The sequence below is a fragment of the Nyctibius grandis genome, chromosome 5 (genome assembly GCF_013368605.1).
Source record: "Nyctibius grandis isolate bNycGra1 chromosome 5, bNycGra1.pri, whole genome shotgun sequence".
NCBI classification, from domain to species: domain Eukaryota; kingdom Metazoa; phylum Chordata; class Aves; order Nyctibiiformes; family Nyctibiidae; genus Nyctibius; species Nyctibius grandis.
In genome coordinates, this window is record NC_090662.1 from 40,323,903 (window position 1) to 40,468,081 (window position 144,179).

At 42.4% G+C, this 144,179-nt stretch overlaps 2 protein-coding genes across 4 annotated transcripts; one reads left to right on the forward strand and one right to left on the reverse strand.

The window, feature by feature from the left end:
• Positions 1–12,854: 12,854 nt before the first annotated feature.
• On the reverse strand, positions 12,855–34,510 carry GNS (glucosamine (N-acetyl)-6-sulfatase). 2 transcript variants are annotated; one of them, XR_011048242.1, is made up of 15 exons: positions 34,249–34,510; positions 33,454–33,513; positions 32,671–32,877; positions 31,020–31,085; positions 30,517–30,615; positions 27,842–28,009; positions 24,223–24,305; positions 22,733–22,851; positions 22,076–22,179; positions 21,598–21,699; positions 20,255–20,362; positions 19,444–19,554; positions 17,352–17,512; positions 16,390–16,526; positions 12,855–12,934 (listed from the first exon to the last, which is right to left on the reverse strand). XR_011048242.1 is itself a non-coding variant. In XM_068401626.1 (14 exons), the coding sequence occupies exons 1-14, from the start codon at positions 34,387–34,389 to the stop codon at positions 16,451–16,453; spliced, it is 1,605 nt and encodes a 534-aa protein (XP_068257727.1). In that variant the 5' UTR covers positions 34,390–34,510; the 3' UTR covers positions 12,855–16,450. The 2 variants fall into 2 exon arrangements, 1 of the variants encoding a protein (XP_068257727.1); XM_068401626.1 differs by having other exon boundaries at positions 12,855–16,526.
• A 1,252-nt stretch (positions 34,511–35,762) lies between these two features.
• Positions 35,763–96,327, forward strand: TBC1D30 (TBC1 domain family member 30). Of its 2 annotated transcripts, XM_068400942.1 has the most exons (14): positions 35,763–36,053; positions 38,438–38,602; positions 70,153–70,214; positions 70,608–70,673; positions 74,327–74,452; positions 75,582–75,767; positions 79,325–79,493; positions 80,928–81,096; positions 84,044–84,149; positions 89,741–89,853; positions 90,027–90,166; positions 91,828–92,034; positions 92,243–92,299; positions 93,669–96,327. In XM_068400942.1, the coding sequence occupies exons 1-14, from the start codon at positions 35,798–35,800 to the stop codon at positions 94,442–94,444; spliced, it is 2,598 nt and encodes an 865-aa protein (XP_068257043.1). In that variant the 5' UTR covers positions 35,763–35,797; the 3' UTR covers positions 94,445–96,327. The 2 variants fall into 2 exon arrangements, with proteins under 2 accessions (XP_068257043.1, XP_068257045.1); XM_068400944.1 differs by lacking the exons at positions 35,763–36,053; positions 92,243–92,299 and having other exon boundaries at positions 38,545–38,602.
• Positions 96,328–144,179: the final 47,852 nt, after the last annotated feature.

Consider the following 144,179-nt stretch of genomic DNA (forward strand, 5'->3'; position numbering starts at 1 on the left):
TAGGCATATCTTGTTTGTTTTTTAATTTCACATGTAACATTGTAAGTGCATGTGTGAGTTAGTGACATTATCCTCAAGTGAGACACTTTATAATGGTTCAGGGAATGCTTTTATTTTTTGTTACAATTTGTTTTTCTAAGAATGCAGCAGCATGTCGGTGGGTATTCTGTTAACATCTACTTAATTTATGTATCTGCCTGTAACTATGTAATCATCACATAATCGCTGTCAATATTGAACCATTTGTTGCTCAGATTTAAACACTGTTTGGGTTTAAAAGTGGAGTATAAAAATATGTGAATTTTTTTTTTTACTTGAACTAAACTATCAGTCTTTTAAGTAGGCGCATCTGCATTTACTTTAGCCAAAAACCTCAATCAGTGTTGTATGCACTATGAGTCTTGATTTGGGGTGAACGGGTGGGGGTGGGGGACCAAAATAAACATATATTTTAATTTTGTCTTAGTGTCCATGGTTAATTATTGTAAGATGTTGTGTGTGGGATTATTTTTTTCTTTTTTCTTTTTTTTTTTTTTACACACTGGCAAATACAACAGCTGTAACTTAAAAGAAATGGTCATGCCTAGTCAGTTTCTCTCTTTTTTGATTTTAGCATCAAATTGAACTGTCAAAGCTTTTTTTGCAAAACTGTTTTCACTTCATTATCTGATGGTACCAGAATGATTAAATGATATGGGTGGGGAGGGGGAATGCAGGGAAACATTAAAATGTATGTCTTTAAAAACAAACATTTCAACTATTTATAATTTTGACAAGCTTAGTTTTATTTTTGTAGGGAATTTTTTATTCCCCTTTAAAGTTATTAGTGAAATGGCAAAAAAGGTGATGGTTCCATTATTAAAGTTGAAGTTGGCAATACTTAGTTATGTGATGTGTGTTTATTTTTTTTCCCTTACCTGAAGCTCATGTGATCCCTTCAGTGCCAAATGGCACTTCCTCGCAGCAGTAAGCTGTGTGGGTAGAGGCAGCTCGCCTTAAGTGTGAATTAAAGTTTTCCTGGAACAACAGGTACATTTCAGTGTGTCCCAGTCATACTTGCACACATATTTTAATTTTGCCTCTTTGTTTTGGTAAATAATAATACAGAAAAACTAAACCCATCGATTTGCTGAAATACAACAAGAAAAAAGCGCAAAGATTTTGAAATTTACACACATACCTTGAAATTTACCTTTTTTTTTTTTTCCCTAGTGAGGAAAAGGGAGGAGCCGCTCCCGCCTCACGTTTACCCGCCCGGGGCGGTGCTGAGGCGAGCAACAGCCGCCGCCGGGGCTGCCCCGTCCCTGAGGAGGACGGGCGGCCCCCCCCTCGGAGGGCGGCTCGGCGGGGGGCGGGCCCGCCCGCCGCGGCGCCATGTAAGCGCTGGGCTCCGTGTGAGGGAGGAGGGCGGCGGCGGTGCGTGAGGAGAGATCTCCCCCGGGCGGGCAGCGGTGGGGGCCGGGGGGGTGCGGAGAGAGCCGAGGGCTGCGGGCCCGCCGTGTTTTGCCTCAGGAAGACGGCGGGCAGGGCCGGAGCGGGGCTTTCCTCTGCCATCACGGAGCCGGCTCGGGGAGTGCTTTCTTCCTGAAAAAAAAAAACAAACCTGCAGAAACGCGAGGAAGGAAACAGCGAGGAGGTGCCCTGGGCTGGAGGTGATAGCCAGGGCCTCCCTCTTCAGGAAACGCCTTTCGCCCCTTTTTATCTCAGGTCCTTTAAAGGCTTTTCAGTGGTTTTCTCCAGAAACATGTGTTTGATTTTCTGTTTACTTTTTTGTGTGTTTCTTAAAAACGGTTTAATCCTCCCTAATTGAACTGGTAGAACGGAGCTACTTTGCTATTCACTTTGGTCTCTCTGTTGCTCTTCCCTGGGCATGGCGGCCCTGCAGCAGAGGAGATGATAATGGTTTGGGCAGTTCCTTGAAGGTTGATTCATGTGGGACCTCACAGCTTCACATGTGCAACAACCACATTATGACTATGTATGCACTTAGTAAAACCCGTTAATAGCAAATACTCCAATACTCAGCCGGGGTGAGGATGGTAAAGGCCTTAAAGATACTAGAGTCAATAAAGTTGCTCACCACACAAGTAACTGGGCTTGTGTCTGCCTACAGCAGTTATGTACTACTAGAAATACAACTCGTCAAAAGAAACCTTGTAGTTTTTGGCTGGTTCAGGGGCTGGATCACCCGTCCGAAGACCAGAGGAGCTCCAGTGCAGAGACAGAGCAGGACAGCAGTACGGCCCGTGGAACAGCTGGCACACTCCTCTCCATGGCAGGGATCGCCAGGTTGTTGCAGTCGGCTTTGTCTTCCTTCAGTCTTAATTTTTAGCACTGAAATTCTTTAACTTTAAAAAAAAAAGACTCTTCTTACTGCCCTCCTCCTGTGTGTGCATGAGTACACAATTGTTTTCTTTTCCTTCCAGGTTCCCAGCATGGGGATTTCCAGCTGCAGTCCTTGCGACTTTTGCTAGCATTTACTTTTTACCGTCTCCCATTGATCCAGAACCATTCATGTATGTTCCCCTGCTTAATTTTAAAGTACAGCGTACTTGTGTTTGTCGGGAAATACCTGTGCTTTCAGAACTTCTCCTATACTTTCCATCCTGCAGGAGCGTATAAAGCATGCTAGTTAAGCTTATATGCAGGAGAAATTGTGTTTCTCGTACAAAACTGGAAAATAGAAGCACTTTTTTAAACAAGTGAATTTCAAGCAAAACCAGTGCAGAGTTCATACATACGTATAGAGAGATCGTTAGCAGATCTCAGACTAATGATAGGGAATAAAACTCTCTAGGATGATGGCAATTTTTTGTTCACACTGATTTCAGAGAAAAAAAAAAGCTCCTAAAAAGTCTGTATTCTTAGCCTAGGCCTGCAACCTCCACAGAATTGTTAATTTAGTTTGAAGTAATAGCTTTAACAAAAATTAGTAGTTTTAATAAATTCTTTAAAAAAAGAGAATACCTTGTTACTAGTATTTCTGGAATGAAGTCCTGTTACTTTCCTTTCAAATAATTCTATAGTCCAATGTTGTCTTGTTTCTTACATCTTATCTGTAATTCATTTGATGCAGTTTTGAAAAGCCACCTCCTGCCTTAGTTGGATCATTGCAAGTGAATAAAAAGCTTCAGAGTGGACAAAGAATCTTCACAGGACAACTGAAAGGTCCCGAGTCTTTTACTGTTGATGATGAAGGCAAGTAGACAACTTCTAAATGGGTTATGCATCTGCTACCTCTGCTTGGTCAAGTTATTGAAAGAGAAGACTTGAGAAGTTAAATCCAAAGAAAGAAAAATGGGAATGTTTGCTAAATCATTGCTCCAAAAATATTAAGACAATTGTATCTTCTTCCATATCTTCACATTCGTAAACATTTCCCTGGAAATATTCCAGTACATTTTGTTACCTGCTGCTCCCAAGGACACAGCAAATGTCCTACTGCTATATTAAAAAACATAGACCCACAAATTAGCGACATATAGAAGTCTTATTAAAATATAATTTTAAAAATGTATAAAAGGGCATATTCTTTAGCTGGTTTTGCATGTTACTTTTAAAGATTTTTGTGGGAATTCTTCCAAATGTGAGTCTAAGCCTGGGCTTTTGACATAGAACTAGAGATAAGTCTGCCTTTTTTTTTTTCCTGTTTCAGGCCTCCAAAAGCTGTGTTAATTTTTTGCTCGAGCTCAGTCACTGAGTTCAGCATGCTGTTATTTCAAAAGCTATTATTGAACACGGAGCCAAAGAGGGAAGGCAAATGGAGTTGTTCTAAATGTTCAAAATGAATTTGCATAGTTCTCAAAAACATATTTTTAGAGCAGCTTGGAATATGAAAGAACTTTTCACTGTAGTATAAAACCTCCTCTTACCTATCCACATAATTCATCTTGGTTGTCTGGCAGTGTGAGGTGGCAAAATGCTAGGTGCAGGAACCTTACAGATGGTGGGAAGCAGAGGGCTGAAGCGGTGTCGAGTAGCACATTTTGCATCTTTCCGTCAGCTCTCTTACCCAGAGTGTGACCAAAGTAGGGACTGCAATGGAAGTCCAAGCCAAATAGAGGAGGGACGCTGTGATCTTCTGTTTAGGACACGGGTTTAGTGCTGTGGACTCAAGACTTAACCTGTTCTGGAGAAATTATTTTCCTTGTGATGTGTAAGTGGATAAAATAGATTCTTGCAGTAGCCAGTACAGAGAAGTAGGCAACTCCCAGTCCAGAGCAGTTTGAGCCAGGCAGTTCAGAAACCCTCCATTACTGCTGGTGCTAGTTTTATGGTATTCTTCAAGGAAATACTGAATAGCCCAGGACATGTTTGTCTGAAAGATACCATCTTGTGTTGTGTGCTAGAGAGGTAAGAGGTCATCGTCTGGAATGTTCTTGTTTGCTGAAATTAGAAGGATTTTCAGATGTAGCAGCATAGGTCTGGAAAGGACCTAGCTCAAAACCTTGCACCCATTCCTAGCAAATGTCTTCTCAAAGGTGTTTCCTTCCTGCTTTCCTCAAAGGTGCTATTTTAAATTATCTTTTTATTGCACTTTTTGTTCTCCACCTCTTCCTCTACAACTTTCAGAAAGGGTAGTGTTCATGACTGGAGTTTTGCAGAGTATATTTCAAATATGAGGACTAATTCTGCAAATGTTCTGCGTTGCCAAATCTAACCTCTTTCATGATGCTGTATAAAGTACTGTTTTGGTTCTATTTTTCTTGTGTGTGTTAATTCTACTGTGGATCTTCCCTGAATTTAGGGATGTTCTAGGAGACTGGGTTCAGTCAGTTGAAATCATACAATACGACCAAGGTTGTAGTGAGTGTTGTGGTGATGTTGCCTGATTTAGGTAAATGCTGTTTTCTATATGAATAAGACAGGATATTAAGGGTAATTAGAGTAGTTCTGTTTTGCCTTCACTTTACTAAAAATACCCACAAGGGAAGTCTAGTGCAAAACCCACTTGCACGAGCTATATAAATCTAAATATAGCATCATAGCCTAGTGTGTAGCATGATAGAAAATAGCATTACAAGTCTAGGATTTCTCTCTTTAAATACAGAATCTGGTATGTGATCAGAAATTTCAGCTGCTTCCAACATGCCTCAGGAGGCATTAGAATGCCAGTGTATTTTATGATGGCAAAGTTCAGCCTCTTTTTTTTCCCAGGCAAAGTTGTTGTATTGAACAGTGGCTCTGAAGTTCTCCCTTTGGATAAACAGGTGCTTTCTGTATGCCAGTAATCCTAGACAATTCTTTTAATCTAGATCTGACAGCTGATGCTTTGAGAATCTGTCCTGCTTGCTCACAACATTTTTCCATAGATGTGAGTGAGCAGATGCTAGACATTTTTATATCTGTTTATCTGCTCTGGTGTAAGTGCTCATTAGACAAAGTCAGAATCTGTGGGTTTTTTTTAGTAATATTGGCACAGAAGTGTAGCATAACTTTTATGTAGCTCCTGTTGCCAAATGTCAGTGCACATTTTTAAATGTAAACAAGGCTAGGGTGAAAATGCAGGTCAAACGTAAAGAAAATAATGTCTACTTTAGTTCAATCTAAGTAAATGAAAGACAAATCAGAGGAACGTTTCCAGACAGTTAACAGACTTTACAATAAAAGTGTATTTTATTGAACAGTAAATCTAAGGATTGGTCATGTGCATTGTACTATTTCAGAGCGTGGACTATTCAAAAGGTAGGAGGACGTTATTTTTCAAAGGTGGGGCTTAATCCCTGCTAGCGTTTTCCCTTTGATGTTCTACACGGAAGTTTTTGGAGTTACAATAAAATGTCAAAAGATTTGAAGACTCTCTGTGAGGTTTTTGCCTTGTTAATTTAAATATTTTAACAGCAGAGGAGAAAGCAACTGCTAAGCAGGTATCCAATACAAAAAGGGCTTAGTCCTTTAATGCAAACTTACACATTTTTAGTATTATTCTAGTGATTCAAAACCAAAGCAAAACATCACAACTTAAAAAAACCCAAAACAACACACTTGGGTGTTTTTTTTTTTTTGCTTAGGATTTTAATGTCCTAGGAGAGGGGTTACTTTCTTGTTTTGGATCAGTCATTGTAATGTTTTCCTTTTGTCTACTGAACATTGTAGCTAGCTGATAACATGGCAGAACCCTCAGGACAAAAAGGTAGATCATGTGAGCTCTGCTAATGCTTTCACTGATTTTCATTGACAGTATGAAAATATCCCTATGAATCTTTAGTCCTGTCCTTGATGCCTTTGATTGCTGCTAACCCAGAGGAGTCTTAAGATAGCTTTTAATGTATTATGTTAATTTAAAATAAACATATGAACAATTAATATTTTTCTAATCTCCAATTTATTATTGCTCTTTCTGCTTTATAAAAATATATTTAAAGTAAGCTGTATGGTTTCCTGTCTCTTTCGTTGCTTTATGTGTGCATAGAATATATAAATTAGGAGCAAGAAGGAAGGGCTCACAATAATGAGGGATATCCTTCTTTTATAGTAAGTTTTATTTGCCTTGTTCCCTTTTAAGACAGTCTTCTAATATACTTATTTTAAGGTAATATCTACACTGGTACTGTGGATGGGAAACTGTGGATGATCAGTGGTGACCAGCTGCATTTCGTTACTCAGATGGGGCGGGATATGCCTGAATGTGGTGAGTGACGGTTTTGATGTGAAAAGGACAACAAACTTGTTCATGCAAATGCCACTGAATGAGACACTGAAGTGCTATTTTAGCTGCTGTTAACGTTTTCTGATTCTTTTACACAAATTTGTAAGAGAAGCCTGCTGCTCTCGTGTAGTTTCTCCTAATGTAGGCAGGATTAAGGCATAATGACACACTTCCCTGGCCCTTGAGACTGACTTGAATAGACTTGCCATGGATTGCCATTTAAATAAGGAACAACATTTTATAGAAATCCTTCTATATAAAGCTTTTTGAAGGTGCTCTGAAGACATGATTTATCCAATTATTTTCCTGCCTCAAGGTCAAGATGTATTTTAGAAACAGTTCAAATCTTACAAAGGAATCAGAGACTCAGAATAGCATGTCCTGGTACTGGACTGCAAGGTTGCATTTTCTTTCCTTACTTGTAAATGAGGAAGACAAACACTGAAATGTCTATTTCTGTACCCTGTTGCTTTTTGATGAATCAAGCAGGCCTGAAAGGCCATTAAAATAGCTGATTTGCTTTAGCTTGGTTTCCTAAACACGTGACAGTTGTGTAGGTGCTTTCCCTGTCCCCAGAGTCCCTGTGCTACGGGCTAGTCTTGACTGAATTTGAAAGAATTCTCAAAGATTACTGAACTTTTTTGAGTCTTATGTAAATAATTGACTATGTGGAAGTTAAGAAACTAAAAATGAGACCAAAATGATCGATCCATTCAGAGTGAGACCAGAACTCAGCTGTTAACTTTTTGGCAGCTGTCAGTCAGTTAGTCAGCTTGTTACTGACGTGTTACAGCTCTAGTGAGCTGTAATGGATGTTGTCCCTTGCTTACTGGAGTACTGGGGGAAAACAGGTATTTTGGTCACAAAACTGTAGGGTGTCAAGCTTTACTAATTTCAGTGCTCTCAGGAAAATGATTCACTATAAAAATACTAAACATGGTAGATCTGTTTTTCGTAGTTTTACCTGAGGATCACTTATAGGATTCTCATGTGACCTGTGGAACTTGGGCCCCTCAGTTGAAGGAAAGTAGTTAAATCTTTCCTAAAAGTGATTTTTTTTCTCCCATCTTTTACTAGGGGGATATAAATTAAACAGCAGCTAATCCATTTTGTTTTACTGATTTAGTAATCTTACCAGTTCTTCAGTCATCTTTAAAGTCTGCGAAAACAGAGTAGAGCTGAATTTCTCTGAAGGTTGGGAGCCAATTTTTTCTTAAGTAACAAGGAACAGAGATTACTAGACTGACACTATACTGTCACTTCCTTTGTAAGTTACTTTTAGAGACAGTTTAAGGAAGCTTTCAGGGATCTGGTTTATTCACGGATGATAGTTCAGTGCTTCTCAGCCTTTGCATTTCAGGATCTTCATTTTGTCAACCTCCTGGTCTTATACAGCCTCCTATTTGTATCTCAGGAACTCCAGACTATGAACCAATATGTGGCCGGCCCCATGGAGTCCGAATGGATCAGGATGGTAACGTGATTGTGGTGGATTCTTATTTAGGCCTGTACAAAGTCAATCCAAGGACAGCAGAGAAAACCCTCCTGCTATCAAGTGAAAAAGGTGATGCTACAGTTAGTGGGGAAGTAGATTGATCTTGGGTTTGGTCCTCATCCTTATGTATAAATTGGAATATCAAGGCACTTTAATCAGCTGAGATCAGTACTAATCAGTGGGGAGACTGGGGCCGATTGAAAGGCCATTGGGTTTATAAGATTTGTTTAAAAAACTAGAAAAAAAACCCAAAAGTAATTATATTTGTCAGAGGCTTTTGGTTTGGTATGTGTTATGTTCAGCTGCTACCTGAACATATTTCCCTGCAAATGAAAGTAATTTGGAGCTTGGACTTTAGCTTGGGACAAATTAAGGATAGCGGTAGCATTAACTATGAGATTTGGAATTGCAATGTCTAAAATCTTAAGCTTGTGTGGATCTGAATAATTTTGAACACTTGGTGGTTTTGTACTTATTTTAATCAGTAGTCATTTTTATTAACTAGGTGTAGATGGGCTGCCTTTCAAATTCCTAAATGGATTAGAAATATCCAAGAAAAATTTGATTTATTTTACGGATTCAAGTAGCAAGTGGGAAAGACGACATCACAAGTACGAGGTGAGATGAGGTAATCTTTGTAGCCATTTGTTCAGGCAACTGAAGTGTTAATTTTTGTGCTGGCAGCACCATGTACTACGCTGCAGAAGAGATAAGCTTTTTTGGATTGTGCTTGTGTGTTTTAGCCAAGCATGCTATGAATGCAGCGTGTTCAAGCCCTGAGGCAGAGGGTGGGCTGTGCTATTCCGTAGCTGCTCTTCTGGAAAAAAGAAAACCTCCGGGTATTACTAGCCAAAGAAATTGTCATGTGATACACTACAGTCTGGATTTTTATAGCATGTTAGTTTCTCCCTGCTATCTGTGTACAAGCATGCTCTTATACTGCAGTAAATGCAAGGTAGCAAATTGCTGGTGTACTTGAAGGTATCTTTTCTGTGTATTCATAGCCTTTGCGTAAAACTTAATGTAGAACAAACTGTAAAGCTGAAATTCAGTGTGGTCACAGACATAAAGTTAACCCTGAGTCTCGTCTTCACTACTCGAACTGTGGATAAAATTAAGCAAGGAGAAAAATCACATGGAGGGAACTATATTTAATTTAAGGAGAGGGAATCAAGATCTAAGTTAGTTATTAAAGGAAAAAAAGAATAGTTGAAATCTCTTCTGTGTCGCTTGCTGTTTCTTAAAGCTATCAGAATTATTATTTGGTAGTACATCATCTTTGCCATTTAGTATTTCAGGCTTGACAGGGGGTTGCCAGTAAAATGACAAACATAAAGGCAGTTTCCTCTTCACAGGGCTTATGTGTATATAATTCAAAGCTGCGCTGCAGATTTTTAGCAGAAGAAACTTACTTAAATTATTTCATATCAGAAGTAAAATGGGAGCTGTTTACTTGCTATAGCGAAACACTCGTGAATGCTTTCCAGTTTGATTTGAAGAAGTTGTAATTCTTTACAGAAGCCTGATAGGCCTCAGTATTTTTCTAAAGCAGGAACTGCAGAATAACATATTTGGAACTCTGGGCTTTATAACCCCCGCGTTCCTGTTTTTGCAAGAATGCTGTGATCAGCCTGGGAAATGACATGAACAGAATCCTTTGCTCCTTTAGTGGTGTGAGCTTATTGTTTTCATAAAGATGCCATCTGCCATTCTGTAAAGTCTGCTTTTATCTAATTTGTGTTAATACAACGTCTGAGTATTTTCTGCTCTAATTGAAACCAGGTATTTTGATAGCCTAGTTTTTCATTAGATGTATTGATTAAGGTAATCGAAACAAACCATCTTGGTCGCCTCTTGGCCTATGACCCTGTAACAAGAACAGGAAGAACAGTGCTCAGTGGCTTGTACATGGCAAATGGGATTGCACTGTCTCCCTATGAAGATTACATATTAATAGCAGAAACCAGCATATGCAGAATCATACGGTATGTTAAACATCATTCTCCTCCTAGATATAAAATATTGCATGTTAGTTTATGTTACATGTTTTTAATGTATTTGGAGACATGATTTTCATGTTCTTATTTTTCCGTTTTTCCTTACTTTTCTAACAACGTGAACTGAAGATGTGCAGTTAACAGGGCTGCTGTTGGAAACTTACTCTAAATTACTTTTTTCTACTGCAAGAGTCACAGGCTTTAGTTAATTCTAGGTAGAGATTAACAGTTGCTCTTCCCATTGCCAAATGTTTTTTTATACTGATCTATTTTTGGCCCTAATTCCCTCAGACTCAATTACAATTATCATCCTGATGACTCCATTATTACAGTTACAACAGACCTCAGAGGACAAGTGTCACTGCATGATTATGATGATTATAACATAACACTCCATTTTTCCTATTTTAAAGGGAGTCACTGTTTTAACAGTTTTCTATTTCAGGGAAGTTCCAAAGCCAAATGTAAGATTAGTTTTCATTTAACAGGCACATTTTCTGTAAGTACATTTTTTTAATTGGGGGGGGGTACTGTTTATGTTACATGTAGAAAGATGAGGGGTTTTGACCAATCATCGTTACTCAAGTTTAGTCCCTCTTTGCATTTACTACTTCCTGCAGAGTCCTTTTCTGTATTTTGAAAAATTCCTTGCACAAATCACAGTGACAAATCTTCCATGCTGTCAAGCTTGCGATATTTTGCAGCAGCCACTATAACTCATATACAAAATTGCCTTTTTTGCAGCTATTGGGTGAGTGGAGCTAATGCAGGAAAAAAAGAAGTTTTTGTGGACAACCTGCCTGGGTATCCAGACAACATCAGATTATCAAACACAGGTTTATACAGAGTCGGAATATCTACTACTCGCTTTCCTAGTTTCTTTTCTCCTTTTCTGGATGCTTTAGGACCATATCCATTCCTGAAGAGATTTATTGCAAAGGTAACTAATGCTGTGTAGTATTAACCATTGGTGTCACAAAAATGTTAATTTTTTAAGTATGAAAGAATTTGTTATTCTTCACTAGGAAACACAACAGACAACTGCTTCATCTTTACCAGCCAGTATCCCAACACATATTAACTTTGATTTTTCTGATTGGTTTATTTTTTTACATATTAAACCACAGCAGTTTTACTGTTGTGGCAATACCAAGAACCCATTTATAAAGTAGAAAAAATCAGTATTGACAAAAGTAGTCCATAGTTGCAAGCTCTCAGCCTGTTGTTTATAGCAACATGATATTGTCAAGCAGGTGAAAAACGCTTTTTCAGAAAATACTAGGATTTTGCTATAGGAATCAAACTCCGCAAAGTCATTCTTGCCAAGCAATAGTCATGGAGCTGGTTACAATTAACCATGCTACTTTTTCTAGGAACAATGCTGCCTTTTCCCTGGAACTTGCACAGGAAAAACACTGAAGTGGGTGATTCAGTTGTGTTCCATCAAGTGCCTCTGATTCCTGTTTTTAGAAAACGGGTGGCTTTTGGCAGCTGGAATAAGTTCAAACAACTTCCACACCTTCTTGAGCAAGCAGGCACTGACTGTACTTTAAGATTTGTGAGCGATTACTGGACTGCCAGCTTTAGACACAGTCCAGTGGATATTGTCAAAAGATTAAGTGACAGCTGAATCTGACTAGAGCAATGTCTGGAAAGTAATATATTAGCATTGCCATGTCTTTCTAGTCATGGAATGTCCCCCTCCAGGCCCTTGGATGAATTGTTAACACTGTGTATTTCTTCTTTTTCTAAAACAGGTGACTCCTTTATCATTCTACAGCATTTTTCTTCACAAACATGGCTTGTTCTTAGAAGTTAACGACAAAGGAGACATTGTGGCAAGCTTCCACGACCCTGATGGTAGCGTCACTTGGGCTGTCAGTGATGTCTTTGAGCATGATGGGAAAGTGTATCTAGGTAATACAGAGCTGCCTTTTCTTGTGGTGCTACAACTAACTTCATAGTTTTCATAAGTTGGAGCATCAAAAGAAAGATAGCAGCATTGTTTCAAGCAGCTGTTAAGTATTTTTCTCTACTTAATGGAAGACTGCTACATCACTGAAGGGGAAATGAAACTGATGATACCACATGGTTAAGCAGAAAAGGAAACACAATGCAGAAATACTTGTTAGAAGCTTGTGAAAGCCTCAGACTTAAATGGGTTAAAGGTACCAAATCACCTTGCTCTATAGTTCAGAAAATAGTTATGTATATATTTTTAAACAGTTGCACAGAATCATCCAAGAAATTCAACTCTGTAACACAGATTAAGGTGAGTATGTAGCACATATCTTACTGTTTCTCACAGTTCCCATTTTGGAAAAAGCCTTATGTAGGATTTTATTCTTCCTCTTTCCTAGAGGCAGAACATAAGCACTTTTAAAATTATGAACAGCCGTTTCTCCCTTGTCTCTTGTTGAAGTTTTCCATCTATTCAACTACATCAGTTCCCAAGGAAATATGAGCAAGTACAGCTTGCATTTAATTTGTTCTCTCACCTCAGTGTTTCTTCCTGGTGCAAAGTAATTGTGTGTTGTCTTGCCAGACACTGTACATAAGGTTCCCTGTGACTACAGAGAAGTTTGCTAGTGGCCATTGTTAGGTAGCAGGGCAGTAAGCAGAGAACAGGCTTATAAATGAGGAAGTCAGTCTTTAGAAGTATGACACCACTTGATCCTGTGGAAAGGTTTAACTGAAGTTCAGTAACAGAAAGTTAGGAAGTGTGATAGGCAGTTTATTTTTTTCTTTCTCCAAAAGTGCAGCAGTGAACAGGGTCCTCTGGAAGGGCACTTTCTAAACAAACGTTCAAAACAGCAGAAGTTAAGTATGCTCACAACACACTACAGCAAAGTATGCTCACATACAGAGAGAGAATAATGCAAATAAAATTCATTTTAATTGAATCACAATAAATGACAGCTGTTTTGTTATGATGAAATATTATATTTAGCTTGTAGAATCAGTCTTAACTTTAACTTGATTGAAAAGGTATTATGCCTGCTTTGGGTGTGTGTTTGCATGTATGTGTCCCTGTTACAGCTTTATTCCTCAAAATGAAGCAGCCCAATTTTCTGGGCCTGTGCTGGGTAAGCATGTACTAGCTGTATTCACTTATGCTGAAACGATGATACTGAATGTTTTTTGGTTTAGGATAATGTAATAAAGTTATTAAGTGTCTTTCTCCCTGTATAGTATCTACTTTGTCAGATCAGATAATTAAAATTCACAGCTTTGATTTTGATAATAATATTGATTTAAAAAAATAAAAATCACATTTTATCTAAACCCAACTCTGTACCGGTAAGCCCCTTTCATTTAATACAAATGCCTTCAGTAACAAGGTATACATGGAGCCATGGTCAAATAGCATACCAAATGGAATATACAGGAAGACCATTTAGTTTAAAAATCACTTGGTTGGGAATTAGATCTGGATAAGAGTCAAAGTTCCTTCGTAGTGTTTTTTTAATCCTCAAGGGTAAGAACACTGTTCAAGGCTCTCAAAATATTCAGAATGAACTGCTTCATGGAAACAGACACCAGACAAGTGACAAACTCCTCTAAACCCAGTGGAAGGCAGGCAGCTGGTGGTTCCTGTTCTTCCTTCAACTACATGCTTTTGCTGAACAGTGCTTAAGTCTTTATCAAAAGCGGGAGTGAAGCAGATATCTTCCTCAACCACTATTCTGGCTAAGTAAGGACTGACTAATTTCATTCTGATTTCAATTTAATACAGCATTTACTACCTATGACTTTTCAGGTATAGAGTGGTTCTCTGACAGTGAGTGTGTAAGTTATTGAGCCTTGTTACCAAATGCTTTACAGGTGTGTACAGATAGCAAGAGTGTTAAAATTGAGTAAAACATCTGGTCACACATACTGAATAATCTGCATCAATTCCATCAACTTTCATATTAGCGATTAGGCAAAAAGTAAATCATTCAAAAGAATATTTCCTTGTTATGGCTTAAGATCACTTTAAGAAAAGATAGTGTTAGAGTTACACATTTGTACCCATAACAAAGTTGTTTTTTCTATTAAGAAGCAACATAATGCACATGACTTGCACTGAAACTTAAGTAGAAACTTGACATATGACCTAGATTTGATAGAACTGTTGAGGGTTTAATGTGCAGCAATTAATGTATCTCACGCTAGCCTCCACACAGCTACCAAAATAAAGTTTAAACAAAGAACAAGTCTAAGTTGCTAGAATTATCTGAGCAAAACACTACATAAATGAACTTCAGGTTTAGCTCAGTGTGCAAGAAAACACTTGAGAGCACAAAAACAACTTTGGTTTTGTTTTTAAAGACAAAACAGAGTCTGAAGGATATTGATGGGCAATACTAAGGCTTGAGAAACAAAAATCAGGATAAAGCTACGGGTGTAGTGGAGGAAAAAAAACATCCTGAGTGTTTGAAAGAGTGTAAGTAGTTTGAATATCCAAACCCTCTGCATTTATACAGATGCTCCAGCTGAAAAGCTACCTTTCAAGTGATTTTTTTTTTTTTTCCTCCAAATATTTGGTCACTCTAGAGATTTGAAACAATGAGTTAGATTTGAGACTAAAGCTCTGTAAAATCTAGCTGTAGACAACCACAGAAGTTTGCAACTCTTAAGCTACATATGAAGGACAACTTCCATGCTTCAGAATTAAAAGCCAAGAAAGTTCAATTTATCTTATTGTAGCATTGCTTGTATCCAGTTTGTGGATCTGTGCACTGGGGCATCCATCTTCACAGTTCTGAAAGAGTCATACTTTGTTGCCTACTTAATGATTACTTAGTAGAAGGTTTTATGTGAGAGAAGTTGAAATCATCATGCTCTCCATTTGGGTGAAAGATCTGAAATAACTAACTGAAAACTAAATAGTTGTGCCACAGTTTGACAAGGGAATGATTATCTTGCCTGATAACACAGATGATTTACCTGCAAGCAACATGAACTTGTCTTGCAAAAGATACACAGTTCAGTGTTTCTAGAGTGTGTTTTGCCAATCAATCCATACAGAAGTTATATGCTAACGCAAGTCTGGGTGTTTTTCAAGATTTAGAAAGATACTCAAGTTTGGGTGCAAGTGATGGCTGCGTTTCAGACAGATAAGCCTCATCAGAAGGTTGAAAAGACAACATCACCCTTCCAAAGGGAAAGCAAGTGATATCGTACTGCAGTCAGACATCTGAAATGCAGTCTTTTGGTGTGAAGGCCACTTACTGCAAGTTCTGAGTAGTTATGTCTCAACCAAAAAGCAACACTCTATGAAGCACTTAAACTGCCTAAAATAGCCCTCTTAGCCTAACTAACTTCTAGTGAGCAATGATTTCTTTCTTTTCAGCTAGTTTGCTCTCAAAATAATTTACCTTTAAGAATGTAATCAATGTAAGATGTTAGACAATTCAAGACATTTGGTGGTTAGAGACAGACCAACTCTACCGTGGTGCCCTGCATTTTTGTTTTGTGGATTTTTTTTTTAGTATTACTTCTGTTCATGTATTAAAATAGACTTAAGAGTTAGCTCAAAACACAGGCACGCTTATTTGAATACTTGTTAGTCTCACACTCTTTTGTTTAACTCACTAGGAGGCCTATATTAAACCCTAAGAATGTTTTCAGTAGTACACAGTAACCCATTCCAGCACTTCAAACTAGAAGGAGGTTGAAATTACATTCTTGTTTGCAAGCTACCAAAGCTGTCCTACAAAATCCATTGGTCTCATTTGAAGTGGTCTCATTGAAAGAGAACACTTAGCATATGGATTTTCATTCTGCACAAGACGCTTGCTAGTCAGATCCTACAGTTTTGGCTAATGCCTTCCTACCCTATTTGGGCTATTGTCGTTAACAGCTTTGAGCTCAATACAGGAAACCTATAATTAAACACAGCTTTTAAGAAAGTCTATGACACTGAATATGGGTGAGCATTACTGTGCCATAGACCTGCCTATCTAACCCAACTCAAATAAGCATTTATTGATTTTTTAGAACAAAATAAACTGTTCAGATGCATAGGCATAGGTTCACCTCTGTGCCTGTGATATGAAAAGGTACTTGAAAGACAAAGGTGGTAATCAACTATCTGAGCAAGACAGATCAGCTGTGTCTAACGATTCAGTTACAGTTCAGCTGTAAAATGTACATATTGCACAAGGCAACCAGCTGAAGACAAGGGTTTTTCTTCCAAACAGGGTTTGAATAGCCCATTAAACGTCTTCCAGCTGCAATCAACAGGAGTTACAGAGACAGACCTGCTGCAGTCACTGAAGAAACTGGTCAGTGGGAGCTGATTGCAAGAGGCCCTTACGTGCTTTATAAGGACTGCGCAGAAAACCTCCGAGCCCGAACGCCGTGATTGTTGAACATGAGCCGTGGGTCAAACCTGTACCTATAGAAAGGAACAGAGTATGTGTGAGCTACAGTTAGCCCACAGTGACCAACACATCCAGAAATAGCTTATTTCTAGAATAGCTCTGGTACAAGGCTACGTGAATAGCTGCTTTCTTAACAGTATGCAGTACTGACAATCTCTCTACATATTACAACAGATTAATTATAATGACGCACAACTAAGGAGCTGACAGTCTCCAAAGAAATAAATATGAGCTACAACATACCAGCAGCATATTGGCACGTATAACATTAAGCATTTGGGAGATGCATTCTAACAGAAAGCTTTGCTGCCTCAAATTACAAACTTACGTAGCACAATTATAAGGACATTTTAAATAGTGCTTAAAAAAGCTTCAGTCCAAATGATTACCAACTGAATTTTGAGGCAAGAAGTGCTATTTACTTATAACAGCTGACTAAGACACACAGCTGAGGTCCAACAGGAAACGTCCTTTGCCAAGAGCATCTCCAGGAGCAATCAGAGCAAGCATTTGGGAAATGCCTGCCTACAGAAGCCTGCAAAGCTTTTCCTTGTTTGCAGGCAAACCTGAGGTCACTTGTCTGTGACTACTCAGCACAGCTGGAAGCTTCAGCTATTATAAGTCAACAATGGCTCACAAGATTAAAGTAGTAGTATTAATACCACCAAGTTATAGAGATTAAACATTAAAAAATGGAAGCATCAAGAAAGCATCTCTATTAAACAACAGTATGTATGTAGTATTATATTCTATGATAAATACCCTCTATAAAAGCTTAATTTAAAAAATATTTAGTTACATTTAAAAGTATTATAATAGTGAATTTAATTGGTGTTTACCCAGGATCGAAGACACCTGGTGTACGGCAAGTTGCTCCTGAACAGGACTGCAGCATCATTAATCGATAGTTCATCTTTTCTAGAATTTCTTGATCAATTGTCTTAGCAATGTTATTGATCTGGTGTGGATCTGCGGTCAAGTTATACACTTCCACAAACACCTGTAGAAGAAAGTTCCTGCACTGTATTAAGTCTTAAATGCTAACTAAGATTTAATTATATTACTCAGGAAGAACACTTTATGGCAGCATATAGTATCAAATGTTATTTTCAGCTACACTGCAGCATCCCCACACATAATCTATATTTATATTTAGCCATGCAGCTAAGTGGCCAAAGATAGGGCAGCATGCAGGTAAAGCTGAAGTTTCGTGACAGGAAAGTATTGTTGGAAAAGTTTTTACTTCCACCTAAAAGTACTCACCTGCTACACTGCAGATATTTTTCTAACAAACACATAAATGGAACACATCTTATGACCATAAGACCACTGCAAGAGGCCATGGCTAAGCTGGCTGTCTTTTCTTTAATGGATCTCAAAATACACAATTCCATGACCACCACATCACCACTATATGCTCATCAGGTACACCCAGCTGTCAAACTCAGACAGGTGTCTTGACTACACGTACAAAATGTGCTGAATACAAGTATGCTCTAACCCTAACACAAGAAAGCTTTTTGTGTGCCCATGCTTTGAGAAGGTTTTTTTTGTATGCTTTGAGAAGGTCTGTCTGGAGGATTTTAGGGCAGATTTGTTTTTTGGTACATTCAATCTCTAAGCCATTCTGTGGGACAAATACTAGTCAAACTTATCTCAAGAATTCAGTTGAGGTTGTGTCTGTGCTAGAGTAGGAGGCCTGATTGCAGATGATGTTGATTAAAACTGGCTGGGTTGTGTCTAACTCAGATAAAGATGCATCTGGACAGACTATGGTTGCAAGCTTTCTTGTAAGGTTCACTGCAAGGTTTTAAAAACCACATTGCTGCATCTTCCCAGTACTGTTAGTCTTAATTTAGCTGACCCAGGTAAGCTGAGTGACCCAAAAATGCCACAGCCATACAGTCTTACTGGTAAAAAAAAAAAAAAAAAAGTTACATGAAGTGTATTATCAGATCAACTTCAGAGTCTGCTTTTACAAAGAAACCTGAAACACTCTCTAACTTCATCACAGATAGTCAGAAAGTGGAAAAATGAAGGGCAGGGTTTGCTGATCGGCATCTTGGTCTCCTATACAGTCTTCCTTGCTGTCTTACTGCAAAACTGTCTTGTGGGGTTTACTCCCCTGGTTTAAGTGGTGCATTGTAGACTACCAGAAAATGTTTTGTGTGGTGGCATGATAACTGGGGATACCTCCTCTTTAAGCATTTACTGTGCATGTGCTGACAATGCCATTTATTAGATTTGTGACCTGGCTGTCTCAAACCTAACGTGCTTTCTGGAGCAATGTGTGCAAATGGGCACAAGTGAAGATAAGCCCTGTTACACTCTCAGTTTTGTGCATACGGCAGGTGCTCCTTTTGAATGGTTTCTGAAGGGGGGGCATTATGTCCCTTATACCCAAATAACTTTCAATAAGGCTAGAGATCTTTCTCACAGTTGTAACTTAAATACTTGTTTTGCCAGGCAAGCAAGTGAGCAATAGAAGAAAAACACTAGCCTGGGATTTCAGTTCTTCCCAAGGAAAAGAGTTGCAGCTGAACATAAGAACAGCAGAGGTACAGCGTAACAGAAAATATTTGTTGTACAGAAGACTGCCACATGGAATTATGGTAGCACAGAGCACTGAACACAGCCCCTGCACAGATCCCCATGAGGCTGTTAGGTGATACCAGAAGACAATAATCATGGTTTCGGCTATTGTCCCTTCCTTACTCTCCCCCCTTTTCTTTTTCTTTAAATTCCCAGAACCCCACCAAAGTTTGGGTCAAACATTCTCATCAGTAGATAAATACTTCACTGTTTATCCTGCAAGCAACACCAGTCTGCTTTTCAGAGTACTTTATGGAAACCTTGAGAGCAGATAAGAGCACAGACAGTTGCTCACACAGTTGTGAACAGCTGACATCTGCTAGTCAGACAGAGACTTACCTCCCGGTCATCAAATTCACAGTACTGTAGATCCCAGGAAGTTGACAGTGTCCTTACACAAGCATATGTGTTGTTATAGGAATCTTCACAGACACAGTCTGGGAAGCAGTGCTGTGAAGTGAGCAGTGAACAAAAGCTTCAGAGCAGGGAAAAAAAGATGAACTAGCAATCCTTTTCCTAGAGTCAATACCAGCTCAAGCCAACTGCAGTTAACTGATGAACACCAGGATCTTAAGTCTAACACATGCAGGTCCTCACTGGGGGTTTTAAGCAAAAACTCAGCTCTTCTAAATTTGATAAAGTGTTACTAAACTCACCACGATTAAGTGCATTTTGTCTGGGAAGCTAATGTACATACATTGAAGAGAACAGCGTAACACACACTACTAAAAACCACACCAATAGGATGCTTTATTTAAAGCAAACCTCCTTTGATACAGGAAGTAGCTAGTGACTTAAATAATAGTCACAGATAAGAATTGGGCAACGAGGTCACTGGAAGTTTAGAAAGAATACAATGTTGCTGCCACCCACTTTGCCAAGCCCACACTTTCCTGCATATTTCTCCAGCCCTGAGGCCCCGTAGATGCCCACTGAAAGCATGACTGTGTTCCGTATGGTCATATGGACACATCAGTTCCACATGGCTGGATGTCTCACTCCAATTCTTAAATGCTGCACAGGACCTACAGAGCTGGCTCCTACTTACCAAGACACTGGGAGCTTACTTATAGAACCAGGTTAGTCCATACAGCAAACAGGTTTAATTCAGCAGCTATTTTCTAAAATTAACAGATCTTGTCTTGCTTACTGTGACTCCAGGTCCTAGGCCAGGGCAGGTTGGATCACTGCCGTTGTATCCTTCTCCTTGGTACTCCACCAAGAAGTCTGATCTCCACGTCACATTTTTGTCTGCTCTCTAGGACAAGAGGTTAACATGACTTAGTATCCACTGCACTGTGAGACAGAAGAAATTCTCCATGCCTGGTATAACACTAACACTGCCCACTGCTTACAAGGCAATTTGTTGTGGTCCCTAGTTTGAGTCAGTCTTAAAATAATACTTAGCCTTAGGTTAGAATGTCTTATGTAACTGGAAGACAAGGATCCAACTCCAAAATTATTAGTACAGCTTCTGGTGAGTGTTTAAAGTACTATCTTCAATTTATAAAGAACCATGCAGTAATACCAAATACGAGCCACATGGCCAGGTACTACTGTATTACAGACAAGATCCCTTTAACGAGGCTGTTTCTCTTTCTCTTTGTTTTATATCAGATCACCACAACAGATTGAAAAAGATACCCTTAGTGTAAGAAAAGATAAACAGCTTTCAGAAACAACTAAGTTTTATGCTGCTCTATTTGTAGCTACATTTTAAAAGACAGAGGGAGAGGGAAGTTTAAAGTTAATGTACAATATCGTCACAGGCATAGACAGCAAAACAAAGAGCGTCACAGTTTTGATTCCATCAGAGTTTAAACTAGATGCCTTTTACCTGCTTCTGCCTAAAGAACAGCTTAAGGTTTGGACACAAAGCACTGTTTAAAAGCAAAGCACTGTTTTAAATCTGGATGATCTCCTGCGTTTCCAAGTAAGCTGCCTTCAATTTACAGACTAAATTTAATTAAAACTAAAAGGATCAACAGCAAGCAGCTTTATTTAAATAGGCTTCTGCTCACTTATTGGAAAGGTCAGGTTTACTTTATGATACCACATGCATTTTTCCAGAGTTTAGGGGGAAATGCTCGTTCTACTGAAAATTGATGCAAACCAAAAGATGTAAGTAAGAACAGTCTGCTTTTCTCCTATGTCTATGCTGAGAAATCCTAAGGAAAAGGGGAGGGAGGATGCAAGATGGAAACAACATAGAGCCTTCAAAACAGGAATTATTACAAATGGCACGATTAGCCAAAGGATGACACAAGTTTCTATTACAAAATGACCACAAAGTTGTAGGGCTTATGAAAATACATCTGCATTTATAAGATAACTACTTTTTTTTTCACTACATGATGAACTTTCCATCTGAAAATGACATCAAGGGAAAAATCTGGGTTATGAGTCGACCTAGTCTATGGAAGGAAGTAGTATTCACTTGGAAGAATAACCTCTGCAAGAATTACTAGTTACTATCGCTTTCCACCTACTTACCAACAGCGGCAATAGTGACATCCCATCCATCTGGGTCTTATTCAAGTCATATCCCGCGATATCCAGAATAGTGGGACCCAAATCAATATTTGCAACAAGCATCTGCAGGGTGAGGAAAACTTACTTCAGAAGACCAGAACCTAATAGACGTAATCTTAAGACTTCTGTACTTTAAGTACTTGTAATTTTGGGTACACCTAAACACTACTTAACTGCATCTCTATAGGCTAATGGATCCTGTCACATTCACAAGCAATGGTAGGGTCTTTGGAAACTTTTGTAGCCTACAATTACTTAGATTTACTCATTCAAGCAAGAGCACGCAGCTGTTTAGAATGAGGTCTTTGCACTTTCTACCACTCCATATATTTCATTTCATTGATACATATATATGCAGGAGGATAAATTATTACCTAAGTTGATCACTCTGAAACAATATTAAAAGTAAATCCGTATTCTGATTTCACTTCTTTCTTACCTTGTTTGTCTGATTTGGTTTTATCCCTGGTCCTCGAACTAGCAACGGAACTTTAATATCAAACTCATACAGCTGCCGTTTGTCTATTGGCAAAGAAAACTGGCCTAGACAATAGAAAAATGGAAAAAGTTAAATGCCTTCTTGTTTTACGTTTTAAGAGTCTTGTGTTACATAGTTTGCGACAGCCAATTTTAAGAAGTCAGAAGAGGTTCTTAACCTGAACTACATTAACAGAGTGGAGGATATGGACAGACAACTTCAAAGTATAAGCTGTATCTTACAGAGTTTAACAGCTTAGATACCGCCTTTTTAGCTATACAACATGGTAGAGATAGGTCTTTCTGACAGATTTTTACTGATTATCTCTTTCATGGCAACTCTTTCTACAGAACACAGAGATCCTTCCTCCATTTCTGTCCTAATTTTACAGATACCAGCATACAGTGAGAGAGATTAATGCTAAAAAACCCAACAAGCAATAAAATCCCCAGACACCCCACACTGCAACTCCAGATTGTTTTGCAACTCAAATCAGTACTTCTCATGTCTACAGTTCTCAATAGCTGCTGTTCCCATTTTCTGCAGTGGTCATGAGGGCAAAATGTTATGCAATTCCTGGATCTTCTACAAATATTCAGTAAGCAGTGAAAATTTTACCAGTGTGGAAGCCATTGTCTGATGTGTAAAAGATGTACGTGTTGTCTAATTCTCCATTCAGTTCCAGTTTCTTCACTAGTTTCTCTACCAGGTCATCTACTGACAGCAGAGTTTGCCACCTATACAGAAACAAAGTAATTCATGTTAAAGTATGAAAGATTTAGAATAATTCTGCCTGCAGGTAGGGCACTCATATTCTGCTTCAACATTGTGTGCACTGTCAGTGGATTATTTTGCTTGCAAATTCTGAAAACAAACTTCATAGATTACTACACTGTACTTTTTGAGGCTACAATTTAAGATAGAAATATACTGTTTGTCTTCAGTTCTTGTTGATTTTGTTCTGTAATGTCTGAGAAAGACATCAAAATGCCGATTACTTCTTATCTGGACAGTCAAGACCGACTTTGAAGCAACACAGTAGCAAAGAGTCAGAGTTATCTCCTGCAAGGTCACTTGTTATTAGTTCTTTATATGTAGTTTTTAATATTAAAATACAAGACTGCCATGAATTTAACTGTCTTTATGGGATCCTTTCTGCTTGAAAACTACATCAGCTATTTTGTATTACTCATGTAATATCAGTGTAGCTAAAGCCTTGAACATCTACAAGTTATTCCTTCCTTTGCCATGGGGTTTGCCATTAAGACAAATGACTGCTTCTGATAAGTCAATAACAAGCCTCCACAGACTAGTATTATGCTGAGTTAACTACAGTTATTCAATCATTGGATCCTGTTGTCTCCAGGCTTAATTTAAGATTTTGTTGCATAATTTTACCTTCATGTTTTATAAAGCAAAAGCCTGAGAAAAACTTGGGTTTCCATCTCCAAAGTGACAAGCTACTGCCTGATAACCACTCAAAATGGAGTTTAACACTTAAAGTTAAGCTAATGTTTGTTTCAGAGCTTTAAAGAAAATACACCTACAATGTAAACAAATACCCTTCCTTTCTATTAAAAAGGGGGAACGAGCTGTATCTTCACATTACTCCCCACATCCCCTTTCATAAAAAGGAATCAAGCACCCGCCTTGGCCAGTCAGGTATTCACATGTAAAGAGACCACAGACTGAGAGCTAAGGTTAATAAATCAGATCAGCTGGCAGATAAATCAATCACATTTGAGGTGCATCATGTAAGAATCTGGCATTCAAGTGAGGGAGAAGGTAAGGCCATTTTTTAGGAAAACCTGTTATGCACTGAGAGAAGCAGCAGAGACACCGATTGTGCTTGGTCTTTCCTATGATAAGTGATGGCAGCATTTGGGAGCACAGTATTTCTGAAGTCAATGACAAGTTTCTTTGCAAAAAGTAAACAGAATGTCAGGTTTGCTGAGACAGATGCCAGAGAACTATTACAGGTAATTTGACATCTATTGTCAGACTTATTACAGCCCTTTTAAAAAAAAAACCTTTTCTTTTTTTAAAAAAAAAAAAAGAAAACAATAAAAGTTCTGAGTAGAAATCTTAAGCAACAAAAAAATTCTTACCGCTTTCTATAAGCATCATCAAGAAACTGTATAGAAGAGTTAGTCATCGGAGTCTTTGCTTGTCGAATTAACCAGTGCTTGTTCTAAAGAACAAAAGAAAGATTAGCATAGGAGAGAAGTACCAGTTTTTAAACCTTTCTTAGACCAATTACAACAGAAATGTTGTTTAGGGTAAAATATCCACATGATTCCTGTGAAACAGCCAGGCAATGCTATTAAACTGACCCGACTCCTATTTTCTTCTTGGTTCATGTAAAATCTAAGTTGCAAGAGTAGAATATATTACAGCTCCATTATCCTCAGCCCTTGATGAGGAGAAAATAGCTGTGGATTTTTTCAAAGCAGTTCAGGGAAGAAATCTGTGAAAGGACCTAGGGAAGGCTCTCCCAGAGATAGAAGTTTGATAGCCTGCGACAGGTCTGATGTAAAAAAAAAAATCTGAAGGATTGAGCAGCATTGTAAGACTTGTGAGCATCCTAACATAGGTAAAGAGGTGGGGAGAAACTCCTGCATCAAAAGCAATTAGGACTACCTAATTTATAGACAGGTGAGGACAAAGATCTGTAATGGGACCACTATCAGATTCTTGGTGGCCTATGAACTCAGGGCTGGAGACTACTGAGGGGAGCAGAAACGTTACAGTTTTATTTAGATTGTTTGACTCCAGAACAAGAGTTTCTTTTACTGAAGCGTTATTGATTATTCTAGCTGCATCCCCAACTTTCAGAAGCAGCTTCCCGAAGTAACAGAGATGATCTAACTCCTATGAGAAGTGATACTCCCACATCCTGAAGCACCAGTCTGAACTGGGTCAACTGCTGTACAAATACATGGGAAGGTCTGTTGTGAACAACCTGAAGGTTACTATTAGCAGGGAGAAGAATAAAGGAAAAAGTCATGCCAATGCAGCTTTACACTTCTTCATTTAGTAGGTCAGAGATGACCCACTCACGGCCCTCAACTTGAGCCTGTATTTAGTTGGTCACTCCTCTCCATAGAGCCTCTTGTTTATGCAATTTCCCCTCCTGTCACAAGCAAATGACTCTGAACAGGCTCAGGCTTAAGGGACTCACAGTGAAGTGACTCATGTCTCCTACAATTATTCAGTTCCCTTTTTTCCTGCTATTGCAGACTGAAGGGAAGATTTTTGGCACAGAGACTTAACACCATGGCCAGTTTAATTCAGTTGTATTCAGATCTCTCTTTTATGGCAGTTGTAAAACAATTATCTGGAAAGATGCTAAGTCTATCTCAGCAAGAAAACTCACAGCATAATCAAGACCAAACATCTAGGACTTATATGTTGGTTGGGAGAGGAAAAAGTAACAAAAGACATCACAAACCCCACTCCCAGCTCAGTTGAAGAAGCTCAGAGAACAGAGGAGCTGGCAATGTCACCTGTGCACCAGCCACCTTTCACAAGAGGTAGGTTCAGGAGAGGCCCTCCATAAGGCACAACCGTGCTGGGTGACTCAGGCAGGTAAGTCAGCTAGTGCTGTAGAATCTTCCTCTTCTCTGGAGTATTTTGGTTCTCCTACCTTTCTCTAAGTTTCAGGAACTTCACACAGCACCTAAACATCTTCGCGGGTCTCAATAAACTATACGCTGACTCTGAGTCCTCAAATCTGCTTCCCTGTCAAGCCTCTTTCACCAGTTACATCCAAAGCTGTCCACCAATCCTGCTGCCTCCCTATGTCCCACTCCCAAAGAAAACTTAGGAGACCTTGAGACAGCACACCATATCTTGCCAGCAGAATCTAAACACAGCTGTGCTCTGATTTTGCATGAAAAACTATGTATGCAAGAGAAACACCCAACATGTATCACAGTCAGCTTCTCTCTCAGAATGGCTTAGATAAACCACTCATCTGGGCTATCAACAGTCCTGTTTGGGAAACCAGACAGCTACCCATCATTTGATATAGTTCATAGCCGAGGATCCTAAGCAGAAGTGCGCATCACTGGCCAGTCTGACAACAGCTTAACTCCTATTTTTCATGCAGAGATTCTGCCTAGATGGCTCCTTTTACACTGGGCTGCTTGCCCACGCACTGTAGCTGGCAACATTAATTTAGGAATCAAGGCTGTACAATGCAAGACTGTCTAGCGAGTATTACAACATCAATGACTTGAGAGTCTGAGCCTACGTACATGTTTATTGCTATTGCAGGAATTGTGCTTGCCCTGGAAAACAGTGAAGCTCAAAGAAGAGTTAGGCTTCAAGACCACAACACTGCCAATTACAGAAATGCACACTGTTAATGATCTTAGCTATTTTGTGTCTAGGAAGCAGGGTAATGCTAGTCTGTTCCTATTGTGAAACCTAGTAAAACTGCTGTATCCACAGATATTAACTACCAAACATTAAGCTTGTTATTTTGCTTTGTATTATATAGGCATATGCAGACCTTTTGCTTTTGCTCTACATACGGGAACTCACACACTGTATTTTTTAGCTAGCCACTGACTTTGCTGGTCAAGTTATTTCTGGCTCACTATTTTAAAAGCATGCAGTTATTACAGTAATGGAGTCTAAGACCAAGTTAGGGATCCTTCTATGGAGAAAAAAAAAAAAAGTCTGATTCCCACTCGCTAGTTCAAAACATAACAGGTTGGGCTAAAGTACTCATTACTGCCTGCAACCCTTTTCTCCCCTTTCATTCATGTTTTTCTATCACCCTGATAAGCACATGGTCATTTTGCAAGCTACAGTCCTCAGCTGAAAACCAAGTTTCACCCTGTACTACATAAGTCACAGTGACCTTAGAAGAGGTATCACTGAGCTCCAGATAGGCATTTAGGCAATGGTATCTCTTAAGATTAGGAACAAATCTTGAACTGAATAATTTGAACACTGAACAGTAGTTGAGTTCTGTGTTTTAAACTACAAAACCTCCGTAAGCTAAATATCTCACCAGATTAACTGTTGGTGACTTTCACTTATTAGCAGAGTAAGTAGCAGCGGATTAGTCTGAGCTAGACCATATTTGGCCAAGTTTACTGGCAGTGGAAGGTACTGCCCCGTCACAAGGACGTAAGCAAGTTTGTAACATTAGGCTCAGCAATTCTGGTTACAGGTTATTTCAACAAATGAAAGGCAAGTTCTAAAAATCCTTAGTGACCCCAAGCCCTGTGGTTCATGATTTCACAAAGTCCTCTGGTTAGCCTGATATGCTCATCAACTAGGGGCAGCTTTGCCACGAGCTCAAGTAATGGACGACCCCTCCACACAAGCAGATGTGCACAGAAAGACAGGGCTCTCGTCATTCTTCACCCGAGCCTTTGTGTTGCACACTACCGCTATGTTCTCCCAAACATACTGAGAGCAATGAAAGAACATTTTAAGAGCTTCAGAACAGTCTGGAAATTGGACAAGGAATTAACTTTTTTCCATTTATCAGGAATAATTACATTGCACTGCCTTATAATTTTTGCCACTACTTTTTTTTATTTACAAGATATTGGTATGCAAAAATCTCAAAGTCACACATTAACATAACTAAATAACCAGTAATCATGGTATTATCCTATTCTTCTCACTGTTTAAACTTAATATGCAAGTCAAGATCATTGCCTGTCTAGTAGAATAATCTATGCAGATTCTTGCTAGTTAGCTTACCTTGCCATGAATATTAAAATTGCTGTTTCTTGGTGCACTGACATTCTGAAAGCTCTTCGTATACTGTGGAGCGGCTGTCCAAGGCGAGTGCGGTGCTGGGGTTGAGATCATCATGAAGTAAGGTTCGAAATTAGATTTGTACTCCAAGAAGTCCAACGACATGTTGGCCTGTAAACAGTTTTGTTGGAGAAAAGTCATACCTCCAAAGGAAATCAGCAAGTATTTGAAAAATCCAAACTAGATATTCATAACTTATTTAGAGCTTGGTAGTGCTGGGAACATTCAAACTATTTCAGACACTTATTGCTTGCTCATCTACAAGTGTCCAGAACACTTGTACTTTAGAACTTGTACTAACACTTTAGAACACCAAAAAAAAAAAATCCCAAGTGTTCATGTTAAACAGATCATTTGTTCCATATCTCTGAATGGCTTTCTACTTCAGACTTCTGTGTTATTTAGACCTGGAAGGCTCATCAAAAGTTTGTGCTTATTCCAAGTGCCAACAAAATCCACCCAAACTCTGCTTTCATCAAGTAAAATCGGAGCTTTCTTTAACACAGTCTGAGTCTTTCTGAGGCTCTCAGATGCTGTCTCCTGCCTGACAGATCCCAGTTTAGCAGTTTCAATTGTCTTCAGAAATAGCAGTAGTTTTGAAAAAGTTTTTCAGCCCCACTGTTTATAGTCTAGGCTCATTCTATAGCAAGCTCCTAGCTTCTAAAGGGTGCCACATTTCTGCTGGTGAAGGCGGAAGCTCTAGTGAAGGACAATGCCAAACTCCACTCACTCACACCACTTCACTGCACTTTCACTTTCATTTCAGCCTATACACAATTTCAAGTAGCAAGTGAGAAGAGACTGCGAGTTCCATTTTGGCTTTCCCTTGGTCAGCCTTTGAAATGAAAGCTTCAAAGGTATTACTCGCAGATGAGTTCTTCACTATTCAAATCCTGAAACATTTTCCTTTCCTGTCTGATTAGTGTACCCCATTTTGGATATCCTTATTCTTTCTCTAGAAGAAACAACACACTATGAATTCCCTCTTCTTCCTTCCTCGTAACTTGTACATTTAAGCAAGTGGCGCTGGACTTCAGTTATATGACAGCAGAGTTAGAGGGTAAGAACTGCGTGAAGTTCAAAAACCTGGTTCAGAAACCAGTATGATGTAGGTAAACTCACAGAGGCAGTCAACTTAGGTTTTTATTAGAAACTTAAACTGCAACATGTCAGCACAGCAGCAGACAGATTCAGGTGTTCAGATTCTTAATACCAGGCTTAAGTACCCGGATGTCCTTAGTCAGGACAAGGAAGCTTGTGCATCACATCAAGCAATACAGGAACTTTGCAGAAGCAATTTACTCCTGTTGCTGGTGGTCCTCTATTACTGCACATTTGGCAGTGCAGGCATGGTGTGCACTTCCCATCGAGTGAATTCAACTCGAACACTAGCTCTGAAATGGTGAATACGTATTTGGTAACTACAGGCATATGGTAGAATGCAACACACTGAAAATCATAATACATTGTTGTATCAATAGGTAACACGCCACAGGCAAGAGGTTTATGCAGCAATGATCTGTTGGTTAAAATGCTTACGAGCTGCTGAAGGATCAAAAAAGACCAGTACAGTGCCAGTAATAGGAGCAGTCTCACTTCTGGCTTATCAATTCCAATCGAGCTTTAGACAGTGTAAATCTAAATTTAATCAGACAGCTGTTCAGTACCCTAAGAAATCAATCAGTTCTGTTCCTAGTAAGCAGCTGTCTATGTTCAAGAACCCACTGGAATGAAACTCATTAGAGTCTCAATGGAAGACTGCAAACTGACTGCATGAGGGGACTTCTGAGAAGAATTTTCCCCAAGTGCTTCATGCAAGCCCCCAGCACTAACAACTCATACCCTGTAACAGCCTGTAAAATTAAAACTCCATCTTGGTGGGCACGGGGAACACTTCACCCCCCCAAAAAAGCCTCCAAGCTAATACTACTTGCTAAACAGGGCCTCAAGAGAGCTAAAGTAACTCTTCCAACTTTCCTTTAAGTATTTAATATCTTTGTTACCTCTCTTTACCTTAAGAGAGTAAAGAGGCTAAAGACTCCCCCGGTCAGCTACACATTTTGGCACAGTCCATACATTGCCCTCACATGCTATGGAAGATTGATTAGCCTTTTGATATTTCCAAGTTATCAGTTTGACTAGTTAGACATTACAAGATACTGACACATCATAACATCTAACAAACAAAACATGGTGTAAAGTTATTTTTACATGCTTAACTTCCCAATGAAATCTTGGCCCAGTTAATTTGTTACAGAAATTGTGTATTGTAATGAAACACATCCTTCTATAAGGTAATTTAAGTTGTTGCCTACATGCATCATGCTCCTCATGCATCATAGCAGTCAGTATTAACCTCTCAGGGAGGCTATTGGCTAGCAAACAGGCAGTTGTAATCCCTTTCCACAGCTCACACACACAAACTTGGCATTTCGAAGTACGTCCACAGCCTTGCTCTGCTGATTAATGCCCACCCACCATCACCACAACACAATCATGTATTTATGAACTAATGCAGCCTAACAAATTATCATCCCCACCCTTCCCTAAGCCCCCAGCGTGAGGCATTATCTGGTCACAAGCAGCTTCTGTAACACAGGTGTTGCAAAATTTCTTACCAGTACATCTGTCAGATAATCTACACTGTAGTTCTCGCCATGCCTTCGTGCTTTGCCATTTACTGAAAGAGTATAGTTGTAGTACTTTGAATTTTTCTCCTGTGAAAAAGAAAAGCTGTGTGCATATCTATGCAACGTAGCATGTACACTGATTACTTGAAATAAACAAAATGAACTGCCACCAAGTATTTGTCACGTAGGTTACAAGCATTTGTCATAAGGACACTGCAAGAATTCTCAAAACTGGTCTCCCCCAAAACTTATTTTAGTGCTACCTCACACTGCTCTGGCTTTACAGGTCAGGGTTTCTCCCCAGGTACCTTAGTAGGAGTAGCCTTTGTGAGAGCCAAGGACCTGATACACAATAGGGGGGAAAAAAGGGAAAATTTGCATTACATTGTTAGATGTCCTTTGCCTGCTCTTCATGACCAGCAAAGTTAGAACGTAAGTTGGATTACAAAGCAACCAAAATTAAGTATTGTAAAAAAAGAATGGTCACATACCAAAGCATACCAAAAACTCCATCCAGGAGGGACATGACCTACTCCCCCTGCATCCTCTGCTCCATACTGAAAAGACACAGACCATGACTCACAATTTCAGTTATGATGAATAAAAGCTAGACATTATGTTTCATGTTGTGTGCTTTGTTCAATGCTAGTCAGAAAACACATTAAGCCAAATTCAATTTCAGAATGGAAAAAAAACGAATATACATGCACATAAACCCACATGTATAGCCTGTTAAAGAAACCAGGATTAAATAACTAGAAAGATAGATAGTAACTGAAAGCTTGGCATTCACCAATAAATTTAAATTTTATTCCCTGTTCTACTCTGCACATGAAAATATGCAGAGATCCTGGAGAACGTACAGTACATCATCAGGTAATGAGAAGTGATCAAAACACGCATGTGACAAGACACTCTTAGGTTTTGTAATAACTGCTCATAAGATACTAAAGAAAAATTTGCCTAGACCAACAGCTTCCACCATCCTCCCCCAAAAGGGGGTGTGAACTTGTAAGCAATGCCAGCCTTTTGTCACCTCAGTGCCAAATAATCTACAACAACTAGCCTTTAGGGCAGCAAAAAAAAAGCAAAGTAGCTGCTGAATCAGTGCCAAACTCAAAACAGAGGGTGCCTCAGAGCAACACAACGGGTCTTCTCAGGGCTGCCCTCTCCCATCTACATGGCTCGCCTAACTGCAGGGACAGGAGACTATGCTGAGTCAAGGGATGCTTAGAGGAAGCCAGATAAGCTTCCCTTCCCCTAGCTGCCTGAGTAACATCAGCAGAAACAAATTCATGCCGGGCTATGAAAATTCATGTTCCGTTATTCTACTACACCACAAACCTTTTCCACCAAGAGATGTGAGAAAATAATGCTGGTAAGAACCCTGTAACTCATCTAGCTCCAAATACAATTCCATCACACAAGAGGAACACCTGATCTTAGAGCTTTCAGCACTGAATTTTACAGCTTACCATAAACTATGACAAGCCACAGCTTAGTTAAAAACAGAAAAAAACAAAAGTGTGCACACACACACACGCACAAGTGATTCAATAATAAAGTGTTGGGTAATCCCTGCAAAGAGCTCTGATAATATATGTTCTCCCAATGAATTTGCCCCCAGTGGACATTTAATACTTAAAACACCATATTAAGTGCTAATAAAAAAAATAGTCCTCTGATTCAAGGGGATATAGCAGTCAGGAATATTGAAACAAACTGATTTTTTTCTTTAACATTATTATAACATCAAGCCTGGTCTGGCACCGGCTTGATGGTGTTCTTCAATACCATATGCCAATCATCTGTCCATTTCCCCCAGTCATTACAATCATCATCTCCAAAAATTAACACATCTGAACATATTAAAAAAGCCTTTGGATTCCATCATCCTTTCAAAATTATCTTTTAAAAACATTCAGGCACTTACAGAACCTGATTTTAACCAGGTTAAGTTAAAGATTTTAACTTTGCATCGTATTTATCCTATCTCAGCAAAGAGAGCTGTTCATCCGAGTAACACTCTCAAAGATTTTGGAGACCCACCATCAGCTACAAATATAAGAATGACTGAATGTTTTAGAAAGGTGGACAAACACAAATTAACTGCGTCACAGTAAAAAAATAAGCACAAAATACCTCATTCAAATACTTTCCAGCAAAGAACGTTTGATAACCACACATATTTTTGAGCAGCGCTGGGAAAGTGTAGGGTTCTTGAATCTTCTGCCATAACTTGCTGCTACAGTTTCCTTCCAGAGTGTTATTGACAACATGATGATTATGTGGATATTTTCCCGTTAAAATGCTAGCTCGACTGGGACAGCAAAGTGCGCTGGGAACGTACTGGAAAGACAGGATGAAGAGATTAACATTGTAAAACATTTTTTCCTCAAAATTTATAGCTTTAAAGTATTGGTTTGAGGTTTCTGCAGCATATACCCTTCCACCCCTAGGGCCCCTCCAGATTAGATGTGGTTCTTATACAGCAGCAAGTATCCATTAAAATGTTGTTTGCCAGTTGATTCACTCCATTATTTTAGCCATGGCAATACATTAGAATATGAAAAGAGTAAAGTGGGTTTTCAGCATGCACAAAGCTGAAAGTTTCAAGTAGCTGCTTCTAACACTTCTCAGTTTGTAACAAAAATATTCAGACTACTCAGTTTTACTTTACAGCTTAAGGCAGTTAGCACAAGTACTTTTAGGAAATGAAACTTTCCCTGTCAGATTCTGAACATGCCCTTGAGCTATATTCATTTTGAGACCTAAAAGTAGTTAGAGATCGAATTTAAAAAACCCACAGGCATACGTACAGACTTCATAAAACTATTACCAGTTTTGAGATTTTAGATTACCTAAGACACAACCTACACCAACGCACATACCTCAGCAGTCCAAAGAGCTAATGTAAACACTTACTGCATTCAGGAAGGTTATTCCCATTTGGGCAACGAGAGCATTAGTCTTCTTTAGGGGGGCCTGGAAGAGAGGTACCAAGCCGAAATCAGCGAAAACCTAAAGACGCTAGGTAAAGCGGCGGAGTTGAAGCAGTTGTATGACTAGCTGAAAGAAGGCCCCCCACCACCGCTTTTAGGCATTGCCCAGGCAAGCCACCCCAAGTGCCTCTTCGCTAGGGCCGAGGGTGACCGCAGCGGTTACGCAAGCCGGCCCAGGAGAGCACAAACACGGGGAGTTTTCAGGGACTACCTGCAGCTGCAGAGGCTGCGCTCAAGATGCCCCAGCCTCGACCCGCTTGAGCCTCAGTGGCTTCCCAGAGACGCTTCGCTCACCTGAAGCGGCTCACCACGATGCTCCCTTCAGCGGCCCCGGGGCACGACGGTCCCCCCGGGGCGACTCGAGCCGAGGCCGCGCAGAAAGACCCTGTCCTCGACTGCGGGCTGCGCCCCCGCAGCGCCGTTTGTCCCCTCGTAGGCCTCCTCAGAGGCCGAAACAACGCCCGCCTCACACCGGCCCCTCTCCACCCTCTCCCAGGTGTCCCCAGCCCGCAGCCGGGCTATGCAAGCTCGGCGGGCGGGCGGCGAGCACCCCCTCGGCGAGTGCAAGGCCTCTCGCAACGCTCCCACCGCCCCCCACGCACAGCCCCGCGCCCCCGGCTCCCCTCGCCGACGGGCCCACGGGAGCGCCTCCCGGCCGGGCAGGCGGCCGGGCGGGCGGCGGGAGGCCGAGAGCAGGCCGGAGGAGCCGCAGGTTTACCATGCCGCCCAGGCAGACGTCCTGGTCATCGGTGAGGATGAGCACCACGTTGGGCCTCCGTGCCTGCCGGGCTGCCCGTACCGGGCTCAGCACCAGCAGCGCGGCCAGCGCCAGACCCCGGGCCACCGCGGCGGGGGACATGGCGCAGCGGCGGGGACCGATGGGCGGACCGGCAGACGGACGGAGAGAGTCAGTGCCGCTCAACCCCGCAACGAGACGAGACACAGCCGAGCACAGAACCCCGAGGAGCAACGAAAGAACCCGCCCCGCCCCCGGCATATGACCCGGGAGAGCGGCGGGGGGGGGGCGGGGCGGGGCGGACGGTGTCACGTGGCCGGGGCGGCCGCCGCGGCGGGGAACAGCCCCGCCCCCTCTGACATGGCACCGCCCACTGCCCGCGCCCATAGGAAGCCGTTGCCGGGAGGGCGGGAGCCAGCCCCGCCCTCCTGTGCCGCCGCGCTCCCTGACGGCGGTGTCTCTGCGCGCTGCCCGCCGCCGTGGAACCGGTGGCGGCGGACAGCACAGCGGTTGGCTCTGAGAGGGGTCTTTTTAACTGTAAAACGCTGCGTTTTGCTACCAAATTCCTGAGGTTAATGAGCCAAGGGTGCCAAGCTGGCCCCATCAGTGCGGCACCGTACGTCTGGCCTGCTTGCGGCGCCACCGCCTGCGTGTGTCCCATCCCATTCATCCTCTGCCTGAAGGAAAATACTTTGTCGATACTGAGGAAAACCAGCAGGCAGGAACGGACGAAGAGCGCGGCGGGAGCATGGGGAGCTCTGGGCGCTTCGGACACCCATGACAACCGCTCAGCGGCCGTGGGCGGCCGGCGCGCAGGTCTGTCCCGCTGCAGGCAGGCGGTGAGCTGGGGCAGGAGGCTGCAGCAGCAGCAGCAGCAGCGGCGGCGGCGTTAATCAGCGGAGCGGCTCCAGGCATCGCATGGTGCGGTAGCGACATAGCTCCCCCGGCCAAGCCTCGGGTGCACCCAGCTCTGGTGGCCGTACAAACCCGGTCATCACCTCTGGCTTTTATGTTGTTTTACGTGACTTGCAGCAGGATAATTACAGCCACCCGGTCACATCACTGAGGTTATGCCCTGCGTTTCCTCACGCCCTCGTCTCGGCCTGCTGAGGAGGAAGCGCAGGGCGTTAACAGAACCAGACCGCCGCTCGCGGCTGCCCCGCGCACCGGCGAGGGAGCAGGAGCAGGACAGACAGCAGGACGGGGGTGACCTTTGTGGCAGTCGCACCGCGCCGGGGACCGGCCCCGGGGGTTACCGCCGTGAGGGGCGGCGAGGCGAGGCGATGCCGCCCTCCCTGCCCCTCAGCAGCTGCAACGCCCCGCCCGCCGCCGGCCTCTACCACGCCGCGCGGTGCGTGGGGAGGGAGTGGAGCCGGGTGCGCCACTCCTGCCTGCGGGCGAGCGTCCCGCCGGCCTGGGCTTTCCCGCCCCTTTCCCCTGCCCGTCCCCCCCACCCCCCCCCCCACGTCTCGCTGTGGAACGGGCCGGGCCCGGAACTCGGCGCTGCCACGCTGCTGGGCGACTGCGGAAGATGGAGGTGGAGGAGCCCGGCCCGGGCGGCAGGGCGGGCAGCAGCGCCGACAGCCTGGCCGAGGAGGAAGAGGAGGATGAAGACGAGGAGGGTCCTAGGAGCGGGCGGTCCAGACGCACCTCCTCGCTGGTGAGCGGGCTGCTCACCGAGCTCTACAGTGCCGCCGAGGCGACCGCCCCCTCGGGCAGCGCCCGCTCCCGCGTCCTCCGGGAGCTGCAGCAGCGGCCGAGCCAGGTCAAGTACCTGCGGCTGAAAGGTACAGCCCGCCGCGCTTGCTGTGCCCTGCTCTGCCCTGCCCGCCGCCCCGGGCTGCAGCTAGCGGGGCTGCGCCTCCCCGCTGCCACCGCTCCGCCTGGGCTGGGAGCTGCTCCTGACGCCTCGCTTGGCTCCTCTGTGCCTCCAAGGGAGTCCTGCTTAAAGGTCATAGTCCCCTCTGTCCCGCCTCCGTGCCTGCGCGCACCTGCATGTACGTGTGTGTGTATGTATATATCCTCCTTCATTTGTTCTAGCAGCCTTTATGCATGGCCGCCTCTCCCAGAAGCTTCCCGTGCACAGTTAGCTGATACCTCCATCAAATCAAGGCCTGGTGTGCTGTTCCCTCCCTCCTTCGATTTAGGTGCTGTAGGAACAAAAATGGCTCACCTGGTACTAGAGTTTCTGTGACAGGTTGCACAAGCTTTTGTGCTTCCGTAAGTTCAGTGCTTTTCTTCACTTACAGTAATGAGTCAATGATCAGTTTTCTTTTTTTTTTTAAGGTAAGTCCCTTTTTTCTTAAGCTAGAAGAGCTGCTACACATACTGTGTCATAAGAGGTAGTTGTTTTTTTCAGGTCCTTTTAGTTCTAGCGGACTTAAACTAAAACCTGACAATTGTAAAGCTTATTTGCAGGTGAGCGTGTCTTCCGGGGAAAAAAAAAAGGTGTAATAAAAAAATGTAAATGCAATAGTCAGCTAACCAAAATCTAAATGAAACTATCAGAGAATTCTTATGAAAGCTAAGTAGCCACAACACTGCATGTTTGTGAAAGAATGAGACTTGCAACTCCAAGTTGACCCGATGAGGAGGCCTGTACAAAGGCCTCTTGTCTCCTGATGTTAAATCATTCTTGGTTTTGACAAGGGAAAAAAGCAAGAGGTGAATAAACATACCTGTTTTTCAGACCTGTGCAAACAGCTTTCTGCTTCCGTGTTTGGCTTCTTAATGAGATGATATGCCATCTGATGTTACAGGATGTAGCTCAAATTCTTCTGTGTGTCCTGTGGCAATCTGGGACTCAACAAGAAATTTGCTTGTTTGGGAATATATTTTGTAGACTTTAAACTCATTAATTTTGCTGCAAAGTTAATTGTTTTTACAGGGACCGCTAACTGGCATGAGCAGGAAACAACAAAACTCAGCTTACTACTTCTGTGTTGACTGTACAGCTCAGTAGGAATACAGCTTACATTTTTTGCTCTCAAAATCCATAGATGTGGTTTTAAATCACCTTGCCTGGTACAAGTGATTGGGAGTTCAAGCTGAGCAGCAAGTGCTGCAACAGAGTAGTGTCTACAAAATACAGGACTGTTTTACCATTCGCTGCCCTTCCTTGCGGTCATACCTTGTTCTTCATTATCCCGTGATTGATTGTCATTTTAGCCTTTTCTTTAAGCTCTCCAGAATTATTGAAGAAGTTTTGCCGTATGAGCCGAGCTGTTTACCACCCCACTAATAGTAGCTTTTCCTGGATGCATAAATATTTTTCTCATTGGATCAGGTTACCAAAGTATGGGGTTTTTTTATTGATTTTTTTCTTCCAGCGTCAGGGGGGCATAGTTGGATTGAAAATGATAGGATTTGAAAACTTAGCCTCAGGGAACAGACAGCTGTTCAGATGCTGGTGGCAAGCTGTACCAGGCTATTACAGGGAAGAGCTGAAGAGGTCAGCATATGATAGGCAAGACCTAAGCTTTCCCTGGTGGGCTGTGCCTCTGAGAACAGAGCAGAGGACTCAAAAAAAAGATTAATGGACTTAAGGTAACTCCCTTTTCTCCTGGACCTGAAGCTCACCACATGGGGGACAACAGGAATATTAGAAGTAAGCTGAGATGCTTTGGTGTGCTAAGAGGGTCTGGTGGCACTGACTGATCAGTGGAAATAGTTGAGGCCATGACTGAAGCCACCTAGTTTGCATCTTAGTGGAAAGAGTTTCCCACATAGAGTTCATCCTGGAGTTGCATTTCAAGCTTTGCAGGCAGATTCTTGAACATGTTGCTTTGTCTGTTACCATTTGCTTATTCCCCATGCACATTTTCCACAGGCAGCTTCTAGAAGGTACTGTATTTAAAATTTGCTCACTGGTTGCACTACTGTAGGTATATTCTGGCTACATCTGTCACAATGTTTCAATCTATAATAGTATAATTATTAAGATTCATACACTGTGCAATAAGTTGAAGTACTTTAAAAAAAATTAAAGACACTGGCTCAGACCCTGAAAATGTTTATAATTGGGAATTATCCCAGTCAATAGAACTTGTAATTTATAGAATATTTGTATATGTAAATGTCCATGGGGCAAGTCCCTTTGCATGTCAGTTACAATAAACTGTTTGTGAATGTTTTGGCCTGTACTGAAGTTCTTTTCTCTGCTTACTGGCAGATGTCAATGAATTAACAACTATAAAACGAGAACTGAATTACAGAATTTCTGTTAAATCCGCAAAGTTGCTTCGTCTTCTGAAGCAGAAAGACAGGCTTGTACATAAAGTCCAGAAGAACTGTGATATTGTCACAGCTTGTTTACAGGCGGTTTCCCAGAAACGACGTAAGTACTTTGTGTGTATTAGTGTAAGTAGTTTATTCGTTAATGTGGGCAGTATTTCAATTAAGCCCTTGCACTTGATTTAAAGTCAAGAGGCCAGGCTGTGCTATTCTTTAGATATGACTAGCATCCAGTGATGTCAGTGGCACCTGGGAACAGGCAAAGTTCAACTAGCTCAACTAGGTATGCTGCCGTAGCCTCAGCTTTGTGCGTTGGTGCGGCACCCTTACCGCAGATTGTCTGCCAGGCTTTTTCAACTTTAGTTCACAGAACAAGTTGAATTTTTTGGTGTGCGTGCTGTGTTTAACTGTGTGCTTTCATATGGGAGATGCTAGAAGTGGAAATTCTTCTTACTGGAAACTATATACAGCATATGCAGTTGTCTTCCTAGAGCATTGTTAGTAGTGCATAACTGCTTTCTGTTGAGTTAAGATGAGGAGTATTAGTAAAAAACCCACTTCCCTCAAGCCTCTTTAGCAACACCTGTGTTTTTGAGGCTTCTGAGGGAATGCAAGGGAAAGAGGAGAAATGTTGCTTTTTAATTGTTTAGCCTTTTCTTCCAGCACAGTGAAACCTTTTTATTTGACTTGGCAAAGTTGTCATCTAAAGATAGGCTGAAGTGCTTCTGTTGGTTCTGCTAAAGTGAAACTGCATGTAGTGTTATATGTAAAAATAAACAGAAATTATACCTTTGGAAAGGACATGTGAAGATAACCTAATGTTCCCTGTCTTATTTTTTCATTAACATGCAGCGTGACAGGTACAGAAATGTTCAGGTACAGTAAAAAAAGCATGGTCTTTTCACGAAAATGCCTGTAGGAGCTTTGAGGTGCATGTAAAAATTTTATTAAAAGAATCTTAACTGTAGTGGCATGTGCTAATGTAGTTTAGTTAAAGGTTTGTCTATTACTGTGAAACTTATTTTTTAAGCATTTAAAAGTGTTCTCTTGTTTTACTTAAACCTAGCATGAAAGTTCTTGTCTGTCATGCACTGTGTAGGCATATTTCTTCTTCTCACCTAGTCTTTCTTTCTCAACATCAGATAATTGAGTCCTTGGTGCCATTAACACTTAAGCATATACTGTAGGCTCCTTTTAAATGAGACTACTTGAATTTTGCATGTGTTTAGAGGATTTGACTAAATTCTGGAGGTCTGAGCATCCTGACCTCATTTGTTAGGTAAAAACCTGTTGACTGAAAGGGATATGGGATTTCATCCTAAATATGAATGTGTTTTTCCAAATTTCAGGTACCATTTTACACTTAAATTAATGAGGCATTATGTTTAAAAAGCTGAAGTTTTACAGTACTGCAGTTTATTGCCTAATATCCATGCACGTGCATGCAGGTTTTTGAAGACTATGTGTAGGTTTGTATAGTACATCTCTTTAAGTGAGATATTTTTATTATTAATATAGCATATTTACCTAGTGTTAATTTTAAGCTTATATCTCTGAAAATCCAGATGTATGTATTCCAGGGCACATAAAATTTAGTTATTTCTTGCTTTAAGATCTAATCTAAAGCCACTGGGATTTGTCGAATGGCTCCTGAGAACTTCAGTTGCTTTGGAATAGATTGAGACCATGTTTTTATTGCTCAGTATAAATGTACTAGCAGTATACAGAGAATGCAGGAATAAGCTTTTGCTGTAGGATGTACAACTTCAAATTTTCTGATAGTTGTGCCTTTGAGGCAGTATTTGTTTCAACAGCTGTCCAAAGGCCTCTCGCAACCTGTCTTCCCTCCAACCATGTATTCGTGCCTTTGTACTGTTTCCTGTGTTGTAGTAGAAGTAGGAACCCCTGTGTGGGATATAATGAATCAGATGGGAGAGATGATCTGGTAAGATAATTCCTTTTTTCTTCTGGGTAACAATTCTGTTTCCAGTTTCTGCAGAGGGTGATAGAAGTGGATGCACAGGAGAAGGTGATTGCTTAGAGTAGCTTGAGAAATGCAGCTGCTGAGTATGTAGTTAAGTCCTAAAGTCTCAGCAAAACTGTTACGCTAACAGTGGAAAGATCTATTTTCTCCTCTTTTAAAAAAAGAACAGTTAATGTGATGAAACATTAAAAAATGCACACCTCCCCCTCTGCCTCAAAATGTAAGAGTTTTTCTGCTCACTAAAGCCGAAACTGGATTTTCTCTACTACTCTCTCATTTTTAAATATTCAAAACATTATTATTAATTTGTAGAACTTTTCGTTGTTCCAGGTTTTTCTGATGAAAGTATATACTTGCAATATAATGTTATGTGCCATAAAGATTTATAATGTGCTTTCATGTAGAGCGTTAACATTATGATATCCTGTAGTACTAAAATCTTTATCAAGTAGCATGGAAAAGTTGTTAACATGTTTTTCCTTTTAAAGTATGTTTTTTAGTGGCAAGTTAAAATTTCTTGGAGTTGCGTTAGCATTAATTCTAACATTGCAAAATATAAGTGATTCTTCAACCAATATATAGAGTTTTATGCTATGTTTATACTATGGTCACACAGGGAATTCTTTTTCCCCACATAAAGTGAAATCTCTATGCAGAGGTAGAACTCTAGTTTTAAATTAACCTTAAGTTCACATTCAGCTGTTTGAATGCTACCTTTAAGCAATCTGTACAGACCAATTGCAAACACATACTGTTTCAGGAAAAGATGGAAATTCTGTCTTGATGCTTAATTCTGGCTTTGTCAGACCCTTTTTGAATACTGCCTGACAAATTCACTCCTAGTGGTAACTTCAGTTAGGTAGGAAAGTACAGGGCTGATAAATTTGATCCCTTATTTTCTGATGAAATGTCTATTATGCTTTAGTCTGCTTCTACAGAGGAAAACCAGGCACTGTTTGAAAAACTCTGTGCTTAAAACTGTGAATGTTCAGCGTCTGGTTTTTGACCCATGCTGGCTCTTGGTCTCTGCACAATGCACGGAAGAGGCACAGCCCTCTGGCAGCTTTGGAAGCCCGTGTCTGGCTTGCTTGTGCTTCAGTACCCAGCACAGCGCCTGCACCATTTGAACTGAATGGATAGAGTAAATATGGAGGAACAAACAGACACCAGGGATGACTTCGTAACTTACTCTGTTTTTCATGATGCTATTGACCCTTATCCCTTGTTGATGATATATGTTTTGCATACAAATAGTTACTACCATTGAAAACAAAATTCACTGCAGAGTGACATGTATTTTGGTCAGAAGCATGAATGGCTATGGGTCTGTTGAGGAAGGATAAATTGTTCTGTTGGATTCATGCTAAAAGTGATACACTGTGCTGTACTTCTAGTTTGTAAGATATATGACTGACCAGTTTCATTTTAATAAGACTTTTTAAACCCAAATTTAAATAAAATACTCCAGTGAAGAAAAGCATCACAGTGATGGCCTGATGGCAAACATGGCTTCCAGGCACACACTTCTCTTACTCTTGCGATTTTGACTTATTCGGAGCAACAAGGTGTAAGTTTGTTCTGTAGCATTGTGAACTATTTCAAATACATCTTAGAAAGCAGAGTGCTTTATGTGCTTAATTATATCATTTGAGAAAAGCAGAAATCAGTAAAAAATAAACCAAGGTTTTGAACCTATCATCTAAAGAATATGCAAAAGACATCTTATTCTTTTCTCTCTTCCTGTATTTTATATAGTGACAGCTTGCTTATATTACTAAATATATTTTAACTGATCAAATTGCAAACCAGAAGTTCCTTGAATCACAAATTTTGATTGCCTATCATTTTAATTTAAAAAAAAGGCATGTATTACCTATAAGTAGATACAAGCAGCTAGAATGTATTGAGTTCTGTCCAGGGGCGGATCAGGAGCGAGTTGAGAGTTTGTGGGTGCAAATTAAGGGGCAGGCTGGCAGGGGTGATACTGTTGTGGGTGTCTATTACAGGCCACCAGATCAGGATGAGGAGGGTGATGAGGCCTTCTACAGGCAGCTGAGAGCAGTCTCGCAATTACAGGGCCTGGTTGTTGTGGGGGATTTCAACTACCCTGATATTTGCTGGGAGGCCTACTCAGCCAGCCATCCTCAGTCCAGGAGGTTCCTCCAGTGCATTGATGATAACTTTCTGATGCAAATGGTGGATGAACCAACTAGGAGAGGAGCGCTGCTGGATCTTATCCTCACTAACAAGGAGGGTCTGGTTGAAGAGGTGAAGGTTGAGGGCAGCCTTGGTTGTAGTGACCATGAGATGGTAGAGTTCAGGATCTCATGTGGCAGGAACAGAATAGCTAGCAGAATCACAACCCTGGACTTCAGGAGGGCCAACTTTGGTCTTTTCAAGCAATTGCTAGGGGAAATCCCATGGGACAGGGTACTAGATGGTAAGGGGGCCCAAGATAGTTGGTTAGCATTCAAGGACTGCTTCTTCCGAGCTCAAGATCAGAGCATCCCAGCAGGTAGGAAGTCAAGGAAGGGTACCAGGAGACCTGCATGGTTAAACAGGGAAGTGCTGGGCAAACTCAAGTGGAAGAAGAGGGTGTACAGATGGTGGAAGGAGGGGCTGGCCACTTGGGAGGAATATAAGTCTGTTGTCAGAGGATGTAGGGAGGCAACTAGGAAAGCTAAGGCCTCCTTGGAATTAAACCTTGCAAGAGAGGTCAAGGACAACAGAAAGGGCTTCTTCAAATACATTGCAGGTAAAGCCAACACTAGAGGCAATGTAGGCCCACTGATGAATGAGGTGGGGGCCCTGGAGACAGAGGATAAAAAGAAGGCGGAGTTACTGAATGCCTTCTTTGCCTCTGTCTATACTGCTGGAGGCTGTCCTGAGGAGCCCCGGACCCCTGAGGCCCCAGAAGAAGTCAGGATAGAGGAGGAATCTGCCTTGGTAGATGAGGACTGGGTCAGGGACCAATTAAGCAACCTGGACATCCATAAATCCATGGGCCCTGATGGGATGCACCCGCGGGTGCTGAGGGAGCTGGTGGAAGTCATTGCTAGGCCACTCTCCATCATCTTTGCTAAGTCGTGGGCAACGGGAGAGGTGCCTGAGGACTGGAGGAAAGCGAATGTCACTCCAGTCTTCAAAAAGGGCAAGAAGGAGGACCCGGGTAACTATAGACCGGTCAGCCTCACCTCCATCCCCGGAAAGGTGATGGAACAACTTGTCCTTGGTGCTGTCTCTAGGCACATCAAGGATAGGGGGATCATTAGGGGCACTCAGCATGGCTTCACCAAGGGGAAGTCATGCTTAACCAACTTGATAGCCTTTTATGAGGACGTAACCCGGTGGATAGATGATGATAAAGCTGTGGATGTGGTCTATCTCGATTTCAGTAAAGCGTTTGACACGGTCTCCCACAGCATCCTCGCAGCTAAACTGGAGAAGTGTGGTCTGGATGATCGGGTAGTGAGGTGGATTGTGAACTGGCTGAAGGAAAGAAGCCAGAGAGTGGTGGTCAATGGGACTGAGTCCAGTTGGAGGCCTGTGTCTAGCAGAGTCCCTCAAGGGTCGGTACTGGGACCAGTTCTATTCAATATATTCATTAATGACTTGGATGAGGGAATAGAGTGCACTGTCAGCAAGTTCGCTGATGACACAAAACTGGGAGGAGTGGCTGATGCACCGGAAGGCTGCGCAGCCATTCAGATAGACCTGGACAGGCTGGAGAGTTGGGCGGGGAGAAATTTAATGAAATATAACAAGGGCAAGTGTAGAGTCCTGCATTTGGGCAAGAACAACCCCATGTACCAGTACAAGTTGGGGGCAGACCTGTTGGAGACCAGCGTAGGGGAAAGGGACCTGGGGGTCCTAGTGGACAGCAGGATGTCCGTGAGCCAGCAGTGTGCCCTTGTGGCCAAGAAGGCCAATGGCATCCTGGGGTGTATTAGAAGGGGTGTGGTCAGCAGGTCGAGAGAGGTTCTCCTCCCCCTCTACTCTGCCCTGGTGAGGCCGCATCTGGAATATTGTGTCCAGTTCTGGGCCCCTCAGTTCAAGAAGGACAGGGAACTGCTAGAGAGAGTCCAGCGCAGAGCCACGAAGATGATTAAGGGAGTGGAACATCTCCCTTATGAGGAGAGGCTGAGGGAGCTGGGTCTCTTTAGCTTAGAGAAGAGGAGACTGAGGGGTGACCTCATTAATGTTTATAAATATGTAAAGGGCAAGTGTCACGAGGATGGAGCCAGGCTCTTCTCAAGGGGCAATGGGTGCAAGCTGGAGCACAGGAGGTTCCACATAAATATGAGGAAAAACTTCTTAACGGTGAGGGTGACCGAACACTGGAACAGGCTGCCCAGAGAGGTTGTGGAGTCTCCTTCTCTGGAGACATTCAAAACCCGCCTGGACGCGTTCCTGTGTGATATGGTCTAGGTAATCCTGCTCCGGCAGGGGGATTGGACTAGATGGTCTTTCGAGGTCCCTTCCAATCCCTAACATTCTGTGATTTTGTGATTCTGTGAAGTAAAATCATCCAGCTCAATCGTAACTCAGTCTGTCTGGAAGCAAGCAGGAATGCTTAAATCTGATTCACTAAAAGATAAGCTGAAATTATATTAACAGAAAGTTCATTAATATTCTCTTGTATTTTTAATGGAGAAATGTATTTAGTAGGAAACTTCACAAAGAGATCATTAATTTGGTGCTATGGTGCTATGTACCTATAATAACTTGAAATGGGTCTCGTGCTGTGTTCAGGAAGACTCTTAGTATTCTCTGTTATAATACTTGATTAGAAACTGTGAAACTAAGTATCATTCTTCTGCTATTTCAGCATTTACTCCTTTATAGAATTCTCTAAGATAAACTAGAAAGCTAGTATTTATTTTCTTTTTCTCCTCCTCGTTTGTTTTAGTGCAGAGCCAGTAGAGGGAGACAGAATATTTTATGTCATGCAGAGATAGAGGTGTATCTCTGGTTTTCATAGGTTGGTGGCTTTCATATCCTTTCCTTAAATGTGAAGGGAAGTGCTTTACAAATGTGGTTAGGCAATAATTGGATGAAAAGATTTAAAGCCAGGCTGTCAAATAAATGTTGTTTACAAAGGAAGTACTAGGTTGCATATGTGAAGTAGTTGAAAAATGGTGACAAATGGCTTCTTAATTCTAGCTGAGATCATTAATTTCCACATGGTTATGGAGGTTATTCAGAAGCTTGTGATTGAGTGAGCTGAATGTTTTGGAGTCCAGCTACAGAAATTCAGAGGTTTATGTATATACTTATTAGTAATACTTGTGATCTCTTTGAGCACATCTTAACTGGACAGAAAACCAGCACAAACTGGCATCATCTGGGCACAGATTGGTACCTTGCATGTTCCCAGGGGATGGACAGAGTGTCCTGGTAAAAGGTAGGGCTACGAAGTCTCCTCAACTTCAGAGAACATGTTGCTGTCTCCATAGCATCAACTCTCCTCACGGGGTGTGGAACTCACTCAGAGGAAACTGGGAAGGCTTGGCTTGGTGTTGTGGTTGTATGAGTTGGTTAGGAGAGGACTGGCAAGATCACCATCATATCTCTGGATCACTGCAACTTAGGTATGCAAAAGTATTTGCACATCTAGATTAAACTTCTGTTTTCTCTCTCCTCGCTCCCTCCCTCCAAAGTTTCTCTTTAGCTTCAGTCCTGCTGCATCTGTGTCCTGTCCCACCTTCCACTTTATTTTCCCCTTCCTAAGTCTTTATTAGCTTTTCTCACTTGATCCCAGCCTTTAAATATTGGACTTCTCAGCACTGTTCCCTTTTTCTCCTCCCTATGTCTTGTCTACCCTGCAGCGTCTACCACTGGATCTCAGTCAGACTACTCCCAATCTTTGAGTTTTCCTCACATGGTTCCTTGGTCTCCTTGTCTTTTTCCTGCATGTGCTCATTATCTGCTTATCTGTTTTCTCCATCTCTCCTCTTCCCTCAACATTTGTTATAAAACCAAGGCAGACATTCACAAATGTTAGTTCATAGGATGAAAGTTTGATTAAAGGTGTAAGAACAGCTTTAACACAACATACTGTGGACTGTTAACACAGCTAATATTAATTTGATTGAACTTGAAATTCATAAAGTTCTTAGACGAGAGGAAAATGTTTCACAACGAGAACAATCGGCCGTTGGAATAATCTCCTCAGGGAAGTGGTGGATTCCCCGACATTGGACACTTTTAAGATTCAGGTGCTGGGCCATCTTGTCTAGACCGTGCTTTTGCCGAGAAAGGTTGGACCAGATGATCCTTGAGGTCCCTTCCAACCTGGTATTCTAGGATTGTCACTCTGGATCAGATGTGTCGTAACATGGGGCAAACACTTGCGCACATGAGTAATAATTCATGAAGGTCAGACTATGCATGTGGCTCTTCTGTCTTTTCCCACTCACTTTCCAGTAGTTTGATGTAATTCTGCGATTGTATAAATATGCTTTAACCTGGAACACCTCTGTTGCTCTGGTTTATTTTTTTTCTTTCTTTATGAAGAATTTAATTACTCAGTGAATGCTGCTACTGTGGCAGTTTTGCCCTACACTGCCCCCCCACCCCTCGAATCTCCATTGTTATAAATTAGTGGTCAAATTTTAAGCTTATATTTGCTTTTCATGTTCCTCACTTTAACATCTGAAATATACATTAAAGAGGAGGATGTTCTGTATTAAAAATATTAATATCTGTGCAATTTCCAGTGTTGCATTTGCAATTAAAAGAGAGACTATCATGTATGTGTTGTGTTCCTCTCCAACTCTAATTTAGATTTCCAAGTGGATGTGAAACCAGTCATTCATTTAGAAAACCATGTCTCATTTTCAAGGTGTTGGTCTAATACATTTTACATTTAACTTAGTAGCTCTGATGTCTGAAGCCAGATGAATCTGCTTCAGTAACTTTTTATAGCAGTAACTATTTAATTGATCTATCAAAAGTACATTCCTGCTTTGATGTGGTTAAAATAGGAGGTTTACTTATGGAGTCTGATTTCACGTGAGTCATCATCAAATGACTCAACTGGCTGCAGGTTTCAGTACAGTAGCTTTCCTATTACCTCATCTGTATTTGTGTGCTTGGTTACATTACTAGTCTCTACCTTTCGTGGGTGCTATTGAGTTTGATCCTTTAAATTGGTGCTGTGGCTTTTTGAAATGCATACTTAAGAAATTTTGCTTGTGGCTACTTCTTGTTTTTCCTAATGAATTGTTCTTAATTTAGTTCTACCTGATCTTTTGTCCTTTTGAAGCCTTTTGGTGGGGAAAGGGAAATGAGAATCATGAGCTTGAAAATGTCATAGTCATCTTAAGTTGATTGTTTAAACTGTTGCCAAAGGTAGGCTGAATTTTCTTTACAGTCAGTTGCCTACTTGTAGCAATACATGTGTAAATGAATAGAATAATGCTATTGATTTTTAATTATTGCTATTTTCATCAAACTGTTAGTTATGCTGCATAGAGCATAACTCTTTCTCGTAGAGCTTTCTGTGTTGCTTGTGACTCAAGATGTGGAGGTGAGCTGAGAACTGGTTAGCAAGGATTTTGTAATCCATTCGATGTCATGTGCTGGTTTGCAAGGGGTGAAGTAATGGGACAGCTAGAAAAGGAGAGAATCTGTACTTAGGGATGCTGGATCTTGTCTGAGTGGGGATGGTAGGTGTGCACTTGGTCCATAAGCTGCATTGGGCCACTGGGCAGCAGTTCTTTTGATGTGGATGGTGAAGTTCACCTACCAGTCCCTTGGGTATGGGCTCTGCACAAGGGAAAATGACTGTAGATGTAAGTGTGATCTTAACTGACTTCTTCGTTGTTATCCAGCATTATTAATAAATTGTGTGATGCTTAAAAATATTACTGGAGAGCCCTTCGAAAGAGCCACCTATAGTGGTGAATACAAAGTTAAATGCCATTTGATGATCATATCTCGTTCAACTTCAGCCAGCCAAGATTCTGGGAAATCTGAAAGCTTATTCCATTGCAATGAGAGCCTGGACTGAGAAGGATTACTTGCCATTTAACACTAGACTTGGAGGAGAAGGCCTGCAAACAGCATCATTCATTGCTGTGCACCAGGTCATGGAGAAATCTTTGAATGGGTAGGTTTGTGTCATGTTTAGTATTTGCTAATGTAAATTAGATTGTGAATTCTGGATATCTGTTAGTGAGTCTGGGAGAAAGAAAAGAAAAGTGAATGTTATCAGGCATAATACCAGCAGTGTGGAACACTGAACAAGATGGTGATGCTTTGCAAGAGCAACGATTTTTGTTTTTAAATGCCATTGGGAGTTTGCTATCATAGTATTTTAAGCAGTTTTTGAAGTTATCCACATGAAAAGTGCCATCTCTGTGTTAAAGGCTGACAGCTAATCACTAACTGAATAATCCTGGGGAGTTTTTACATAGTGAATTCCATGGTTACTTTCTTTTGGTGAGAATACGATCTTGAAACTGGTCTTTGAGTGGCACAGCCAGGATGCTGAGGCTCGGGGAAGCAGTGTGAGGGGAAGTAGTTTAACAGAGCAGCAAGTCAGTAAAATTCTGGTACAGCACTGTGCTGCTCCATTGCCTCTCATGGGATATTCTTCTAGAGAACTATCAGCCAAGTTCCCAGACTTAAAATGTAATTGTGCTGCTGATGGGATGTGCACACCAAGTATGGATCTTGTAGGTAATGAATTTTGACATCTTTGATCACTTGATGAGCAGTAGCATTAGTAAGCCCTATAGGGAGAGACCACCGCACTTCATTGTCTCCAGCCAGCTCTTCAGGATGGTCTGTGCTAGCCCCAGAAAGCTGATTGGTGTGTGATTCCAGAGAAGCCCTTGGCTGGCTAATTCAAAATACTTCAGCTGACTGCCGTCTTATCTTGCTGATATTCTCCACTGTGAAAACAAAGCTGTAATATAAATTCTAAATTGGTAAACTGTCCAATCAGTTTCCTTACAAACTTGCCAAATTGTGTGAATGTGTGGATTTGGTATCCCTCAGAGGCCACTTTGGAGCTAATTTCAGTTTCTTGGCTCCCAAGATGAAGTAAAAATTCTTTCCTTTTCTGGTATTAAAAAGGAGATAATATTTTTCTCTTTTTTTTTGTAGAAAGAAAGAGGCTGGATTTGCCGTCTGATTTGGTCATATCTCAACTGAAAAGTTCTTGTGGTCTGTGCCATTGCAGAATATCAAATTCAAAAGATTGCAAGAGCTAGTGCTTAGAGCAGTACAGAACCTAGAATCCTCACTTTGAGGGAAATTCTGCTTTAAGAATACAGCAACAAAAATATCTTGTTCCAGCATGAAATAAAACACCTACTCACAAAAGTCAGTTGCTTATGAAGCAAAATTCTGAAAGCTTATATTTTGAACTAAAGTGCTGTGTTCAGTTTTTGACACTTTACCCTTTTCCATTTCATGTTATGTAATGAGCTATTTTCAAGTAAGGTGTTAAAATCCTAAAAAGAGTCAAAATTGTGCTTTTAGCATTTAGAAATATGTTTTCATCAAAGATAACATTCTTCTGTGAAGGACTTTGCTCTCCACAAGCTGGTATTTTATGACAGAGCTTTCCATTAAAGTGGTTCCAGCTAACTTGGTTACTGGAGATCTTCCTGGGAAGATGCAGCCAGCCATCTCTGCAGCTCACTCCTGACTGCTCAATGCTGGGATTGCCAGGCTGGTTTAGGGAGCTGAGGAGCTGACACATGTTCCTAAGACATATGTTTTCCTTCTGCATCTTTAGGGATTATATGAATCCTTACTTTTCAGTGTCAGATACTCCTTACTATGCTTCTTTGACTCTAGCTCTCACTGCTGAAGTGTCTTACCTCCTTGCCCCGTCCAAACAAATGCCATCTCATATTCCGTCATTGGCTAAAACTTGTGCAGTGCTCGAAAATGGCTTTTATCGTGGGCTCCTTCAGCTGCAGTCTTCAGGATTTAACTAAGCAAATTGTCTTGGCGGCCGCTTCAACTAGTGGCAGGATCCAGAGGTAGGATTGCTTTTGTTGCAAACCCTGGGTGTCTGTTCAGGATCTAGGTACTTCACAGTTTGAAGCAACACTGGGCAGTGCTCAATATCTGGAGAGGGTATAAGAATAGACCTGACTGCCACTTTTTTCTTTTAAATATCATTCCACTGCTGCTTTTAATAGGAAGTGGCTGCATTTAGAGTTGGGATCACTGCTGCTGGTAAATTCCTGAGGACACTGTGGAGCCTGCTGCCTAAGAGATCATTACCTCCTTGAGGGAGGTGCTATCTCCTGGCTCACTGCTGCTGCTCGTTTTCCAGTTCAGTGAACTGCTGTCTCTGGAGGGGTGGGATTTTCCCAGGAAAGGGGAATGCCAAGGGTTCAGAGCCAGGTGGGAGCTGAGCAAAGCAAGCAGCTGACATCAGGTACTTCTCTCCAAGAGGAGAGGGCCTTCAGCTGGATGTTCTCTTCTACCTCTTGAGCCCCAGTTGTGCCTCAGGCAGAAGCAAGTGGCTGCTGAGTACAGCAGCTTACTGTTTGGGAGATACCAGGCTTTCACCTGAGGAGTGTGGTGAGACATGGGAGACCCTGGTCAACCAGCCATGGTGTCCCACTTCTATAAAGTGTGGGCCTTGTGAAATTCAGAGCCATACCCCTGCATCTTTCCTTCTCCCCCTACTTTGAATACTTGTCCTGGGAAAAGGCAGATGTCCGGGGTGAGGGCAAAGTGGGGCTAAATTGACCTGTCTAAAATGTGTCACATAGATGTGTTCTGTAGTTGGCCTCTGCTGCTGAAGTGAAAGGGGCACCCTGTAATGGTGCCCTAAGGTGCTGAGAGCATCAGCCACTGCTTATTTAACTACAGCTAGTTTTCTCTCTGCCCCCTATAAATGGTTCTACAGTATTTTTTTTATTATGTAGAAACTTGATGGGATAGTAACAGCTGAATGTGGTTACAAAAAAAAATCTTGCAGAATAAATACTTCATTGCTTATCATGGATTTGAACAGTAAATTCGGTAAATCCTTCTGTAAGCAATAATCTGGCTGCTGGATTTAGGCCTAGTTTGCAAGCGAAAATGCGGGTTCTTCAGTATATGAATGTATAGATTACAGAATCACTACCAAATTCTTGTTCTGCAGTTTGGTATAGGTTGTTGTAAATATTCTTTGTCAGTGTGCTAGCAGCTGTGACAACAGTGAAATGGTTGAGTTAGTGTTACACCTGACATTGTGTATTTTGGGTGTGCATACAACTCAGAGGCTGACTGCTTGCCGCCTTTTCCATCTTCTTCCATATAACTGTGATCCTGTTGCTGTTGCAAGGTGGTAGCTGACTTCGCAGGATTAGTTTTGTGATGCACATAGAGTTTTGAGTGCAGTGGATTACACTTTTCACAACAGCTGTGCCATGAAAAGTTGATGTATTGGATAGGACTTGTTACATAAAATACTTCCTGAGTATTAGAAATAGGGATTAATGTGATTATTGTGTGTGGTTTTTTTTGATTGCTTATCAAGTAATACTTGTAGTACTCGTATGCAAATTTGCCTGAGCAAAGTGGTTCTCAGACCAGTGACATCTTATTTCTCTAGTACTGCAGTAACTCTGGAAGGTGGGATGTGATCAGCTCAAGCTGAGGAGGCATGCAGTCACCCGAAGGAGGGATGATGCTGTATTGCTGAGAACAAGTCAGAACAGCCTGTTCTCCATCTACAGTTGCTGTCAGTCAGTTGTTACACCAGATATAACTGTCAGACACCGCTGTTCCCTGTGCTCATTTGCAGCCATTCAGATGGATGCTCGATCAGCAGCAAAGTTTGATTAGTCTAATAATTCCATGAAAAACTGGAAAAGTGAGGCTTTTATTTAGTCACCCTGGGATTACTGTGGTTAAATGAGCTGAGATGCTGATTTCCGTGTATGTTCAAGAAGAGTGTGAAACGGAGCTCATCCCACTCCAGCCCAGCGCGTCTTCTTGGGGCAGGGTGAGTGTCAGATGGGAAGGCAGAAGTGGGGTGCGCGGCCCAACAGAGCAAAGGGCTCAGCCTGCAGATCTGTGTGACACAGTCAAAGGTGGGATCGAAAGTTGTCACGCGCTTTGCTGCAAGGCGTTGTCAGCATCCAGGGTATAACCTAGGAGTTCATTGTGTTAACTGGGAATTTGTGAGGAAGCTGGCTGTACAGCCAGCACTGCCAAAGGCCACGTGTGAAGGAGTGATGTGTGAGGAGTGCACGTGAGTGCATTCATATTTTACAAATCCTTTAGACACTTCTGAACTGATGACAGATCCTGTTCTGACTCCTGCAGGTAGTGAAAAGCCACAGCATTTATGGCAAATGTTGGACAATCAAGTTGTAAGGGTTTATTTGTGTGGATAAGCTCACAACAGGGGTGGCTGTTTGAGTGGCATAACTATAATACCATGTCATTGCAGTCTTTAATCGTTCTCTGACAAGCTTTTGGATGTGGAGACAGCCTGAGAGAAAAAGTTGTGCAATTAGATTGTTTGCATAGTCTTTCACACTTGTCTAGCTTAGCACTGCCTCCTCTTTTATTCTTCTGGGGATTACACTTCAGTACAAGTAACTGTGTTGTTTTTCCTAGTGCCTTTTTTTTTTTTCTTTTACTATTGTGAACTTGTAGGATGGTTAATGGGGCTTCACTGAAAATGCCCAACAGGGTGCATGGCCTTTAAGTAACACAGATGCATTTTGTCTCCAAATATGGCATATTAACATAACCATCCTTTGGTTGAGTTAGTCTTTGAAGAAAAGATTTCCTGGATACTGAAGATCAAATGGAAGATAACAGCTGCTTGGGATAATTAGTGCTAGGAATAGACTGATTTATGGAGCATCAGGCAGTGCTAGCAGCTATGTTTCTTCAGCTTTGTAAGATAAGCTTGACATTTAAAAACAATACACTAGAAAAGCAGGCTGTGAACTTTGTTTGGATCAATGGTCCTGCTTATAGTTCTGTGTTGGAGCAGCTGTGGAGGAAGAGTTAAATGAGAACCTCAGATTTTAAAATGCTTTTCTCCTTGAAGCTGTTAATAACCTGAATTTGACTTACTGAGCAGTAAATGAGTGCTCCTCACATACCCTTGAAATTTGCCAAGGAAGTCAAGTCCATGTTTCATCTCCACGTTATGTCATCTTACTAGAACACTTTCTAAAAAGAAAGTGACACAAACTTGTCATTTATATCTCTTTCTTAATAAAAATTGGAAACCTCTTGCTATGTTTTGCCAGCAGTGAAACAGCTTCTAAATTTAGTTCCCTATAATTATAGTTACCTCCCTAAAATCACAACAACCTGGTACTGATCAATATGTTTTCCCTGCCATCCATACAATGCATATGGCCAAAATACAGAGCATGGAGAGTTTTTGGTTCTTGGGTTGGCTTAGGCATCATTGATTGCTAACAGTTTAATGTGGGATTTGGGGATTCTTATTTCAATATGTTACTGCTAATTTCTTATCTCTTCCAATGGTCATTGTCGGCAATAGCTATTGGGCCTTAGATCCTGAGGGAAAAATAATTATCCACTGAGACTAAAGCAAGTCAGAATGGGGAGGTAATCAATGTACATAGTTGATTTTTTTTTTTTTTTTAAAAAAAAGACTACTAATCTGAGGAATTAAATATTACTGATATTTATAGTAACACCTAGAGAGGCCCAGTGAAGTTAGGAACCTAATGAGCCAGTCACTGGACAAACACATGGTACGACACTCTCTGAAAAACAAAGTTTTAATGAGACAAGACCACTTGCAAGCTGGTGGAAGCAGCACATGTTGAGAGGAGTGAAGTGAGTTGTCCCAAGCTACACAGTAGTAAATAAACAATCAGAGCTTTGCTGTTACTGAAACTCATGCTTGCGTGGTGTTGTACATGTTCAACATCCGTTTTAATGGTTCAAGGCTTCAGTACAAAATGAGCCTTTGATTAATCCTAAACACACTGAGTTCTATAAACTTGTCTTGTGAGAGTGGGTTATGAACTGAAATCTTGTCATTTAATTGTTGAGCAAAAAAGCTTGGAATTGTAATGTTGTCGTGACTGGTAACTATTTTTTCCTCTTCATCTTACAAACTTCACCAAAAAAGCTGTCTCTGTGTCAAACTTGCTTAAATGACTAACATATGTACTTTTTTTCAGGGAGGCGGGGTGGTAGTTTGAGGTTCGTTTGCTTTGTTAGCTGCTTCCTTTTCCAACACTTGCAGAATGAGCTCTGTGAAGCTATGGCCCGCGTGGGAGACGAAGGGAATTATGTGATCTGGAGAACTTGGGGTTGCAGTAGCTTCATGTACACACAAAACTTAATGGGAAAGTTTCCATTTCTTTACAGAAGTAGTAGCATCTGCAAATAGGAAACAATGCATATGTGATCCAAGAACTTTAGTGGTGGTGGAGGACTTCTGTATTGACTGATCAAGATTTGTGGTTCCAAGAGCTCTATGTGGCTTACAATAGCTTCTCTTGGGATGAACCCCATTCCCCTCCCCAACCCCAGAAAGGGTTTTGTTTTCATTCCCGTGTAACAGAGCTCTGTCCACAGAGGCCACGTGTACCGGAAGAGGGAAGATCCATGCTGGAAGCAGGACTCTTGTCCTTGGGCAGTGCAGGAGCACCCTGTCTCTTTGCTATGTATCTAATGAAAGCCTTGCACAGCCTGAGCCTGGTCTTTGATGGATGGCCTTAGCATTACTGCAAATAAGTACTAAACGACATATAAAAACATTTATGTAGAAACATGGTCCCATTCCCATAGTGCTTCCTGACCCAAAGCAAAAGCAATTTATGGTTAGTCATTTTTCTAACTTTGGCAATTACTTTTTAAGCTAAGATCTTTGAAAGTGTTCTGTCTATGGATAAATCTTGTCTTGGGGACATAAGGTGGTTTTTCTTTCATTAATTATGTTGGGGGGATTAAAATCTTGCTGTTACTGAAATAGCAGTTCAGACCAATGAAGCTGATGATTCACACTCTAAAATTCAATTTCTATGCTAGGTGCTAAGCAAATAAGCAGATTCCAGTAAAGGAAGAGCAGCTCAGTTTTAGAGTTGGGAGCCTGCAGTCTGCTATGACCTCAATTCTTCTGCAAATATTCTCTTAAGCGTGCCTACAAATCATACCTGTCAGAATTCTTTTTTCATATATTGCATTAGTTTTTCTGCTGACTTGATGATTTGTTTTTTAAAATGACCATGTAGCATTTAAGCAGGATTCTGGGGTGTGAATACTGGCCAAGATATGCATTTACTTCATATTGTTCAGCAAGGTTAGGGAACATTTCTTAATTTTTATAATCATGCTTTTCAGCAATATTTTTATGTAGGCATCGTCAAAAATTTTTCTTCTTACTGTGTTCCTTACCAAAATAATTTATTTTATTCTGTGCTTCAGTAGAGACGGTTAATTTCTCTGACAAAAAAAGGGCATTTGCTCTCTGAGACCTCACTTCAATTCATTACTTTGTATTTAATTTAAAAGGTCCTCGCTATATACTTTATCGAGCATGTAAGCATTGCTATGACTTTTATTCCAGTTTTTAACTCTAGACTTTATGTTACTCGTTACTACAGCAGTTAAAATATATTGTTACTTTAGCAGTCCTTGCATGACTTTACCTTGCTCTTGAGATGCAACTAACTGTTTAATGTAACTGCATATGATCTGCTTTACTGTTACAGTCAGGACATGAAGGCCATAAATAAACTAAATTTATTCCCTGCCCTGTTCCCCATTTCTTTTATTTTCTTCATCAGTGCAACACAGATCACTGTGCTCCTCAGATGGCAATGATTACTTCAGAGTTTGTTTATATGGTTGAACCAAATTAGAAAAAAATAAGTAGCCTGGATGCTCATTTTGAATTCTGTCCCCCCACCCCCAATTTCACAACATGAGAAGATCCATCAACTTACTTATCTGTTGTTTTTCTCTGATTAAGAGCTTGTTGGAAGCATTTGGGACATCGAAAGCTTCTGCAGACTCTTTTTTTTGCTGGGTGTACTTTTGTCCTTTTGGAAGACAACATACATATGTACAAATAATTAAATGTAGCAGTGGACTTCAGCTTACAATTAACACACCTACGTTTTAGTGTTTGTACACAGGTGTTCACGTGAGTGCTAGGTGCCTGTGCTTCCCTTGTGGTCATTGTAGATCTAGTCAATGTTTTGCTCTCATTGCTTTAATAGCCAAAGCTCTTCACAACCTGCTCTTCTCTGTTGTTACATCCTTGTTATTTCTTACTTGATATTCAAGGATAGCTCATGCCTCCTACCTCCATCCCACAATTATTTTAAAACAAGCACCTTCTCAATTTCCCCCGTGTTTATATTTCCTTGTAGGCGTTTAGCCATGTTGAACTTGAGTTGATGATTAAAACCTAATCCCTAGCCCTCTTATTGACCTTACGCCTTCATATGTGTTCCTTCGTACTCATCTTTGCCATGAAGCCTGCAGAAACACAATAGCAGCTCTTATATTAAGACTACTGTCCACCATGCTTTCCAATATCACCTCACTGTCTCCCTGTGCTCCTCTGTATGCTAATGTGTTTTCTTTTCCCTTATTTCTTTCTTTTAAAGCAGGCAGTCTGTTTTTTTGCTGTGCTTGTACAGCACCTACTGCAATAACGCTGCAGCCCAGAATTAGGATTTATGGGCACTGCAGTGAATACAAATAGCTTTAATATCATACCAGGCGTACTCAGTTGTGCAAGTTTGTTGTCCTCTATTATTGGCATAATACGGGGAGCTAACTTCTGTTTTGTGAGCAATATTATATTTAAGCCCCTTTTTGTTTCCCATGTGGATAGTGTCAAGTTAAATCTCTGCCTTGTCCTTTCAGTGCAGCCATCAAACCCTGTGTTTGGATAAGTTTCCACATCGCAGCTATTTTGTAATGTCCAAGTAGATTTTTTTTTTTTTTTCTGAAGTATTTGAGATGCCTCTGATCTGTGGTGCATGATGTTTAAAAAACATGAGTCTGTTTCTAGTTTTCAGGAATTCTTTCAATTCTCTCTTGTTAAGCTCTCAGAACGGTCAATTCGCAGTGATGGGCCTGGAGTGAAATAGGCCACACTTTGTATCCAGTCCATTGGCACTGGTTGCTGTCACTTGTGTGCTCAGCATTGCTGAATTATCAGCAAATTTAATTCTTCTGTCCTCAAAACCAGTTTGACCTAGGAACTCCAGATGCTGCAGAACACTAGCTTTTTAATGGTGTGATGGTGAGAGCTGGTGACATAGGAGCATGTAAAGCATTTGAATGTTAACATATTCCTAGCTTTCAGTGTGATTGTGTTGTAGAGACAGGTTTAAGAAAAGCTTGTAGCTTACTGCTCACTGATTTCCTAAAGAACTTAGGAAAATAGGGGCTTCATGTCCTACTGGATTGAGCGTAGGTCTGGGAGACACGTACATGCAGTTCTGCTGTTGCTGGCCTTAGCCTTGGTACTGTACAGATGTCAAGTCTTTCTGCACCTCCCTCATTCATGGAAATATCTATGTATTTACAAACGCAGAGAGGTTAGAGGCACGTTCAAGGGGGTTACAGGCATGTCTGTACTTCTATTTTAGCAACCTGTGATGCTTTTGAGGGCTTTCATATTCTCACCTATGTGATCCAATTGCATAAGCATCTTGTGCCACTCTAAGAACAACAACCTGGTTGAAAGTTGAGGGACTGCAGTCAGCCTTACCTGCACTGATTCACTGCCTATGAATGTGGTGCCTCCCTAGATGGGAAACTGGTCATCACAGCTCCACCCCATTGTGCTGGAAACTGCTGGAAACTGCTTTCTCAACTGATTTACAGATGCCTTCATCACAGATGTATGATATTTCAAGTGTTTTCACTGATGCTGGAAAAGTTTGGTATACTTCTCAGGATGTATCGTATCTGCCAAAAATTTCAGGAAGCAATATGATTATGAATATTATTCAACTTGTAAATATACTTACTAGGTGTAACTGTCCATCACTTCCAAAAGATAAATTACAACACACATTTGTGGGCAGGTGATGTTGGGGTCAAGGAGACCTGGCTCTATTGAAGGGATCTTTTCTCTTTTCTTACCAGTCTATCCTAGTGTATGCCCATGTGTAGTACAGAAGGCAGGAGTGGATAGTGTGTACAGGAGGGAACGGGGAGAATGACAAAAAAAAATACTAAAGATCATAACGAAGAAACTTGAGTCTGAAGTCCTCTCGGCTGAATCCTGATTGTGATAAGCTGAAGGATCGTGTAGTGTATATGCTGTTGTGAGCTTCTTGCAGGAGTAATAGTCTTGTAGATTAAATTCCCGTTGAAAGATATACACTACACTAAGCAGTGCTATTTTAATGATGTTCTCTAGATCAGTCCTCAATAGATATGGCTAAACAATGTGCAGGCAATATTCTCTTTCAGACAGCTATAAACAAAGCCCCATGGCTGGATAGCGCTCCCTAGGAAGAGAATTCCCCAGATCCTCTGTTTTTCTTAAACCCTCCAAGAACAAGTGTGCTGTTTTAGGGCTTCCTTCAAGAGAAGGTTCTGTTAAAGAGTGCTTACTGTGTTGTCAGTTTTTGAAGTGGGAAGTAAGTAGGAAGGCTATGTGCCTGAAGTCTAAAGAAGAGGAAGCGTTAGACTAGAACTGAGCTTGTTTGGATTTGTTTCTCAGCTCTGCTGCATGCTTCCTGAGACTTATAATTTAAATCTTGGTTCTCTGTTTCTGAAAATCATAGATGTTATTTCCTGTCCATTGTGTAGTTTATGTTTGCACTGAGTACCTTTGTAGGCAAGGATTGTCTCTGCTCTTTTTGTCTGTGATATCTAATATAGGACACAGTGAGGTCCTGACCTCTTTTGTGAATTTTATTTACAAAGTGATACAAATGATGACTAATGCAATGGAAAAGTTTTAAATATTCATGTTGTGTTGATGAGACTGTGGTGTGTCAACACACTGCTCCGTTTTCCTGAGCCCTACTTGTCGAAAGTGCGTAAAATGAACCTTCTCTAGGGACAAACACAGTAGCAAGACTTCATTCTCGTATTGGTTCTGGAACCATCCCTTGTCCAGTAAAGACAACCCTGGATAACTTGTCTGAGAGCAGAGACCAGCTTGGTGGCAGAACTGAATCTGTTAGTCCAAAATAGTGTTTCTCCTTCTGTATAACACCGATCTGTGCACTCTTACCCAGAGACTCCCTCCTCATGTGCTCATGCAACTGTGGATATGCAAAACAGTGCTACAGGCTCTGTGCTTGGTGGTCCACACAGTAGTTACAGGTAGCTGGTAGATCAGAGCATCTGCTGGCCTGTAGAGTCTGAGGTGGCGAGTCATTAACAGAGCCTGTAGGGCAGGAGAGGCAATGCAGGAGGTGATGCTCTGCTTGCAGGCTGAGGTGGGAGGAGTGCTGGTCTGTGCCTCCTTCAGTGTCAAAGACCCAACAAGCTGGAGGCCTCTTTTCAAGCTGTCAGAGGTGGCTTCATCTTGTGTGTTGGAGGAGTGTGAAACTCCAGGTGGGTCATGCTTGTCTTTAGGCTTTTAGGATCAAGCAGAAGGAAGTGGAGCTGTTTTTGGCAGAGGGGATGTTTAGTAATAGAACCCATATAGAACTGGGTAAGATAGGAATTTTGTGCTCCAATGGTGAAGGTGGTTTAACGGGCTAAATGTATATAAAATAGTTTTGCTTCCTGGGAGAATCTCAAACTGCCTTATCCTTTCTTCCTTCCAAAGTGGACATATTTCATTCCATGTGTTTTCTCTTATACACTACAATTCAAAAGTGAAATCTTTTCTCTTTTGAAGCTCATGATGAACTAGAATGCACATCAGAACATGTGTTGGTACAGATTTAAAATTTGCTAACTTCTGTAGAGCTGTTTGAAACCAAGTGGTAATATACCAAGGTAGTATACAGAACTCTGGGGCTTAGCAGACAATGGCCCTATGATGTGGTCAATACAGTAGGTTTTGCCTTGTGTTTGCAATATGTTTTTTTCCCTTATCCTATTGATATATATTTCTTTCTGATATTTGCACTATCAGCAGCTGGTGTAGCGATGCTGCCTAAATGTAATTTCTAAAATGCTTTGGGATGAAACACATTACAATATTATCATACAATATATTTATTACAATATATTTTTTCATGGGTACATGTTGCTTTAAGTATTTTTGGTAACGCAGGTGTCCAGAAGTATGGCAAACAAGCTTTCTTCCCAAACTTTCACCAGTTTACTGGGATGTTGTGATGTGAATCAGAATTACAGGAGGTCTGTACACTTTTCTGTGAAATAAAGGGGAGGATGTGGAGTTTATAAAATACAGTGATCCAGCTGAAAATGTCTTACCATTTTCAGTCTTTTGATTACATTCAGTCTTCTTTGCACACATCAGAAGAGAAGCAGTGAACTGTGCCTTCCAGTAATCCTGGGTTTGGATGATTAAAGCTCCATGCAAACAAACATGTCCTTTTCTTTAAAAGCGAGATCGGTCTGTGGCCCTGTTTCTGCTGCTGTTTCTGTCACTGTCCCATCTGCTTCAGCTCATTCTCCCTTTCTAGCTGACTGTATTTTACCTCATTGTCCCAGTGCAGACAGAAGAGAAAGTGGGCTGATGAATGGGGAGGTTTAAGGTAAATGGAGTTGGTTTCTCTATGTCAAAACCTGGCAGTGATTGTAGGACCAATCGCCATAAGCCTGATTGTAACAATTGAGTAAGTTATACGTGTGAACTCATATTTCTTATGAAGTATGCTCTGGCCTTAAAAGGCACGGTTAGCAGGTGGTGGCAAGACTGCAAAGAGATACCAAATGAGGAGGTAAGGTTTTTCAGAAAGTGACTGTTGTGTGGGAGGGAATAAATGAGCTACAGGGGGAAAAAAGCAAAATCTCAGGTTGATTATTACAAAATATCTGGAGCTGAAACGTCTGGGCTAGCCAAAATGCTTTGAGATTTTTTTGTGTTTTGTTTTTAGTTTTTTTTCCATATCCTTTCTGAGCATCATCTGTCGTGTCAGTAATTGCAGGTGAGGACTTATGGTCATGGCCAGACCTCTCTGCACTGGTGTATCAAACTAGATTCATGATGGCTGGTGACATCTTTGAGTTCAGATTTGTTGCATTTTCACCAAATTGGAACTGTGGTGATTTGTCTGAAATTTCCCCATCATTGAAGACTATTTACTGTATCCACAGTGGTGGATACAGCAAATTTATACAAGCTGCTGACATGCAGTGTCATGCTTAGATGTCTGCAAGCCCAGGGAGTGATGCAGAACGTGTCTTGCCACAGACAGATTATAGGCTTTGCCTGATCGGTGGTTAAAACCCAATGCAATCCACTTTTCTAGAAGCTAGGCTCTTGCCCTTAAGATATGTATATGTATGCTTAATGGGAGGCTCTCAAATCCATTTGTGCTAATGATCCAGTGAGTCATCAAACCCATTACTATGGCTTGGCTTCTTCATTTTGTCTCCTGAAGTTCATTTTTGCATTTTTTTTCTTAAGGGTAATGTTGTGTTAGTTGGCTGGCATGCGGGAAAGCTCCTTAATGGTATGCTGGCCCGTAGAAGTAAGCATGTCCCAAGTCACAGAATGATTGTCCTGATTGTTTCCAGTTTTCTTATATAGTGACAAGATGACAAGTAGGAGAAATAGCAGTAATGAGGACACTGAGTTCTCACTTAGAGAGATGGTTATCCTCATCAGTTAAGTATTGATGTCTGTCTTAGAGCTGATTTGTAATTGTTTAAAAGTTGAAGGTAGTATATGATTTTGTTCAGTTTAGTGACTGGGATGACTCACTGTATGGATAATGAGTGGTTTCTGAAACTTTGGCTATGGCTCCTGAGACTTTGAGCAACAGCATGTGGTGTTGGGTTAGCCAGTCTTGAAACGATCCAAGAATGATGTGGTGCTATTTGCATATGCTGCTTTAAGGAAGAGGAGAATAATATTAGAGAGATTACATGGTTATTTCTGTATTTAAATATTTCTGTTACATTCCCGTTGGTACAATCTGTACACCTAGGGAGATCAATTCTTTTCAAATTTGATGCTTTAACCACTAAATCATCATCTCCAGCTGGCACTGAAATAAAGTGATTTGCATCATTTACGTCAGCAGGGAAGTGTCACCTTTGTTAAAAAAAGAACCACCAACACACTCAGTTATCTATTCAGAGTGCCATCTAGCAGCTCAAATGTAGGGACTTTTTTCCAAAACCGAACCAGATATTTAAAGAGGCATGATCAAAATCATGCTTCTCTGAAAAATTAACAGTAACTTCTAAAGATAGCTATAACTGATCTTAAAAACACTTGCTTCTCTGTGTTACATTGTGTGTCTATCTTTTATATAATTGGCTTCTCTGCTTATCTGTTGCCAGTTTTCTCCTATCTTTGTAACCTGGCTGAGAAAAACATCTTTTTAATAAAGGAGCAGATTGTTTCAAAGCTATGGATGTTGGCAGGTAGACTCAGACTTCTGGTGACTTGGTCTTTGAGCTTGACTAATGTCGTGTGATAAATCTACTCTCCTTCCACAGGAACACTGAGTGGTTTGGATCGTAAAAGCTATCATTATTTCAAATACTTTTCCTTCTTGTCAATCAAAGCACTAGTTTGAAATTCTGTATCAAACCCTTTTAAGATGCTGTTAGGTCAAATAGCACTGGAAAATGCATCTAACACAATGCTGTTTAATAGCTTCTTTTAACTGGTGCACGGCATGTCATTCGTAGTAAGTGCAGTTACAGTTTAGGTTCATAGAAAAAGCTGTTGTTTTAGTTGAGGATGTTCAAAGTCTCTGTGCTGGAGAGTCAGAAACACAGAAACTGTGGAGCCCACTTGCTCTTGCTGCTGCTGGGGCTGTCCCTGAGCAGCCCTGCCTGCAGGACCTGACCCCAGCCTGCCCTGGCATTGAGATACTGTTGCATCCATCGCTCTCCCCTTGCTCCCTGGTCTGGTGGCGCTTGTGGGCCTCCTTCCCAGGACAGCTTTTTGAAAGGGGCAGCGGCACTACCTATACATGTCCAGCTGTAGGCCAGAATCCAACGTGAGAAATCTTTGCTGGATGTTTAGCTCATTTCATTCTCGGCAGAAATTTCGATATTGCCCCCTGTTAGCAGGCGTCAAGTGAGCCGTGTCAGTATTGCATGTGTTGGGTGATCAGTGCTGTGCTGCTGCCCCGGAGCCCTTTGCCACCGCTGAGCTCACGGAGCTGCTGCTCCCCTTCGCCTGCTGCATCCCAGGTGGTGCTGGAGGAGGAGGAGGCTGCTGGTTTATTCAGGCAGTGATGCTAGGATTGGGGGCGGGAGCAACTCCTTTTTTTTTTTTTCCCTCTCCCCTTTTTTTCCTTTCTCCTCTCCTTGTCCTCCCTCATCTCTCCCGCACCTCGACTTTGCTGTCTCTGCACTGCAGATCCCCGCTAGCCCGAAGAGCGGCTGCCGCGCCGCCCGGCCGGGGCCCTCCGCCCCGCCATGCCCCCCGCCCCGCCGCCCTAGGGTGAGCTGTCGGGTACCGCTGCCAGCGAGCGCCCGGCGGGGCGGCGGGCCGGGGCTGCCATGCGGCAGGACAGGCTGACGGGCTCGCTGCGGCGCGGGGGGCGATGCCTGAAGCGGCAGAGCTCGGGCGGCGGCGTGGGCACCATCCTCAGCATTGTCCTGAAGAAGCGCAGCTGCATCTCTCGGACGGCGCCGCGCCTGCTCTGCACCTTGGAGCCAGGTAACCCCGGCTGGGCGGCGAGGCGGCGGCTGCGCTCCCGTAAGCGGCTTAGCGGGGAAGGGGGAGCGCCGGGGCCCGGGCCGCCGCCTGCCCGCGGAGGCGGCTGGGCGAGGAGGACGCGGCCGGAGGGCGATGAGGGCCGCGGGTAGGCGCCGCGCGGGGGAGCTGCTCCCCGGGGGCGGTGGCGGCGACTGGCACCGGCCGGAGGCAAATGGCCGCGCCTCGTCGGCCGCCGCTGCGGCGCGGGCAGCCTCCGCGGGGCCCGGCCTGCGTGAGGCGCGGCGGGCTGTGCGGAGCGCAGCGGCCGAGGCGGCGGGGGGTCCTGCCCGGGCTGGGCCGGCCTCGGGGAGGGGAGCGGGGCCTGCGAGGCCGCCCCGGGCTGGGGAGCGGCCGGAGGCACCAGCGGCAGGTGCGGGGGAGCCAGGCCGGCCTCGGGCGGGAGGCCGGAGCCGTCCGCGGGCCCTGCGGGGGGACAGCGCCCTGCCCCCTTCCCCGGGGGGCTCTGGCTCTCCCCACCCGGCGGATCTCCAGCTCGGCTCTTCAGCTTTCCCGTCTCCTGTCCCCGCTCCTCCCGCCCGGCGTAGCCGCCTCGCAGCGCTTTTGTGCCGTTTGGCCGTGCCCGGTCCCTGCTGTCTCCACCCTCCTCTGCTCTCCCCCCGGGCCGCGGCGCCGCTGCTTTCCGCCAGCCTCTCCCGGCCACCCCCCCGCGTGGCCGGGCTGCCGGGGCCCTGCGGTCTCCCCTCCGCCCCTCCAGACCTCTCCCGACAAACCTGCTAATTCTTGACTTGCCGGAGACCCCTCCTCCCGCCCAGCCTTTGTCTGCGGTAGGGTGTTGTCTAAATTCGCAACCATGCCTTTCCTAAGGGGGAAGGAAGGCATCGGCTCTGCGGCTGTTTTCTCTGGATCCTGCTTCAGCACCAAAATCTTTTAAGGACCAGGAGGTCCTTAAAACAACGTGTGTTTGCTCCAGGGAGGTGGGCTCTCAGCAGAAGCCCTGATGGGTGATCATTACTGAATGCTAGATTCCAGTTGCCTGCCATCAAATTTTGGATAATTTGTTTTTTTTTTATGAAGTATTGGAAATTTGAATTTAATTTACAATGTTAAAGCTGTCACTTGTAGCTACAGTGTTGTTGATCTGTTGCCTAATCCGAGGCGTTTACAAAACATGCAAGCCTGAGGTCTGCTGAAACGTAGAGCAATGCATAGAAACATGTAAGACTCGGTTTCCCATTGGACTAGCTGTGTGTGCATCAAGCACACAATGCTGATTGCTTCTGTGCTTGACATGAGTTTCGAACGCTATTATTAATCAGGTCTTGGATACATTCTGGTATAGGTTTATGGGGTTGCTGTTAGCAAGGAGATTACCTGACTCATAATTCTCACAGACCCCTGCTCCTACAGTAGTCTTCTAATATCCCAGGTAATGTTGATATCTGGATAATGACATTCTTTTACTTACGCTCCCACAAAGACCAAAGGAGATGATCGGAGGCATAACCACAAATGCCCCACTGGGTTGGGGTTTCCATATTGTTCATATGCAAGTAAATAGAATAACATCATTCAGGATGCACGTTTTCATAGAGTGATGGAGATGGGGCACATAATGAGCCCTTAAAAAGTAAGCTGAATGAAGTTTCCTCCAGATTTTCTTAGTGTCTGTATCAGCAGTCTGTTTGTATTGAGAAGTTTATGTAGACTGCAGATTTTCAATGTGCTTTGATACATCCCAGTGAGCTCTGGCTCCTGACAAAAGTGATTTTATGCAGAGTTACTCAGAATGTTACTTCTATTTCTCATTTTGTAGATGAAAACCTACATTTAGAGATAAATTACAAGGCAAGGCTAAGAATCTTCCTGAAACAACATGCAACAATAAGGTGGTAGTTTACATTGTCTTTCTTTTCCCCAAGTTTGGACTCCCACTGCACACAAAGCTGCTTTAGGCCTTTCTCCTCATTTGTTTTCGATAAAATATTTATTGCCTTTCCATGGGAGAGGTTTCAACAGCTGCTTTTAAGTACAGCCAAGAACCTACAGTGGTGTGCTTTGGAAGTTTGAAGCTATGGCTTTGTAGCTCACATATGTGCATCAGAACAGATCATCTTCCTATGCTCTTTCTGGTTTAGTATTTCTGAAAAAATTCCTGGACTTTGCCCCATCCTTTTGTTTAATGTTGCTGAGGAGTGGGGATTTGTCTCCTTCACCCAGGTACTTGGCTGACCACAACATTTTTCTCCCATCATTATGTGGTCCTGTGCTACATTTTGGCCACACAGTGGAAGACTGCTAGTATTTGGGAATCCTACGGGTATAATCTTCCTTCTTACAGCCTTTTGTTGTCAGGAGACGTTGTGTATTTTACATAGAAAAGCTAACAGGACTGGGTTTTGTGGGTTTTTATCTATCTTTTTCTTTTTTTTCTTTTCTTTTTTTTTTAAATAGCTTTTCTGCAGTGATTTCTGGTGACCTGGTTGCAAGGGCATTGAACAGGCCTTATTTTGGCGTTCCCCTACCCTTCAGAAATTTGGCTGGTGCCAAATGTGTACCTTTGTGTATGCTTGTATTTGTGGAGCTAATAATTCATATGTGTTCCCAACACATTCCTGCTTGCTTGAGGTAATGTTTTTTAGGTATGAAGCATCAGTTGAAAGTGTATGAACTGGAGGTGATACTTAATATGTCAAATGACACTATAGCCTGGCTGGCTTGATGTAAAAGGGCTGAGTTGTACTGACAGCACTTACAGTCCCTGAGAGTAGGAACTAGTGCTGCGTATATGGTAGATTTCTGCTAGGCTGTCCATGTAGAGGAGTTGGGCAAGAAAAGTTCCCATAAGGCCCCAAGGGGTCTTTTCTGCAAAGAGCATGTGTTTATGTGATGGAGAGGAATGTGGCCCAGAGATGGAGGATTGACAAAAAGAGGAAAATCCAATGAAAATGGGTGCAGAAGGTCTGTGGTAGGGGTGGATGGATGGATGTGGGATACTGAGGAGGGAAGAAGCTATCAGGGAATCTAAGTTAGTTTGTGGGGAGAAGGCAACTGAATGCAGAATTAAGGGGAGTTGCTGGTAAGATGTAGCAGAAGATGGAAGTGTAAGGGAGAAAGGACGGTATGTGGAAGGAGGCCCTGGGGAAAGACTAGTGATGATCCAGGCAAAAGTGGACAGGATGAAAATGACAGGAATGAGTGCAGAAAAAGAAGTTGTATGTGCAGGGATGGAAAAGGGGAACGATGGAGGTAGGAATGTTTGGGAAACCAAGAGAGGCTGGAATAGAGATAGGCATTAATTTTCTTGAAGCTCTAAAGTCCAAGGACAAATTCAGTGAAGAGTGCAGAAACTGCACATAGCAAGGTAGTTCTTGTGCCAGAAATAAATAACAGGCAATGAAGTGCTGCTTCTAGCTTGCTGGTTGCCTTCCTGCAGATGCCCCGAGAAGTTACTGGGTGGGTATAGCCTTCCTTGCTCTATCTGTACTGTTGGTGTTGCAGCTTCTTTTTACTTGCTTGCTTGCTGTATTTTTATTGAACAAGGTTGTAGTTTTTTGGTTTTGGGAAAGGTAAATTCTTTAAAATGGATAGGAATGAGGAACCATTCATGTATGGTCTGTGTCTCACTCTCCATGACTCTTCTCTACCCTGTCACAAAACCATCACATAATTTTATTTTGGGAATATTTCTAACTGGGAACAAATAAGGGGACCCAGACTCCATGGCTTCTACAAGAGGTTACAGTGCATGGCCTGACCGAGAGGTTCCTTGCCACGCTGAAGAGAGTGCACTGTGTAGTCTGGTGTTACCACATGATGTTATTCTCATTTCTAGTAATTTTCACAACTGTCTTAATTGTCTGTCCTGATTTAATAAACTTTCATAGATGGAGGTTCAAGGGTCTTGTTTCAATCTCATGTAATCAAGAGAGACAGCTATCTGGGCCTCTGCGTGAGCTCCCTGGTTGTGATGTTCATGTAAATGATAGATACATTTTGCCTTACTCTAAGGTTATATATTATTGTGCTTGATCTTTTCCAGACTTGGCTGTCTTTGCTTGCATCTTTCTTAGGAAGCTTTTAAGAAAAAGAGAGCAGTTGTTACTGGGATCGTTAAGTCTTAGAAAACTGTGAAGTGATTAATATTTGGCTGCTGAGTTGGAAATGAATACATAATTATTTTGGAAGGCTATTGCTTCTTTGCTACAGGGCAGTGTTAGATAACATGTCAACATTTGTTACCTCAACAAAAGGAGTTTTTGGTCATGATGTCTTTTTGTATGTATTAGGGTTTTCCAGTACTTACCACTAGATTGCTTGGGAACGAGACTCACTTTTTCACATTTACAGCAAATGTGACACAATTTCATCTTACTAGGTTACTGGCATTGTTACATTGCTTTTAATTATTATGATAAGATTTATCTATTAGGAGTCCCTGCTGAGTGCCATAGACTTATGGGGAAGAATACTAATAAACAGTTACTTCCAGGAATAACTATTAATCCTTTAATGTTTTTCAAGACATTTCTATTATGTTTTAAAGCTTTTATTTTTCTCAATCTGACAAGCATGTCTTTTAAATCTGAAGCAGGGGAATGAAAGCACCAATCCCCAGGTCTCTGTGATGCAATTCTAAAATGCTAAAATTCTAAACAATACTGTTTTTTGTGTGAATTTCCTTTCTCACTCTTCCTTCTACCTCCACCAAAGAAAAAAAAAAAGAAAGCCTTGAAGGAGAAGGCTTTGTCTTTAAATGTGTATTTATCAAGCAGTAAGGTTTTTAAATTAACTTACGAGCACTTCAGTATGCAAATGCTGAAATTCATTTTACATTCCATAACTAGCAAATGCCACTACAGTTGGGGTTTCTGTCAGGCTCGCAGGCTTAGTCCTCCAAAGCACTGAGTATTACTGGTGAGTTGATTAGCATGGATTTTATATACTTAAAACCTTGCAGGATTAAAATCTGAGGGTTTTTTTATACATATGGCTATTAAAATATATATTAAAATGTTTGGCTTGATAGTCTAGAAAGAGAAGAATCTATGCATAATATAATTTTAAATATGGAGCAATACATCGTATTAAATTATGGAGGAGAAATAAAGACAGACTTTGTTCTTTATGCCTGAAGCCTTGAGGGAGGGGATGCGATGCAGCACGGCGTTCAGCACCTGAGCTCTGGACAGCGGCATTTGAAGGACCGAAGACTTGTACATTCCAGATGGGGACGTAAAGCAAATTAAAAGTGTTGCTGTTCTTCGTGTTACGGCATACTCCAGTGCCACAGTCAGGATCCAGTGTAGGCCAGACTTGAGATCCTAGTATTTTGTGTAATACTGTATTTTATAGACTATTAGCAGTCGTGCTTTGTAACAATTAAAATGATTTGCTCATGTGGTCAAAATAAAATCTAAACTTAAATGAGAATATTGACCAATTGTACTTTATATTCTGAGGAATTATAAAAAATTTTATATTCTGAGCAATAAAATAATTTTAGCACCCCAAACTTAGAAATGAGTTTTGAGTGATTTAATGTCAAGAAGTTGAAACAGATAGAAAGAAACTGTCTCTTTATGTATTTTTTCTATGGATGCATATGATAGTTTGCAGTATACAAATACAGTTTATAGTATAATGAACTACATGACTTTTAGTGAAATGAGTTGTGCTGAACTACATGACTTTTAGTGAAATGAGTTGTGCTGAACTACATCATTAGACTAAAGAGGGTATTACTTAATTTTAAAAAATTTTGTCCATGTATTTCTTAACATGTACCTTGAATCCACTAATAAGACAAGAATTCACAGAAACAGGTTGAAATGTAGTTGTTGAAACATGTAGCTGAAATCTTGTGTTCTTATTTCAATTGTGTGGTTTTTTTTTTCCTTCTGAGCTAAATGAAAATAATGACCATGATTATTTTTTTCCTTTGTGTTTCTAGGGGTTGATACAAAATTGAAATTCACTCTTGAACCATCTTTAGGTCAAAATGGTTTTCAGCAGGTAATTTGATTCATTTTTCTTTTGAGTTTATGAAGGACTGGGTTCTCTTCAATCAAGGCACTTGCCCTAGTTCAAAAATGCATCTGTCATCATGATGTCAGCATATTATTTGCACTTGCATCGAGCTGTTCCATTAGTATTTGGAAAATGCAATAGGCTTTCACTGAGTACTCGTATATCTCATAAGTCTTTGTGTCCTAGAATATTATATTTTTGTTATATCATTAATTAATTAATCTATATTTTCCCTGAGAGTGGATTAAGCAGTTAAACTCTGAAGTGTGTGCAGTAAAACGAAACGAATGTGCATGTCTGCAGTGTTGTAAATGTTGCTATACTGTTGCATTAAACTAATGGCGGATTTTATACGTTTTTTGATGCTTTTACTTTTAGTGGCATGATGCGCTCAAAGCAGTGGCCCGATTGCCAACAGGCATACCGAAAGAATGGCGGAGAAAGGTAGGTAGACCTGTATGCTTTGTGGTACGTATTGCCTGTGGGTTTTTTAGGAGAGGTGAATGACATCAATATTATCAGTGTTTTTTGACAAATATTTGGAAGTTTTAAGTTTAAGTTGTACAGGGGATTTTTCCTAGTTTACATTCTTCAGTGATAGCCTCATAGGACAGCTGTAGAGACTGAGGAGAGGGGTTTCAATAGTCGGGCTATTTCTGCTTGAGGCTTAGGTAACTTATTCTGGTGCAGGTTTTATTGCTTCATTCTGTCAGTGTCAAGGAATTTCATTGGTGAAGCTTGCCCCCACAGCTGAAGATCAGCTGAAAGGAGAACAAATCGCCAGTGTAGGCTGTCATACTTATGAAGGCGAAGTTGATAGATACTAGTGCTGACAAGAATGCTCACAGAAACATTTGAAGGGGGAAAGGAAAATTGCCTAAATTAGGGAAGTTCAACATCAGGAGTGATGCAGAATGGTAGAGTGCACTATTAATGGGAAATCACACTGAGTTAGTGTTGTAGGAAAGGGTCCAGTGGGATTTTGCTAAACTTACTGTATTGCCCAGCGCAGAGCCACGAAGATGATTAAGGGAGTGGAACATCTCCCTTATGAGGAGAGGCTGAGGGAGCTGGGTCTCTTTAGCTTAGAGAAGAGGAGACTGAGGGGTGACCTCATTAATGTTTATAAATATGTAAAGGGCAAGTGTCAAGAGGATGGAGCCAGGCTCTTCTCAGTGACATCCCTTGACAGGACAAGGGGCAATGGGTGCAAGCTGGAGCACAGGAGGTTCCACTTAAATTTGAGGAAAAACTTCTTTACGGTGAGGGTGACTGAACACTGGAACAGGCTGCCCAGAGAGATTGTGGAGTCTCCTTCTCTGGAAACATTCAAAACCCGCCTGGACGCGTTCCTGTGTGATATGGTCTAGGCAATCCTGCCCCGGCAGGGGGATTGGACTAGATGATCTTTCGAGGTCCCTTCCAATCCCTAACATTCTGTGATTCTGTGATTCTGTGTGCTTTCTTCAACAACGTTTGAAGTTCCCTAGCCTAAAAAAAGGCATGCCTATTCATCTTTTATATAAAACCAAGTCAGACAATCTCAGCTTTAAAAATGCAATTTTAATAAAAAGAATATTTTTAAAGCTGTGTAAAATATATGTAGTTCCATATATTTTTGATTCACCAGATTAATTGCCTTTTCCTATTTTCTTTTTGCTATATTTCCAAACCGAACTGTTCCTCTTTACAAATGAGAAGGGAAGGAAACAGAAGACTTATAGTGGCATCGTTTTCCTCACACCACTATGACTTTACTTTTAATCTACAACTCCAGTGAATCACTATATCCATCTAACAGCCTTTTTTCTTTCCTGAAATGTTCTTTTTCCACACTCCATTAAATTTCTCAGACACTTCAGTGGTACATGAGTAGCAGAGGTCACAGAATTGCAGAATGGTAGAGGTTGGAAGGGACCTCTGGAGGTCATCTGGTCCAACCCCCCTGCTCAAGCAGGGTCATCTACAGCTGTTTGCCTAGGACTGTGTCCAAATGGCTTTTGAATATCTCCAAGGAAGGAGACTCCACAACCTCTCTGGGCAGTCTGTTTCAGTGCTCTGTCACCTTCAGAGTAAAAAAGTGTTTCTTGATGTTCGGATTGAACCTCCTGTGTTTCAGTTTGTGCCCATTGTCTTTGGTCCTGTCACTGGCACCATTGAGAAAAGCCTGTCTCTGTCCTCTTTGTACCCTCCCTTCAGGTATTTATAGAAATTGAGAAGATTCCCCCTAAGCCTTCTCTTCTCCAGGCTGAACAGTCCCAGCTCTCTCAGCTCTTCCTCATAGGAGAGATGCTCCAGTCCCTTAATCTTCTTAGTGGCCCCTTGCTGAACTCTTTTCAGTAGCTCTGTATCTCTCTTGTGCTGGGGCCCAGGACTGGACCCAGCACTCCAGGTGTGTCTCAACAGTGCTGAGCACAGGCGAAGGATCACCTCCTTCAACCTGCTGGCAGTGCCCTGCCTGATGCAGCCCAGGAGGCTGTTGGCCTTCTTTGCCACAAGGCCACATTGCTGCCTCATAGTCAACTTGGTGTCCACCAGGACCCCCAGCTCCTTCTCTGCAAAGATGCTTTCCAACTAGATGGTCCCCAGCATGTACTGGTGCCTGGGGTTGTTCCTTCCCAGGTGCAGGACTTTGCACTTCTCCTTTATGAAGTTCTTGTCAGCCCATTTCTCCAGCCTGTCAAGGTGCCCTTGAGCTTATGAGCTGCTCCTCCCAGTTTTGTGTCATCAGCAGAGCTGAGGGTATGCTCTGGCACATCATCCAACTCTGATCTCTGTCTTTTCCTTCTCATTCTGTCCATCTCTGTGTTTGCCCACCCGTGACCACATGATGCTAACCAAAGAAGTAATATTAAGAAAAGGGTTGTCTTTTCACTGCCATTCTCTGGTTTCCCAGTGATTGTAAGATTGATACCAAAATAAAGGAAGCATTTTGTATTGGCAGCATGCTGATTGCTGCCTTTGCTGGCAGCAGAAGGAGCAGGGTGACATCTGCATTATTGCTGTGGCATGTGACATTTGTTTTCTGGGGCTGGCAGAGATAAAGAATCCAGTCAAACAACATCACTAGGATGTCAGCAGTGCCAAAGGCTGCCGGGAGGCAGAACAGCGGCATTCCTCCGCATGGGTGGCTTTGCAAAGTGTGGGAAGGGACATTTAAATGCAGAAAACATGAGATTCTGGGAGCTGTCTATAAATTCCTTCATCATGCACCTATCTAAGTGTTTAAATCTGTGGGAAGTGTCTGAATTGCTTTTCTCATTTGGGTGATATAACGGCCGATATAAAACTTGAGCAATTTGCTTTCATTATTTCTTTCAGTTTCCTGAAGAGAAAGATCCTTTATTGCTGCTTGTTGTCATTGTATGATTTATTATGTCTTTCATGATTCAGGAACTTTTCAAATGTTTAATAAAGGTCCAGCCTTTGTCTTAGATACGTGTGCATAAATCTGTTCTGGTAATTATTAGGCTTTAAAGAAAATGTTTGTTTTCAGAACTCCCGGTAGCACCAACAGTTTAGAAAGCCCTCTTGTAAGAGTAAGTCACTCTGATCCAAGTGATACTTTCAGGTCAATCCCAAATGGTTAATAATTGACAGTATTTCTTCTGCAAAGCTGATCAGAAGAGATCTCTGGTAAAGAGAAGCACTACTAGATTTCTTTTGTGGGATGTCCAGGAGATGGATCCATGGTTGAGTTTGAGGAAAGCCTGCAGCAGTGTTACCTTTTTATAAAACTCCTTTCTCGTTATGAGGTTAGAAGGGCTGAACTGGCAAGGAGGGTCCTTGCAGGAGAGTGTGCTTCCATGTTGGAGGGCCCCTGTGGATTCAGTTTCTGACAATGGACTTGCACCTTTTAAGCAGTTCACAGATCTGGACACTCAATGCTAACTGTTTCCTTTCTTTCTGTTTTAGGGAGCAATGTATTACTTTACTTGTGCAAAAATTGTTTTAGATATAGTCGTCTTCTGCGTATTTCAAGTCTAACAGATCATGTATGGGTAAAGCTGATGAGGTTCATCTAATGGTATATATGAAAACTTAATATTTTATCTGAGAAATGATTCATTTTGTTGACTTGCTTTGTGTATTTCTAGGTTTGGCTGACCCTTGCTGATCAGTACTTACACAGTATAGCCATCGATTGGGATAAAACCATGCGTTTCACATTCAATGAAAGAAGTAATCCTGATGATGACTCTATGGGCATCCAGATTGTAAAGGTAGATAGCTAATTCGTTATTTTATTTTAATTTTTTAATGAAAAGTGATTTTTTTTTAATAGATGGAATTTGGATTTATTTTGTTTTCTGCAACTGCTTTGGCAAAAATTACACCTCAGTTCCCTTTGGCCCACCAAAATTATTTCTTTTCCTTCTTTGGTCCTTGTTCTGCACTGGTCTGGGTAGTGTTAGCTCGGAAAAAAAATACTATTACTGATTTTTTTTTTTTCCCCCCCTCAATTTCTACTTTTTTATTTTAAAAGAAATTCTGGAGTTTAATGGAGACAAAGGAACATAAGTGTGTGGTTTTTTTTCCTCTTCTTTATAAACAAACACAAATGTTTGCTGGGATTAAAAAGTGTTTATAGTAATTGAGCATTTTTCAGTTCTTTTACAGTAGTGAAATACCTTTGTCTATATTTCTTAGCTGATTAACATTTAATATTTAAAGCAGTGGGCAGTTTTAGGAAAGAGCTTAACAGATTTGTACTGCTGTGGTGACTTAATTAGTCTATTTACCTATTTAGGAGGTATTACTCTATTTAGGAGAGATTGTGTTCTATAATCATGTTAATTAGAATATGCGGAGCAAAATACTTTGTATTTCTGATTATTACAGTTGTCATCTGTACTTGGTAATTTAAGCTTATAGATATTACTCATGAAATATTAAAAATTATAGTACATGTTTTGCCTTTCACTTATAAATTGCTTAAATCTCAAGGACACTGTTTCTGGTTCTCAGTGTTTTGAAAACAGTTGCGTGGCAGTTCTTTTATACTCTGATTAAAAACAGTTGCTCTTTTTTGTTCAATTAAGCAGCTGTTATGTATTGCCTCTTTGAAATGTAGATATCTGTTAAAATCTCCTGTGACAATTTCATATGAACATCTTTTTAGGTAACTTGTTTACTTAAGAGCTTGCTGAACCTGTTTCCCTTCAGTAAGCTAAAGGTTTACCGATTAAAAAAAAAAACACGTTGTCATCATCTTTAGGAGTATGTATTGGCAGGGTGGAGGTGGAAGGAAAACTGGGACAGACAGGAGAACTAAAGCGGGAAGAAAAATGCACGTCTTTTATGCCTGTTCTTGTCTTTTTTTTTTTTTTTTTTTTTCTTTCTTCTGTAAAGGACCTTCACCGAACAGGTTGCAGTTCGTACTGTGGCCAGGAGGCAGAGCAAGATCGAGTGGTATTAAAACGCGTTTTGCTGGCTTATGCCAGGTGGAATAAATCTGTTGGCTATTGTCAAGGATTTAACATACTAGCTGCACTTATTCTGGAAGTAATGGAAGGCAATGAAGGGGATGCTCTGAAAGTGAGTACAATATTTTTTTTCAGTATTGAAGATTGCTTTTGGTTAGCAAACTTTAGAATAAACCAGTGTGTGAATTTTGTAGACAGCCTAAAAGAGCAGTACTCAAAGGAGTCAGCTGATTTGTATCTGCAGATTGTTTGTTATCCTGTCTGAGCTAAAATGAAGAGTTTGAATGTTATCACCTCTAAATTTTTTTTCAAACAGAAACAAATGAGGGCTTCGCCATAATAAAAATAAATCGGAACACAGTTACTGGCTTTAGAATATCTTATCCCATAATCCCAAATCTGCCTCCAAACACCATAGGTAGCTGAAACCTTCAGATTCCATTATCCTCTTGTGTGGCAGTAGCGTGCGAGGCATTTAAAAAATCTGCTGCATTTTAAAGCAAATTATAGGAAAACACAACATAAATATTTAAAATTAAAATAAATCACTTTGAAGCTACTTTCTGGGCTACATTAGTGATACAGTATTTTATTTTTAGACCTTTTCTATTCTAATTAAAAGAAAGCTTAATGAAATTTATAATATGTCAGAAAATGGAAATACAGTTTGCTACAGGATGTTGTTTAAGGTTTGCCAAGATCATGTGCAAATTTCCTTAAGTAAACTTGCTCATGTGTGTGAGTTGGGGTTAAATTAGTAAAAGATGACTGTGACTCTTGAGATACTGAGCTGTTTGGTTTGCCTTAGACAATGATTTAAATATGGTAAATATTTAACTCAGAGCTCCTAACATATGAAGCTTTTGGTAGTAGAGTCCAGCTAGCTGCTATTCAATACTTCACTCTAGAGAGCTGCGTGTAATAGGAAGAAAATACCATAATATACCTTTATATCAGAGACTAAAATTTCCTTTCAACAATTCTTGCTAAAAATTTCTTCAGTATTTTTAACTATAATTTTTTACATTTTATTGTGATCTTACACTGTCCAGAAGCTCCTAAAACACATTATGATGATATAGGAAATATGATTGCCCAAGGTTTATGAAATCCAAATTCATTGGAAGAACTGTGTGCATCCGTATGTTATTGGATTGTCTTTTGCTGTGAGTGGTGTGAGGCTCCTTGTGCTAAGGAGACAATGGAATGGTGCCAGACTGCCCCGGAGAGGTAAAGCACTGAAGGCTGTTAGCACCAAAATGGCTCTTACCTGGCAAAAATTAGAATGGAAAATAAAGTAATTTCTTTTCCGAGCTTAGTGCATGGGCTTTGCAGGGTTGGAATTTCCCCAGAAGAGAGAGGGAAAAGGGAAGGGGATTAGCACGTGGCTGTTTTGTTGTAGTCACTGTGCAGTTTAAAGCAAATGATGAGTAACTTCGGAACAGCTGCAGAGGCTGTTGCCTGTAAAGCTGCCCTCAGGACTGGAGCTATGGGGAAAACTATGTTGGGGTTATTGCAGATATTGCAGAGTCTAGGAGTTACGGGAGCAAGGGGATTCTCGGGGCTCGCCAGTCAAGTCCCCTTTCTGGGAAGGATGTTATAAAGAAAAGCTCTGTGTCTGGGAAGAGTCTCCCAGAGACTGGGAAAGAGCTGATACTATGGACATCATGGGGCTTTAATAGCACAGGAGCCATCATGGTAGCTTCAGTGGATGCGTGGCCAGGGGTGCTTGAGTCTTCACTAGTTAAGGTAAGCGTGTGTCCTGGTTTGGACTAGGACAGAGCCTTAAACGGCGACAGCATGTTTAAGTTAAATCCCTTAAGACACCTCGAAGTTAGCCTACTGAAATTATGGTAAGCAAGAAAATCACAGTTTGCACGTATAGAAGCTATTAAAGTACGCATAAAAGTCTTGTAGATACTGAAACTTAAAAACCATTTATTCTTGAACATTATTGTGAGGAAACATTACAAAGTCAAATAATAAAAATAAATGTGTAGAGAGAGATGTCATGAAGAAAGTATCTATTGCAAACTGGTAAATGTGCGAAGCTGCTTTTTTTTTCTAAAAAGGCATTCTCAAAACAATTCACATGCCAGTGAAATAGAATGGACTTCAGTGTGGCAAAAAGATTTCTGTTCTTCCCTGTGCTGTCATATATCTGAGATTTCTTGATTTTGCTCCCACCAAACAGTGGGAAGGGAGCAAAAGCCTTTATAAAATGGTTTAAGGTAGGTATTTATGGCTTATGTCATAAGAAATTAATGAAAACACAAATAGCATAGTTGTAAGTTAATGTTGTTATATTAAATTATTCTTCCATTGGTTGAAATATTTCTGAATATAATAAAGCATATTTTTAAAAGACAGTGAGGTGTCCCAGTATTCAGCAAATGCTAGGGAATGCATCTGACAGAATATGACACTCCAGCTTACTTGCTTACCATGTTTTGATCACCTATTTCCTTTTAATCCTTAAAACTTAACAAAAACAAAAAAAAAAAAAGTGGAAAAGCTATTTACTTGCCTGTATCAACTACTGATCTACATACTTTAAAACATGGAACAGAAGACTGTTATTGCCCCAAAAAAATCTTGCAAGGACAGGTGGTAGTATGCAGTCACAAGCAGTTGAGAGAGAAAAGGAAGCAGTAAGACTATGTAAGGTGGTGCTCTTGGAAGTCCAGGGTCTGCCAAACTATTTTTGTGGGCATCTTACGAAAAGAGAGGGATTGGAAGGAGGGTTGTCTCCTGTGTATGAAAGTGCCACGCTCCTCTCAAGCATTAGAGGCTGTATGAAACAGATGATAAGGATGCTCATTTGAATTTTAGCAGAGGAGTAATGGAGAGTTGAAGCAGACGGGATGACCACATGCAGGTTCTCTGGATACGGTTTGTAGAGTGGCCATAGAGAGTGTAAAAGATCCTGAAGTGAAGGCCAGGATCTTCTGTTGGGCTGATGATACACATCAACTTCTGCATATTTCTTTGTTGCATTTGTTCATTCTCAAAAGTTTGAGAGGATCCAGTTAATACATTACCACCAATGCAGTTGAGCTATCTCACTTGAAACAGATGTCTGTTTAAAATGCCTCATGCTGCTTAATTTAGCACCTTTGAAAATGACAAGATGAAGTGCAGCACATAGTAACACATTACAGTAAAATGTGTGGAGAATCTTTTTTTTAAAGAACAGTATCTTGCATTTTGGAGAGGGGAAAAAAAATTGCTTGGAAGATCAGTCTTCTAGTTGTGGCAGTTAACAACCAGAGAAGGGACAGTGGAACTTTCCAACAGTGTGGAGAATCTCATAAACATGTACAGCATCAGAAGTGCCAAAAGTTGCCTTTGGTTTGAGTAATGCTTCCAGTTGGGCATGGCCTACTGTGACATTGATTTTGGTCAGTAGTGGTTCATAAATTCTGGACAGCTTCAGGAGGTCTTTACACCTTGATTGCTTGTGGATACCTAGAGTACCTGTGGATACTTAAAATGATAATGTTTTCTCCCCATATAAATGGAGATACCAGAGTCATGTGTTACCACTGGCTCCAAGCCATTCTTTAATGAATAGAGAATGTTAAATTCGGGGGGTTTTTTTTTTCTGTTATTCCTAGAAAATAACTGGCTCTGTAAGTCCTACGTGATTATATTTCATTTTCTCCACAGATCATGATTTACCTAATTGATAAGGTGCTTCCTGATAGCTATTTTGTCAATAATCTCCGTGCTCTCTCTGTGGATATGGCTGTTTTCCGAGATCTTTTACGAATGAAGCTTCCTGAACTGTCCCAGCACTTAGACACCCTACAAAGAGCTGCTAACAGAGAAAGTGGAGGTAGGTTTAACAGAAAATGCTATTTAATTCCTTTTTGCTATTGTTTCATCTGAGCACTGGTCTAAAAATAGTCTTTCAAGTGTTTACATGAGTTTATTGCTTAGAATATATATTTTAAATTGTTAAAGTGAAAGATGATGGTTTCCATTATTGATAACCTTAACATAAATAGGTGGCTTTCTCAGAAAAAAACTAAAGGGGAAATAATTTGGTCCCACCATTAACTACAAACAGAATCATGTTGACAAGGACATAAAATGTATGGACTGACAACACTAACACACAGCGTAGTACAAGGGCTACCTTGAAAAGGTGGTTTCTTGCCTTAGCTCAAGATACCTGTCCTACCATTGCTGCTTGTAGTTGCTAGCTTACACGGCTGTTCTGGGAAGAGTTCCAGTGTAAGAGCCAGTGGTGGCTGATTAGTATTTCTTCACCTGGATGCTTAGCAATACAAAAGTGAAAAACTCAGAAGTACTTCTTGGGTTGCTACCTGAAAACTGGCTTTGCACTGTGTTTTTTTTCTGGTCAAGCATTCCCTCCAGACTTTTTTTTTAAACAAGATGCAGCTCTTCTTTTATTTTGAGAGTATTTTGGGGAGTGTGGCTTTTTGCAGTCTGGAAGCTAAGTACACACCGATTTCCATCTTAGAAAAGATCTGCTACCATGTTCCATGTAAGTAAACTGTGACTGTGCCCAAACTGTACAAAAACAAAGGGTATCAAGGAAGTATTTGCTGTTTGAAAGCGTTTTCACAGGCAGCAGCCTCTTTGGCCATGGCCTTCAGCACATTGGTTGATACTGGGATGCACAAAGTGTTCTCTGAGCATAAGAAGAAAGTAAAAGTTCAGAGTTTCAGGCTGAAATACTAAATCCTGTTTGAAACTTAACAAGCCAAAAGGAAAACTGAAGGTGTTACAGTTGCTTCTGCTAAGCTGGCAGTACATCAGGATTTTAAAACAATAGATAAGACTTTACAGAGACAGTCACCTTAACCTTCAATGTAGATAAAGACTTCTTAGCCATCAGTTTCTGGAGAAATACAGCGCACTTTTTTCTTTTTTCCTTTTTTTTTTTTTTTTAAATAAAAGCTTGTAGCTCACATGGCTTTGGGGAAGGAAAAGCAATCTTTCTGATAATAAGGGGAAAAAAAAGAAGTGTGGTGTTTTCCAAAGTCTACAGTCCAAAACCAATGCTGCTGCTTAGAGCCTCGTGTAGTGCAGCAGAATGAAAGGTGACCAAGTATGTCATTTTTCCATTGCTCTTTTTCTCAGCTTATCTTTGGACAGCTGCAGGCTAAGTAAGTGTTGAGCAATAATAGAGGTACTAGGATGTCTGGTGGATTTCAGTATGCAGTTTATACTCTTTGTAAAATAATAATAGTAGATTACAATTACTTTAAGCATTTTTTTTTTTTTTTTTTTTTTATTTCAGGAGGCTACGAACCTCCACTTACAAATGTCTTCACAATGCAGTGGTTTCTGACCCTCTTTGCCACTTGCCTACCTAACCATACGGTTCTGAAGATCTGGGATTCAGTATTCTTTGAAGGCTCTGAAATAATACTGAGAGTAGCTTTGGCTATCTGGGCAAAGTTAGGAGAGTAAGTGATCATTTTTATCTGATTATTCTTTTCAGTATGAACAACATGTGTAACTTATGTTGTTCTGAAGAGTGTGTTCTCAATTCTGAACAAGATGCGATCTTTGAGGAGAATTATTCTGCTCTGAAAAAGCTGCACAAATTGTCTCTATGGCTTCCCCAAAAACACGTGCTTCTGACATGGTGTCAGAATGGGCATTGTTATGAATTGACCCCTTGCTGCAGGAAATGTCTCTAGCTGTTTGCATTGTCTATGTATAATGTCTTCATGCTATGCTAAAAGGTTGGTTGGACTTGCCAGAACATAGACCTCTGAGGGAGATGGTAAATACTCTGTGTAAAGACAGAGAGAGAGACTGAGGGTGACTAGCTAATTTAGTTGGGTACCTGAAGCTGGGGATGTTAATTCCCTTATTTTCACTTAAGAAGATTTAGGGATTTGAGCCTATCAGCTATACTCAAGAAGAGAGTTCAGTGTTACTAGGAGAATGATGTAGTGTTACACACAGTTCTTTTCTATTAAGGCCTGCAAACACATTTTCCTGAAATTCCTCTGCTTTTAAGCACATTCTAGACAAGTTTCTATTGTAATCCTTTGTGGCCTTGGGAACTCACCACATAGGACAAAACACAATAGATGGTTAGTTCTTCTAAATTCCTCTGTTGTCATGTAAAATATTTGCATTCCAAAGAGTGTACAGTGCTCCTGGAGAAATGAGTTTTGTCACTGACTTCAGTGGGAGGTGTGAGCTCTGACAGGCTGAACAGATGTTAGTTCAGCTGGAAACTTTTTTCAGCTGGTGTCAGCAGCTGCATCAAATTTTTCTTGGGATGCCTGTCAACACTCACCTTCCTTTTTTCCCTAAGACCAAACCACTGGGATTTATGTTCAGCTCTGTCCTTGGAGGTTTCATTTCATTCTTCTTTCTGAATAAATTAGCACTGCAGGCCAGTAGCATTGTGAGAGACTTTGTTCAGTATATTTAATGCTTAATCTGAAGAATAATAATTAGAATAATAATTACCTAAGAGCTTTATTTGTTCAGTTCATGAATGAAACTTGCACGAATCATTTGCATTAGGATTAAGCTATATGTAGTCCCGTTGTGCTTTAATACTTTGTGCCATACCTTTAGATAAAAGGTCATATTGCAGTGAGTCTCTGTGCACTTAGAAGCTGTAATTAAAAATGTTCTAACTCATAATATGATAAAAAAGGAAGTCATTGCTTTGAAGATTTTACTGTAAAACTTAAAGCAAAAATGAAAAGTGTTTTATTAAAATTGGAAGGAACAGAATGAAGAAATCTGTAAGAATATGTCCAAAAGAATAAGCTGATCACACTGCACACCTTGTAACTACTGTTTGTGGGGAATGGGAGAAAGTCTGGCAGATTCAGGGGCAATTAACAGAAAGGGACACTGTTGTGGTAACTAGAGATCCAGAAGATGATGAGTGACTAAAACTGAACAAGAATTGAAATATAGTAAGCTTGTGATTAATGATATCAAATGATATGAGGAAGTAACAGATCAGGCACTGTGTTTTAGCTGGGAGGAGATTGTGGTTTTGCTCCTCTCTCTTCTCTGCTAGAAATAGAACAGGGGGAATTTAAAGAAGTGGGGCCTGAAACAGTGATCATAGTCTCATGATCTTCATACTTCTCAAGACTATCTTTCTAGACATGAAAATGGGGTGAGAAGTGCTTTTCCTAAAATGTGGGCAGTTCAATCATACTTCTGTTTTGGGGGAGACTGAAGGAATGAGGAGGTTAAAAATAGGTGAGAAAGCAGTCTGTGGAGGTCATGAGAGACTGAAGGCATCAGGGAAGGTAAGCAGTAAGTTTGTGATAATTGGCTACATACCCATTGTTTCTGCTCTTTTTTTTTTTTTTTTTTATCTACTTAATCTTTTCTTTTACCTAAACTATGTTTTCAGTAGGAGTTTTGTAGTTCAGTGGTTGTTCCCTGTAGACACTGAAGATCAAGGAAAGCTTCCTCTTCTAATCCTCAAGAAAAAAGGCTTTACCTTTTTGATCATTGCAGCAGCTGTATTTTACTGGGGAGGTTACAATATGTAGCCAGCATTGCACTTGTTTGGGATAGAAGTAAAACCAATTTTTCACTTGACAGGAGAGGATGTTTAGCAGCTGACCCTAATGTATGTAGGACAGCAGCTCACAAAAGCATATTACTCATATTTCTCTTCCTCTAGTTGACACTCTGTGGGTGATTCTGTGTTTTTAGAAATTTAAAGAAAAGTGTGGAGAATAGACACAAAAACCAAAAAAAACACCAACAAAACAAAAAACCCAAAACCAGACAAAAAAAGTCTGCATCTCTAATTTAGAAAGAGCACTCACAAATATGCAGGATATGAGCAAATTTTCCTTCATTCTGCATTACGTGAGCTCAGCTCTTTTGAATACAATGATGTATATAAATACACCCATACTTAATTTACTCCACTGGAATGTTTTCTGGTCAGTGAATATGTTCCTGTCTGACAAAAAGACAGTTCAACCAGTGAATTCAGCTGTTTGGTGCATAGTGAAGAATGGGTGATGAGGCAGTCAAGGAATCTTTATGATCCCTTTTCGAGCTGATGGGAGAGCCCCCTTGTGCTAATAGGAGGCAGGATTTATTGATTCTCATGTTGTAGAAGTGAAAGAGGCAGAGGGAATGACCCATCTGGACATGCATGAATCCTTTATCGTAAGCAGTCAGGACAGCAAGCTGTGCTCAGCACATCCTTTCACTGCACCAGCATTTCCAATGTGATGTGTACAGTTTCAATATTTGGAAGTGTAGGGAGGATTGCAGTAAACTTAGGAATTAAGGTGCCTAATGGAAGCACATATTTTATGATGACAGAAAGTTCAGTTTTGGTTTGGAGGTGTATAATCATATGTAAATTAAAATAAAAAGACAACATGTATTTTGATGTAGGCAAATAGAGTGTTGTGAAACTGCAGATGAGTTTTACAGTACCATGGGCAAGCTGACCCAGGAGATGCTGGAAGACAGTCTGATTGACAGCAATGAACTCATGCAGGTGAGTAGCTGTGATATAATTGTTTCTGTTGTCTGTGTGTTCTTTAGGCGCTAATTTCTAACAAATTACATTTTTGTTCAGATACTGCAGAAACTTAAACTCTCCCAAGAAAAAAAGTTTAAGATAACTGAGTTGAGCTAGCGTGTCAATGAAACAAATAAATGTCCTGCAGTTAAAGCTAAAATCTTATCTCTACATTAAGTATAGAGAACCACTAGGCTCCATTTGATAAAAATTGGTGGTACGTTGACAGCTGAAAGTTTGTTGTGGTATAATGACTGATTGGATTTACACAAGTAAGATGTAGAATCTTTTAGTAGTCATAATTTCTGGAGTGTTCTTTTGGTTTATGTTTTGGCCAGTTATTTATTACATTGTGTCCTTTCATTTTGCAGACACTGTGGGAGACGAGTTTATCAAGTGAGAAGGGAAAAAAAATCCTTCATGATTTTAAAAAAAAAAAAAGCCATGAACCGTCATCAGTGAACTATAAACAAAGACATTTGTAGATAATTGCAGTCCCTGAATTCTTAAAGCATACGACGTCATTATATGAGAACAAAGATCCACATTGTTCTGGGAAAGGAAAGGGCCTTTAGTATTACAGATGTAGTTGTATTGATTTGCACTTAAACTTTTTTCTGGTGTCCTTGAGGTGTTTTCTACTTAGATGTTTTATAAAGACTTCATGCTACAGTTCTGGAACTTTGCATTTGATGAGTTAAGAGTATGGTGATTAAATGGGTGCAAATACAGAGCACATAATTAATCTGAAAGTTTTTACCTGACTTAGGGGAAGGAAAACAGAATCAGTCTCAGTATATGAAGTTGAATGAGTTTATTAACTGTAGTTAGCAGGTGACTTCTGTTACCCATTATTGGAAGCAAAACTTTTTGACTGTCTGGGATAAGACTCTTCCATTGTCTGGTGAAGTACTGCTCTGAAGTAAAGGATCACTTTCATTTTTTTCATTTTTATTATTGCTGTTGTTTTGTTTAGTGAGGGAGCTCTAGGAATGAGAGAGGTGAGCACTGTGGCTTTGTTTTGCTTCAAAAATGGAAATGCAGCTGGTCAGAGGTATTGCATGCTTTTTAAACAAGTGTTAAGGTTTCTCACAAGACAGTTCAGATATTGAGGATGCACAAGGAGGGTGGCCCAAGCTGACGCCTTCTCATATTCATTGTGTTTCAGTTCCTGGTGTCAAGTACAGTACAAAATCAAGATGTGGCATTTGTGACAAAGAATAATGTTGAGAAAGCTGAAGCGGGCTTTAGTGACTCAGTGTGGATTTCTTTCTTCGCTGTTGTGTGTAATAGAAGATAAGGCATGGGTAACTTACTGGCTGGAGGCAGGGAAGGATCTTTTTGTTTTTTTAACTGTTGCAATTACAAGTATACTAAATTAGCAGTCTTTTTGTGCTTCAGCAAACAATAAGCACTTGGTGCAGAGTATTTGTGTATTCATAGCCACGTGTGTAGAGCGTTAAGGTAGGATAGCATTGCCATTGATATGGAGAATGTGGCAGGCCTAAGTTTTCTGCATAGAAAAGCAGTGTGTCTGTTTTAGGTGTGTCCTCTCAGTTGAAGAAACCACACTATAATTTAGATAGCATTCTTCAAGTCAAAGGCAGGCACTGGCAGTGTAGCTGTGTTCACTCTGGGCTCTCTTTACCCTAAGTGGAGAGAATTAGGCACTACAAGTGTTTACAATTAGGGGGTATGAATGCCACTGTGTGCCTGGCTGCTGCATTTGAACAATTTTCTCTGTGCTGGAGTAAAAAATAAAGAAATATGAACTATTGCATTAATGAAAGGATCCAGGCTGCTTGAAGACACGTTTTTTTAAATTGCTATAGGCTTTTTCAGAGGAGTTGGCCAGAGATTATTGTTTATACTGCTTTGTTTTCAAAATGTTGTTCTCTCCCCACCCTGCCCCCACCAATCAAAATCAGAACAGTGAATTTACATCTAATACTTTTTACAAGGTGGCTCAAGGTTTAGTATCCTACTGTGGGAAAAGATTAATATCCTACTCTTTCTTCCCTACACATTTCAGTAAAGATTGCTGGTGGCAATCATCTCGCCGTTCTTTAGACTTGCATGACATGTATATTTGCATCTGAACTACGTGTCCAGGCTCACTTAGGCCAGTGAAGAGTTCTCTGCCACTAGAAAACAAATTGTGCTCTAAAAGGCATGTTTCCTTTGGGAGTTAGAGGAGGGAGGTACGGCTGATCCTTCAGGGGCAAGTGTTGACAGAGCAGATGTCTAAAGTAGCTCGGAGGACTCTAGTCCTCATTCACTCCACCAGCATTTATAGTTGGTGCAAGTTTATCATTAAAAATGCCTCCTTTCCTCCCATGCAGCCAGTGCATATACCTAGGATTGAGGGCTTAAAGCTTTTGCAGATTTGGCCCTTGCATGGCGAGAGTTCTTATAATGTAAGAGAAGAGCATGGAGGGATTGGAGGAGCAAGAAAGCCTGCAGCTTCCTCCTTGTTTCAGATTGAACAGTTTAGGCAAACAAAGGGTAAGTGCTGCACACATCAGATGTGAGACCGGGGTATGTATTCAGGCCTAGAAGTTAAACAAATACAGTGTTCAGTAATGTCATTTTATTGGCCTATTAATAAACTTTAGTTCTAACGTGGAGACAGAAGGGTGTGCACCAGGTGGCTGCAGATGTTCTAAACAGCATGTGCTAGTTTGAGTACATGTTTTCATGCCTTCTCAGAAAGTGAGCGTTTTTATAAGCAGCTAAACTACTTTGGTTTGTACACCTAGAAACTTTCCAGCATAGAGGAGATGAGAAGCAAACACGAAAAGGAGCGGCATCCCTGTGTGGTTACTGTGGTGGAGGGGAACAGGGTATAATCCTTCTGTAGTATCCTAGCATTTTGGACTATCTCCTGTAGACAGTTACTCTGATTTGATGGTGTTCACTGCTGACTCTCTTCTTGACTAGCACTTTGTTTTGTTTTGGTTTTGGTTTTGCTTTTTGTTTTGCTTTCCTAGTTAAAGTGAAAAGAGAGAAAAGCCTTAAACCAGTGTGGGGCAGCTCTTGAGATAAGTGTTTGTGAGCTGTCTGCAAAGGCAAAACTACTTACCCTCTTTTGGAAGCCACAGCCCATCACTTTCTGCATGGTGTTCTGCTGAGGGCATAGATGGCTTTGCATTTTTAGGGTCAGGCAAAGGATTGACAAAATGCTACTGATTTAAGGTGAGAAGGGATTTTTTTTTTCCTTGTCTTTTTTTCTTATTCATGGAATCTGTTGCCTGTAGCCATAAATAAGAGAATGAGTTTGGCTGCATCATGCTGCTTATGTGTAGGCTGTTTCCCACTGGCACAATTTCACCAGAATTAATCAAATGGCATCCAAGGCTGCATATGAACTAGGAACAGGATTCTTTGACTCTGAAGCATTGCTGTGGGAAGGACATCACCGGTGTTGATAGACAATGTGTTTTTTAAATTCCAGTGGAACTTGCAGCAGCATAAAATTTGTTTGTGGATCTCTTAGCCAGATAGCAAGTGAGGTTCCAGTTATAATCTAATAACAAGTAATTAAGTTAAAAATGTGTATGCTAAGTTAAAGAGATTATGCAGGATCTGGAAGAGGCACAGATTGGAGACAGGCAAAAAGCTAAAACCACAATTGAAAACAGTAGGTGCAAGGAGTAAATGGAGGACTCGGAGTCGACTGTTTTACTTAAAGGGTAACTAGCATATGGAACAAGTTACCTGAAAAGGCTGTTGACATAGAGAGTAGAAATAAATTCCAGGCACACCTCCTTCTCTATGAAAGGAAAGAGTTGAGACACATGGGGGGAAAAAAAACAGGAAAGTGTGGTGGAGATCAAACAAACAGGCAGACACGTTGGTCTGGAGGTAAGTCTGTCTTCAGATCATAAAATTCCTTTGTCCGGTAGACTGTCAGGATATCGCCGTTCAGGCACAAGAGAATATTTGTCTTTCACAGTAGCGTGTAGTTTCATGGAGTGGCAAAGCTTCAGTTCATGCTCTGGGTTTTTGTAGGAATTCTCCTTGGCTTAGAGTCTGCGCGTGGCTCGAACTGTAAAAGCATTTTCACGCGGAAGCCTGTTGAGCTGCACTATTGCCCTGTGCCTGATCCAGCCAGGAGCGTCCTTCCTGCTATTCATTGCTTACATTGGAGTCGGTGACGAAACAATTTTTTTCCCCTTCTTCTATCAGGAAAGGTCTAGTACTGAATTCATGTTTGCCAGTTTCCTTAGTTCGGTATATTTAGCACAGACAAGGCATGGCTCAAGAATGGATTATGTAGAAATTGTTCGAAATTTCCTTTCATCTTAATTGAGGCCATTTGCCTTCAGATGAAAATGTCACTGACTTAATAGCACAGGAAAAAAATATGTAAATGAAGATTTTCTGTCATAGCTAATGAGAAATTTTTGTATTACTGTCCTTGAGAAGACATTTAATATTCAAGATGGGGAAAAGCTATGATTTTTCAGAGAAACTATGAGAAATTATATTTTGGCTATATTTTTCTTTTTACTTCCGACACTGAGACTCCCAATGAATTGTCTGTCAGTTATTTGAAAGTCCTGAATAGTTGTAAGTTTACAAAAGCAGAAAAAAAAAAAAGGGCAACTAAAATAGGTAGGAACAAATCAGCAGTGATGTTGCAATGAATTTGATATATCTTTATGCCAGGTTGGCTGATGACACACATTCTGTTTTTGCAAAGTGACTTAAAGCAAAAATAATGCTGAAAGCAAATGCTTTTGCAACTATTTACCTTCTTTAATTCTGAGTATTGAAGTAAATAAAATGTATTAGAGTTTAATATGGCCTTGTTTTAAGTTCCAGGGACTACGTGTTGAGTACAGAGAGGTTCAGAGAAGTTTTTGTTCACCATAGAACAAATTTCTTTTAAAAGAAGAGCTACCATCACCCCCCCAAAAAAAAAACCAACCCACAAAAAACCTTCACAAAGCAACAACCAAAACTAGAAACCAGAGACTGAGAGGAGAAAAGTTAGCTGGGTCCTTCCTCTTTGGCTTTAACTTTTGTGTTGAAATTATTTCTTTCACAGAAGCTCTTGGGGTGGCTCAGGTGGAGTAATGGATCTGTTAGCAGTCCACATCAAGTGAGGATCTGCTCTTTCTTATCTATGCAAGTGTCAATACCTTGTTTAATACTTGAGCAGAAACATAGGACTCCTGGAAGATCCCCAAAACATCAATGATGCATTCATGTAAGTGAAAGCATAATTGGAGGAGGAGGATTTCCGGTGTGCTGGCAAGGAGAGGATTGGCAATGTTTATTAAATAAGTACAGGAGCTGAAAAGAACCCTACCTCTCATGTTATCTGTTCTGTTTTTATTTTTTTCCTTTGAACCATGTCTTTGTCTAGTGAGTCAGTCTTTATTTTTCTTACAGGAAATACTGACCAAATCATAAAACTAGACTATTTCCATTTTCTTACAGCACATGAGAATGTGCAGCCTTTAATCCTGCAAGACTGTGAAAATCTGTTCATGGAGAAACCTTTTGTGGGACTGTTAGTTAAAGTGACAATTTTAAAAGCTGCATTTTTTTTTCCCTAGACTGTTTATACCATGGCTCAGTTTCCCTTCCCACAACTGGCAGAATTAAGGGAGAAATACACATACAACATTACTCCTTTCCCTGCAGCAGTAAAATCAACTTCACTTTCAGGGTAAGTTTGAAATGCACTGCTTATGCCATATAGGGTTATTGTTTACCCTACAGAGATAGTGAAAAGGCAGATGGCATCCTACCTTCTGTGCTCCTAAAGAAGTTAAAGATGTTTGGTAATGATCATATTTAAGAATGTCTCTTTCTTTTTTCTCTTATGTTCTCACTTGACAGAAGGCTGGGCAGAACTAAAGACAGTGATGAGGAGAATGACCTAGATGATGAAGACTCAATTGCCAATGCAATTGGCTGTCTTGGACCATTAAGTGGGTTTTTGGCACCAGAGCTCCAAAAATACCAAAAACAGATGAAAGGTAAAAGTGCTTTTGTTCATTTTGGAAAACATAGTTAAATCTGCATGACCTTGCAGAAATTGTCTGTAGCTTCCTCTGTGAAAGATGCTGTGAAAATTGTATTTTATATTCATGTAGAGATTGCAGCAGGTACCAAATGACTTGCTCTGTGGTCCATGAAGATGTCTTCAAAGATAAGTTTGAAAGCTGTATGTATACAAAAACAGACAGTGTGGGTTAAGGATTTCGCTACAGTAATGGTTAAAAAAACAAGCCCATAGTGTTGCCCACCCACCAAAAAAGAAGCACTTATATGGAAAAAAGTTCACCCTAAATCCATACTTCTTTCTAAGAAAGCTGTTAGGTAGTCAGCATTTTCTGAAAAGTGTACATGTAATAAATAATCTTGACCTTTATTAGCATATCCATGGCTAATATTGGAACCTGTCAGTGGTGAGTGAATTCTGCAGGTCATTTCACTGCCCTTTTGGCCAAACCTTTCAGACTATTGTATGTTTTGGGTATATTCACATTTTTATAAAATTGGGTATGGTTTAGGGTGTTCTGACAAAATGTCACTGGTTTTTTCAAATCCCTCCACGTTGAAATGAAATTTATGACAGAATTGTGTGTTCACCTGTGCAAGCTCTGCAAGCAGAACAAAAATCTGACCCATACAAGAAAAGCAGATAATTTGTTAACTTGTAGCAGCCTTTATGAAATGGTACTGGATCAACCGTGATTTTATGATATCCTGGGAGAGGCTGTAGTTATTTATCCCCAACCCATCCCCGCCTTCCCCCCAAAAAACCCCAGACTAATGTAGCAGTCACTGTTATCTGATTACACATCATCATTCTTGTGGCTTGGTTTTGCAGAGACCTATAAACTGCAATTTTCCTCTTGATTGCTGTGGTCTTTTGTTTTTCCCTTCCCGAGGGACTGTAAGCCTCTACCTGCTGCTTCAAGCTAGCACTTAGTCAGAACATCAAACTGCTGTTGCAAACTAGGTCCAAGACAAACAAACATCCCTTGAAAAAGAATTACCCCCATGACCCTGGAGTGTGAGTTTGGTGCATCAGAAACAGCTGTGAAAATTAATTGCACTGCTGCTCTTGCTCTGCAGCTGTTGATCAGAGATGCTCTCAAGTTGCCTGATCCTCAGCTGCTCTGTGCCTATCCCTTTTGTTGCTCCTAGCAGCTTTCTCCCTGTGGTGCTCTAACTGTTTCGTGATGCTTCTTGCTGGTATTGCTAGGTTGGTTGTTTGATGCCATGCCTGATTGACTGTAATGTATTTTATAACTTGCATTGTCAGCCTTCTCTTTGACCAATTGAGTGTCTTTCATAATCAGTTTCTGAATTACTCTGGTGATGGCTTGATGTACTTTTGGGTAATTGAAGAACTGTGCTTGTTACTTTGCATTGCTATGTTAATTGATTTTTGTACTCTTTAAACTCCCCTCAAACCCTTACTATTCTCAAGCAGTAGTTCTAGAAATGTAATACTTATTATAAATAGTGCAGCTTTGTTGAATATGCATATTATAATAAATAGTTAATTAAAGACTACAGTTAAACAAGACGATGGGAATTACACATAGACTTCCCATGTAGATAATCTGTAGAACTCTTGAGTACGCCAATTTAGTCTTCATCTCCACTTTGTTCCCACTCTGTACAGATCAGAATGAAGAACAAAGTCTGGGTTCCAGTAACATTGCAGAATTAAGTCCAGGAGCAATAGACTCTTGTCGAAGCGAGTATCATGCTGCTTTTAACAGCATGATGATGGAGCGTATGACCACTGATATTAACGCACTGAAAAAGCAATATTCCAGGATAAAGAAGAAGCAGCAACAGCAGGTTCACCATGTGTATATCAGAGCAGGTAACAGATCAAAACGTGCTTCATTTACTGATTTATTACAAGCTAGCTTCATCATAGGAGACAAGGCAAATAACATTCTTTTACATTTAACCAAATAGACAAAACAAGAGAAACTGATGGAATATGTAACACGTTAGCAGTAAAGTGGGTCCCACTTTGTACAGACAGGTTGTAAATGAGAAGGTGATGTGTTTTCTTCTTTTGTCAGGATCTGAAGACGACGACCCTGGGATTTTTTTAGGTCCCAGGGACCAGCTGAACAATGGTACTTAAAAGCATCTTTGCTATCTGGGTGCATTGTATTGATCTCTCTGATTAAAAACTTTAAATCTTTGGCATTCCTGGAATTGACATACTGATGCACTGGAAAAAGTTAAATGAGGAGATGAGTACACTTCACATCAAGTGGCAGGTAGATTCCTAGCTGGTCCATATTATCCTAACTCCTCTGAGTTCATCCAGGCATGGCAAATTATGCAGCTGGAGAACTGGCTTAGATGTTCCATTGTGGCTGACAGCTTACCTAGCCATAACAACACTGCTGTGAGGGTTGAGCTGGACATCAGTCTGTTATTTAGCAATCCATGTTATGCAGTCTGTTTCCCCAACTGGCAAACTCAGCTACATGGGGGTTAGCATGAACAGCGCAACTGAAGGTTTTAGTGGATGTGCAAGCTGAACACAGCCCACCCCACCCATTCTTCTCTGCTTAGGTGTCATCTTTCTAAGTCAGCATTGAACCATGCAGATGGATCACTGTGGAGAGTTTTTATTCCTCTTCTAGATTGTCTAAACTTGTCCTAGCAGGAGCATTTGACCTTAAAGGTCTTTTCCAACCTAAATGATTCTATGATTTTAATACATAAAGTTTCAACTTTTCATTAAGATCATTTGTAAGGAGAAATTTTTTAAAAAATATTGGCAAACTATTTACTTTGAACAAAGGCTGTAGCCAGCAGAAACAGTGCAAACAGTAAAATGTTGATTCCCAAGGATTGCCAACCCCCACCCCCCAAACACAAACATTTCTAATCTTACTAATCATGATGCGGGACTGGGCTTGCAGTTTAATCAAACTGTCATCTAATTACCTAATTCTGAGTCTACTGCTCTGGTTTAATAAGAGGACATAATAGAAAACAGTTGGTGCAGTTTATCAGTTAAAAATACATTAGTTCATTCTCCAGTCACACAGGCCTCATGGAGAGGCTTATTTGACTGACCTTATATAGGGACTGAATTGCCTCTTATGGCTGGAAGAGAACTGAAGGAGAGGGCAAACATCAGAAGCCAATATTAATGTTAAACTATCAGTTACAGTGCAATTCCAAAAGTCGAGAAGCTATTTTTGTTATGATTTATTTTCATGGTATTCCTGGCTGAGGACTTACCCATAGGTAAGAACCAAATAGGGAGGACAGGAAATCTTTATTATACAAGTTACAGCTCTGTGTTTGACTCCAAGATATAAGAGAAATTCAGTTTGTTTGTTTATTTGTTTTTTAAAATAGAAGTCAGTCCTACAAACCTTTCTGTACCTCAAGGCAGGCATCAAATTTGGTGGTGGATCCTTAGAACATTAATTTGTTTTGATATTTGACAATACTGTGTTTCTTTTAAACATTTTCTTTCAGACAAAGGGCCAGTTACCAGCCTCCTCCCTTCTCAGGTAAACCATTCCCCGGTGATAAACCACCTCCTTTTAGGAAAGAAGATGAAATTGAATAACAGGTCTCTCAAAAATGCTGTTATTCACATCCCAAGTCATGCTACAGGGAAGATGTCTCCCATTCCTCAAGAAGATCTTAAAACAAAACTGAACTCTCCGTGGCGCACGCACATAAGAGTTCATCGAAAGAATATTGCTAGGGCCAAAGGTCAGCTGGGCTACGGGGATACTATAGGACTAATAGATGAGCAGAGCGAGAGCTGTAAAACAAATAGTCCTGGTGCAAAGGAGGAGACTTCCAAACATTCTGACTTTGGAGAAGGAGGTGGTTTGGATGACAGGACTACTGGAAAAGCTGATCGGCAGTTGTCTGAGCCCGTCTCTATGGACAACAGTACAAATATGTCAGTGGTTCAGCTAAAACTGGAAGCACTGGAACTCACTTCAGATAACAAAACTGATGCTGAGTCAACATCCCATCAGTCCGGCCAGCCACGGTTATCAGAGTCCTCCGGTTCATCCAGCGACAGTGGAAACGCAGCTAAATCTCCCCAGCCTGGGAACCCAAAGCCGCAAGTCTTCAATCCTTTTCCCAGTGTCAAGCCTCTTCGAAAGTCAGCTACAGCCAGGAATTTAGGGCTGTATGGCCCCACTGAAAGAACACCAACTGTACACTTCCCACAAATGAGCAGAAGTTTCAATAAGTCTGTCAGTGGCAACAGTGGGACCAGGAAACGGTGAGGTGCTACCTGGCACTTCCGATTTCTGACAGCAACAAAAAATTTGTATTGTTTTTTTTTTAATGTGTGTGTGTGTGTGTATGTGTGTCCCAGAGTGTTTCTAATCTTTAAGTAATGGGGACAAAAGTGGTTACCAGGTGTATAAACATGTGTCTCTGAAAATTTGTGCTCCCGTGTTGTTATGGGATAGGTTAGTGAGGGTGCCAGAGTGCATCTTATTGTAGATTCTGATGGTTCTGTGGTAAAATAAACATTGATTTGCAGTGTGAAGCATACTGTTTCTTTAAATCTAACTCGGACATAAAATCACCAGCTGCCTTTAACCCCTCAGCCCCACCATGGCTGCCTCCTGTCTCTTTCAAAGCTCGAAGGACAAATTGTCTGGTGCAGCAGACGTGTAACAGTTTTCATGACTGTTACACAGCTTTCCCATTAGACCTCACATCATGCTCTGTGAGTAGCTGGAGAAGCCATGACTAACAGAAGCACAAGCAGCCCTAGCAATCACAGGTATCACTTTGTGTCCCACATTACCACTTACCTACTGGGCCAGCTGGCTTCAGACATTCTTGAGCAGCACTTTGTGCTTCTCTTCCCACAGCAGTCCTCTGCTGGTACTGTTTTTAATATAAATGTTATCAGTGAGCATGAGAATAGCAGACATTAAGTCCATCCACAGCACTGGTTTGCTCCTTTTCTGTTATATATGTACATACATACATTTCTGTTACTTAGTGCTGGAGAGTTGCAGCACTGCAAAATGAGGAATTAGGTACAACCATATGTGTAGTTGTATGAATATTATGGCACATCTTGGCTTCAGTGGATTTAAAAGCTATTATCTAGATTACAGACTTGTAATTAAATCATATTTGCTAGCTTAGCAGTAGATAAAATATATGAATATGTTCCAAAGTAGTTTAGGGTTTTAAATTCTATAAATAGAGTGATTAGATACTTAGGGTGCCACTTGTCATTAAATGCCAAGATATCAGCCACTACGTAAGTGGGACGGACCCATGGGACTGCCACGGGCCTCCATGTCTTTGTTCTGGTTTGGTGTGAAAGAGCAATGGCAAAGCGATAAGCTGAGTATTTACTTCCAAATCAAAAAGCAAAGCTGGTGAATGCCGTATGACAAGTACTTTTTTTTTTTTTTTTTTACATATACATCAAACAGGCAGGCAGAGAAACTAAATCTGAACAATTCAACTTCAGTGTTGCAAAACCAAGCACTCCAAAAAATTCAGGTTGCCCTTAAAATATTACAGCTCTGCTGAATTGTATGTATTGACTGATTCATTACCTTACTGCTTCCAAGTTTCCCATGACATGAAAGTGCTGTTATTTTAAACTGGAGTAAAAGCAGTAATGATGAATCAGCCCCCTTGTATGTAATATCTTACTTCCTCTTTTAAAATTCTTTGTTAAATTTGCAAATTAATATATCATTGTCTATTTATTAATGTATCCCATAACCTATGGGATGTGATATCAGTTTTACTGTAGGCCACAACTTATAAGCTATACGATATACCCTGTTTATTGTTGTGGGGACAGTTTCATTTTGTTGTTTTATACAAGTGTATGCATATAAAATAATATACAAGTGTGAACACTATAAATATAAAACAGATGTAGATCAGATTTTGCCCCTGCCTTATTTTCAGATTATAGTAGTGTTGTCACTAGTGATTATTTATAGCGCTAAGTAAATTTAAAATCATGTAGAATTTAGTCACTGATCACGGACTGTATGAGAATTGTTTCTGCCTTGATTTAGAAGAAATGGACTTCTCAAAATTTTACTGTGAATCATTCTCCACAATTTTTCTTAGCTTCAGTGTATCACGTGGCTGTATGCTGACCAATACTGAAAAATAAAAGGACTGTCATTCTGCAAAAACTACCTAAATGTCACAAGTATGTGCATGAATTTTCAATACATCGAGATGTGATTAAGCAATAGAAAAATAGCAGGCTTTGCACAGGTACTGGTCTGGGGAAAGAAATGCCAATAAAATACTAATTCTAGCAATTCAGACCAAATCAATAATTGACGAGCGTGCTCTGAGGGGCTTGTACTCTATGTGGGCTGTTAGCATTGAGGCGAAGGAACCACGGTAACTCAGGGCATTAGTTTGATGCTATTTCCTGCAGGAAATTTTCTTTAAGTACTGCCAGATTACGAAGTTGAATGTCATTTTAGCTGTTCAGTACCTCAAAGGATGTTCACTGTCTACTTGAAATCTGTGTTGAATACATAGCAAAAGCAACTTCATCGCTTGGTCCTGAGGTGGAACATTAAGACAAGGTCCAGAGAACCAGGAAACTCCAGAGATGTTTCCAATTATTTTTCCCTAAAGAATCTGTTCAACAAACGCGGTCTGGTGACGCAGCTGTGCTTGGAAGAGTGGCATTGCAATAGTGAGGACATTGGGAAGCATGATGGTGGAAGTCTGCTCCATAAACCTCTGTATTTTCTTCTTGAGGCCTCCTTGTACTAATGCTGTCTTCCATGTGACTAAACGTCCTTTCTGTTTGTTGGGGGTTTTTTAAATTCCTTGAGTCTTCTTGTGAGAAAGTATTTTATTAGGGTCAAATTGACTTTTATTTCTGAGGATGCATTGCAACATCATCTAATGGAAGCTCTCAAAGGCTGGACGTTTGATTTAGTTTTGAGGACGCTTGCTGTCCTGCAAGTGGAAACGGGTCTGAAGCTATTCTGAGGTTATTCAAAATTGCCTACACTTTTGAGGTAAAAATTATGGATGTTAGAAATCAGTTTTTCAGAATTGCAGGCAGCAAACAGTTGATTTCACCAACAACTGCTGCTAGGGAAAATATAATTTTGTATGCTTAACAAAAATAGTACCAGAATCCATTCAAAACAATGCAAGTGGTTGCTAGAAAGGCAACAAAACGTCATTTCAAGGAAAATTAATATGCAGCCCTTTACACTGATATTTTCAATTTGGATAAAAGTTAAAGTTCAGAATTTGAAGAGAGACTTTTAATCTGTTTCAAACCTCCACAACGTGCATTTTAAACCATGTGAAATTGTTCATATAGAAGTAAGGTGAGTGGTTTCACTATTTTGTAGTTTTCCTCGACCTTGCCATGAGTTACCCAGTGCCTGTCCACAGGCGGGAGTCACACCTGACTGAGTGGCAGGGAGCCAATGTTGTCATCTGACCAGCTCCACTGAAGCATGAAGAGACAAAAACTCGTCCTAATGGATCCCTGTCCTTGTTTTGCTTTGTTTGCTCCAGTTTTACTCATTCTTTGTTGGCGCAAGATTCGTTTGAACCAAGGGGTCATCACAGAGCCCTGCAAGTGATTTGAGATGTGCAGTTGTCCCTGACAAGCACCTTCAACCCGTCTGTCATCAGCCAGCAGTGACTGGTCAGGTGACCAGTTTCTCAAGCACTGAGAAACTCCTGTGTTTGGACACCTCTGCATTGGTGCCAGCATCCTTGGGAAGGTGTACTCGTGCAGGGTTGTGTGTGGGAAGGGTGGATCCACGCGCTGCAACAAAGTGAATGTGTGGAGGGTATCTTTTGCAGATCCTTCCCCAGTGAAGACCCTGAAGGGCCTTCAGGGCTTGCACAAGCTGACTTTGACTGACACGAGATACTTAACAGGATTTAGGACACAGAAGTGGTTTGCAGTGTAAGACCATGTCAGGCTAGCCAACGCTCAGGCCCAGCCTCCCCTAGCCTGCGGGATGCTGTTTCAGCTGTGCTTCATCCTACAAGCAGCACACAGCATTTACTGCCTCACCGCAGCTTTAAAAAGAACCACAAACATTTCTAAGTCTTTCTCTGATAAAACTGTATCAAACCACACTGGCTTACCACAAATAAGCAGGCAGGCATGGCGATGGCGTCGGAGGCGATGCATGTGGTGGGAGAAGTTGGGAGGAGGGAAGGAGCAACCGATGCAGGCAAAAGGTGCAAGAAGCTTTGAGGGAAAGCAGACTCCTTGGTGCCTGTGCTTCTTTTTAGGTTGTTTGTTTATAAACAGCAAATCAAAGGATCAGATCCATGATGTGCTGCTCCCTGCCCATCCTTCCTGTGTTCAAAGTGATCACGGACTTGCCTGATGCCAGCGAGGAGCCACATCCCATGATGTTGTCCATCCTCTCGGCAGCTCGGTGGTTGCTCCCAGTCTGTCCCAGCAGGAGGAAGATGCCAGCTCAGAGCCCTCCGACATTGTTCACTGCGGCTCGGTTTGCACAGTGACCCATCAAAAAGGGAGCGAACACTCAAATCCCATCTGGGGTAAAACACACGCTGTCATTGCTGGCACACCTGTCTTCCCTTGGCGTGTGCTCTGAGACAGCTCTGCAGGGAGGGTGTAGCTACAATGACATTGCCCCAAAACCAGGCTAGTAAGTGTTGCTAATTGGCAGGTGTGCCAGGCCTTTGCTGCATGGAGGTGGCCATGCAACCCTGGGCAAAGCTCGGCATGCTCTCTGCAGCTCTGCAATGCGGATTTGGGCTTGCCAGCTCAGCCCAAAGGCTTTGCAAGCCCGTGTGTGCTCAGAGCATGGCTTGCACCAGTTTGCAGAGAATCTGGGGGATGTACGCACTGCTCAGCCCCCAGTTGTGCTTGGGATGTAATCATCCGCGTCCGGCTTGTCAGCACCAGCCCTGCCTGTTTGGTAGAAAGGGCTGCTACATGGTACGTTGCTCGCTCTCTCCTTCTCTCAAGGGCATGTACATTTTTTTCATTATCACTTGTTGGTTTTCTGACATTTTATAGTTGTTGGTGACATCGGGAAATTTTTTGAGCAGCGCCTCATTTTTGAACACTGGAGCAGGAGAGACAGAGGTGTTTTCTGCATGGCAGCACTCAATAGGTTTTGCAACTGTTCCTCGCTACGTTTGGCTGTGCTTTCCCTTTGTGAACTCCCAGCCCTTGCTTGCCTTCATTGTGCATTTGATGAGAGTTTTCAGGAAGGTAAGGATAGCTGTGCTGCTCTGCTTGGCCCAGCATCTTTTCTCTGACCACTAATGGTTGGAAACACCTAAGAAAGGAGTCCTGTAGTAACACGGTGCATTCAGAGACAGCTTTGCCTTGGGGCAATCATCCCATTTGGTCTGGGTGCACATCACACAGGGGTGAGGTGGATGGCCAGGCCAGCACCTCAGGCCAGCGGCTCATCCACAGCAAACCAGCAGTGTGCTGATGTGGGCAGCTGCATGCACAGCAGGGACCACAAACAGTGGTTCAGTAGCAAAATTTCCTCCTTCATGTGAAAAGAATAATAATAATTTATTGAGACATGGCCAGGAATTAAACTCCAGAAAATGTGAGCCTGAAAGAGCAGCTGTCGCTGTGATGCCTGCTGTGTGCTGGGTCACCTCTGCGGGCTCCTCTTGCGGTTTGAGCCATGGGGCCGTTCCTCCCCTCCAGGCTCATGGGCCTCCCATGGCCGGGGAGATGCCACAGGGCTGGCATGGAGCGATCCTCCAGGGGCAGGAGGTGGGAGTGGGCAGGAAAGCCTCACAGGGCCTCAGACAGTCAGACATGGCTGCAAACCAGGCTTCAAGGGCAGTACCTCACACAGCCCATGCGGGGAGGAAGGAGATACGGAGCAGTTCTTCAGCCCTATTTGCACACACCCAGTGGTGTTTCTCTACCTCTGCTGCTCACTGCCCATAATGGCTCCTCCGCTGCGCCCACGCACGCACCATGCTTTCCCTTCCTAACGGCTCCGGTGGCTTCTCCAAATGATACACGGGTATGAACACCGGCCCAGAGTCTGGGGCAGGAGCCAGTCTGTGCAGATACACCACAAGGACACCTGCGGAGGGAAGGGGTTTGGCCAGCAAGAAGGAAGCAAGTTTATTCCTAGGAAAAGTAGGTAAGTTCTCTAGTGGCCATCCAGCATAGGTAACAGTAAAACTTTGAAAGGCCAGTGATTTACAGCTCGCCTGCAATCAGTCATGCGTGCTCAGGGAGAGGAGAGCTGAGTGAAGCCCTACAAGGTGTGAACTTCTTGTTCCAGGTACCAAAAGTGGTGTCAGAAATCTTAATGCTTTTTTCACAGATGGGATTTATAATCGCAGTTTTCCTTACTCTCCTAATGACAACTGTTCATGGAACTGGGTTTCTTTTTCTTTTCCCAAATGTAGGTCCATTGCTCTGTTTTATCTGCCCCAAAATACAGCTGTAAACTCGATCATCTTCTCACAGAATCACAGAATGTTAGGGATTGGAAGGGACCTCAAAAGATCATCTAGTCCAATCCCCCTGCCGGAGCAGGATTACCTAGATCATGTCACACAGGAATGCGTCCAGGCGGGTTTTGAATGTTTCCAGAGAAGGAGACTCCACAACCTCTCTGGGCAGCCTGTTCCAGTGTTCGGTCACCCTCACCGTAAAGAAGTTTTTCCTCATATTTAAGTGGAACCTCCTGTGTTCCATCTTGCACCCATTGCCCCTTGTCCTGTCAAGGGATGTCACTGAGAAGAGCCTGGCTCCATCCTCATGACACTTGCCCTTTACATATTTATAAACATTAATGAGGTCACCCCTCAGTCTCCTCTTCTCTAAGCTACAGAGACCCAGCTCCCTCAGCCTCTCCTCATAAGGGAGATGTTCCACTCCCTTAATCATCTTCGTGGCTCTGCGCTGGACTCTCTAGCAGTTCCCTGTCCTTCTTGAACTGAGGGGCCCAGAACTACTCATTCTCACACTACCAGTCAGTTGCATTGGACATCATACCCTTTTGAACTCCAGATTACTGCGTTTGATAATTTCTTCATACTGTTTCCCCTGCACTAGTAAACTTTTCACCCAGTTGCAACAACACTGCTCACTGTCTGCCCCCAGCGCTCTCGGAGAAGAGGCCTTTCTCCAGAGGGAACAGAAGGGCTATTGTCCACTTGGCAGAGGGACAGATGACTTGGTGTTGCCTGACACATTCTCCATCCACGCGAGCCAGCGTTGAGTCACTGGTTTCCATCCAGACTGGAAAGTGTTTGTTCCATTCATGCCAAAGAGACACTTCCGCTGTCGTGTGAGAGGCGAGCTGTCCCACGTCATTGCCAAACCACCAGGCTGGTGTGATGGACTGAGTGTTGAGGGCGGATTTCGCTATTGCAGTTTGCAAGACACGATAGCAGCTTCTGTAGGAGTGCTAGAATATCTGATCGGGAAGATGCAATATTGATGCCTGCCAGAGGTTAGACCAGGTTTGCAGCCATAACCAGCATCAGGTTTATGCTGTATCCCCTGGCCTCAGTCTGCCCTGTGTCTTTCTGTGTTCATACAAATCCGTGGTGATCTTCTAGATGCAATCACTAGATGCCACTGGTGCTCCACGCAAACTATGCTGCACCAGAGCTTCAATTCTTGGGAAAGGAAATAGCTTTGTGTTTCCAATTTTTTCCCATCTTTGATCAGGCATGGGGCAGTTTCCAGACAATCCACCTTTGGTTTCACATTGCAGCTTCTCTCCTATTTGACTCCTCTTAGTGAGCTTGCTGACCTTGAGCAGTGATCCCAAAGTACAGAGACAGCCTAACGGTGTATCTTTGGAAACAGTGCCCACAGCGATACACTAAAACACTCTAAAGGCTCTTTCTTAGTTAGTGGTATAATGAATTTTCTCTCTGGAGGACGAGCTGGCAAACACAATTCAGGCAGCAGGCAGGTGAAGGAAGCTTGCTAGATTCACTGTGTGCCTTGTAGAGACTGATGGTTGTCTTAAGAGTGGCTCAGAGATGACAACCAGATAGTGCTGGTCATGAACCCTAAAGGTTAAAAGAAATAAAATTTTTTCTAAATTCTGTAAAAACAAAACACACCTAGCTAACGAGCACCCCCTCTCAGGTACTTGCCAGCTTTCTGCCCTGCCCTGGAGACCTTACTGTTGAACCCATGAGTGTTTTTGAAGCTTCTGGAGTTTGAAGAAAAACGAGGTTCAGGTACCTCACACGTGGATCCTGTGTCTTGAAGAATTCCTTGTCTCTGCTGAGAGCTGGAATTTGCAGTCCATGTGCCAGTCCTCAGCAATCAGCACTGACCTCTCGGGTCCACGTGTGCCCCAGACACAGCCATTGCCAGCATCCTCACAAAATGAGATGAACCTTAGATTTACAGTTCAATTTTTCAGGAGTGTGCTCTGCAAATCTTCATGACCAGACACATGCAGCAACATACAGGCTTGACACAGCCTGACTGAATGTGCACCGGACCGTTTACTGCCAGGAGAAAAGCACCAGTTGAATGCAGGTCACTTGAAAAACAAACACCCTAGATCCATTTAAGGACTTAGGCTCTTAAAACAGGACCAAGATGTCATTAAGATACTTAAAAAGAAACACAACCCTTGCTCAGCTACGGCACAGCAACAGAGGCCCTCAGTGCTCTGTAACATTTCCCTATTTGTCTTCAGCACTCCCAGAACATCTAGACCTCTGCCTTCGCTTATGGCATCTCTGTGTCCCTTGGCAAATACACGTGAGCAAAAATGTAGTCAAATCAAGCTGAAAAACTGACTCTAATTAACTCTAGGATTTGGCTGGCACACCCAGAGCTGCTACTTGACATTTGATAATGAATTTCAATACAAGGCAAATCTTGATGTGCCTGGGCAGAGCCAGAAATGGACTGATTTTGGCCATTAAATCAGGATGTGCCTAAAGGGCGTGTGGTTATTTGTAGTTCTGACCAAACGTAGTTAGTCCAACAATGTCTGGGGAAATTCAGCAATTGGTTGCTTTTAATCTCCGTTTTAAAGTGTGTCAAGGAAAGGCATAATGTCCAAAATTACTTTTATTCTCAGAATTTTGTTTTTTCCTTGTGCAGCCAGTGGTGCCCATTACCATTATCCTCAAACCCGAGCAGTTCCAGCCAACAGTTCCTCTCCTGATGAGCAAGTGTCTTAACTGTTGAGTGTTGGCTATTTTAGGGTACAGAGGGGACAATTTCTGTGCCTCCTGTTGAGGTGGCAACACTGCAGACACAAAGTCGAGTTGCAGGATACAGGGACATGGCTCTGTGCCATCTACACAGGATGGATGGGTTTCATCCTATGGGCTGTGGCTTCATGAGGCTGAAAGGGGAGGAAGGCACTGACCTATTCTAAAGTTACAGCCGATAGTCTTGTTTAGAAAATAGCTGTAGATGGGTCTGTGCATCCACTGGAAAGGCTGCAAATCATGAAGAGTGGAAAAGCTCTGTCCTACAAGAAGGGTCGGAAGGATGATCCAGGGAACTATAGGCCTGTCAGCCTGACCTCGGTGCCAGGCAAGGTGATGGAACAGATCATCCTGAGTGCCATTACACGGCACATGCAGGACAATCGGGGCATCGGGGCCAGCCAACATGGATTCATGAAAGGCAGGTCCTGCTTGACCAACCTGACCTCCTTCTATGACAAAGTGACCCACTTAGTAGATGAGGGCAGGGCTGTGGATGTAGTCTATCTAGACTTCAGTAAGGCATTCGACACTGTCTCCCACATCATCCTCCTAGCCAAACTGGCTGCCTGGGGCTTGGATGGGTGGACTCTTCAATGGGTTAAAAACAGGCTGGATGGCCGAGCCCAGAGAGTGGTGGTGAATGGGGCAAAGTCCAACTGGCGGCTGGTCACTAGCGGTGTTCCCCAGGGCTCAGTTCTGGGGCCGGTGCTGTTCAATATCTTTATAGATGATCTAGACGTAGGGATTGAGTGCACCCTCAGTAAATTTGCAGATGACACCAAGCTGGGTGGGAGTGTCGATCTGCTGGAGGGTAGGAAGGCCCTACAGAGGGATCTGGACAGGTTAGATAGATGGGCCGAGACCAACGGCATGAGGTTCAACAAGAACAAGTGCCGGGTCTTACACTGGCCACAACAACCCCCTGCAGCGCTACAGGCTGGGGGAAGAGTGGTTAGAAAGTGGCCCGGCAGAAAGACACCTGGGGGTGGTGATTGACAGCCGGCTAAACATGAGCCAGCAGTGTGCCCAGGTGGCCAAGAAGGCCAATGGGCATCCAGGCCTCCATTAAGAATAGTGTAGCCAGCCGGTCTAGGGAAGTGATCGTCCCTCTATACTCGGCACTGGTGAGGCCGCACCTTGAATACTGTGTCCAGTTCTGGGCCCCGCACTTCAAGAAAGATGTTGAGGTGTTGGAGCGAGTCCAGAGGAGGGCGACCAAGCTGGTGAAGGGTCTGGAGAGTCTGACCTACGAGGAACGGCTATGGGAGCTGGGGTTGTTTAGCCTGGAGAAGAGGAGGCTCAGAGGTGACCTTATTGCAGTCTACAACTACCTGAAGAGAGGTTGTAGCAGTGGGAGTCTGCCTCTTCTCCTGGGCAACTAGCGATAGGACAAGAGGACATAGCCTCAGGCTTCACCAGGGGAGGTTCAGGTTGGACATTAGGAAGAAATTCTTCTCAGAAAGGGTCATTAGACATTGGAACGGGCTGCCCAGGGAGGTGGTGGAGTCACCATCTCTGGATGTGTTTAAGAAAAGACTGGACACGGCAATCAGTACCATGGTCTAGTTGACATGGTGGTGTCAGGGCAACGGTTGGACTCGATGATCCCAGAGGTCTCTTCCAACCTGATTGATTCTGTGATTCTGTGATTCCTAGACATCTAGCCACTCATATGGATGAGGGACACCTGGACCCCAGCGCCTGCATGTGGTTGGATTTTACATTATGCAGTCATTGTGTAAAAAGATGATGGAGCCCTGTGCAGGGAATAATCTCATCCTGGGGCTTATTTCTTTAGATTAATGAAAAAAAGGTTGAAAGTTACTAATGCCATAGTTTAAATATACATTCTATATTAAGGATAACCCATAATAAAACTCTGGCGTCATTTCCCAACTTGCTTCTCCTTTTCTGTTTGCCAGTGAGTGCTTTGAGTGAAGTGGGTACTGATTCTGAGCTGGGACTTAGGAAGGACAGCATGGATGGATAGTAGAGGGAGTAGAAGAAGGGATTATTTTTATCTAGTCTGTATTTTGAATATACAGATTTTTGTATACCTTTTTCCTTCAAGGGGACACAGTGCATCAGGCATTTAGCTGTTAGATTTGTCACATTACAGGTATTACTATTCTGTATGGTGAGCATTGACTGCTATTTGAACTCAACTAGTGAGGAGCTTGCTCTAACCGTTCCCCTCTCTGTGTGCAAAGTGACGACGCCTCCAGAGAAGGTGATCGTCTCTGGTCTCTGCAGCCATGGGCGGCCCTCGATGATATGTTAGAGTGGCCAGAGCACTACAAACACACGCAAGGTTGGTATTTGCTGAAGTTCAGTGTCAAGAAAAAAGTTAATTGGAAACATCCTCACCATAATGAAGTTGTATGTACGCAGCTTGTATGGGCAGGTGATTTTTTTTTTTTAACCATGTTCACCTGCTATCAGGTTACTATGCAGTGTTGTTGGTGCTAATAGTGATTATTGATCCCATAAGCTGTCGTGTTCTCCAGGAAAGGAGTTACCTCATAAATAAATGTTCTGGTTTTGACTTACACCCTCCCGCAGTGTCTCCATGGCAAACAGGTTGGTGCTACCACTGTTAAAGCTGGCAGACCAAAAATTTTCTATTCTTTCCTCCCTTCCTTCCTTCCTTCCTTCCTTCCTTCCTTCCTTCCTTCCTTCCTTCCTTCCCTCCTTCCCTTCCCTCCTTCCCTCCTTCCCTCCTTCCCTCCTTCCCTCTTGTCTGCCTGCCTGCCTCATTGTGTCTCCCTGCCTGTCTTTCTTCCTCCTTCTTTCATCCCCAAATAGATCAAGAGCATTTTCCAGAGCTGGTAAAAAAACGTGCACAAGTGGTACCTGACCTGGATGCAATGTTTCATTTATCCAGCTTTCCATTTCATATTTATTTCTTCTTACTCTTGCACAAGATCTGTGATGTGTCTCCAGGCTTCCAGGGGAAATTATGGAAAGAGCTGAATGATTTATCTCTGTTCCAGTATGCTGCAGGGACCTGAGTGCACCATGAACAAGGCTATTTTCGACACCTATACTCCTGTTATGAAGCAGCCACAACTTTCCTTTTTAATTCATGTCTATTTTTCTCCTAACCAAAAATTTTATTGGTCTTTCTTCTGTGTTACAAACTCTCCCAGTTAGATATTGAGTCAGTGGGGGATTTCTCTGGGCTTTTTTTTGGAGGCTTAGCTGCTAATATCAGGCTGTACCAAAGAAACCCCAAACCCCTCTCTCAGTTATCCTTACAAAACTAAAAGGAGAACACTATGTTTCTAGCTCTCTTAGGTTTAAGAAGGATTTTGCCAAAAGTATGGACATCAGAAGGGAAAAAGTTCTCCCAAAGTTATTATCCCTACTTTGAATCTGGATGCCTTTGGAGGCTCGATGTGTGATTGCTTAGCATTTTATTGTGAAAAATCGTGCTGTCCTTAAAAATAGAGAGACTAGTGATTATTCAAATTCAGAGCAACAAATAAATGACCTGCCTCGTGAAGGCAACTTTTCTCAGAACAAGATGAGCCAAAAACTGCAGAAGCTTGAAGGAACATGGGAGCAAGGCTCCAGCTTGGGGAGGCTTGGAGCAGGCATGGCTTTTCTCTTCCCTTCCTGTACAGCACATGCGCTCTGCCTCCCTTTCCTAGAAAACAGGTCAAGTCTGTATCTGAGACTACATTTTGGCACTCACTGGAATCACTCTAGTAAAATAAAAGTCATATGAGGGGATTACTGCACGGCTAACACTGCTGCAGAACTGGTTGCAGGTTAAAATCACTCACTCTCAGTTTATTTCACTGCTACTATTTCACCGCCGCTCAGAGAAGAGGGGGGCACTGGCACTTTCCTGCCATCAAAACTGACTGTGTCAATAGTGAGTGAGTGAAATACAGTTATTTTTCTTTCAGAGGTGTGTTCTGCTCCGAGGTCCTGTTGGAGAGTATGGAAAGCTTTGACAGAGGTACTTTGATGATGATGAAAAGGGCCATCACATATGTGTAGAAATAAAAAGGAATTCCTTCTTTTATCTTCTTGTTTTCTCACACAATGGACTGACTAATTGGAAATGGGATTGCTAAGCTGCATCTTGATTATTCCCCAGCTTTTAAACTCCATCCAGGATCACAGAACACAGAGTAAGTCCTGCTTGCTTTTTTGTCAGGCGGAACATGTGCCCACATGATTTGCAAGCTCTGCCATTCACATGTGCAGATCATTACAGATGAAATATATTCTTCATGTTGTTTTGCTCACTACTCCCATGCAGAGATGATCTGGGGTAGAGAATGCCTTGTATGCTGTAAGCCTGAAGTTATTACTCTCAGAATAAATGTTGCAATATGAGTACGTTGTCTGGGATGTATTGCCAGGCTCTCTTTTGGCTTTTGAAATCATATGCAATGTTGCCGCAATGCAGATTTTTGATTTGCTTGCACCACAGGCTCTTGTTTTAAGTTAAGGTCACCTCAAGATGGGAAGAGCATCTCAGCTTAAGTCCTTAGCTGCCTTCAAATGATGATCTCAGACGAGGAAGGATGGACTCTTCCTTCCCTTAATGTTTTGAAGATCCTTGGGCCTATTGAAAGGAGCTGAGCAAGGTGCCCCTTACCCACCCTCCCTGGGCGTAGAGTGCCTCTAAATCAGGCCAAGTTTCCAGCCTGAGCTGTGGGTTCTGCCCAAATCTTCAGCTATGACAACTGATCTGTGGAATGCCTCCATCTATGCTGTTGCTGTTTTCTTTGGAGGAGATGGAGAGCTGCTCTTGAGGCTGGGAACGCTGCCCTAGCAGACAACTGCCTCCTTTTGCTGCATTTTCTGTATGTTCTCACCAGAGAGTATGATCTTAAGGCTGAAGTACAGGAAAGCTGCCTCCCTGGATTTATCCTCACAACATCCTTTAGCGGCTTAGACCCATGACCTAGACAGCATAGCAGCAGCTGCAGGAGGCTGAACAGGACAACGGGGGAAGGAAGAGGATTTGTGGGGAAGCAGCATCTCATCAACATCCAGCCAGCCAGGAACTGCCACCATCAATAACACAGCCTGTGGGTAGTGGGTGTCCCAAAACTGGCATCCAGCCCCAGTGGCAGCTGCCCTTGGGCCATCCTGATTTACTACATCAGGTTTTAGTGTGTGAACAGTGTTATAAACAGCAGAAAGTTCAGAAGAAATTGGACTATTGTTTGCTGCTGTTGAGAGCTGAACACAAAAACATAACCAAGCTGATGAGCAAAATCCCTTTATCTGGCAGTCACAGAGCTCTGTGTAGGAAAGCTGAAGAGGTCTCTGTAGGGCTGCACGGAGCTCTAATACTTGTGAAAGAAAGGGGAGCTGGCCGTATGATTTTGAGCACTGCCTACAGGTTCCTTAATCACTAACAGATTATACATGTGTAAAAGTATAGCACTGAATGAAACGAGGCTGATTTGGTTCCAAAGAGTGGAGTATAGAGCTGACAGGAAAAGTGGACTGATATTTTATAAGGAAGGGGGTTGAAACATTCTGGGTGGATTTTGCTAGATTTAGTGAAAGTGAAATAAAGCGAAAAAAAATCTAGCAGTGTTGACAACAGCTCACACTCACATTTTTAATGAAACATTGTGATTTTTAATTTCTATTTTTACAATGTTTACATTATGTGATCTAAGTCAAATCATATGTCCTATATCATTAAAAAAACCCCTCCTCAATTCACTTGGAACACTCCAATCTTCTGGCATTTTACTTTTGGGAGAAGCATGGGTTTTTTTTGCTCCCTCAACCTGACTGTTAGAGAAGGGAGGAGGAGTTTGTCCTTCCTTTTGGCACACAATATACGAGTGCCTTTCTGTAAAGAGCAGGTTCATCTGAGCACTAAGCTACCCACAGAACAGGCAGGCTCCTGACTTTTACTGACTGGAGGCTGAGGGCTCAATGCAACAAAAACTTGAATTGCCTGCAGAATAGCTACTTGGATTCACCCAAAACCTAAGGCAGGTTTTGGTCCTTCTTAGAAAATACTAGTGCTTTTCTGGTGTTTGTTGTTGTTTCTAACAAAGACAGAATTGAACCCATCTCCCAAGTTAGGATGCTCAGAGATGTGCAAGATGGGATGCAACTGGTGAGACTACAATACACAGATTAAGTAAATAAGGAAGTCATTAAGGGACAGAGAAGCCCTGAAGGAATGGAGTGGCTTTTAGTTTGAGGAAGAATAGTTATATAAGCTCTCATTTTGCATTAAATTTTGCCCTTCCTTTCAGCAATAAGCCATAAGTCAGTCAACTGTTTGCTGTGACTTCAGCAGAAAACAATCTCTCCCTTTATTTTTTTTGTTGCTCACAGACGTCTTGGGTTCAACAGAAATCTCTCTGACTTAGCTCCAGTTTGCTCAGTTTAGTGGAAGTTTCTGATGTTATTCAGTATTTCACAATGGCACTGCCAGGAAATTTATCAGCACAGGGATTCTACTTAATTAACAAGCTGCCAGGAGCACCCCTGGAGCAGGAGAGGAGAAAGGCCATCGCAAGGCACGGCTGGAATTTCAGTAGGGAAGGTGAGGGAAGATAACACCAGGGGATGAGGTGTCCTGCAACATAGCAGTAGAAGAAATGGAAAGGAAAGAAAATAAATCTGAAGAATAATAGAAAAAGGCAAAACCAAAACCAAATTATTCAGCAGTGCTAGGTTAACGGTTGGACTCGATGATCTTAAAGGTCCTTTCCAACCAAAACGATTCTATGATTCTAATATTTTAAATAAAAAAAAAAAGGTGGGAGGGGTGGAATTTGGTGTCCCCGCCTGTGGCGGGGCGGTGTGGAACTAGATGATCTTTAAGGTCCCTTCCAACCCAAACCATTCTATGATTCTATGATTCTATGTTCTCATAGCACCTTCTGAATTCAGGTCTCTTTGCTGCAACTTTTCAAGGATGCTTACCTCTATAATATTTAGCCCTGAAAGACGCTTCTGCCACTCTCTCCCTCAGAGTTACTAAGGCACAAATACTCATGCGGAGAAGTCGAGGAGTGTTTTGTTTCCTGTGTGGTTCCTTAAAAAACAAGTGGTTGTGCTGGGCTCTGTGGAAGTGCCTCACCACTCCCCATGTCCATAGATAGAGTAGTCTTGGTGTTTACCATACTCCAAAGTCACGCTGGCACCAGCCATGGTAAGAGGAGAATGAAAAACAGAAGTACCAAATACAAACAGCACAGACAGAAGAAATGTATATGATGTACCTAACTGATATGTACTCACATCTGCCTGCCAATAGGTTTGAGCACTTGTACAGGTGTTCGCTGTTGAAGAAGACTGGGTTTACTTAATTTCATATTTCAAATACCCTTGCTTGATTACTCCTCACATCTGTGGCTGTCTAGATCCTTACCTCAGACATAAAGGAGATTGACCTTCTTCCAAACTGCCTTGGACATGCAGAACCAGAGAGTGGCTGTCCTACTGCTGGGTTCATGGGATTGCCTGTCCACCCCCAAAAGTAACTGAGGCACTTTGTGGTGACAAGGGGCATGGCGTGAATGACTGCCCTCCTCCTGGGTCCTGCTTCTAAGGATAAAAATGACATTTTCCCTCAGATCAGGCCTCACTGGTATTCCAGAAGACTGTCTAGTTACTGGAAGCAATCATCTCCTGAACCATTTCTACAGGTAATGCACTGTGCAGAGAATAATCCTGCACTCTTTAGGTAAACGCATATATGAAAACTGGTTTTGTTTCTTGGAAAAATGGCAATATCCGAAGGCTGGATATTGCTTAGGAGCGTGTTTATTCCTTACCCCGTGCAACCTGTCCCTTTGTTTCTTGCAAGCTAATCCTTGCATTTTTTTAAGTTTTACTTTGCCTCTGCATGTTTCTATGAATGCGTGGTTTGCTGGTTCAGTGCACTGCAGCAGTTTCCAGTTTCCTCGCCAAAACTTTCAAGCTGGTCTTAACCTCCAAGCACAGCAATTGCAAATGGCTTTTCCCAAAGTTAAGTCAGACTCCCTGAGGAAATCCTTTTGTTTTGGGGGGGGGTGTTGTTCTTTGATTCCCATTGTAACTCCCATCATGCACATTTGATTCAAAAGCTCAAATTCAGATAAAAACTTAAGGTTTCTATCCCTGACAAAGCATGTATCTTTTGAAATTTTTATTCTTTCTAGGAGTGCAATGCTATTAAAATCTCTATAACAGAGCCTGTAGGTAGGCTCACTTTCTCTAGCTAACTTAGCTGGAAGACATCACCTTTGTCTCCAGGGCTGCTCAGCACTTGGAGAATACACCAGGAAAATATCACTGTGTTTTCCCTGTCCTTAAACTCTTTCCTTGGCATGTCTGGCCAGTGTTACAGGCTGGGCCAGGGGAACCCCTGGGTTAACCCAATAGGGCTGTTCTAATGAATTTATGTTCTATCATTAAAACTCTTCCCTCTGACCCTGAATCATTAAAAAATTAGCTATTTTCCACTCCTTTCTCTTCCTGCTTCTCCTGTTGCCTCCTGGCAGGGATGGAGGTCTTGTTCTTGGTTGAACCCCTAAAGGCGTCTGCTGCGTTTGCAGCAAACTCCACTTTCACTGGAGCTCCCTTTCATGTTTTCTACCCACAAGCTTTTCTCCCAGTTCTCTTCTCTTCCGTGTCCATCTCAGCTTCTCCACCACCTTGTGTCATTCCTTGGCATTATCATTAATGGTAGCTCTGGGTAGAAATCTATAAATAAATACTTAATTAAATATTGCATAATGAGTGTATAACAGAACAATAGATAGGATAAAAACACTGAAGGAAATAGCTCCTGACAGATGGAGGAAGGTCACTCACCCTGTTAAGACTATTGCTTAGTCAGTTGTCTCATTATCCAGCTGCTATAATTAGTCTTCACCAGAATGTTTAATGGGCTGTTGTATTTTAGTCCATGCCTCTTGTAGAGACAGATATTCGTGGAGGGTTATCAGCTAGAAAGGTTGTTTCAGGGTCTTTTTAATCGTCGTCAGTCATCACCGAGGGGGTTGCTCATGGTTATTAGTATTACCTCAGCTACTCTAAAGGTTAAAAAAAAAATAAAAACAGCCATTTTTTTGTTTGTTTTGTTAAGGAATGAACTGCACAGCTAGAGAGTATATAGATCTCTGTATACCATGATTGCTATCCTTCCTGTCATTGCTCTAGCTATAGTATACTATGGCATCAAGAAGGATCAACATTATGCCATTTCATTATGGCAAGACTGATATCGGTAGTAAATGACAACCAAAGAGTTTGCAGTACAGTCTGAAGATTGCATAGCTAGAAGTTACTGATGTTTTATCATTTGAGAGACACAGGCATAGTGAAGTTAATTGACTTGCTCAGTACAGCACAGTAAGCCAAAGCCAACAAGAAGCTGAACCCAGCCACTGTCATCTCCAGGCTCACATACAACCATAAAATTGTTTCTTTGCTTCAGAAACAACCAATTCAAAACAAAAAAGATTCCTCTTGGATACAAGCTGGTAACCTCTAGTGTCATTGGCCAAGAAGGCCAATGGCATCCTGGCCTCTATTAGGAATAATGTAGCCAGCCGGTCTAGGGAAGTGATCGTCCCTCTGTACTCGGCACTGGTGAGGCCGCATCTTGAGTACTGTGTTCAGTTCTGGGCCCCGCACTTCAAGAAAGATGTTGAGGTGTTGGAGCGAGTCCAGAGGAGGGCAACCAAGCTGGTGAAGGGTCTGGAGGGTCTGACCTACGAGGAACGGCTGAGGGAGCTGGGGTTGTTTAGCCTGGAGAAGAGGAGGCTCCGAGGTGACCTTATTGCAGTCTACAACTACCTGAAGGGAGGTTGTAGTGAAGTGGGAGTTGGCCTCTTCTCCCGGGCAACTAGCGATAGGACAAGAGGGCACAGCCTCAAGCTTCGCCAGGGGAGGTTCAGGTTGGACATCAGGAAGAATTTCTTTACAGAAAGGGTTATTAGACATTGGAATGGGCTGCCCAGGGAGGTGGTGGAGTCACCATCTCTGGATGTGTTTAAGAAAAGACTGGACATGGCACTTAGTGCCATGGTCTAGTTGACAGGGTGGTGTAGGAGCAGCGGTTGGACTCGATGATCCCTGAGGTCTCTTCCAACCTGGTTGATTCTGTGATTCTGTGAGTGTCTGTAAGTGGCACCATCTTTTAGAGACTTTTACAATTTTGCAATAACTGTGGGATTTTGTTCCTTCCAGTGTCTGATTAGTTATACATTTTGTTGCTTGGGTACTGAAGCTGTAACTATCAATTTTAGGTTTGTTTATTTACTTTTGAAAAGCACATAATTTAGTTTATGGTAAGATGAAACCTATCTCTGAGAGTTCTGCATTCAGTCATGCTTCTGGCATGTTAGTTATAATCTTCCACCATTTCACAGTATCTGGATGGTCCTGTATCTTATGTGACTAAACTTACTTCTCCTGAGCATGTCTCGGCACAAATCTGTTGTTCTAATCCCTGCCCTTTGACATGTATGTTATGTGCAATTTTCTAAAATGTTTCAGATTTATTTCTTTTCTAGCTTTAACTCATTTCCCTAGCATAGACGGTTTCTCATCCCTATAGTGCTTTATTGTAACGTGTTTCCACTTTTTCTTTAAAATTCAGTTCAAGGTTCTTTACTGGGACAAAAGAAGATCCTTCCTTGTGATAAAACTGTTGTGGTCATAGGAAGACTGGGATATTTGAGGACTTAAGAGCAAAATTGTCTCTACTGAACTATCCACCAGAGGATAGAGATTTTGGCTTGAGATTTCAAGTATGCCTCTTACAAGGCAGGTATTCCCTGCTGATTTCAAGGGGAGTTGCAGGCACGGTAGAAAAGGAGAGCACTTGAGTAGGGATCACCATATGAAATTAGCAAGAGAATTTTGCTTTATACATTCAGTGTCCTTCAGACTACGGAAATCATGCCAAAGGCATAAAATGAGTATTCGTTACTCTTTGTTAAATGTTAATGAACATTTTGGCTGTTATATAGTCATGACGTTTCCACATTAGTAAGTCCATCTGTAACTGAAAAGGGAGAAGTCAGGCTTAGTCATGTGGCTTATTGACCGACTTCTGTTACACTCCATCCCTAAGGTTCTAAAAACCAGCGTTCTTGAGGAGAGAGAACTTCAACTGCAGTAAACAGTTGTGAAGGTGCCAGAAGAGTAGGATGTCATTAAAAATCTTTTCCCCCACCAAAAAACCCCCAGTGACTATCAGTCTAAGAAATCCCTTTTCAAAAAAGGATCTTTGCAGGGTCCCTGCAACATGTCAGCAGAGTTTATGTAGTCCATGTATTTCTGGGATGGTGCTCACCAGTTTCTGAGGTTTTGCCATTCTGTTCATAGCGTGGCTGATTTGGATTTTATCTCTGGGCTGTGGTTTTGTGAGTTTAAAGCAATGATCTTTTTGTATGTTTAATCCAGATTAACTGCTTTGAACCCCTTTGCTGTTGTGAAAGTGTAAATAATTATCTTGTCTTGATAGTTCTCCTCCCTTTCTTCCCTCCAAAATTTCAGAAATGCTTTCTTTATCTTTTGGTGATTTACAAATCCAAGTTCGAGAACTGAAAAGGAGACAGACAGCCATGTTATTGACCTTTCTTGGCACCCTGAGCCTCCAACTAGGTCATCTATTGAAATTGTCCAATACTCCTGGCAACGCTCTGCTCAGTTTTCTGCTCGGTTTAGTCCAAAGTCAAAGGTATTTTTTCTTTTATCTGCTCTTTCCAAATTTCAAAGCTTTAACAAAAAAAAATGGATGAAGGACATTTTCCTTGGAATAACAAGTGGGGAAGCCAGAGAGAGATGGGAAAGGAGATTGGCTGGGGAAGCTGAGAATATTTCTCAGTGTAAGCTGTGTAGGAGCCTGCAAATCTGCAAATCTACAAAATGTTAAAAAAAATGTGGGGAGTTACTTCAATGAGAGGTAACACTAGGTGAATTGTTTGTTGTCCTCCACCGTATGTGGTAGGACTAGAATAGATCACTGTGATAATCTTGTCTGATTCCCTGTCTAAGGCCTCCCCTTTTGAACTACAGCAGATCACAGGGGGAAATCCAACCACCCCAGTTCTTCTGCAAAGTCTGATTTCCAGGGATGGTCAGTCCCTTCAGACAATGGCAGTTGTGCTAATAGAATAGTTGTCCTTATTTTCTGAATTTATTTAAATGGAAATCCCTAACATCATCTCAGAGGAGAACCACCTTCCAACAGGCAATGTACCTATGCAGGTATGTACATACAATTTAAGCTTTCCCTGCCTTAATCTAACTGCAGATAGCCTTTAGTTATTCTCACAGCTCACCTCTGAATCTCCATGCTCTTAGTCCTGGCCAAGCAAATATGTGATTAATTTAAGCAAATAGACTCTATTTCAACAGGAGAGGCTGAGAGAAGCCCACTTCAGAGCAGCCTGTGCCCCAGCTGTAGGGCATAGTCTTATAAACTGCAAGAAACTGGGTTCAATCCTGTGCTCTCTGCTGAGGGAGCATGAGAAGCCCTGCAGCTGGGCTTCATGTGGGGTCCAGCCCCACAGGTGTGTCCTGGGAGGTCCTGTCCCATCAGCTGAACAGGCTTTTTCTTCCTCATCTGCTCTGGGAATTGTGCTGTGCCACAGAAATGAGCAACTTGGGACTGAGGAGATTTGGAAACCTGGATTCCTACAGGACTTTATGGGAAAAATGGTACCCACAACACCAGCTGGCAGAGGAGATAGGATAGTGGCTGCCTGTGGGACTCAGATAATGCCTCTGGGTGTCTGTGGTTTCTGAGCCTCTCCGTCTCCCATTTTCTTTCTTTTAGTCAGTGCTGAAGAAAAGTTAACTGGAGCAGGGTTTAGCACAGGACTTTGCAGTACTGGAGAGTCATTTGAGAATGCTCCTTCCACCTTCACTGACACCTGATTTACTCCATTTCTAATTCATTTATGCACTGCCATGTTCCCTTGGCACTGTTACGACGTGTTAACCAGTCATCAGTAATACAAAGCAACACAGTCGCCTTGCAGCCTTGAGGTCTATTACATCGGTGTCATTGTTTTTCTCATCCAAACTATTAATTACAGTACCTTCTCCAAAGGGGAATATACATCCCACACGGTCAAGGAAAGGACAAATGAATCTGAGGAGTTCTAGTGGCTCTCCTGGCATCGCTTGAAGCTGGGCAAGAAATGGTGTCAGCAGACACTTGTCAGGGGCTTAGCTTTCTTTCGAAAGGGTGCTGGCTAAACTCAGCCAAGTCTTCAGAAAGCAGGAAAGTTATATGAAGGCTGCGCGAGTAAGGCAAGGAGTTAGCCTGGTGTTTTGCTTTCCTGTCTGCAGCCTATGACATGAGATTGAGGTAGAAAGTGGAAAAGAACTGAGCACAACTGGTTATGTGTAGAAAAGGGAAAGCAGAGAAAATAAAAGATACAGGTGGATTAAAGTCTAGATATGGGAAGATTTAAGTCTTCAAGGACAAACATGTTTGTAAAGGGGTTGGGAAACAGTTGCTCTCCATGAGCTCTCTTCCCAAATACAGGATAAATCACTGTCCTCTACAGCAGCAACGCTACCTCTTCTCTTCAGTAATAGCCCAGCACCATGGTTAGGCTGCTTCTCTGTTTTGGTCTATTAAGGAAAGTCCTTTTTTATTCTCAGACATGCTATCCATAAAATTCTACCACTGTGTCTTTTTTTCTCTTATTAACTTTTTACAGTTTATAGTTCCTAATCTGTATTCATTGTTATTAATTAATCCTTTCATTCATTTCTTCTTTTTTTCAAAAAAATGCTTTTAGCTTATTTTGCTTTCTGTCTAAGTCAGGTTATTTTGTAACCAGCACAGCCTTCTTTCCCAATTGTGGTATTGTGGTTTTCTTAGCATCTAGTGAAATATTCTTAAATATCTCCTAATTAACATTTTTCTTTTTAGAGTCATCTCCCAACTGACTTCAGTCAATTGTTTTCAGCTTGGTAGAAAGTTGGCCCTTTTCAGGCTCCAGGGATGTATATAGTTTACTGGTTTGGATTCTGTTCTAGTCACACAGAACAAAGGTAATCAGATCATGATCGCTGGCTCCTAAACTACCACTACCTCTTACTTCTGTGAAGGGCCTCTGGGTCAACAGGAGGGCTAAATATAAATCCTTCCCATGTTGGGTATAATATATGAACTCAAATGTTGTCTATGGTTCTCAAAAATGAAGTAAAAACTTGTATTTGCAGCATGAGATCCTTGAAACACTTCTTTTCTCCTTCCTGAATATTGCAGATAGGTCCTGTAGGAGTCAATCATTATTCAAACATCAGACCTCACCAAAACTTGAGTCATTTTGCCATGGAAATATTATCAAGTAAACAGAATATAAAACACTTTCTAACCATCCACACCTTGTGAAAACCAGACATGAAGTTTTTGAATAGCCAGTAAAGCCTGATATACTTTTGCAGGTCTCTGGATTAGCTTGTACAGAGCAAAGCATGCTAGACATAAAGAGCTTGACTTTCAGGATCTATAATTGGCAGAAATCCTCTGAAGTTATTGAAGGAGGAACCTTAGTGCTACTGGTAGGTTGAATCCTCTGTGGATTAAGTGTCTAGCCAGGAGCTGTAAGTCTTCTCTCTACATCCTTAAGATAAGCTATGAATAAGATTTCATTTTTACACATAGTCACCATCTCCTTATATGCAGAAAGTATCCAGCAAGGATTTTTCTTTTGTTTAAAAATTCCCTTCCATTCCTACTAGAGAAATAACTGCAGTGACATGTCTCCTGGACTGGTTTTACAGACCCCAGGCACCAGTACTTGCTGGGGGCCAACTGGCTGGAACGCAGCTTTGCAGACAAGGCCCTGGGAGTCCTGGTGGACACCAAGAGGACCATGAGGCAGCAATGTGCCCTTATGGCAAAGGTGGCCAACAGCCTACTGGGCTGCATCAGGCAGAGCATTGCCAGCAGGGCAAGGGAGATGATTCTTCCCCTCTGCTCAGCGTTGGTGAGGTGCAGTTCACCACAGAGTCCAGTTCTGGGCTCCCCAATACAAGAGAGACATGGACATACTGTAGAGAGCCCAGCAAACTTCCATGAAGATGTTTGGAGCATCTCTTCTATGAAGAAAGACTGAGAAAGATGGCACCATTTAGCTGTCCTGAGTCTGGCTGGGATGGAGTTAATTTTCTTCATAGCAGCCCATATGGTGCTATGTTTTGGATTTGTGACTGAATCAGTGTTGATAACGCTGTGGTGTTTTGGCTGCCACTGAGCAGTGCTTGCACAGTGTCAAGGCTTTTTCTCTTTTTCCCACTCTGCCCCCACGGCAAGTAGGCTGGGGGTGGGCAAGACATTGGGAGAGAACACAGCTGGGACAGGGGACAGCAGGGACAGATCTCCAAACTGGCCACAGGGATATTTCCTACCATAGCATGTCATGTTCCACAGTAAGAGCTCAAAGAAAAGAGGAGGAGGCAGGGACGTTTGTGGTTGTGGTATTTGTCTTACCAAGTAATCCTCACATGTGCTGAGGTGCTACTTACCAGGAGGAGGTCGATGGGAAGTAGTGAATAAAGTCCTTATTTTTCTTTGCTTGTGCATGCAGCTTGTGCGTCACTCTTTAAACTGTCTTTATCTCGATCCATGAGTCTTTTTGCCTTCCTTCTATTTTCTCCCCATTCCTTGGGACAGGGGAGTGAGCAAATGGTTGTGTGGGTGCTTGGCTGCTGGCAGGGGTCAACTCATCACATGAGGAGAGAAGAGAAGAAGAGAAGAGAAGGGAAGAGAAGAGAAGAGAAGAGAAGAGAAGAGAAGAGAAGAGAAGAGAAGAGAAGAGAAGAGAAGAGAAGAGAAGAGAAGAGAAGAGGAGAGGAGAGGAGAAGAGGAGAGGAGAGGAGAGGAGAGGAGAGGAGAGGAGTGGAGAGGAGAGGAGAGGAGAGGAGAGGAGAGGAGAGGAGAGGAGAGGAGAGGAGAGGAGAGGAGAGAGAGAAGAGAGAAGAGAAGAAGAGAAGAAGGGAAGGGAAGGGGAGAGGAGAGGAGAGGAGAGAAGAGAAGAGAAGAGAAGAGAAGAGAAGAGAAGAGAAGAGAGAGAAGAGAGAAGAGAAGAAGAGAAGAAGGGAAGGGAAGAGGAGAGGAGAGGAGAGGAGAGAAGAGAAGAGAAGAGAAGAGAAGAGAAGAGAAGAGAAGAGAAGAGAAGAGAAGAGAAGAGAAGAGAAGGCAAGGCTCAGGGGGGGATCTCAGCAATGTATATAAATACCTGAAGGGAGGGTGCAAGGAAGACAGAGCCAAACTCTTTTCAGTGGTGCCCAGTGACAGGACAAGCGACAATGGGCTCAAACTGAAACACAGGCTGCTTCATCTGAACATCAGGAAACACTTTTTTACTGTGAGGGTGACCGCAGGTTGCCCAGGGAGGTTGTGGAGTCTCCATGCTTGGAGATATTCAAAACCTGTCTGGACATGATCCTTGGCAACTGGCTCTAGGTGGCTCTGCTTGGGCAGGGTGGTTGGACCAGATGACCTCCAGAGGTCCCTTCCAACCTCAACCATGCTGTGATTCTGTGAGTCTGTCTCATTCTTTTCTTGTCCATCTGTTTTCCCCTCTTTAACACCCACCCTGGAACCTGACAGACACATCTTGAAATGCAACAACTCACTAACCCAGCAAACACACTAATTCTTGTTGCATTAGTAAGTTAACTAAGATAAGAGATCAGTGCAATGAGCATCAAACCCAGTGAGGATTAAACATCTGCTGAAGAGTGGGGAAAATAATGGGAAAGAGCTGCTGCTTTTCCTGAAACACTGAGCTGTTTGGCTGTGGGCCCACGGCGTGGGGAGAGCCAGTCTAAGTGATCTGTGGCAGAGTGTCTGAGTTAATCTTCTCTCCTGGGTTTTCAGAAGCCAAGTTTTCTATATACCCACTTCAGCAACTACTCTGGGGAGTAGTTGCTGATTCCAAGGCAGCAGTGTCCAAACAATCACAAAATAACCTCCCATCTCCCTTGAGCTGGCATCCCACTCTTCTGGCTTTTCTGTAGGGTGTTTTCCATAGAGTCCATGCCGCCTAAAGATCCTAAAAGCACCTTTCACTTTGGTGGGATCTTAAGAATACCTACTGCTTCTCAGGCTTGTATCTTCTCTGCTTCCTTGACCTCATTCTTTTGTTCCCTTCCTGCCCACCTAAGACTGGATGAAGGGTGAGTCTCTCATATGGCAGCAAAATCTGAGCTGCAACCAAAGGACCTTGTCCTCTCATGGCAAAAAGTAGAGAACAAAAATTATAACCTTTGTAACATTAAAGACTGAAGTTTTTAATATTAAATAATTAAATTATTAAATTTTAATATTAAAGTCCTGGAAAAGAAAGGACTGTGATGTCTCAGTGAGCAAGAGAGCACTGAAGAATTGATGCGTGATTGATACCAGTGTTTGGGTTCCAACTACAGCATCTAGCCTTGGCCTTGCTCAAATGCTTTTTACCTGTTATGGTTTCTACCCAACTACAGTTAATTGCTCCTGCTGCAAGCACTCCACTGCTTCACAGGCTCCTTGTTTATTAACCCAAGCATTGTTTATCAACCCTTTAATTCTGAATTTTTATTTTTTTATCTTTTACAGAACATCAGAGGTTGTAGTCAATTCTGTTTACAATTACTTGTATGTATCCGTGTTTTTAGTAGTGGCAACTAGAGAACATGTTGAAGGACTTGCTTTTCTAGCTAGTTCTTTGTATTTAGCAAGACAATTTCTGAGCTGCCAGCTGAATGCCACTAGTGCATATAGCTTTTCTATTTAAAACCAAAAAAGAATTCTGCAGAAAAGGAGGCATTTTAAATTCAGTCTGCTGCTCAAGGTTTTTGTGCTCTAGTGAAAGGCTATCATCTGGATTTATAACATGCATTCTGAAGAGGAAGGTATCGGTTTCCTAGGAATGTATATGGTTGATACAGTCTTCCTGGGTTTCTAAAACTGAAGTTATTACTTCTTAGGCTATGAAACACTGCTCAGCACACATAGGTTATTGTGGGCTTCAGTTATGATAGAAATGTGTGTAGGTAAGTCTCTCCTGGAGACACAAAAGGATTTTTTTACTTTGCTTTGCTTTATGAGCTCTTCAAAAACGTGGTCTCCACTTCAGAGACACTGTTATAAAGAAATATTTTCTAATATCCCATGCAAATATCACCCTTTATATACTGAGGCCAAAATAAATATAGAATAAAGACTACATCTACAGTCTCCTCAGGAGCCGGCTGGAGGCCTGTATTTCGGGACCCTGTTCTGCATGCCCACACCGTTATGATGCCTCTGTGTTCCACGTTGCCTTTTGGAGCACAGTGTTGGATTCAGTGTTAGCCACGTACCACCATCACCAAGCACCGTGGTAAGTTCTGTAGGCACAGGCTGAATAAATGCAGACCAAGATATGCCTCTCCTGTCCATAGTCTAGGGATATACCAGCTTGGGTTACACATTTCTCCCCTGGAGGGTGGAGGGGGAGTGTCTCAGTTCCAGGCAGCATAAAAAGGGGGTAAATTTTAGGGCGAACACAGGCCCATTCAGATACAGTTGAAGTTCAGCATAGAAGTACCTAAGATCTATCTTAGATTTGGGGTGTCTCAGCAGCTGGGTAAAAAGACAAATGTGCCTGACAACCCACTTGCCATCCTTTGGCAGTTCACCACAAACAGCCAGCTCCCCCTTCTACCCAAGACTTCTGTGAACTGTCCTACTCCTTCCCCAAATCAATAAATGCCCCCATGGAAGACGTTTCCAGTAGCTTCTGTATAATAAGGTGTCCCTGTTTCCCATGAGCAGTTCACCCAAAGGACAGAGCTGAATCCATTTTTGAATGTCTTAAATATGTTGCATCAAGCATCCCTTTGCCAACCCTGTTTTGAAAGCCTGGGGAGAGGAAGAGCACAGTGTTCCTTCCAGATATGTAAATGTTGTTGGATGTTTCTTTGAAGTACTTGGTTCCCTGTAACTGCAGTTTTGACTTTAGGACTAAAGATATGTACTTGTTTACTTTAGATTTCTAATCCTGTTCATTCTGTCATGGAACTGCACATATTATTCCAATCATAGCAGGGCAGTCCATAGCTTCGTTACTTACCATGCAGCCCGACCAGTTTCTCTGAAATCAAAGTCTTGGAGGTTGTTTATTTTGCTTCTTTTAAATAAAGAGACTTTCCAAACAAAAAGCCAAACAAACAGACGGGAGAGGGAGAGGGAGACTCAGCAGTGCCTGTGTGAATCTGCAGTGACTGGGTGTGTCCCAGGGCAGGAGAGGCTGCAGTTGTTTGCAGCTCGTTGGGGAGAGCACTGACTCCCTCCCAGTGCACAAGGCGAGGAAGGTGCCAAGGAGCTGTGAACCAGGGGTGGCACCAACAGGTATTTCCCAGTTCAGTGAAAGAACAATGGTATCTACCCGGTGGAAGAAGACCAAAATGGATGTGGGAACCCAGACAGAGCTCCCACGGAAGGAGGCGATGGTGCAGGTTGCGGGCTGCAGGGAACGCTACACCGTCTCTGTGGTGTCAGGGGGCTGTGTGCGCTGTGAGCAAGTAGATGATCTGCTTGGCCGAGCAGCACAACTGCAAAGCCAGGTTGAAAGGCTTCAAGCCGAAGTAGAAAGGCTTAGGAGCATTCGGGAGGCTGAAATGGAGATAGACTGGTGGAGCCAGGCTCTGCCCTCCCTGCAACAAAAATGGGAGCACCTGCCGGAGAGCTCCCAGGATCGAGGGGCCCCTGTACTCTGCCCCTCTCAGGTGGAAAACGATAACCTAGAGGAGAGGAGTGAGTGGAGGCAAGTCTATGGCCGTGGCAAAAGGCGAGTGCCCTCCTTGCCTACCTTGCCTCCACAGGTGCCTCTGAACAATAGATATGAAGCCCTAGTGGAATACAGCAGGTCCAATGGGGATGTGGTGGAGAGGCAACCTATATCAGAGGTCCCACCACAGTCAGAAAAACCTGACGGGCGTATAGCTACCTCCTCCACAAGGAAGAAGAGAAGAGTTTTAGTGGTTGGAGACTCCTTCCTAAAGGGTTCTGAGGGCCCAATATGCAGAGCTGACCCCCATCACAGGGAGGTCTGCAGCCTGCCTGGAGCCCGAATCAGGGATATCACCAGGCAACTCCCCAACCTGGTGAAGGCCACAGACTACTACCCCCTGCTGATCTTCCAGACAGGTGGGGAAGAAGCTGCATCCCGTAGTCTGAAGGGGATGAAGAAAGACTACAAGGCCCTAGGGCGGTTGGTGAAAGAGTCTGGGGCACAAGTTGTTTTCTCCTCCCTCCTTCCATTTTCAGGTGATGACGTTGTTTGGAATAGTAGGATTCTCTCTATAAATGCCTGGCTACGAGACTGGTGCTACAGGCAGGGCTTTGGGTTCTTTGATAATGGCTGGTTTTATAAGACAACAGGCGTGACAGTGATACATGGGAAAGGTTTATATCGTAGGGGCAAAAGGGTTCTGGGACAGGAATTAGCAGGGCTCATTCGGAGAGCTTTAAACTAGATTCGAAGGGGGATGGGGTGGTAGCTGGGCTTGCACCACTGGGGCAACGCTCTAGTGTTGAGGTAGACCAGGAGGCCCCCCATCCCCCTGGGGTAAAATCAGGGGGTGAATCTGGGATGAAATCGGTGTGCTCAGCTCGCTCCCTGAAATGCCTGTACACCAATGCACGCAGCATGGGGAATAAGCAGGAGGAGTTAGAAATCCGTGTTCGGTCGGGGGGCTATGATCTAGTGGCAATTACAGAGACTTGGTGGGACGCCTCGCATGACTGGAGTGTGGTCATGGATGGCTATGTCCTGTTCAGGAAAGACAGGCCACTAAGGAGAGGTGGTGGAGTTGCTCTTTATGTGAGTGAGCAGCTAGAATGTATTGAGTTCTGTCCAGAGGCGGATCAGGAGCGAGTTGAGAGTTTGTGGGTGCGAATTAAGGGGCAGGCTGGCAGGGGTGATACTGTTGTGGGTGTCTATTACAGGCCACCAGATCAGGATGAGGAGGGTGATGAGGCCTTCTACAGGCAGCTGAGAGCAGTCTCGCAATTACAGGGCCTGGTTGTTGTGGGGGATTTCAACTACGCTGATATTTGCTGGGAGGCCTACTCAGCCAGCCATCCCCAGTCCAGGAGGTTCCTCCAGTGCGTTGATGATAACTTTCTGATGCAAATGGTGGATGAGCCAACTAGGAGAGGAGCGCTGCTGGATCTGATCCTTGCTAACAAGGAGGGTCTGGTTGAAGAGGTGAAGGTTGAGGGCAGCCTTGGTTGTAGCGATAATGAGATGGTAGAGTTCAGGATCTCATGTGGCAGGAACAGAATAGCTAGCAGAATCACAACCCTGAACTTCAGGAGGGCCAACTTTGGCCTTTTCAAGCAATTGCTAGGGGAAATCCCATGGGACAGGGTACTAGAAGGTAAGGGGGCCCAAGATAGTTGGCTAGCATTCAAGGACTGCTTCTTCCGAGCTCAAGATCAGAGCATCCCAACAGGTAGGAAGTCAAGGAAGGGTACCAGGAGACCTGCATGGTTGAACAGGGAACTGCTGGGCAAACTCAAGTGGAAGAAGAGGGTGTACAGATCATGGAAGGAGGGGCTGGCCACTTGGGAGGAATATAAGTCTGTTGTCAGAGGATGTAGGGAGGCAACTAGGAAAGCTAAGGCCTCCTTGGAATTAAACCTTGCAAGAGAGGTCAAGGACAACAGAAAGGGCTTCTTCAAATACATTGCAGGTAAAGCCAACACGAGAGGCAATGTAGGCCCACTGATGAATGAGGTGGGGGTCCTGGAGACAGAGGATAAAAAGAAGGCCGAGTTACTGAATGCCTTCTTTGCCTCTGTCTATACTGTTGGAGGCTGTCCTGAGGAGCCCCGGACCCCTGAGGCCTCAGAAGAAGTCAGGATAGAGGAGGAATCTGTCTTGGTAGATGAGGGCTGGGTCAGGGACCAATTAAGCAACCTGGACGTCCATAAATCCATGGGCCCTGATGGGATGCACCCGCGGGTGCTGAGCAAGCTGGCGGAAGTCATTGCTAGGCCACTCTCCATCATCTTTGCTAAGTCGTGGGCAACGGGAGAGGTGCCTGAGGACTGGAGGAAAGCGAATGTCACTCCAGTCTTCAAAAAGGGCAAGAAGGAGGACCCGGGTAACTATAGACGGGTCAGCCTCACCTCCATCCCTGGAAAGGTGATGGAACAACTTGTTCTTGGTGCTGTCTCTAGGCACATCAAGGATAGGGGGATCATTAGGGGCACTCAGCATGGCTTCACCAACGGGAAGTCTTGCTCAACCAACTTGATAGCCTTTTATGAGAATGTTACCCGGTGGATAGATGATGGTAAAGCTGTGGATGTGGTCTATCTCGATTTCAGTAAAGCGTTTGACACGGTCTCCCACAGCATCCTCGCAGCTAAACTGAGGAAGTGTGGTCTGGATGATCAGGTAGTGAGGTGGATTGTGAACTGGTTGAAGGAAAGAAGCCAGAGAGTAGTGGTCAGCGGGACTGAGTCCAGTTGGAGGTCTGTGTCTAGCGGAGTTCCGCAAGGGTCGGTACTGGGACCAGTTCTATTCAATATATTCATTAATGACTTGGATGAGGGAATAGAGTGCAGTGTCAGCAAGTTCGCTGATGACACAAAACTGGGAGGAGTGGCTGATGTGCCGGAAGGCTGCGCAGCCATTCAGAGAGACCTGGACAGGCTGGAGAGTTGGGCGAGGAGAAATTTAATGAAATATAACAAGGGCAAGTGTAGAGTCCTGCATCTGGGCAAGAACAACCCCATGTACCAGTACAAGTTGGGGACAGAGCTGTTGGAGACCAGCGTAGGGGAAAGGGACCTGGGGGTCCTAGTGGACAACAGGATGACCATGAGCCAGCAGTGTGCCCTTGTGGCCAGGAAGGCCAATGGCATCCTGGGGTGTATTAGAAGGGGTGTGGTCAGCAGGTCGAGAGAGGTTCTCCTCCCCCTCTACTCTGCCCTGGTGAGGCCGCATCTGGAATATTGTGTCCAGTTCTGGGCCTCTCAGTTCAAGAAGGACAGGGAACTGCTAGAGAGAGTCCAGCGTAGAGCCACAAAGATGATTAAGGGAGTGGAACATCTCCATTATGAGGAGAGGCTGAGGGAGCTGGGTCTCTTTAGCTTAGAGAAGAGGAGACTGAGGGGTGACCTCATTAATGTTTATAAATATGTAAAGGGCAAGTGTCAAGAGGATGGAGCCAGGCTCTTCTCAGTGACATCCCTTGACAGGACAAGGGGCAATGGGTGCAAGCTGGAGCACAGGAGGTTCCACTTAAATTTGAGGAAAAACTTCTTTACGGTGAGGGTGACTGAACACTGGAACAGGCTGCCCAGAGAGGTTGTGGAGTCTCCTTCTCTGGAGACATTCAAAACCCGCCTGGACGCGTTCCTGTGTGATATGGTCTAGGCAATCCTGCCCCGGCAGCGGGATTGGACTAGATGATCTTTCGAGGTCCCTTCCAATCCCTAACATTCTGTGATTCTGTGATTCTGTGATTCTGTGATTCTGTGAAATTCTCCTGTGGCCTTCCTAGATTTGTTCTGCTTCAGTTAAAGAAATATGTAGGACAAGTGTAAGTATGTTAAGGAACAATGGAAAAGCAGGGAGTAATCCACTTTTTTTTTTTTTCTGTATTGAAGAGCTCCCTAAACAAAGGCAGCAACCTTTCAGGGTCTGAATCTGGGCATCCTTGAAATCCGCTCCTGACCTCACCTCTCCGAACAATGAACCTCCTCCCAAAGAAAGTGCCAACTGCTAGTCCAGTGTTCATTTGAACTTCCTCCAGCTCCAGAAGAAAGGGAAGCAAGAAATTCCACTTAAGTTGCCAGCAGGTCTTGTTTGTGTGACTGGCAGCTCTGAGGGATTCCAGATGGCTTAAGCCCTTCTTTTGAACATATCTTTTGATCTCATTTAAATTTCCTCCTGATTTCACCTGCTCTGTGTTTATCGACAGGAGAATATGCAGGTGGACATATTAACTCCATCATAGGGTACAAACAGATTAAAGGGACTTTATGTGCAGGATGGAGTTTGTGTAGTACAGCTAATACTGCTCCAGCTCCACTCCATGATTTATGATTCAGAAACCACAGTGTAATTTTAACAGACAGAACAAACAAACAGAAAACCTTCTCCATCCCCAGTGTGTGTTTTCTAAATGTTACAACATGTACTCTTCAATCTGGTGGTCACCTAGAAACTCAAGCAAGAGCAAGAAACTTTTTTAGAATTAACTTTTGTCATCACATATTTTATCCTGTTTTTTGTTTACATATTTACAGTTCTCTCTATTCACAAACAGGTTGTTCTCCAAACTTTCAAGCTATGTTTATCTATAGGACTTTTTCCATAACAAGTAGCAACAAATAACTTGTGCTAATGACAGTAGTCTTATTATATTAACATTGGAGATGAACACTGGAAGGAGGGAGAGCAGTCAGGATCATGCACCAGTACAGTGCAGGTGCAAGAAGACATCAGAATGCAGCAGAAAAGTAAGTCTGATGAGCTGGGTCCTCATGAAGGACACTAAGTGAGCCAGTCTGCAGAGACAAAGACCTTTGTTGGTTGAGTTAATGTGTACCTCCATCTGAGAAGGAGGGGCTGGCCACTTGGGAGGAATATAAGTCTGTTGTCAAAGGATGTAGGGAGGCAACTAGGAAAGCTAAGGCCTCCTTGGAATTAAACCTTGCAAGAGAGGTCAAGGACAACAGAAAGGGCTTCTTCAAATACATTGCAGGTAAAGCCAACACGAGAGGCAATGTAGGCCCACTGATGAATGAGGTGGGGGTCCTGGAGACAGAGGATAAAAAGAAGGCCGAGTTACTGAATGCCTTCTTTGCCTCTGTCTATACTGCTGGAGGCTGTCCTGAGGAGCCCCCGACCCCTGAGGCCTCAGAAGAAGTCAGGATAGAGGAGGAATCTGTCTTGGTAGATGAGGGCTGGGTCAGGGACCAATTAAGCAATCTGGACGTCCATAAATCCATGGGCCCTGATGGGATGCACCCGCGGGTGCTGAGCAAGCTGGCGGAAGTCATTGCTAGGCCACTCTCCATCATCTTTGCTAAGTCGTGGGCAACGGGAGAGGTGCCTGAGGACTGGAGGAAAGCGAATGTCACTCCAGTCTTCAAAAAGGGCAAGAAGGAGGACCCGGGTAACTATAGACGGGTCAGCCTCACCTCCATCCCTGGAAAGGTGATGGAACAACTTGTTCTTGGTGCTGTCTCTAGGCACATCAAGGATAGGGGGATCATTAGGGGCACTCAGCATGGCTTCACCAAGGGGAAGTCATGCTTAACCCACTTGATAGCCTTTTATGAGGACATAACCCGGTGGATAGATGATGGTAAAGCTGTGGATGTGGTCTATCTCGATTTCAGTAAAGCATTTGACACGGTCTCCCACAGCATCCTCGCAACTAAACTGAGGAAGCGTGGTCTGGATGATTGGGTAGTGAGGTGGATTGTGTACTGGTTGAAGGAAAGAAGCCAGAGAGTGGTGGTCAATGGAACTGAGTCCAGTTGGAGGCCTGTGTCTAGCGGAGTTTCGCAAGGGTCGGTTCTGGGACCAGTACTATTCAATATATTCATTAATGACTTGGATGAGGGAATAGAGTGCAGTGTCAGCAAGTTCGCTGATGACACAAAACTGGGAGGAGTGGCTGACGCACCGGAAGGCTGCGCAGCCATTCAGAGAGACCTGGACAGGCTGGAGAGTTGGGCGAGGAGAAATTTAATGAAATATAACAAGGGCAAGTGTAGAGTCCTGCATCTGGGCAAGAACAACCCCATGTACCAGTACAAGTTGGGGACAGAGCTGTTGGAGACCAGCGTAGGGGAAAGGGACCTGGGGGTCCTAGTGGACAACAGGATGACCATGAACCAGCAATGTGCCCTTGTGGCCAAGAAGGCCAATGGCATCCTGGGGTGTATTAGAAGGGGTGTGGTCAGCAGGTCGAGAGAGGTTCTCCTCCCCTTCTACTCTGCCCTGGTGAGGCCGCATTTGGAATATTGTGTCCAGTTCTGGGCCTCTCAGTTCAAGAAGGACAGGGAACTGCTAGAGAGAGTCCAGCGTAGAGCCACGAAGATGATTAAGGGAGTGGAACATCTCCCTTATGAGGAGAGGCTGAGGGAGCTGGGTCTCTTTAGCTTAGAGAAGAGGAGACTGAGGGGTGACCTCATTAATGTTTATAAATATGTAAAGGGCAAGTGTCAAGAGGATGGAGCCAGGCTCTTCTCAGTGACATCCCTTGACAGGACAAGGGGCAATGGGTGCAAGCTGGAACACAGGAGGTTCCACATAAATATGAGGAAAAACTTCTTAACGGTGAGGGTGACCGAACACTGGAACAGGCTGCCCAGAGAGGTTGTGGAGTCTCCTTCTCTGGAAACATTCAAAACCCACCTGGACGCATTCCTGTGTGATATGGTCTAGGCAATCCTGCTCCGGCAGGGGGATTGGACTAGATGATCTTTCGAGGTCCCTTCCAATCCCTAACATTCTGTGATTCTGTCATTCTGTGATTCTTACTCCATTTACATTTATGTATGTAGACCACTCCTTAACTTCAGTGTTGGTAGTCACCCCGTCTGCATGTTGGCTGTGTCAAGAAGAGACCCAGGTGTTAAATTTTCCCCATAATGTGGTTTCTGTGGGTGCATAAGCTAGAAGAGAGCTGATTCATATTTTTGCCAGGTTCATGGCATGCTGCCATGAACTTCAGACATCAGTTCTTTGACTATGTGTTTGTACACCACTTAGTCTCAGTCTCAGCTGAAATAGACATTTTAATCTTAAACCTACAGTGATACCCTTAGATGGGCTCAGATACCTGTCCATCAAGACTGCACGAGATATGGGTACAAGTATGCTGATGTGAATGGCAGGGTCAGAGTTACATTTCAGGCTAACCACATCATCTGCTTAGCAGTGTCCAGTCTTGCTGATAGACACAGACTTTCATTGACATTAGTGGGAATTGTGGTTAGATTAAGAATATCCAGTCAGGGCTCAGGTTTCTGCATATTTGGTTATCACTTAGTCTTAAAAAAATACTTGCAACTGAGGAGATAAGATTTGGGGTTTTTCTACTGGATATAGGGAAATCTTAAGGTTTAGTGTCATCAAAAACCACTAGAAAGAAGTGCAACAGCTGACATTACTCACAGAAAATAGATCTGAAAAACCTGTACAGATGAGGTTTGCATCTGTTGTGCCCCATGCTACGGCAGATTTCTCTGTGATTAGAGAATGGCAACATTAGAGCTAAGAGAAATTGAATTCCCTGAGAAACATCTCTGGATACGTCCTAGTTTTGCCTCCTAAAAAAGTGCAGCTTTGGTGAACCCTATTGCTCTAAATTCAGATTGCTTTGGGTGAGCTTCTCTCTAGAAAGCAAGGATGTCTCAGCGGTTAAGGTGCTGCCTAATGCTGGTGAACACATTGAGTGTTTTGGCACAGAATTTCAACAGAGGGAGGGGAAGCTGAACCAAATTCAACAGAGGGAGGGGAAGCTGAACCCATTAAATTCCTAGTGCTAATTCAAGTGATTCTTTGTCCACCCCCGGCATTGCTGATGAAGAGAGACAGGTACTTCCAAACACCAAGGCAAGATTAGGTGCTCAGCCTGTAAGAGCCTTTGCTGTTCATACACTACAGAGTGTCCCAAGAGGGACCAGGCTTTCCACTTGCTGTCTCAAGAGTCACTATTTCAGGAAGTCACTTTGCTTTGCCTTGCTTTGCCTGCATAAATGGAAATAATAGGATTTTCTTCAACTTCAGAAGGGCTGTTGTAAGAATAAATGTGTTAGATGGCATACAGAAGTTGCCATCATCTAACTTAGGTTAGGTATCATCTAATTTAGGTTCCTCAGGTTTGCTTTTTCTGGCTTGTAATATCTTCAGACTTTTTGTTGTCATGTCTTGCCAGTCAGGACACTTGTCCTCTCTGTTTAGAAAGAGGTGGCAACACCCTTGACTTAAAGTTTCCTGGCCGTGGGTTTGAGTAAAGGCCAGTGCAGTGCACAGCATCAGTTTGGAAGCCTGAGGCTGCTTTATAATCTACTGAAGACCCTGAGGATTTTTACCCAGATTAGGAAATTCTTCACATATCGCTGTGCCAGGTTCACGTATGTGTTTAGATGTTTAACTTCACTGATTTCTACAGGCAATTAAATGCCCAATTGCCTCTAGAACTTGGCTATATCTATTAAGGGGTGAAATACTGTCCTCCCAGACTATGCAGCAAAGTCTTGTCATAACATCCATGAATGCTGCTTCTTGATTTTAGTTTACCGTGACTCTGAGTAGTGTTAACTGGGTTCCAGGTAGCTGCCTCTGAGGTTTAGGGGATAAATACGTCCAGATTTTCAAAAAGGTTGATTACCTTCTTCTGCCATGAACTTCAGAGGGGATTGTGAGGGCTTCATGAGCCCTCAATAACTGAGCTGCTCTTGTGTGGCTATCTACAAGTAACAAGGATCAGGTGTGTTTATCCTACCGGAAACCTGACACATTTTTTGTTCAAGAGGATCTCTGACCAAAAAATTATGCCTGAAAGAGCAGAGGGTGTTCTGCAGAAGGACAGAACTCTTTCTGCCCTTCTGGACTTTTCCTGAGTTCCAGCTTTGGATGACAGATTTCAGTGCCACGACTCCTTTGAAAAAAAATCATCCCCTTAACTCGGCATTTAACTGCTTGACTTCAATATTGTCACAGCTCTGGGCACACGAGTTAACATCAGATGATTCCATCTAGCAGACTGGCAAGATATTAAGCCCTAAAAGAAAGATTTAATTCCTGTGGGGTCAGGTTTTTAAAGATGCTATGAAGCTAAGTACGCAGGCAGGCAGTGGAAAATAAATGTCTAGGTAGATTTGCAAAATGTGCCTTCCTGCATCCTAAGGAATCCACATCTTTGAAAGGCCAGAGCTTTTGTTGCCTAAGCAGGTGAAAGCACAACAGGTCACCTGCAGAATGCAGCCCTTGTGCAGTCCTTGCCTCAAAGGTGAGATGAGAAACCCTCCCAGCTATAGGGCTGGTAGGAGAAGAGGAAAGTCCTCTCCCTCCCTATTTGATCTTAGTCCCATCATCCTGTAGCTCCGCTTTCCTCCCCTCCACAGTGCAGTACTCCAGGAAAAGACCCACAAGCAGGATACTTTATCTCCACCGTCCCTCTCACCCAGCTGGTTTTAAGTGAAATGTGCTGCAGAGAAATGTAGTTTAGGCAGTTGCTGGGAACAAGTGGAAGCCCCCCTGCTCCAGGGCCCCATCCAAGAGTACTCTGCCTCCTCAGCTAGCATGCACACCAGCAGCTCCCAGGACTGTCCTTCCATCAGTCCCTTTGCCTTAATTTTGCATCTCCTCCATTACTTGTACCATTCAGTGTCTCCATTAGAAAACAGGACTGCTGGGGTTAATGACATGGTACACACCACTGATGATGCAGACCAGAGAATAAGCATTGCTTAATGACTCTTTTGCTACTTGTTTTTAAGTAAAACGCAAAACATGTTGTTTCCCAGACATATTTGAGCCCTCCACAGCCACATGATTCATACCTGCTGGGAAGATATGGTTAGGTTCCTAGCCAAGTCACCCAAACACTCTGAGCTTGCCCTTCCTGACCGTTTGCTTCAGAAGGATCTCATCTTCCCAGTGTAGATGTTTGTAGCTGAGAGAGTCTTCTAGACACCATCTCTAATTAAAGGAGAGAAACAAGCACTTCCACAGCATGATTCTCTGCATCCTAAACAAACAAACAAACAGGGCAGTGGTTCCAGCAACAGGCTCCACTGATGAGAGAGGGAACATGTGGTGGCCAGCATAAATTTAACTCACTGCGTAACATCAAGTGAGATGAGACATGCTGTCTGTTGATGGCAGTCACACTTATTCCTTGTCCTCTCCCCAGGGATAAGTCAGTAGGGGTGCCACTATTTTCTTATTTTCAGTATGGTGCTCAGACCGACCTGGCATAGGGCACTGAGCTGCAGAGACCCTTGCCTGCAGCCATTCCTGTGGTTGGCAGCTGGAAGGGCATCCCTTGGCAACAGCATCTACTCATCCATTCACATTGCTGTTGAGTAACATGAGGCACCCCCTCCCTCAAGGACTAAACACGTTGCTTTGCCTACGTTCCCAGCTCCCACAGCTGCTGAAGAGCTGCTGTGGGTTTCTCTTCTGAACAGCACAGTATCTTAATCCTAATGCAACCTGAATACATCCAGCTGAAATCAGCAATGGTTGGTAAAGGGGTCGAGTAATATTCCCAAAAGGCGATTTCCCTGCAGTTTGTTTGTTTGTTTGTTTTTAATATAAAGCTGTGTTGATACCACAATTACACCTACCAGATAGATAGGTTCTAGGTTCTCTTGACCTAAGTAGGGAAAGAAAAAGCCCTGCTTTGGGCTTTGCTCTATTTTCTAAGTTTCAGTGGGGCTTGTCAGATTGATTAGAGTTTTGAACCTACCATCACCATCATAGAAGGTGACAAGAGCATTTGCTAATATGGACATTTAAACCTTTGCTCTTCAGATACGCAACCCAGTGACAATGTCCTCCCTGTACATGTCCTGGCTGGTAATTTTTGCCTGCAATCAATGTGCTGTCGATTTTCATCTTTAGAGAGTCAGATCTGGAAGCAAATATTTCTCATCATTTTTCCATCATAGGCAATGTTCCAAAGGTTGCAGACAACCTGACATGGTTTAAAGAATAGCCTTTTGAAGCAGAGACAAGAAAATGAAGCTCTGTTTACCTACGCTGTGTGGCAGACGTATCTCAGCTCTGGGGTACGTTGTTGGTAGTAAAACCACATGAACTTTCATGCGATGTCCCTGGAAAAAGCTCACACGTTGACTTTATGTGCATGAAGATTGAACATGGCACAGAGATGCTTTTGTTACCCAGTATTCAAAGCATTTTGTTAGAAGAAAAGTGGGAAAATAAATGTCTGTGAGGAATAAGCAGATGTTTGCTGTTAAAGATCAGCACGTTATACAATCGAGTTTACAATAACTGCTTTTAAATATAAACTAACTTTTGACCAGTGTTTTCCAATGTACTGCGAAATCTGCATGTCGTTCCTTTTGTCATTACAAGTAAACACCCACTGGAGTGTTTTATAGTTTGTAAAATATGAAAAGGGCTTTGTTCACGAGAGAATCCTTTGATTTACTGGAAGATGAAAACCTATATGCCAGAAGCTATTTGGTTCTCTTAATCAGAACTGAGCAAACTTTTCTTCAGCTTGACCGCTCTGATCTCATTGCCTAAACACACTAGCAAATAGCTAACAATTGTGGCGGCTCTTTTTTTCTTCCTTTAGCATAGTTTTCCTTCCCTCTGGACAGGGCAGATGTTGGAGACTGGCTTCAGCAGCCAGGAAAGGCCTCTTTATCTCCTGACAGGCCTGCAGTATTTGAACCCACAAAAACAACAACAATGAGGAAGCTTTCAAAATAAACAGACCAAATGGACGCATCTTCTTTTTCCCAGCGCCTTTGTGCCAGATACTAATGCTTAGCTACTGTGCTGAGTCAGCAGCTGTGGCTATAAAAAGTAACATTAGATTTGCAAAGGTGGAAAAAAAACCCCCTCACAATCGTTGACAAAAAGGTAGAGGTGCCACACCTTCAAAATTTGATCATTGCTGATAAAAGAAGCACTGCTGCCACTATTAGACGTTTCAACCTCATTATAGCCATAGGCAAGGAAAGTGTCTTTTCTCTGCTGCGTGCTAGCAGCAAGACCCATTGCCACAGGTTAACAAGGCAATGTTAATGCCTTGTTAAAATGTTTCTTTTTCTTTTTTGAGGGGAAAAAGTCTGATTACAAAATTAATTTGAAAAATCAGGGATGATTTGAACATGAACCAAGGATCTGCAATTGCTGGTTTCTCAAAATATTTCCTGCCTAGTCCTGAAGCAGATTCGAACCTTTCACAAACAGCCACTTCCCTAATTCCCACTGCATGGCCATCTGCACCGTGTCACTTTGCTACCCTTGCAAACACTCTCCTTCTTAGCTGTGACCTTGTTTCTCCAGTATCTTAATCCCAAAGTCAAAGCAGGATTTGTTGTGTTGGCTTTGAAGTTTGAAAGATTTTTATAGAATTGTTACTGCTGTGTTCTCCACAGAGAATGGAAGTAGTTTGGACATAGCTAGTTATTAGAGGAAAAAAATATCTTGCCTACTGTATGCAACCTGCTGTCATGGTACTTCAGGAATGCCCTCTTCATCTCCTCCAGCCATGGCCACCTGGAGATGTCTGATTTCTTCTGCCCTTTCCCAGGTCAGAGATGTATCCTGCCTCAGCTGATGCCACTGAGTCAAAATGGTCGCAGGGAGCCAACATTAAGTCTCTTCTCCAAAACCCGTGGAGGTAGTGGAGGGCAGAATCTGCTCTACAGCTTTTGTGCCTAAGGAATTATTTATTTTTTAATGGCCTTAGTCTAAAACACTCTTGTTGTAGGAGAGGGGGCTACAGCAAGCCCTGGGTGCTGCTGGGTCTGTTGTAGAGCATAGCAGTCATGAATGATTCTCATCAAGCTGCTGTAACTCTTTTAGTTGGTTATTAGTTGTCAGATTGGCCACAGCTGGGCCAAGTGGCCCTTTGCAAGGCAGTTGTCAGGAAATAGCTGACAGGACCCGGATCAAGCGGGAAGCAAGAACAACCGAATAAAAGTCTTGGTATTTTGCGGGCCTCAGTAATTGGTATAGATTGAAAGGGGTGGGGGAGAGATGGAAGAAAACTGCTATGTGCAAAGCTTTCTTCTCCAGAGAGAAACTCTTTCAACCAATTTTTTTAGCAAAGCTGCGTCTTGCATGATGTCCCACTGGATTTGAGTTTTAAAGAGGAGATAAAAATAAACTTCTTGATGTTCTGTGAAAAGATCATTGAAAAAGTGATTTAAGAGGAAAGAAAGCTAAGCCCTTTTCCCTAGCCATCCATATGTTTATCATATGCACACATGAGTAGAGAGGGACTTCTAACCCTAGAGGAAGAACTAAATTATAGGAGAAATTCCCAGGGACCTGAGAAAATTTGGAGCTTCTGCTCTTTCTTTTCTAGAAGCATTATTCTCAGAAGTCCCCAGATAGACACAAAAAGGGGTGGCAAAAGATGAATTATGTGCTGGAACAACAGCTGGGTTTTAAAAGGAACTTTTGTTTGGCTCAGCAGGGCTTTGCATTAGATCATTCCTTGAGAACCTGCTGGGACTTCCAGCCTGGCACCAGGCAGTTCTGGGTGTGTGACTACATCCATGAACAAAGCTAAGCTTTGATCTAAACATCTAAGAAGATGTCCAGAACCCTCGGAAGAAGAGCTACAGTAGCTAGCATGTGGGCCAGGAAGATAAATACAGCAAACATAAACCTCCTCATCACTCAGGGTTTTGAGAGGTAGTTTTATTCATATAGGGTGAAAAGCCATTACTTTCAGTTGAGGTGCCAGAGCTGCTTAAACTCATGGTTTCAAAAAAATGCCTGCTGCTGTCCTTCCCTGTTATAAAATGTGGCAGTTGGAGTGCTCACCTGAGAGGTCAGAGATGTGTATGTGAAGCCAGATCATGATACAACAAGGAATTCAAGAAACAATGATGTAGGAAAAGTGTGTGTGGGCTGATGACCAGGGCCTTCACTGGGAGGAGACAGTCCCAGGGTTTGCTTACCTTTCCTGGCCCGGTATTTTATCTGAAACATTTATTGGACAGGAGTCCTTAGAAAAGGCACTGGAAAGGCATCCACAGGTATCTGTTAGCCACAGAGCTGGAGGCCAGCTCCCTCACAGAAGGCATGAACACCTAGTGCAGCCTGCTGAACTCTGTGGCTTAGCTGGCTGCAAGCCTCAGAACTAGATGCTTGCAGGTGAAATCCATAAAAACAGTCCAAGTGCTTTTTCAAGCACTGAGCAGCTGCCAGCACCTGTTCCACATGCTGTGGCACCCCTGCAGAGCCTGAGCACCCACAACCGCTCCCATGCCCCTTTTAGACTTTCTGGGCTTTGGATGGGTCTGGGAGCTCTGTGCAGCTGTGAAGCTGTATCTGCTGACAATATCTTGACTGCTTTACCAGTGCTAATGAGAGGGAATCTAAATGTTTCAGGAGATTTACAGCTGTAGGAATAAGGTGGCACACCAATCTGAAGCTGAGAATGGTTCTTACAGGACCATCGTGTTTATCCAGTCCCTTGAAAAGTCTACCCAAATAATTTGAGAGCTAAAAATGAATGTTTCTGAGCACTTTCATAGCCACAGAACAATTTTAGCATCTTGTTAATTGCATATTTTGCAGGAACATTTGCTTTTGGCTCAGGAAAAGACCACAGAATGCAGTGTTTTTTACTGATGATGTAGTCCTGTTGTCCTTGGTGCCTTACTTCAGAAGGGAGATGTTCTCAAAACAGTTTGCAGTCGAATTCTGATCTTCCAGCTACCTGGTGTCTTCATGACTGCCCACATGTAGGATGTCACAGGCTGTGAGGATTTGCTCGTTCAAAGGCCTGAATGGACAAATCTGCATGATTGTTAATTATTATCCTCATTCTATAGATGAAGATTTAGTAAGTTCCTTGCCCAAGCTCACTACCCAAGTTTGCATGAGAGCAGAGAGCCAAACCCAGAGTTCTTCAGTTCAGTGTCACCACCACAGTCACTCGATTCTTAATAAAAGTTCAGTGCGTGGCAAAGTCCACACGTGCAGCACAACGTCGCTTGATTTTGCTATGCTGGACTCAGTTTAGTATGTTAACTCCTATGGTGGCTCTTCCTTCAGTCAGGGGGAAAAGTGAGCTAAAAGCCTATGCTGCCTTTTTTTTTTTAGCAAGGGCTTTTAGAACAGCAAGGGAAAGAGAGGGGATTTTTTTTTTAAATCATATTGGTGAGACCATGTGGCAAAGTCTGATGTACATACTTACCTTCTGTCTGTGATGGATGCCTTCAAACTAGTTAATAAAAGCACGGTGCTGCTGAGCCAGGACCCGCAGTTGTAAAGGTTATAAAATTATGTCTTAAAGGTATATGGTTTCTTTGATCTTCTAAATTCTACATAAGGTTATGGAAGGAAACCTTTGACTTCAGGAATTCTGTTATTAAGGTATTCAAATTATTTCCTGTTTGTTATTTTGGTGGGGTTTCTTTTAATAACTATAAGAAAATTCTGTTCTGATTGGAATTGAAATAGATAGAAACCCTACTTACTGCTCTGAAGAACTGAAAGAGGTCACGTTATTGTGCAGTCAGACCTACTACGTGAGCTTGCCTTGACAGATTTAACTTGAAAACAATAATGCATGCAAATAAGAACCTGAACTCCTTCCCCTAGGGTTTCCTGTCCTGATCTCTTGCTTGAAGAGACAATTCACATTTTTCATCTCTCTCAAAACAAATTAGGCCCACATGCCAGCATGACGTGACTTAGTGATTATGTAGTAATTACCTTGAATATTTATGCAGAATTTCAATAGATAAGCTTAGGGTGAGTCATCAGAAGGATTTTATACTCCTGCAAAGTTTAGTCCTTAATTCCTGCTTAAAAATGTCATTTCGTTGCTACTGAAATGGCTTCTGCTCGGCTTGAATTTCATCAAAGTTTTTGTGCTACTTGCATTGTTTTGCTTACTGCAAATGACAATTTTATGTGCCTTTCAATCAATGCTTGAAGAACTCTTCTATTTGCATGGGTTAAGGTTGTATTTTGTTTGAGAGCCACAGACTTTATCTTGGTGTGTTTAAATGTGGATGTTAAGTCATAGAATTAAGATTTGAACTAAAAGAAAGAGTAAATCAGAGTTAAAAAGTAAGATTCTGTCTCTGCATGACCCTCCATGTTAAGGCAAACAGAATTTATCTGTCTATTTTCTTCACTTCAGTTTTTCTGACATAATTGATCTTTGTTTATTTTCTTTTGTTTTATTTCTTAAAAAGACGCAAGACCACATTTGTATCTTCTAGATCAATTTTTTGGGTGTCTCTTCAAATGAGTAAGGATTTGTAAATGATTTAAGATTACTTTGCTTTTTTTTTTCAATTAAATATCAGGTTTTTTTATTCACCTCAGCTCTCTTCTGATATATCACCCAAAGGTCTGGGATGACTTACTTTCCTTACTGACAATAAAAAGAAACCTTTTGTCCTGGCTTGTGACCCCCTCTTGTAACTCTGAAGTGTGCAGAAAAGATTATCTCTAGTTTTGTGCAGTGAAAAAGTTCCGTTCCTTTGATTTTTTCCCCCAGAGTATAACTGCTACATGCCCATTAATCAAATGTTTATGCCTGTTTTGCAGCTCCCTAGTGCTGTCACAGTGTACTGCTACATTACTGACCCTGCATTTCTTTTTTTCCTAAACGAAGTCTTTTTTCAGTCAGGTTTTTGTGGCAGAGCTTGCACGCAAATCGTCTAGGACTAGGTGCCACGTGGCAAGTGCTTTCTCTTCCAGCTGTGCTGAGGAGAGCTCTGCTCTTAAACTCATGCTCGTAGCTGTTTAATATGAGAAACTGGAATTTCACGTGCTTGATTGCAGCAGAAGCAGCCTAAACTGGCTCCTTCCAAAAGCTGAAAGCACGTGGTTGTGCTCTTGCCCCAGTGAGCTAGTCTGTGGCCAGTGTTCAAGGGAACTATCTTTGGCTAGTCTTTCTATTTTATTTTTTGACCTGTCTACTCTATTTTCTTTCTCAATTTCCTTCATTTTCTCACATCTGTTTTTCTCTTTTTCATGTTTGCTTTCTGTGTCCTTATATTCCTTTAATGTCTCTTATTTTATCTTTTTTCCTTGTCCCTTTCAACTATATTCTCTCTCCCTTTCTCTCCTCTCTCCCTTTCCTTCTGTTGTTCCTTGCCATCCCCCAAACCTGTCTTGTTCTGCTTTTTTTAACCCCCACACCTACTCCCTCCAGCCTGCTCTGCTGCTGTAGTTGGCAGTTGATTTCTGTCAGGCAGCCCAGACAAAATTGCAGCTAAAGGTGGACTTTTTTTTTAAATTTATTTTTTTAAACCAGCAGGACTAGTAATAATTGCAGTGTGTTGCACATTCTCAGTGGGAAATCTTTTGTGAGTAAATCTCAGTCAGTCATAATCTGGCACTGGAATAAGAACCTTGTTTAGTCTAGGGGCATTAAATAAATTGGCCTTACATCTTTGCTTTCAAGCTGTATTTGAGCCCTGTTGTGTAATTGCCGTTTGCATGCCAGAGGAATTGCGTAGGGGTGCTACTCAGATCAAAGTTGCATTCATCTGGGCTTGGGTGTATTAGCTGTGATTAGTAATGTAATTTTAGGAGACAATGCTACATTTGTAGGATGAACTGAAGCCACAGCGGCACTTTAGCAGAAAAGCAATGTTGATGCAGCCTGTTCCTCTCCAAGTAGCAGAGACTAATTGCAGTGGGAGGTATTTACATTATATACACAAAACCCACTGACATATTTCCAAACTAACATGAAATACTAACTGAAACTTGGGTATTTTAGTACTGTGGGTCTCACCAGGCAGAAAGAAAGCACTTCAAGGAGAGGTTATTTGCCTTGTGTGCTGCATGGGGAAACGAGAGGTAAGTGGTCACCAGTCAGATGGAAAGGCAGGAGGGTTTGGGGTGGTATTTCAGGTTCCTATCTGTCTTCTCATTAATTTGTTCCTGCTCTTCCCCCTCCAAGGACAGTCCTGCTTGAACATTTCTTTCAGTGCTGAGGAGAAAAAAAATGTCAAGACAGCAACCCTTGATTTCAGCTGTCCCTTTTTTAAACAAAATTTAAGTGTTACACATTTTGGTAGGCAATTATTTTTGCTCTACTATTTCATCTTGGTCTTGTCCCTATCCGCATTTGTCCTTTTCTTGCTCCAACCCAGTGTCCAGCAGGGAAGATGGCAACAGACCCTGAGGAAACTGCAGTCCCAAGGATTATGGCCTTTGCAAAGTATGGCCATGTGTGAAGCAGGTCATTAACGACAGGTGAGATTATTACTATTGCAGAGCATGGTAAATCATGGTCAAATTCTGCCTTAAACTTAACAATGCTGTTTATAAATGCAAAGGTATCCAATAAAGGATGTCTTTTGGACATGCACATCTGAGGGGCTAAATTGTTTCAAATTCTAGATGTCTCCAGGTACTAATAAGGAAAAAAGTTTTGATTTGAGCACTATAGGTCATGCTTTTGCATCCCAAGAACTGAACTGAACTGTCATGTATCTTTAAAAAAAAACAAAACAGATCTGAGGAAATAATTCCTGTCAGACTTGTCTGACATGGATAGTTTCATTTGTTGTCTCAAACCTATTTCCACATGATGTGTGGAACCAGCACATAGACAGTTGGTATAGTTCATACCTGACTGTGAGCTTATTACAGATCCCAGACATACCCGTCTGTGTCCCTTCATTAAGGGCCATTACAGAATCACAGGGTAATTCGGGTTGGGAGTCACCTCAGGAGATCACCTAGTCCAAACCCTTGCTCAGAGCAGGGCTAGCTGGGACCTGCATCAGGCTGCACAGGGCTGTGTCTGGGTGAGTGTGAACACCCCCAAGGATGGAGACTCTATACCTTCCCTGAACATCTGGTCCAGTGTTTGCCCATCACCATGCTACATCCTTTTTTTTCCCCTTTACTGAATTGGAATATCCTTTGTTGCAGCTTACATCTGCTGCTTGCTTTTGTGTCACTGTGCACCTCCTGGAAGAGTCTGGCTCCATCTTCTCTACACCTTCCCTTTAGGTGCACCCCTTGTAACAGCAGCAAAGAAGGTAGAACAAAAGCAAGGAAGGGAAAATACTGTGTGTTGCTTAAACCTGGTAATGGGACAGAATGCTAAAGCAGGGGCAGTACCAATGACTGTGACAAGCCCTGCAGAGGGGTCCAGATCACTCTGGATGGGTCCTGTTCTTGTAAAAGACCAGCATGAGAAGGTAGTGCAAATGCTCAGTTTAAGGAGGTGTGAGTGGGATTAGGTAGGAAGAGGGAAGGGGAAGTTGCACTGGTTTAATGTGTAAACTAGTTTTTAAAATGGGTATATTTAGTTAGTGAAAATGTGCTTGTGGACTGGGCTTTTGCTCTCTCTTGAATGCACTAAACATAACATAAACATGACAATATATTTGATTGATGTTCTTCCCTGAATCTGGAATAAAGTATGGAAAAAAGAAAAGGGACTAAGAAAAGTGATTGTTATTAAAAAACAGCTTCCTTAAGTAGAAAAAGTTAGAATTTATTACCTTTTATATACAGATGCATTACTGTACTGATGTGAAACTAATTTAGTTACAGTAATGTTTTAATAGACTTATTGTTTTGGAATTTTTATTTCCAGTTTTGGGTTTTCAATTCAAAAGTCTGACACTTGGCTTTTTAAAAACATATTTTGTCTCATGATTGTCACTTAGTAAGGTTTACTACCTAATTATAAACATTTTCCTTCTGCAAAGGCTCACTGGTGGTAGAGGTATTTATGTAAGCCAGGCAATTTGGAACTTGCTAAGGGTCTGCAGTAAAATGCTCAGCCAAACGGTTTTGATAGTAAAAGGAACCTTTCTTTTTTTTTTCTATTTTTAAATGGGTAGATCACAATGGTGGCTGAGAAATCTTTGTTGTTCCCTTCTCTCCCATCAGCAACACTCACATCCAGGCTGAATAAATCCTTCAACGGCATTCTTTGCGTGTGCCTGTTTGATGTAGTTCCAGCAGCTTCAAACAGAGGAGGCATCCAAACTGCTGGAAGTTGAAAAGGCTGAAACTCCACCATCGGAGCCCCAAATGGCGGCGGGGCGGCCTGGCAGTGCCTCGCAGGACCAAAGATGCACGCACATCAAGTCCTTCTGCTCTCCTGTTCTGCAACGTGGCGGCACTTGGAGTGTTTTTCCTAGAGGTCGGGACTGCTGGAGCCCAGCAGGGTGGTGGCAGGGTGCTGTGGGCCGTGCTGCTGCAACTATCACCCAGTGAGTGCTGGGAGTGCAGCAGGACTGACCATCTGTCCATTGGAGGGTAGCTGCTGGAAGGAAAGACAGCGATATGCGTACCCTGGCTCTGGTGAAACGAGTGGTAATGTTGAACCTGAGACCTTTGCTTACTGTACCACACTAGCGGGTCCAGCTGCAAGAAACAGGTGGAGAGGTGAAGCTGATGGTAGAGACTCAGAGCCCCTGGAGCAGGGTCATGTTGGCACTGTTGTGCTCATGAAATTTTTGCCTCAGGTGGTGTCTTGGGGACGTATGGTTTTTGTGGGTTTTGTTGTAGTTTGGAAGTTGGCTTCCAATGTCACTAAACCCAGAGGTTCGGTACCCCAGAGACTGTGAACAGGTTCTGTCTACTCAGAAGCTGTAGCCGAGAAATGGATGGGTGGCTGGAGAGGTCAAGGCCAGTGGAGGAGATAGGCAGCCTGATGGCTATGAGCACCTTTCCTGGACAGAAGGTGATACCTCTGCACAGTGCTGGCCATTTGCAAGCGCGGTATCTCCTCCTGCAGCAGGAGGCCCTGGGGAGTCTAGCTTGGTGGCCAGGCAGATGGCTGGATGCTCCAGCATCAATGCTGTTGCCTCTTTCCAAGCTGCAGGGTGGCTACAGCACACCAATGGCCCACAAACCAAGGCTTTCTCTCTGATGTGAAAAGCTGGGCTGAATTTGGGTGCAAAGCTGTTAGTGACTATAACAAATAATCGGCAGTTCAGTGCCAGGGTAAATCAGTAAGTGCCTGTTGTCCCTCCTGCCAGCAGCAGTGTCTGCTCATAGCTCCCATGGTGGCCCCAGCAGGTTTCCCATTAACAGCTGTCTTCTTCTGCCTGCCCAGAGCTTGCTTTCCTTCAGCCTTTGGCTTTCTCCTTGGCTTGGT

Bases quoted from the DNA above. Each gene is read 5' to 3' on its own strand.
- GNS (XM_068401626.1), bottom strand. From the start codon at position 34,389: ATGTCCCCCGCCGCGGTGGCCCGGGGTCTGGCGCTGGCCGCGCTGCTG. The intron at 31,086-32,670 runs GTATTTTGTGCT...GTGTCTTTTCAG, and splicing joins CTGGAAAGTATTTGAATGAG to TATGGAGCAGAGGATGCAGG. The intron at 19,555-20,254 runs GTAAGCAAGACA...CTCACTTCACAG, and splicing joins GCCTAGGACCTGGAGTCACA to CACTGCTTCCCAGACTGTGT.
- TBC1D30 (XM_068400942.1), top strand. From the start codon at position 35,798: ATGGAGGTGGAGGAGCCCGGCCCGGGCGGCAGGGCGGGCAGCAGCGCC. The intron at 36,054-38,437 runs GTACAGCCCGCC...GCTTACTGGCAG, and splicing joins CAAGTACCTGCGGCTGAAAG to ATGTCAATGAATTAACAACT. The intron at 74,453-75,581 runs GTAGATAGCTAA...TCTTCTGTAAAG, and splicing joins TGGGCATCCAGATTGTAAAG to GACCTTCACCGAACAGGTTG.